Source organism: Lagopus leucura, unplaced genomic scaffold, assembly GCF_019238085.1.
Source record: "Lagopus leucura isolate 7727_CA_CO unplaced genomic scaffold, USGS_WTPT01 Super-Scaffold_73, whole genome shotgun sequence".
Lineage (NCBI taxonomy): Eukaryota > Metazoa > Chordata > Aves > Galliformes > Phasianidae > Lagopus > Lagopus leucura.
This window is the reverse complement of record NW_024962252.1, coordinates 91,584,099-91,728,277: the sequence shown is the minus strand read 5'-3', so window position 1 is coordinate 91,728,277 and position 144,179 is coordinate 91,584,099. Positions and strand designations below refer to the sequence as shown.

The window sequence follows — 144,179 nt, the reverse complement described above, 5'->3', positions numbered from 1 at the left end:
GATATCAGAATTTTGGGCATAAAGTATTACTGTGTTTATATAGCACCAAGCCTTTTTCCTGAGTATTCATTTATTTATTTTTTTAGATTTTCAGATCTTTAGATCTTCAGTGGAAGAAAAACTACTGAAGCAATGGCATACCAAGAGATATTTGTTAAAGGAGAACAGCAGAAATAATGGCAGAATACATGGGATTCTGTAGTTTGAATTAGCAGTAGGACAACAACAGATTTAAATAAGATTTGTGATTTGCAGTTATGTCTTCTACGTCAAGACACCTACAATTCTTCAGTATCACAATATGCCAGTTACTGTTCAACTACCCTTAACTCTACAGATCTTAACCTCAATGAACACTGAATCTTAATATTCAGAAACCACATCTGGAAATGAAGTACCTCTTGTTTTCTTTCAGTCTAGCCAGAAAACAACATATTTCATTTTTTCCCATTTCCCTGTTCGAGCTATCTTCAGTATTGTTATTTTAAAACTGCTATTAGTTTCAGTCTCTTTACATATGCCATCCCATGATCCCGCACCCTCTAACTCTCTCTCATCCATGAACCACAGATGCCTCACATCCTCCAAATGCAAATGAAAGATTTTCTACTGGTTCTGGTGTATATTAAAACATTGCCTTGATATCGTGCCCCTTCCTGTTTGCTGAGATTTTCTTATTAAAAGCCACTCACATTCCCTCGGAAAGACTACCACTTAAAGCTACCATAGAGACTATAAACAAATGGGTGGTTTTAGAACAATGTTTTACTACAGCTATCTTAAAATTGATTTCATTTCTAGATTAAGTATCTCTGTGAATCAAAATGCTAACAATTCCGGTTTATCAGATTTTACCTCTTTTTCTCTTTATGAACACGTGCACTGCCTCCATTTCGTTACTTAGAGGACGCCTGAGAATGTTCCTTATATAAGTAGGTCATCTATTTGCTATGAAACATAAGCTCAGAATGCAATCACTAAGCATTCCACAAAGCTGAGTGGTGTTATTTCCCAAACGAGTCAGTCAGAAGCATACATATTTAAAATAGTGACACCTAGTAAAAAAAAGAAATTGTTTGTTGAAAAGCTCCAAAACCCACCAGTTTGTTACAAGCATGTGTGACAACCACAATGAAAAAAGTAACCATGAATAAGTGGAAAATGCTATATAGGTGAATTCTAATTTTCAGCACAGAAGACTGTTATCACAATATTTTCCTACTGCTGCTGCAAAGCAATTCACTGCATACAGCTTCATTCATGGTTTTCTAACAGTACTTCTTAGGGAAAGCATCCATTGAGAATGTCTACAAAAAATGACTTTAAGAGGAAGAGCTATAAAAGCTCCAGATTAAAGTGAGTCATCCCACAAATATCTCAAAAACAGTATATACAAAACTTTTGAATAAACCTTTGTGAAAATGCATTTCACTACCAATTAATGTAATCTGATGAGATTTGAAATGCAAAAGTATCAAGAAATGTGCTTGCACTCCCCACTTTCTTCACGCATATACTAAACAGCAGCAAGATGATAAAGTGGCTTAAAAAACTAGCCCTTTTTTCTCTCAGGGAGTCCATATTATCTCATGATTTGAATTACATCTACTTATTGAAATTGTTGTAACATTTCTAAAGCCCTGTGGCTTGGCTATCTGTGTATGTTCTTGTTGTTTGTTTGTTTTGAGAGAGATTAGTAATGTAGTAATTCCTTGCTTCTGTCAATTGTGAAATTTTGCATCTGGTGATTATTTTTATGAATTGAGTAGAACGATCAGCATGTGTCATTACAAGGCTTGAAACAAGCAGGCTCTGAAAGGATTAAAATTCCTTTTAAATTATCAGTGATGGAAGCTCAGCAGCTTCCAGTGAAGACAGCCATTTGAAGTCCCAAATGCATAACTGGGATCAGATTTTCATCTGGTGTAGATCATCACAAGACTGCTAAAGACTCTTTACCCCAGCCAAGCATCCGCTGCCAGGAGTTTTCCAAAAACCACCCACACTTCTTCTACACACATAATTGGGTTGGCTGTTAAGCAAGAGTGTATGTACTCCTTATGTTCCCGATTCTACTTGGAGCAGCCATAATGAGACGCTAGCTAGCCTCATCTTAGGTAAGTACAATTGTTTCTGCTCTCAGTTCAGTTTGGGCACTCAGAAGTGAGCACTGAAAAGGGAAAAGATGGTTTGGGCTCACAACTCCTGTAACATTTTCCTAACCAGAGAGCACTGGCACTGTGCTTCCCACCTGCCGCTTACTGCAGGGAGATACCAGGAACATAACCAGAGCACAAAACCCAAATGCAAGCAGGGCACCTCCCATCCCCTGCTTAAAGCCCAGGAACAAAATGGGTGCACCCTATTTTATCTTCTTTCTGAATCCACTCCTAGACGAAAACAGATATTTTGCAAAATGTCAAAAGGAGACATGCTAATTCTCTGATTGCTGGTGCCAAGAGGAATAGGATGCAGCAGAACCAGCAACAAATGGAGCAGCTTTTCTCTGACACCTCATCTGCTATTGCTGAAAGCAGGAAAGTACGGCCAACGGTCTTCAGAAAAAGATAATACATTCTCCGTTAGTGCTTATGCCCAAGCTCAAGAGAACCTCCTGATGCACTCTCTACAGATTTTTCTATTCCTTAGTAAATGCAATAAGCCTACTCTCTAGCCTGATCAGCCTTTGTTAATAGAAAAAAAAAAATTACAGGAATTATACATCAATTATACCCTTCTCTTGCTGTACGTTTGAGTACGCATACTTGCTTCTTTCACTTCTACTGAAAGGCAATCAATAAAACAAACAATATAGATTACTAGAAAAATAATAGAATGGAAAAAAAAGACCAGATAGAACACTGTTATGTATACATATATACACCTACAGAGTGCCAGTATCTTGAATAACGCAGGCAGCTCTAGTCCTCCTTTTCCAAAAGGCTGCAGTAGAAATGGAAAGCATCAAAACACTGTGAGCATGGTGCACCTTTTACATAAGGAATGGATAAATGGGCTACAATACTACTGCCTGAAAGAGAGATTATGTCTGAAGAGAGTTATGATGGCAGTCTACGCCATCGCTTGTGGCAGAACAGGAACTAGCAGTTCACCATCTTTCTCACCACAGGGCATCAGTGAGGCCAGCAGGCAGCAGGAGGTGCCCAAAAAAATAGAAGGAGCTTACTGATCATACAACAGGTACATTGGCTGCAGGAAATACTTACCCCACTGTGATGTGGATACTGTAAGTCTTTCCATAGTAAAATCTATATGGGGCTGTTAATACAGAGATGCTGGAGACTAGGAAAGCTTTCTGAGGAAGTGCCATTATATGCATGCTTAGTTTTTATGCTCTTCACTAAATATTTGCTATAAGCTTCTGTTTAAGATAGGACAGTGGACTAAAAGTACTTCTGTGTGGACAAACAGCTACCATTCCCTTATTAGGCATCTTAGCTGAGCATCACCCCCAAATGTTCCAAGTCAAGGAAAGCAATTGCTAAAAATATAGTAATTTACTGATGGTTTGGTTTGGGCTTGAGTTAATTTGTTTTTTAAGAGAGAGAGGAAGTGGGAGGAAGGAATCAACCTACATCTTCATTCTGCAGTTGAAATTGTGCTAAAAAATTCTGTGAAACGGAGTAGCAATTTTTGGAGGACAAACCTTCATGTTGAACAATGATATATCAGACTATTACAGCCTTTCAATATTCTTCTAAAACTTTTGAAGGTAACTCTTTTGAATATCCATTCTCTGCTAAAAGAATGTAAATATAAGAGTAAACACATGATAGTGCAGTTCAAGTAATTTCCACATACAAGTTTTATGTCATTCTGTTATTTTCAGCAAGGTCACCATTAAGCAAGCTGAACTAAAAAAAAAAAAAAAAAAAATCAGTGAAATATTTTGTGTTCAGAATGATGCAAATCCTTTTCAAATGGAATTGTCCTCTTTCCACTTAGAGAACTTAGATGTGCATCCAGTATTCTTCTGGCAGCAAGTGCACTTGTGAACAGCACCAACTCCTTTCTTGAGTTGCAATCACAGATACTAGCCAGCCAGCAAGCACTACAGTAAGCAGTCATCCTACAACACTGCAGAAGATAATCAAAACTTCCACATCCTACTGAAAACTGCTAGAGTAACTGAGGACTCTGGGCTAGATCCTTTTCTTATGTGATTGCAAACATTTGATTTATTCACTGAAGTGCCCTTGGTTCATACCAGCTGAGAAACTGAACCTTCCTTGAGTTTCCCATTGTAGCTTATTCAAGGTAATGAATGATTCAAGAGCAAGAACATGCACACACTTTGTAAAATAATACTTTTTTAGTAAAGATGCTACACTTTGATGACAGTTGATTTGAATATATTTTGAATTTTCCAGCTAAAATTCCCATAAATTAAGTTCCCATTGTTAAAATTTGCTGTCACAAGAAAAAACATTATTTTTATCTAAGTGGTGAACTGGAAATTCAGAAAACCTTACACTGAAAATATTTTCTTCCAGATGTGTTAAACCATACTAAGAGTTTCAATTCTATACTAAAAATTGTAGTTCTTTAAATATATATAATTGCAGAAAGAATTAAGAAACTGGAAAATGTTCAAGTGATCAAATGCCTCAGAAATGTAACTTTAAAGAAAATATGGTATCTATTTCTCATAAAAAAAAAAAAACAGCCACCCCAAAGCCAACAAAAAAACCCACTCGATTCCATAATCATAAGAAGAAGAAACAAGAAAACTTAAAAGAGCAAGCTACTATGCATTAAAGGGTCCAGAAAGTCTTCTTGGTGTTCAGCTACTAAGGATACTAATAGAATTTTATTTCATTAGTAACTGATGGTACATTTACCTTTGAAATTGATCACACTTGAACTTAGACAGCTCCACAACATCGAGTATTGACACATTACTGTTTTTGCCAAAAGTGATTCAGAAGACTGCCTTATCACATGAAGAACTGTATCTCCTTCAAGTTACCATCAGCACTTTGCAAACTGAAAATTCCTTTGTGAGCTGAAAGTCCAGTACCACTCTTGGGTAACATTTTCATCTATTTTGAAATGACTTCAGAAGACAGTGAGGCCATTCTCTGGACTCTACCATGATAAATTTGGTGCGGAAGCTAAAGGATCTTTATACCAGCATTGTGGCTGTGATTTTTGCAGGGTCCAGTCAACATGTTTTGAGGCTGTGGCATTCCCAAGGCTCTCTCAGATTAAATCATCACATCACAACCTTAAAAATCTGGGAAACCACAGCTACAATGTGGCAACTCCTTGTTATAAAACAATGTTGAAGCCTGGGATTACATGCTTAAAACAGTTTTCTTACACATATAGCTAGTTTTCAATATATACCCAGGAGCTCCTGTGAAACTTGTTCATTCTCACAGCTTGACAGGAACATTTGCTGAGTAAGGGCTACTCAGAATGGCCCTTTTTTACAGTCTCACTTGTATACTCAAAACATGATGACAAATATTGGTTTCTGTCTGGAAGAACTTGCATAATACATACATGCTGATTAAAGGTAATTTTTGTTTGACCTCAAAAGAAACAGCAGTATATCAGTACATCCATGTTTAAATCTTTTCATTGGAGTATTGGTTCATCAAGAAACCATTTATTTAAGCAAATCTATTCTTGGTCTGTTCTCATGTATTTTAGAGAAATCTAAAGAATTCTAGCTTGTGTCAGTCACTCAAAATGCCACAGTGGATCAGCAACTTTTCTTCCAGCTATGCTTGGTGGTACATGTAGAGGGAGTGTGGGAAGGTGGAGGCAGTCCAACTCTTTTGGTGCCAACTAGACGTTTGCATCTCTGTTCTGACTGCTTTCTACAATCTGACTAGGACAGAATGCCCTAGACAGAATGACAAAGGGAAAAGTGTTTTTCCAATATGTGGAAATGTGTTCTCTATTAACGCTTATACAGTTACTTGCATTCATTTCCTCCTTGTTTTAAAAACATAGAGTGAAAACAGTCCTACAGATGGTGGAGAATACACAGAAAATAAAACTAAACAAAACGGTTCACTTCTTGATAACTCTTCTCCCTTCAGTATTGAGCATGAAGATGCTTTACACTTCTGGCTCCAGAGACAGTAATAAGGGCTCTGAGTGCCTAGAAATTCCTTATTCTGAGAGCATGATTACATTAGCTTGCAAAAACAGAGATTGCCATCAGTACTTAGAAAGTGATACACACAATCTCTCTTTAAAACGTAATGGTACTTATTTTAACTTTTCATGAAAAATCTACTTCTTCAGATTTACAACAAAGCAAAACAATATAAGGAAAAGAGCAGAAAAGAAGAGAGGAAAGAAAAAAAAAAAAACACTCTTGCTTGTTAAAAGAAACCATATGTTCACAAGACTGAAAGACTGTATTTCCTGCACTGTAATCATAAGGGAGGGAAGATCCTTGAGAAAAAAAAATAGACTTAATTTTCATTTAAAAACAAAATCCACTTTCAAAGCCTTTGTGTATTGATAACAAGTTTTTTCAAGGTCTAACTGCAGCATACAATAATAAGAGTCCCACTGGGATACTACCTGGCATCATTTTGCTGTGGTACGTTCTGATCTACCACCAAACAAACCCTCTTTAGCTCCCAGTTGACCTACAAACTTAATCGTATCATTGTCCCAGCAAGGATAATTCACTGAGGCTGCAAACTTAACCTCTTTCATTGCCTCCTTCACTGTTGCTTTTCTATTTAAAAGTCTCAAATGCTGACGAGAGATTCCTACTAACACTAACGAAATTTCAATTTACATTTTCCTCTAACCACAATAAACATAGACTGACTCAGTAACATAAAGATGAATTTTAAATGAATCAATTTTAAAAGGTACAAAAAATCCACTCACGTTATTCACAATAGGGCTGAGAAAAACATTTTCATAAAAATGGGAATGCCTAAGGATCAGACGAATTCTATTAAAGAGGGAGAAAATGGGGGGAACAAAACAAGTAAAATCACTTTAAAAATAACAGTAAAAATGAAATTTTTGAACTTTCTGTCTCAGAGCATTTTAAAATGAAAGACTTTTTTTTTTTTAAGTGACTCTTTTATAAGGGAAAAGAAGCATTTTCTACTTTAAGTTTAGATTAAAGTAGGCTGAGCAAATGTGAAAGTTTCTTTTTCCCACTTTTGATTCGGAAATGGAAAGCTGGATCATTTTCATTACCTTATTTAATTATTTGGAAGCAATTTTACCCAGCAGTCCTATATTTCACTTTTATTTTTAGTTCCACTAGTACAGCAAAATATCAGTTAGTTTTCTATGCCTTTTTGCACATGAAATTTGAAATCAGTTTAAAAGCCTTCCTTTTTTTCTTTTCTTTTTTTTTTTTTTTTTTTTTTTTGTCTGGCATGTCAGTTTTTCTGTTTGTATAATTGTTTCATGTTTTTCAAATAAGCGTTTCATGAGGTGTAATATAAGTGTTTTCAGCACAGTCTAAGTTTCCTTTCCAGTATTTTGGCACAAGTAATCTCGATGAAGTAATTTAATCAGCTTGATGAATCAACTGGACCTACATTTTCTATCTGTGATCAGCTAGTTAACCTGCATGAGAGAAAACAACTTGAGAGTGCTGAGAGAGAGTCTGAACTGATGTCACATTTCTAATGCAATTGAAGAAGACTGCATTCAGTAGAGGTGTTAAGAAACTCATTAATAACAAAACATCTTAGAGAAAGTGAGACTGTGGCTACATAATCTTCATTTAGTCTTCTCAGCATCTCAGAATGCAAAATATTAGAGATATGTTGCAATACAGTTCTACAGAAGTGGCTGCACGGAAACTTACAGGCATTGAGTCAATAGCAGAGATGTTACCTGCACTCCCTTTTTCTTACATGGTATATGGAAGGACACAGTGATACAAGCACACTAGTTTTGCCAAAGTCCCGGAAATGAAATTTTCTTTCTTTGCTAAGCAGGAAAGGAAGGAAACGTGATACCATTGAACTGCAAAACAGCCTAGTGATTTAAACAAAGCAACGTGTACCAAAAAGAATGAAATATAAACTCTTAGTAAGCAATATATAACTTTTTTTTTTTTTTTTTTTTTTTTTTTTTTAATGACTAATTATCTTTTCTGTACGTGCTCTGTGCTCCAGGTGAAAATCTGCCTATTCTAGGCTGACTGGATCAGTCTGAAACATGCAGTTCAGAACTGGGGCAGGTCTGTCTTCCCTACCAATCTGCTCAATTTCTCCTCTAAGCTCTCTTCTGATGCTCTTCCATTGAGAATCAAGGGAGTCCACACATAGACATGCATATACATATATAGTTTTTGCTGACACTAGTGACAGTCAATAGTAGAAATTGAATACTGTGCTTCAAAGAAGCACAAAGAACTCACAGCAAAGATAGATGGGATTTCCTTCAGACACATCTACATTAATATTTTGTTTCAGAATTGGAGTTCAATTATGAAGTAAATTGCATGGTTATCTGCACATACTATATTTTGATTTATACCACAGAGTTATCTTGGCGCATGCAATTTCTATTTCTTGCAAACGAAGCCAAGCCGAAGTTCAAAGCGGGACCGCAAATAACAAGATCCCATCATGAACAGGGAAGCAAAATTCCAAACCAATAATGCAGGTTGTACTTTCCCCAAGTCCTCCTGCAGGAGCAGAAGGCTCCCTAAATACTGAATATCGAAGCGCCCATGAAGTTCTTTTCCTGCTCTTTGAAGTTACAGTGCTATGAAATACCCCAGGTATACAATTCTACTTACTTGAAAAGACAAGGTTTTTCTGAGAAAGACTGTTGCAGTATCAGGACTACAGTAACCATCGTCCTTGTGGAGAAACCCTCTTAGCCCCCTTTGCTTCCCAGAAATTGCTGCAACTATTTGTTAACTATATTTCTCCCTTGACAATCTCTCAGCCTTGAGGACACAGTAACAGGCAAACTGCAACACACACAGCAACATTCAAAAAATGCTTAGACCAATGGAGCAAAACATAACTAGGGTGGCTCCATCAGAACAGTGTTCAGAGATCTTTTAGCGTCAGCTGGGATGGAAGAGCTCCTTTACAAACTCACAGGCCCTGCAGGGCACCAGGCCCTAACTCAGAGACTGCTGGCTACAGAGGCACTATGCCTGCATCACTGACAGTACACATCAGTAAACCAGCTGAACGCACTCTCCACTGCTGCACTGCTTACGTGTAAAACAAGATAAGGCTTTGCATGTGTTCCTTCGTTGTCTGAGTAGGGCATAAGGATCCAGCAGCACAGGAATCTGTTGTGTTTCTAACAGACCAGGCAATTAAATGCAACAAATAACCTTGCCCCTGCCACTATCTCTGATAGGTCCAATTGTGGAGGCATCATGCAAACTCCCCAGTCTCCAAAGAATTGCTCTAGTGGATGATAATTTTAAGTAAAAATTGTCTCTCTGTAAAAAAGAAATAGAATAATTTCCAAAGAGTACTAAAAAAAAAAGAAAAAAAATCAAACAAATTCTGAAGTACTTGGAAACCAGAATTATAAGATAAAGGGCTATCCAGAAGCATATTTGGATGAGAAACAATATTCACTACAAGTCTTTTCCCATCCTTTTCAGCATCAGATAATTATCCTGATTTGGGAGGGAGGGAGGGAGGACTTGGCCTTCAGAAACTTTGGGACATTTAGCTGGTCAGTGCCATGCACAAGCCCAAGTATGCCAACTATTGAACTGTGGTCCACTACTATAGAGCATAACCCTTCTTTCACGCCTCTTTTAACAAATGACCTAAAAATCAATCCCTTTTGATTTACTTTACATGAGAAAACAGCTAATTTTGCAAATACTACCTTGTGAACACGTTGTCCTGAATTGAAAAACAACATAGAATTAATTACTTACCTTGCAGCAAAATTACCACAAAGTTACAGAGATTAAAAATACAATCTGCTGCAAAATAAGAACACAAAAACTAGATTCACCCACAAAACTGACTGAAATTGCCACTGAGAGAACACAGCTGGGGCAGGAACAGCAGTTCATAAAAGGTCATCTCAATTCTTCAGATCCATTAGTCACACATGAGATTCCTCACAGAGCTGGGCACGAACTCACAGAAGCTAACTAGATGTGACAGAAACCTATGAGCTGCCTCACTAGTACTCAGCAGACCTGGAATTGGGGATTCACAGAGTAATCAGCTGGAACTATCTCTGACTGTCCTACTATTCCCAATTTTTGTAGAATGGTAGCCATAGAGAGACTAGAATGGAAGATCTTACATAGTCTCAGCTATTAGAGCCACATTAGCATTGATAATGATTTTCTTCCAGTCTTTAATTTTGCTTCCCAGATTATGAAAACCATCTCTTCATGGCAAATGCTAGACTCTTCTTCTTGGGTTCATCTAGCTCTCCCAGCTAACATAAGCATCAACAGCTACATTACTTGAAAGCAATTGCGTTATTTAGAAGGTTAAACCAATTGGTTTTGTTATACGCCAGATGCACTGTGGTATACAACAGGTAATCACTCAAAAGAGAGCCACTTTTGAAATTGTGAACCTTATCTAATTTACATTGATATTTCAGGAAACCCCAAATGATTTTTTAAATTTTTTTTAATGTGAAATTTCATAATGTCAGTGAAGCTTCAAAAAGATGAATTCCAGTAGAAAAGAAATAATGGTAATATAAAGGCTAGTAAAGTCTGAAGGCATCCTACCAATGAGCTAGTGGAATAACAGTGAAAGCAACTTAACCAGGAACCTTAGGCTAGCCTTCTTATTAGGCAATTTCATTTTGATCTGTAGAACAAAATACAATTCCACTGCACAGAAAAAAAAAAAAAAAAATGATTTAGTGCATTTCTGCCATTTACAAGTGTATAAAAGGGCTACATTCTGGGATTTGGATGACTCCAAGGGCACAGCATTGATTTGCTCATAGTATGAGAAAAGTGTGCCAGGTAAATCTTCCTGCCGATCATACAGAGACTTGCATATAAATATTTTGCAGACTCAATAGATAAGAAAACGTAAACACATTGGGAACTGGAAGTGACCCAAAAGAAATTTCATTCCCATTCTGCAGGGTTTGACAGACATGAGTTTGAACTAATAACCAGTTAGAACCACAGGAAAAGAACAAAAAGTGTTGCTTCATTATAATATTGTTGCCTTTTCAAAATCTGAGCTTGTGAGATATTATTTATTATCTTGTAGTGCCAGCAGCATGCACTGAAACATCATAAAATTTAAAAAAGATTAACAAATTGCATTTATCTTAATAGTAAATATATATCAAAATAAAATGAAGAATTCTGCATTGAACGTAATTTTTTTAATTTATTTTTTTTTAATTGGAAGCTAAAGGGAAGCACCACAAAAGAAAGAAGGTGCTTGAGGATAAGGCATTAAGGACCTGACACCTCAGTTAATTAAAGCCTTGCCTGAGTAACGAGTGTAATATCAAGACCTCATTAGTCCCAATTTCATTCAGGTAGGCAATCACCATGACAGGACCATCAGAATTGCTTTTTTTTTTTTTTTTTTTTTTACACTTTAAAGCTTAAGGCCAAGCATATAAGAAGCCGAGAAAATATTTGTATTTCACTGAATTTTAACTCTCTACATGAGGATGTGGACAGTGATGCCACATGGAACTACTCCCTGCTTCTATGAAGGGCTGATGAGGACACACATTTCCAGCCATACTGCTCACTGCCCCACCTGTCCAAGAATAAAGGCAGACAGTAAAATGAGGTACAGAGAATGAAAACACAGCCAAGGGCACTTGTGCCAAATAGCCTGTTTTGTTGTTGGTTTTTTTTCCTCAGTATATTTATAGTAAGAAAGGCAAGAATTGAAGAATAGACATTTGGATAAAAGTATATATTTCTACTAACCAAAGAGTTTAACTCAAATGTCTTAGCACACCTTAAGCCTTACACTACATATTTACACTTACATATAAGTTAATTCATCCCTCTTCAAAATTTGTACCTGTTCTCCATTATTATAAATGGTTTTGTCCTGCTTTAACAGGAAACATCTATCCCAATACCATGAGATTAGCCTCAGTACTACACAAACATCCTAAAGAAATTGGTTAACAACCAATGATGATCAAAGGGCTGGAGCAGCTCTCCTATGAAGATAGGCTGAAGGAACTGGGCTTATTCAGCCTAGAAAAGAGAAGACTGTGGGAAGACCACATTGTGGCCTTCCAATATTTAAAGGGAGTTTATAAATGTGAGGGAAATCAACTTTATACATGGGTAGGTATGGTATGATAATAGGGAGTGCTTTTAAACTAGAGGGAAGACTTAGACTACACATCAGGGGGAGGTTTTTACTGAGAGAGAAGTGAGGTACTGGAACATGCTGCCTAGAGAGGCTGTGGATGCCCCATTCCCTGGAGGTGTTTAAGGCCAGGTTGAATGGGGCCCTGGGCAGCCTGGTCTAGTACTTGACCTAGCAGCTGGCAACCCCGCATGCAGCAGGGGGTTGGAACTTGATGATCCTTGAGGTGCCTTCCAACCCAAACCATTCTATGATCCTATGATTTTAAACTTTTTGTGTTCACATGTCATGCACTGTTCTTTTCTTCAAGATCTCTTGAAGCAGCAGATGTTGCTGCTCTAATTACAGAACATGCAAATTTAATTAAAATGAAGGTTTATCGGAGCTCCCATACAGAAATACATAGAGAATTTCTGCTAATTTCTGCATCCGAGGGAGCACTGTCATTTTGGGAACAAATCTTCCTCTCTATTAATTCATTTTTTAAGAATACATCCCAGACCATTTCTTTGTTCTCATACACCGTCTGTTAGCTAAGGCAGAAAATACTCAAAATGTTTCTCAAGTGTTAACATTTTGGAGACATGAGGCTTGGAGTTATTTCAATACAATTTTTCTGATAACATTTCAAGTGATAATGGATAAACTCTCACTTCTTTCTAAGGTGTCAAGAAGGTGGGATGTCAGGGTATGACACTGAAGGAATAATGTACACAGAAAAAAAACTGTAAAAGTTGTAGTTCACAGTGCCACATTCTATAGAACAGAATTAAAAAGTTAAGCTATTTCAACTAGAGAATAATTCAACATTCACTTAATTCAGTAGTGTATAAGCACTTCATATTGCTATCTGCAGATATATTTCTTGATTACAGACTATGGGATACATATCAAAAGTCACACAATAACTAAAAGAATGCAAGGTTTATAAACTTAGACATAGATCTCTTGTATTTAGCTTATCTATACTAGCTGCTTAATGGCTGAAATATCCAAGAGGAGCCACACACATATGCACAGAGAGAAGGAAGAAGAAAACCAGAAAACAGCAATAAGCAATATTCCTAACATGGAGCTTAATTTCCGTCCTCAAGTCTACGAATCTAAGGTGTTCAACTAATGTCAGTGTCCTGTCTGTCTCAGCAACTCTGAGGTGCTCAGCTTTGTTGCCAGCTGAACCTTCAAAGGGGAAAACAACAGACACAGCCCTCAGCCTGGGTCCCAGCAGCTGAAGAAGCAGGCAGCCATGCACTTTGCTCTTAACTTCTTTTAACAACATAACATATTCCTCAGATTGGAAAATGCTTGTGGATCTTGTGGAGGATTTGTAATGGTAGAGCATCAAGAATTGTTTGTTTGTTTGTGTTGTTTTAATATTCCATTTATGTTCATTGGATTCAACTCAAATATCTCCATATTTTCCTACTAATTGTATAGAAGATTACTTGTTTGTTTTTTAAGTAATGTTTCTGAGTGTTACAGAGTAAAAATCAGATTTCTAAACATTCTCTATGACACAAAAATTAAACAACCAGAGACACTGTGGCATGAATTTCTAGGCCTGGATTTCCTATAGGAGATAACTTCCATTTTCTGACTATATTTCTGTGTAGGACAGTACAAAATATCCATGCTATTAATTGTCAACTGAATTTTGTAGTAGCCACAGTTAAACATCTAAATGCATTTCAAAATTTCCTAGTTTATTACTGTGCTTGCAACAAAACGTATTTTGATGTTAAACAATTTCTGCTTAAATTGTGGCCTAAGTTGGCCATGGACAAGGAAACCTTCCACTAGACCAGGTTATTCACAAAAAAAAAAAAATATATATATATATATATATATATATATATATATATATATAAAGATAAATATATATACACATACACACTGTTATGAAAACACAGATATAGCAGTAACTAAAGAAAGAATTAACTAAGCACTTAATAAGCACTGATTTATCCCCAGCAGACCTACTTCTTACAGAAGTTGCTTGGATGAACATTTTGGGATGAAATGACTATCTTGGTGTGAATATAAAATGAAATCACAAACTGTTTCTTTCCAGTGCTTGGACAATAGAGAGCAAAGACAAAGTTTGCTGGTCTAAGTCATATGCAAAATACATTAGTTACAGTCAAAGACTTTACCAGAATTGAAATTTATCACTGTATTTGCTCCAATAGGCAGGCCATAGTGAGAATGGACACAGTTAACTCAGTTACTGGATATCAATTTAGTCAATAACCTATATGATTCAGAGTTCTCCACAGTAATAGAGACCCAATGACCCTTAAAAGAAATATTCTCTGTAATAATTTAGAACTGACAAAAAATAGCTTCAATAGCTTCCATATGAGCTTTCTCTATCAAAAAAAAAAAAAAAAAACAACATTAACTGAACTGACAATTTTGAAGAAAATTCTTCAACTCTATAAAAAGAAACCACTTAAATGGCATAACATTTTTTTTCTCACAAATTCAGCATGGAAGGATTAATCAACTGTTTCTGAACTGATATGTTTAAAATTCTAGTTTTTAAACACAATAAAAATTGAAACATTTCAACCAAATCAAAATTAGAAAAGCTATTAAAAGTTGTTATTTTATGAATTCCAGTGTTAAAAATGTGAAATATAACATTTCCAAATAGTGTAAAATTTACTACTAACCAATTTTTTTTGCAGTTGCACCTCTTGCTCTAGCATTACATTTGACCCAACATTCCCTGCTTCACCAGGTTCACCAAAGGCAAAAACTGATCCGGTTGCTTGCTGAGAGAGGTGTTACAGATGAGATGAAAATGAAGAGCTGAGCACGACTCAGGGGCAACAGTCTGTGCATCTGTGATTATTGTCAAAACATTGCTTTGGGTAGAAAATACTCTTGAACTTAAATTCTCATGGTTTGGGACAGTGCTTTCTATAGGATGGGATGGATAAAGCTCCCAGCATTCTCATACACAGCTCATTTAAAGCTTCAGAAGATATGCAGATTTGGTCCTTCCTGACACCAAAAAAAAAAACCCTTAAACTTTCCTCTTTCCTCATAATCACCCACCATGCCTCTATCCAAACATGGAAAAAACAAGATTACCTACAGTAGCCAATCTCACCTCTTTTTAAAACTTTCCGATCACTCTCTAGATTGGTATATTGGCATGCCCATAGTCTGCAACACAGACTGCAAATGGGTAGAACATGGATCCATCCCACAAAGCCTTGGTCAGCAAGTATGATTACTATGTGAGGAAATAGCCATTTAAGAGAAGAAAAAGACACTTCTAGTAAAATACTTTTCACTTCTTAAGTACAGGTATCAAGTGTCAGCTAGCAGGATGATGTGGAAAAATACAAGTCTTGATAGACTCAGACTAAGGAGACCATTGGTTTTGTGGCATCTAACTGGAGACCATGGAGGAAAGCAGTACAGCCTTATAAAATTGAGGCACCCAAAGTTAAACTCGTGGAACATTCTTATTTGCCAAGGAGAGCTGAGAAGGAAGTCAGAGACCAGCTCCCCAACTTGTTCTGCCTGTTCAGAGTGCTCAGGGCAGGACTCCCAGTACCAGGGCCAAGGACACCCAGTTGCAGGACATATGCAAGCAGCACACAGTTTTGCCCATAAAAGTGTTTCTTACCAGAATGACATAATCTGGCAAATTAATTATTGTTCTTTACTTTGAAAGAGAAAAAAATGTATTAACTAGGAATAGGTGCAATTGACCCCCACAAAACATGCTACACACAGAATACCACACAAATAGTTGAGAAATAGGTGAGTCATACGAGAGATCAAAATGTCCATAATATAGGAAGCCCAATTACTATGCCTCTTGAGGTTTTCTAGTTTAGATGCCTACAATGATCTGACTGAATCTCTGCTCAAGTAAGTGGATTTTGATCCTTCCAGCTGCCTCACATTTTGGACCTCAGCAGCTTAGCTCTCTTGTCATTAGTAGCAGGATTGAGTACTCCACTTCTAAATTTCTCAAACTTACATTCAATCCAAGAACCAAATAAAATACACAATATTAGTTTTTAGATTAATTAAACAAACAAAAAAAAATTGTATGTTGCAAGAAAAAAGCACTAAGTAAATTCAATTTAAAATTCAACAAGGGAGGAGTAGGTAAGCATAAGGAACAAAGACATTCAAAGTTAAAAGCCTGACTGTAATGAAGAAGCATTAATAAGCCTTTCTGCTTCCGTTAGCACTCACAGCATGACACTGTTCTTTAAATGAGGAACTCACTAGAAGGAGCATATCTCATCTGTAACAAAATCCAGGCAGGAGGGATCTATAACAAAATCAGGCACTAGCAGATGACAATATACATTTGTACTGTCTCAAAAAATACAAATAAATAAATAAAATAAAAATCATTTATTTATTTATTCTTGTGGCATCTCACTGCCAGACCATTATTCTGAGTTCAAAGCATGCAAATGCTTTACTCAGTGATCTGGTATGTGTAAACCTTGTGAAAATGAAAACCTGTTTCCTTTCTTAGTCGCTAACTAAACTTCATATGACGTCGTTTATCTTGATTTACTTTTTCCTATTTGACATTCATTATTTCTCATCATTCCTCTCAATTTGTTCATGTCCACTTAAAAACCATCAGCCAACATTATTCAGCTTCGTTTGCATCTCATCTGCTTGACAGTCATCATCTGACATTAGTCATCTTCATATTTTTGGCAATAATTTCCCTGACATTGTTCTTCCAAGATTCATCACCGCTTTCAATTTCCTATTTTTTCAATATTGTCAGTATTTCTATCAATAAGCATCAAAAGCAACCACATTAGTTATTCTGATATGCTTCAAAAACAGCTTTTTAATACCAGGAGATTTCACAGAAAGCATTGCCCTTTGCCCCTGCTTCACCATTATGAATACTATTTCCTATTTTTACTTTGTCAGTAAAAAAGAATGTACAGTATTTTATTTATAGATGTATACAAGTATGTAAATAAGTAAATATACATTAAAAAATGTGTATTCCTTACATGAAAAACATCTATAACTCAAATAATTTATCTCTTGACCTTCAGCCCTCAGAATAGAGAAGCTGCCAATCAACAGTAATGTATTTAGAAATACAAAACATTTCAGTGTTTTTAAACAGAGGAGGAATACATTTAATAATTCATTATCCCCTCCTGCATTAGCATTTTTGAAAATAAATAACTAGTAAATACTTCGTAATAAATACACAAGCAATTATAACATCTTTGCTACTCTTGAATTTTTTTCAAGTATTTCATGCTTTTCATAAATAACTTCTTAGAAAATACTCATGTTTTTCATCTGAAGATAATGATGGGATTCTTGCACATTTCTTATACTTCAGTCAAGATAACCTAAATCTTTTGTGAACAAAATAACCTGTTTGTATTGTGCAGACTGTAACTCTGAGATTCAGATGTCTGATGTACATTTGAAAGCATGTAAAAGAGTTTCTACTGTTCTCTTAAATATGCTTCTGTAGATAGTTTGCAGATTAATTTGCTCAACAACTTACCCGCAGAAGGTGACCATGGGAAACAAATAAATAATTCACAAGATGTGAAGGAAGTTATTATAACTGCTTCATAAACTCTTCCAAATACTGCAAATCTGTCTCGCCTAAAGGCAACCATTACAGTTGGTATCATTTATTCTAGCCAAAGACCTGGTCAAAGGTTTCAGAAGATGTATTTCAAGGTTTCTTCTGAATAGAGGTCACCCAACGTACTTAAATGAAGGAAAGCCAGAAAATAAGATACCACTAGGACCTCTTCAAACGATCACCACTACTCTTAGATAATTAGTTTTATGTCACATACATAAGGTACATATCATAAAATTAGCTGTAAAATCACTACTTATTCAGCAGAGTGACACCAACCTTCAAGCAAATACAGACAGGCTAGATATTGTCCTCCCCCCTTGCATTACCTTTTGCAGCTCCCCCTCCTCGCATACGGATTTTTTCTTTGCTTTATGATATGTTGCAGCTTGCTGTGCCACACACTGAGCTCACGTACGACCTCCTTGGTGTTTTCCTCACATAGGTTTCAAATATTCCACTTTCCCCTTCCCCTTGTAGCAAGGCCATATAAAACTCTTCTTTTGCTGACTACTTTTGCCTTTTTAGCAGTCCCACGAGGTATCTGTACACTAATTCCAATATTTTAGAGCAAGGAAAATGTTTTAATTCAATTCTGGAAGACAAGCCAAGATGGAACACTTCTTCAAGCCCTGTTTCTTCAGTCTATGTTTCCTTCGTTCTTGCTCTTAGCTCTATAAATATAATGGGTCTGTTTCTGGTACAGGCCAAAATAGACCCGTGGAAGGTAAAAAAAGATACAGATTGGGAAATTGCAGCCTAAACGATATCACATTTTCAAATTTCACATTTGAATTCAGCTCAGTCTCTTTCAATTATGCCAACAACACATAAAAACTGGCCCTATAATATCTATTTATTCATCACAGATCTAGTAGAGAAATTGTATTTTGTATAAAGATTTTAAAACATATCGTATTGCTAGGACGTAATTTTGCAACCACATCATGTCCGTCAGCAATCATAGAATAACATTTGCAACATTATTGAAATCAACTGGTGAATGTATATTTGTAATTTTTTTGGGAAGACTAGTTTAAGTAAGATTACTCCTTTATTATCTATAAAATCAAGTTTTTTAAGCCCATAGTAAGCTGGCCATAAAATAGGAGGCATGAGTGTCACTTGGAATAGACTCAGCTGTATTTCCATTGCCTCATATCACCTTGCTAACTCCAAAAATTTCACAACAATTCTTTTATTTCAAGAAATTGAAAGAAGGATTTATTTTTGAAAACGTGGATGAATCCTACGGTCAGTTTTGAGCAGATCAACCATCACTTCCTCTAATTCTGAACAGAAACTATAGGAAGGTGAGAAATTATTTTTATGTCACAACTAAAAGCAAATTGTTCTGTCCTATTTATTTTTTCCTTAACGGAACACATGAATATAAAATATGCACTGCGATATTATTCAGCCTCACACTTCCATCTTCACTTTATTTTCTATCATTAGTTATCCTCATCTTCAAATTCATGCATTTCTTCTAGAGGGAGATTACCGATGTTTCAGGAAAGTTATCAAAGAGCATGACTCACTATAGTATTTGAAAGGCGATAAAGAGCTTTAGAAAACAAGTAACAAAAACTTCCTACAGACAAGATCTGTTACCATATGAAATAATCTTCCATGATAGGCAGTAGAAATGTCATTATTTGTGATGCACAAAAGTAGACCAACACAAGTGCTAGAAAATGCAGTGTATTAAATACTCCTTCATTATTAAGAGCAGGTTTGACATAGAACCTTGGGGTACCCACTGCTTAAATTAGTAGACATGCTCTAGGAATGCAACATCACTGTGTATTTAAAAAGGATTCCCAAACACTTCACTTTCTTTGCATCCACCCCCTCAAACGTGGGTGGGCTGTTGCTATGTTTTGTTTTCTGGGTTTTTAAAACGCATTAGAAACGTGTACCAAATGGATAAATTCATGTGAATTTGTAAATTAATCTATGGGGACTCACAGGCAGCATACACAATCTGCTAATTTGTGCAAGACAGGATGGGTGTTTAATGTGTGCAAAAAGGGTATGTGTTTTGGTTTTTATATTAATATCTCTGTAATTAACAAGCATTTCTCCCTCAAGCGAATCGAATCAAAGAGCTCATGGATCAACAAGTGTCCCAGTGGATGATGACAACCCTTTGTCTAAGAGGGATTTCTCTTTTTTTTTTTTCTTTCTGTTTTCTTTTTTTGATTAATGACTCTTATTCTAAGCCAGTGTAATTTGAATTTCAATTCAAGCACTTTGTGGGGTTTTTTTCTTCTTCTTTTTTTTTTTTTTTTTTTTTTTTTTTTAGCTTTTTAGAATAGATTTCATACAACTAATTTCTAGAACAACAGAAAACCACGCATATCCAGCTGCACAGGAAGTATCTTCCTCAAATCAAACACAAATATCCTATTCTGGATGGTTTCTGATGCTTGAGCACTTATTTTTCAAAGCATTATCTCCAGGGAAGTGGTACAGCATGCAGAGCTTTCAAAGATGCAGAGCTTCAAATGAAAGCTAACAGGTGCTGAGCTCTCCACCCACTAGGAACTTGGTAATCCAAGCTAAACTCCTTTCTAGCTCAACACCTCCCACAAGGAAAAGCAAGATTTCTTGCTCCCCTCAAGCTTGCCTGCATATGAATTTGTATCAAGGGCAGTCTGTGTGATCTCACAAGTGCTAGCAATATTTATGAGCAACTACTGCTCCAAAGAAGGCTGTATAATTATCAATCTGGTTTAGTGTAATCGAGTTTTAGAACCGGCTTTGGTACCACTATAGTTCAGGTCACCGCCACTGTTGAAAGCTGCACTTATACTGATAGCTGTACCATAGCATTTAAAATGTACAATAGCATTTAGGCAAATTACATCTCATTACACATAATTCCTACACTCAGTGAGAGAGCAATTCTTTCATCTCTAGACTCTTGACACAGACTTCAAACAGTTCAAGCTGGAATCTGGTGCCCAGAGGGTTCCCAAAATCTGAAGGACTGTTTAACTTCCACTGCAGTATGAGTGCCTATGTAATGAACAGCTACCCTGACATGCTGCTCTGTTACAGAAAGAAAAACCATGTCAGGAGAGCAGATACAATTGGATACTTCTCAGAGATATCCGGACTTTCATTCAAGTCTTACTAAGACAGATTAAGTGTCACTTTACAACATTTATATTGTTATAAGAAAAGATTTAATACCCACTGTGACAACATTCACTGTAGCTTCCTGAGTTAGTCTTTGATCATACCTACAGCGGTGGTTTGGTAAACAGATCCAATATTTCAAATGAATGCTTATATTTTTTTTGTGTGTGTGTGTTATTTATTCTAACTCTAACACAAGAGTGGGGTTTAAGTCCCTGTGGAGGACTGTTGTGTACAGGCTGTGTTCCAATGTCCTCACCCAGCACAACTGTGACTGGCGAAAACGCTGGCCAGATTTATTAGGGTAGATTGAGTTTCACAAGGCTTCAAGAAGTGTCTACTTCAGCCAGCACTCCTCATTTGCTGTCACCCACTGTTCCTCACTGACAGGGTATGACAAATCTGACGTTTGAGCACTGTCGTTTGAGACTGTAGCTCCTCCAGCCCCAAAATACACTTTCTTCCTAAGCTTCCCAAACCTTTTTCAAAAGCTATGCTTAAGATTTTTGAGGTTTAGAGTATAATCCAGTGTGAGGAGGAAGAAGAAAGACACGATTCATGCCTTATCAGGTAGGTTAGCTATTCCTACAAATAAAAAATAGAACGAGAAGTAGTTTTCATTCCACTGTCACTGAAACCCCACTCACTGATGTGAGACTCCATTATCTTCACATCTTTCAGTCTGCATCTGTGCTGCATTCAGACATTTGCCTTGATCACTGCTTATTAGATTATATCCCCAAAATAATAATAGTAATAATAATAAATTGCTTTACAGCCCATTTCTAAAGCAGAAGCAGAGCACAGAATTTGGAAACCTTTCAAGTAACACATTTTGTTTGAATTTTTATGAAGGTTTTTTTGATCACATTTCATTTAGCATCACTGTTTGTGAGCCAGGCATAACAGTGCTGAAGAGGAAATAAAGCGCATTTGTAGTTTTCATTTTGGGAACCCCCAGAAAGAGGTTAGGAATAAAACAAACATCAGAATTGTCTCTGACTGTATAGAGATGCTTTGTGAAGAATAAGAAAGAGCAATATATGGACTTGACAGGGAATAATGTGCTATTCCATCATCCTGTGAAGTATGTGTTAAAATGCTGGAGCTCAAAACAACAACAAAAAAAGCAAACAGACAGCAGCAGAAGAGACCCTGTATTTAGCTAAAAACAGAAAAACAAAGGAAAAAAAACAAAACAGCAATGAGAATGAAAGGTTAGTATTTATATTTAACATACTGCTGGGAGTTGCATTGTTTTTAGAGTACATGAACTGCCCAAGGGAATCACTGCCACGAAGCATCCACACAGCATCACCTCTCTGACCCCCGATCGACAACAACCTCTAACTAGATACAGCTAATTGGTATTTAGTTATAGTCACAAAGCCAGGAACAAACAAAAGCATAAGCCTGAAAAATGCCTGTTCGTGAAATGGCACTGCAGCAAAATTACACGTTGGGCTGGAGGATGGATGTTACTTTTTCTGAAAGAGATCAGTGTCTGTAGGTTTTAAGAGCTTTAACTTCACATGAATTGAGCCTGATGTTGCATAAAAATTTCTCGTCACAATCCAAAACAAAGGAGGTCTTCATATACGCCTATTTCTCAGCTTTAACACTTCATATAAAAAGGGGGAAAAAGTGCCATAATCCAGGTTTTTTCTATCTCCAAAGACCAGATTGGTGGTCTGTTTAAGCCACTGGATAACTACAAGACCAGTAGCTATTGAGACATTTAAATATGCAGCATTTACGCAGCTTAAAGCAGCATGGTAACCATTATAAAGATTTATAGCTACTAATCATACTAATGTTTGAAAGCCTGAAGATTTTGACAAAAAGTTGTTTTATGAAAATGACTGCTTGACAGTACTTGTTCACACTACAACTCCTTTTATTTGTTCAATTTATTAGTAGAGAGCTTTTTTGAGAGTTAACATTCAGGTTTTGGATATCTGTGCGTATTCCCATTGTTTCATGCTACCTGCTCACACAGCATCATCTTAACAGTCTTGACCAGAGTTTCAAGATACCACAGAATCAGCAGAAATTCAGTTGAATTTTAGAAATGTATTGATTTCTGACACACTCAAGCTAGGCAAACTGGATTGGGACTACTGGTCTTGGCTCACAAAGAGCTTTCTTACACAAGTCCTCAAGTTGCTAGTTCTAGAAGCAGCCACTTCTAAAACCACATCAAGCTAAATCAGCTGAGACTCAAGTCACTACGTGTTTACCACCTGACAATAACACTAAATTCTGTCCTACCTCCACAGCAACAATTTTCCAACCTGTGCAGCTCACAATGAAATCCAACACACAAACCTCCCAGAGCTCTTTCAGTTTGGTTTAGTCCTCAGCTGACACCAATCTCACCACGTTCGTATTGGAGGAAAGAGCACGTTTCCTCTGAAGCATTACACAAAGTAACGTCCACTTCTGCTTACTACAGAAGGCAGAAAGCACGTGCACCCTGTTACATACACAGGCAAGTAGAAGGCCCTTTTACACTCCTGAGAGAGCAGCTGTTCTGCAGTTATCACAAAAAAACCTCAAACCTTGCAAAATTTCCACTGCTATGCCATTTTTAAGAAACAATAAATTAAAAATATATATGGATACATGTATATATTACTCTTTGTGAGTTAATGAGTTAAATCACTCAATTTACATAAGCATAAACTATGAAATCCTATCCTATATACAGGGGTACTGAAGTTTTTCTAATTCCCGAGATCGTGCTTTGGTTGCATTTCTGTATTAATTAACCTCAATATTTGAAAACAATGACCTCAGTCTTTATTACACAAACAATAGATCCTAAGAGTCCCTTAGCTGATGTGAAACAAGTCTTTAGCTTGGCCCTACAGCTTATGCAGTCACTTTCACTAAGATGTTACAAGGGAAAAACATTTGCAAAATTTCAGAGAAATGGCAGTTCACTTTGGTGAATGTTTACATGAAGCATAGCAACACATAGGCAGGAGCTTCAAGGTCTTACTCACTCAGGCATGGAAACACCAGAATGCCTTCAGTGTAAACTCTTTATGCCAATCCAGCTGCCTGGATCAGCATTTGTCTTGTCTCTTCATTTTGTTTTGTTGTATTGTTGTTGTTTTTTTTTTCCTAAGGATCTCTGAAATATCAGGAGCATTAATAAAAAGGAAGGCTTGTGTAGTACCACATACATAAGCTCTACAACCCTAATTGGGTGCCACACTTGAAAGTGCATCCTTGCACACACAAATGCATTCTGCACATTGCATGAGCCAAAGCCAGTATAGCAATTTTTACTTTTTCTCCTTGCTTCTTTGTTTTGGTACAGCGCTATGAATAATTCCAAAAGGGGAAAAAACATCTGGTTTGTTAATATTTTTCAATGCAAAATTAATGTTGATAGCAGCAGGCTCATAACCTTGAAAACTGTGGAGACATTTACACTGTTCCACACTTAGCTTTAGTTTGGATTGATAGTAGCTATATGATTCCTCCTAAGAAGCTAATGAGCTCCTGCAACAGCGAGTGAAAAAGAAACATGAACTGAAAAAGAGCTGTTCTTTGGTTTCTCATCGTTCCCGTTGCCAGGGAAACAGCTTCCCTGTCAATGGATGGCATGGGGTCTGACCAGCTGCTTCCTTCCAAGACTAGCTCCCTGACATCACAGGGCTGCACTGAACAGAGGAGGAATATAACAGAACAAAAACACATCTCTTAAAGAAAAAAAAGAAAAAAAAAAAGAAAAAAAAAAGCAGTTGACAGTAAATTCACCAGAATTATGGATTTTCTAATTATGTCTTTTTGAAAATGGCACTACAAAAACGGTCTTTTAGAGACATCACCAATTCCAGATCCTGACAAAACATGGCCATTAAGGAATTCCTTGCCATTTTTTATAGGATTAAACACAGTCTCATTTTCTTGTCTGTGCTCCAAGTCAAATAATTGCATTCTAGATAACATACCTAAATTCCCCCTGCCACTTAAACACGAGAAAGTTTTCATCTTTCCCTTTTGTAAAGTAACATGCAACACAAATGCCCAGGAGTACTGACACACACCCAATAAAAACAAGCAAGCCTATAATTTAATTGCAATATTCAAGTCTGCTACACTAAAGTCAATAATATACATTCTCTTTAAGCACATCACAGTTTAAAAAAAAAAACAAAAACAATAACAGACTTTAATAATGAAAAAATTTAAAAAGTAGAGTAATAACTCGCTGGAGTTTTTTGAAACTTCTAAAATACATAGTTAAATTTAGGTGCTGACATTTCCTCAGGTCTCACTCATTCGTAACATGGAATATATATTCAATTTCTACTTCTGGAAATACACATTACATTGTCTTCTTAAAAGGCAAATTGCCTTTTGCTACATTGCATTTTGCCTTGGCCAACAAGTATGGCCAGCAGTACAAGACAAGTCCTTTTCTGATCCCACCACTGGAATTTTAGGTACACAGCACTGGCAGAATTTGAGCAGATCCTTATTCCAATGTGTCTTTTCCTAGCATTTGCCAGATGGTACCAAGCCATCACAAAAACTCACAACTTGCAAAAAATGCAGCATGCAAAAGGAATGACTGAAAACAAACTATCACCAAATAAATAAATTTACATTCTGTGACTCATCTCCAATATCATTCATGTTCACAATTTCCTTCTGTTCTTAGCGTTTAAATCACTTGAAATATAATAATTACTATTATAATTCGTCCAATATGAATTGCGGCTGTTTGTTTATTTGCTTTTTTCCCCAAAGATCCCCTGCCTTGCTTTCATTTATCCTGGGGTAAGAAATGATAGAGAGGTGGTCTAGACTTACATGGTTGCCAACATGATCACAGCCTGTTCCCAGTCTTCTCTTCCTCTACTGTGACATATTCTGTTCTTTAACTAGGCACATGATGAGATGTAAATTGAATTTATAACATGGAAAAAAATCCCAGAGCATATTACAAACTCATCTGCCAACTGCACACAGCAATGGTTCCTTTCATTTTTGAAACTCAACCCCTTTTGTTGGGAAGCACTGACTTCTAATGGCATCACAACTGTTTGAGAAGGAGAATAAGATAGGCACCATATCTGGCCATAATATCCAAGTGATTTTCAAGCTGGCCTCTGTTCCTCTAGTCCTTCTTAGAGCACTTCCCTTTGGCGTGAATGTACTGTGCAAATCTCTTCTCCAGTTGTTTTTAAACATTCTTTCAACTCTTATTTGGAAAGCAGAGGTTGCAAGTTTTGTATTTGACTGCTGTATGGCAAAGCCACATTCAGACAGACTCAAAGTCACATTTTACTGGAAGAAAACGTGAAAAAAAAGATAGAGGAATATAAATTTGTGGAGTATTATGAGAGAATAACAAAAGCTATGGGATTTCTCATGTCTACAGTCCTTCTAGAACACGTTAACTATCCACAAAATCTTATAACATTTATCCTCAATTCAACAATTAACTGCAGGAAATATTATCGAAGTCCCAGTGAAACCAATTAAAAGATGTTCCTAAACTGAGGCTCTAGTCACAATTAAGTTTCATAAGACTTTCCCATACACTCAACTGCTATTAAAAAAAAAAAAAAAAAAAAAAAAAAAAATCACCAGAAATAACATTTTATTCCCATTTTGGCAAACATGAATCACTCTGGCATATGAATGGACCCTGTGATGTGTGACCACACCAGACCAAAGTAGGAAGCTTGTAGGAATCTTCTACAGCCAGATGAGGCTTTTTGTATATGCCTGTCAACGCTTCCCTAGTTGCTTTCATGGCATGCAGGGAGAATTTCGCCGCATGAAAGAAAAGATTTTGCAAGCATAGTTGCATTTCTGATACGCAGATCCAGCAATTCCACAATTTCTGATTTGTTTAAGTTACATCAAATTGTAGAAGTGACGAAAAAAACACAAATAAATGATGTTCTTCACCTCAGGAAGGGACAACTTGAGTATTTAAGGATTAGCAATTAGCTCAGGAAGGAACAACGCAGAGAAATTACGCACTGGAGACAAGAAAAAACAAAAGAACAAATCACCCCTTTCTACAGCAAAAATCTACCACACTTGGCAAGAAGGAAACTTTCACTTACTTCCAGTACAAAGAAGCAAAAAGATGTTGTTCCACTCTCAGCAAGACACTTGTGCTACAGAGGGATTGTCACCAAGATAACCAGAGCCAACTTTCCATTACACTGAGTTATGGTAGCACAGGAAAACACAGAATAAGGGGTAATCCCAGCTACTTGCAGTCCTGACTGCAAGTGACAGAAACTAAGTCTACCTAAGCCTGCAGAAAACCCAAACAGCTTGCAGTCCCTGACAGCTTCTCTAATAAGGCCTTGATCTGTATTCATGCAAGAAAACATACACATGGACAAACACACACTTGTCCTCATAGCTGAAACCACCTCCCTGTACTAACCCTCTGCTTCTACACTCAGAGTTGGTTTTATTTAAATACTGAAGGTTGAGAGTGATGGCAAACAGATGAGTAAGGCTACAAGGTTCACTTGCTGATGTTGCCTCTTCACTTGTTTTTTAAGGGAGATGGTTACAGGACTAGGTATGAAACCATCTGTTTATGTTCCACAATTTCTTCATAAATAACATACGATAGAAAGAAAGCTAAATTACACACCATTTTTTTGTTTGTATAGGGAATTATAAAAAAAAGATCAAGTTAAGCAACTCACCTCTACCCATATCCAAGACCATTCTTGAAGCTATGGTATAAAACAGAAGTAGGAAGGGATTCCTTTATATTTTCAAACAAACTTTTTGCACGAGTTGATAAAGAACCTACTTGCTAAAAAATACCGTATCATCCACTTTAAAAGAAATTAAGTATGTAATGGTAATTTTTGTCAAGCTTTCACCAATCCATAATAATACTTTAACAGTTTCAAAAATTCAGCCAGCTCTTTTCTGTTAGGCAATTTGTGCAATTTGCAAAATTCTCATTTTTCCAATACTGAAGTGCATTACTTATTCCCAACCTAATAGGTTGGGAAAGCAAATGATGATTAAAAAAGCAATGGCAATTTATCACTTGCTAAAAATTCTGGCTGGATATTTTACCATTCACTTTACCATAGCTAAGTATACCGCAACAGAGATTATCGTATTTTCTCTTACTATAAATGTACTTAGCAGCTAATAGCTATGTTGCTGTTCCAGTTAAAACACACACTACGTATGTGGCAAGATAACAAATAAAAAAATACAACTCTAATACTACCTCAAAGAACCTGTGTGAAAGACTAATGATAAGACATACCTTCAACCCTACTTTTACTACAAGAGTAACATAATGAATATTTATGAATGAATGAATATCTTTTCAAGACCTCAGTTATTGAGGAAAACAGTCAGGGCTCTATTCTGACTTGTAGATGAATTCCCATTATCTCAAATTTTAAGAGCAAAAAAAACAAGACTTCCAACCTTCACTCTCTTAACTTAAAGACCTCATAAACTTTTCTAGTAGGCATACGTGAATCAGCTTTGACTTAATAAGAATGGCCTAAATACAACTTATCTTGAGATCAAATCCCTACTGAATTTTTTTGAGGCTCAAAATATTTTATTTTCATTTTCTTATAACTATTCTTATTTTAGATTTGTCCCCAAAGGATTACGTTGTCATGAATTACTATTCTCAAAATACTATTCTCAAAATATGTTCCATGCTGGAGAAAATTAGGAAGTCCCAGGAGAAGTTCTGCTGTGTGATTTCTATGTGAATTTTCTATAGCCTGCGGGTTTGATTAAAAGCTGAAAACACAAGGTGTTAAATGGTCAGAGCTTCCAATTCCACACTGCAGAATTGAAAGAAAGGACACGTATCACTGTCATTCACATAGTATTACCATCCCCTTTGGATCAGGTTTGGCAGTTCCTTAGGACCAGAAAGCTGACTATACAATCTGCCAGCTAATTTCCAACCCCAAGCAAAGCTTATGCTGCAGATAATTGCGGCTGGATATTAACATTAGTTACTTTGCATTCATCAACAGTCACATTACCCGAAAAAGAAAAGGAAATTAGCCCTTGCATTAGTACAATCTAGCAAAGTATATGTTCTCTCATCATGAGCTAGCTGAATCCTCAAATTTTCTCATCAGATTTGACCCTTAGCACATTCCTGCCCTGCACACTATAGCTAACGCTAGCCTATTTCTAAAACTAAAGATTATAAATCTTTCCCAGCAAGCCCAGTGTGATTGCAAATTGAAGTCTTTATCCAGTGCTTTGATTTCCAAGGTCCCTGAAGTTTAGATGGAGTTGCATCACAGCAAGACATTCACCTGTACCACAGGCCCAGATCCAGCATAATTTTTTCCGCTAGAGCTTTCCTTATACTTCTCTCAAACTCTATTCAATGTCTAGAGCTATCCTAGAAGGTTCTGATTATCCAGGAGCAGCATAAGCAGACCCTTTCTTTCCTTTATAGCAATTTCTTGTTTCCCTTCTTCTGTTTACAAAGCATCCCAGGAAGAAAAAAGCTTTTACAGGTACTTCAATCAGGAAAGTCCAGGAAGGTGTACTTCCCCCAGTGAGTGATACAGGCAAGCTAGTAACAATAGAAAAGGAGAAGAATGAGGTACTTAACAAATTTTGGCTTCTTGGTGGTGGGGCACTGGCAATACTGATCCGTCTTACTCTGTCATATACCACCACACCCTCAGAATAAGCCATAATATAGAAATGACAACCACTGGTAGGAACAATGAAACAAAGCATGATTTACTGTCACATCATCCAAGGAGAAATACTTTTTGTAGAGAAATTGAAGTCTCAAATTTAAATTGACTCATTCCATAATCAAAACAGGAAGGATAGAAGAGAAAATCAGAGGGAAAAAATGGAATAAAAGGTAGAAGAGACCTCTGCTTATAAGTGAAAAATTCAAAATACAGCAGAGCTAAGCAGAATTGCCACAGCTAAGGATCTTGCACACAGATAAGGAAGAAGAAAAGCCCTTCTAGTTAAGATGTTTTGAGGTAGTTCAAAGATTATTTCTGCATCTGAAAAAGACAAATATCCACTTTTCATAGAGACAGAAAAGGTTATTAAAATACTGTGAAGTACAGATCATCTGCATGCACATACCACACCTCTATTTGCTAATTTGCTTGGTGTAGTTAAGCTGTCTCTGACTGAGGGAGGCGAAGATGCACTGATATTGGCAATGTAACATTCGAAAGACAGAGCTGCATCTTATTTTTCCCATTTTCCGTGGTAGAATAAAAAAATATAAATAATGCAGAGATGTGGCATACTTCTGCAAGGCACAGAATGGCATGGAGTGAGACAGATGTGCTGAGCATTGTTACTCAGCAAAACAAACAAAATACGTATGGGCAATTGTATGCTGTCTGGTAGAGTGCTGCACTCATTCATTTCTATTGCAGACAGAGTTGTACTCCTTTGCTTCCTCTCCATTCACTCAAAAATCAGTTGAGTGGAGGGTGGCAACTTAGACTGTCAAGTGAATGGAACTGGAATAAGAGGAGAGCTCTGGTACTTCAGTGTAGTGTGACTGCTAACTTTATTTGTGAGAAGCACCTCACAGAACAACACTTAACATTAACTTGTGCACACTGAATACTACAATATATTGTCAGATCAGAGCTGGCTTTAAATTTGCTATCTGGGTGCTAGAAACAATGCTGTCATTTTGTTAGAGAGTTCTGGACGAGTTACTTTACCATTCTCCTCTAAAGAGACAGAGCCCAAGATGTGCAGGAAGAGATCGAGAGGCTACAAGTCTATTCAAATATCAAGCAAGCAGGTTCTCCTCATAAATAGGGAATTTATTAACATGCATAAGACATACAGTTGACAAATATATGATTATTTCCATTACAGTAGCATCTAAAGAGGCCTCCAGCTGAGATAAGGACTCCCAGCTGTGCTAAACACTATGAAGGCACACAGCAAAAGACAGGACCCCTTCAGAAATGCTTGCAACATACTGTGCAACTGTTCTGCCAGTTCTGCTTGGCAGTAATGCTGCACTTGAAGAACTGTATTTCACACCTGTGTTTTTGAGCAATGACTTAAGGATTTCGTGTAAAAATACTGGCTTGCAAATCTGATGCTATATTACACCTGACAGATTCCCAGCAACTGAATTTTGACAGTGCATTAGTTAAACACAAGGAAAGTCTAAAATTGCTGTATTTCCTTAATTATTAGATACTGTAACAGTAATTCAAGTGCTAGTTACCCTATTTTGCTTTATACACTTCTATGTCAGTCTTCTATAATAAACCATGTGATGACTCATAAACATCTAAAATATTTCCCTTGGTGTTTAGTATTTTATTACATAGATGCCAATTATGTTCAAGTGGCAGCCTGAACAAGCTCGAACAGTCATCTATTACATGAATTGTTCCATTGATTCCTATACTACAGAGGGTTATGCTTTCATATATCACATTGAATAGGATTTGTTTTCAGAGACACTGGGGCTAAACTACTGGTGAAAGTGCTTTCAGAGGTTATAGGCACCAGCACTGTGCTCACCCTTTCCCAGGGTTTGAATAATAGACCTTCCACTCCACCCCAACCCCCTTTGCCATTTTCTTTTAAAGCAAACTTACTATGAGAAAAAAAAAAAAAACAAAACAGAGAACAAATTACAGATACACAGTAATATCCATTGTGCTCAACACTATTTAACGTGACAGAGTTAAAGAAAGGAGCTTGGAAATAACCTAGGATGAACAGCAGGTTATCCCCTGAAAATACTTAGTTCATGGGGCACTCAATAAATGAAAGCACAGAGTTCTTGCAGATGAACACAATGCATGACCTAGGGATACACAACGTGGAAATCAGAGTAATGCTCTGGAGATTAAATGCTCTTTCAGAATGTTTCATTAAAGTGAGATGCAACATTTCTAAACTGCGGGTAAGTGTCACAGTCAAAGCAACATGAAAAATATGAACCACTCTCAAGCCATGAAAATAATCAATCACCTACAAGACATTTGTTCTTATAACACTTCAATTAATCATTCAGAAATGTCATGGTTCTACTTTTAACAACACTGCTGCTGTCCACTGCTTCCTTGGAACAAACACGGATCCCAGAGCTGCAGGTCATAAGCAGGAAAGAAGCCCAAGTAGGCAGGAATGCTGGGGACATACTGCACAATGACACCTTTCCTATCATTAAAAACATTGAAGCAACTGGTAGCCTTCAAGGGAAGAAAACAGCATTTATCCTGGGATGCCCATAACTTTCAAATTGGGAGTTTCTCTTCCAGATAGAATATGATAGAATCTACTTTCAAAGAGATCTACAAAAAAAATATCTCCTCTTCCTTAGAGATGGATCTCCATCTGTCAACTGTAACCTCAATATCGTCTTGACCTATTAGCAGTGGTAAAATGGATCCACAGGCCACTCTTTGTAGGTCTTTACATTAGTACCTTGTACAATTGATTCCTACCTGAAATGCAAAGTATCTTTGGCTCCACCTAAGTAAACTACAGATTATATGTTAAAGAGGTTAGGAGATTGGACTAACTGCAGACTCTTGATGTCCCTCCACAGCAAAGTTCCTAGGAAAAACAGAAAGATAAATATCACTGAGCTTGCTAGAAGGACATCATCAAGAATATGAAGTCCCTGTATAAGGCTTCTTCTGCCATTTTAGTAGAGACAGAGCTTTTGGGTTAAAACCGAGATCGTATTGGAATAAGTGAGAGTCATGAGAATGGTGCAGCATTTTTATTTTCTATTCAGGAGAGATGCACATTATGTCTGTAGCCTGCAAGCCTGATGGGTAGGAAAAATTAACTTATTCATTGCCTTTTTTTTTTTTTTTTTTTTTTTTTTAACCCTGTTCAAACTGTCAGAGTTCACTAGAATGACATATTTATCTTTAAAATAACAAATTGAAGGAAAAAAACAAAGAGTGCTTTTGAAAGGACTTAGACTACAGAGGTGAAGGCTAATACTGGATATCAAATTTTACTAAAGTTTTCTCCAATGTTTCCTTCACATCTTTGCAGATTTCATCTGTATTGCCTATACTACAGTATCCTCAGAACTCTCATATCTGCCCTATAGTCACCTAACAGCTGTTTATTTTCAGTCTTAATCTTGCTATTAAATAGAAAAAAGAAAAAAAATCTCATGTCCATCCAGTTTCCTTCTCTGTTTCTCAAGTTAAACTTTTTGCTTTGTCTTCTCAACATCAGTATCTAATTAGCTTTTCCTCACTGAGTTAATCTCTAGGTCTAACAGGTGCTTCCCTGCTGTTTTTCACAATTTATTGCTTCATCTCCACTAGGTATTTTGCCACAAATTATTTTCTGCCTGTCTTTTTCCTCACAGCTTTATTCTGTCATAGCCCATTGTACCAATAATTCTGTTGGTACCTTTCTCATCTAGAACTGCTTTTGAGCTTGGTTGGTGCATGCAAGCCCAGGATTCACAGCAGGGAAACATTTTGTCCCACAGAGGAGAGGCCAGCGTTGTTCAGCATTGCCTTGTAACAGCTCATCTAGCACATGCAAGAGATCTAAGAAATGTATATTTGCTTACCATTTTAATTCTCTGAGAGTCATAAACGAAACACAAAAGTTTGTGAGACCCTTTCAAGAGAGATCACAAACTCTGGATGTTACTGCAAATATGTTGGTCACAACTGCACCAGGAGAGCTGATAATCACACCCATACAGGCTCCACGTGGCCAAGATGCCATCGCGTACTCCTGTTTCAAGTTATGTGGCAATTATTCTTTGTTTTACTGACAATCAATGTAAACTATGATATGAATGACTATGTGCTGAGATAAAACCATAGAAGTCCAGGTAGTGAAATACTAACAGTGCTTTATTCAGATTATTTTTTCACACCTGGTAAAGCCCAAGCTCTGTTGTGCACACGTCAGACGCATAGAGCTGTCTCTTGCTTGAAGGGCTACGATGGGCAGCATACAGAAACTAGCAGTCGTAGGGCATTTGCTTCTCCAAAGAATATCTACTGTGATTAAGTAAACCACTTAAAAACAATCTTTTGCAAGAAGTCACCAAGAGCTAAATACCTAAAATACCTACAATACCTTTGGCTGCGGAAGAAAATAGGTATGCGAAGAACTTGAAATGGTATTCAACTGTAGTCTGAAAAGTAGTGGATCTAATGTGAAGAAATGTTGAGCACCTATAAGCTCAGTGAAAGTCCACGAAAAGCAGTGTTTCACTTTTTAAAAAACACAGTATTTCATACTGGTTGGACAAGCTGCCAACAATTGGTAGGTACTTCTGCCTTTAAACTCTCTTGTGAATTTCCAATCTGTAAAACAGGAACTTTGTCATGACTTTAAATTATAGGCTAATTTGAAGATAAAATCAGCATTTATAAACTACTCAGACACTGTATTGAGGAGCATCATAGAGATACCCATGGGATTATTAATGGTTTTTCTTCATAGCATATACATTCATTAATAAATAACCAAGCACTCTTCACCTAGTGTATCAGCAGAGAAAGAGGTCCTTTGGGAGGTGTGATAAAAGACTGATTCATATCAAATAGGCACAAGAGAGCCATATTACACTAGCCAGGATAGTTTCTTCTTACAAAAAGTTGCAAAACTGGGAGAAAAATATATGGAAATATTCACTTCTGCGGAAAACAAATCTTTTGAACTATAGTTCTTGACTTGCTCTAATTTGGACCTTCTTGCTTCAACTTTGTGTATCAAGATACCCCCAGGGAATTTGGTGATGGCTTAGTTTGTTCTGAAGATATAATGAAACATTTAAAAAGTGTAGTAACATTGCTTTCTTGCCCTCTAATCAAGAGGTTGTGCTAACTAAGGAATTCTTTTACAGATAGTATATAGTCCTATTGTGAATATAACAGAGACTTTCTACTGTCTGTAAAAATATGTAAAAACATTTATTCTACGTGCAAGAGGAAAAAAAAAGCAACAGAAACAGCTATCATATAGTCAAGTGTTGTAACAATTCACTGCTTATTGAAGTGAATTTCAAACTTCTATAATTACAGCAGACTTTGACAATATGAAGTTACTAATTTATTTTTTAGATATATAACAATATACCAATTCACACACACACACAAAAAGGAGAAATAATAAAGAAAGAACAACTCAGCCTCATATAATACAGTTTTTGATGAGTGATCCAGTCATGCAACTAAACATGACTTATGATCATAGAAAGTACGGGGCTAGATTTTTTTGAAATATTCATCTACAAAACGTACCTAGAGTAAATCCAGATGCCTCCAGAAGCCTGAAATACAGTTGAATTTTACTAAAAGGGAATTGAGATTTTTTTTTTCCTCACGTACGACTTATAGACAAGCACAAAACAACACATGGCTGCAAAGTTGTCTATCTGACACTTCCATTACTGAAAGTCATGTTAAAAGTCAACAAACTTTCTTCCCCATCTCAGGAGTGAAATATTCACATAAACGTAAAAGATCAGCATCTGTAATCACGAAGCACTTTCACATAACAGGAATTCAACATGCACAGAAATAGTGTGATGTGAACCAGCTACCTTCAGAAATGCAGATACCTGTGCGTAGGTTCAATCAGCATGTTGGCTTACACAAATTAACCATGAGTGGTCTGGCATAGCAATTATATGGCAAATCCCACGCACGCTCTGCAGAACATATTTGTTTTGCTGAAAATTCTATTAAAGTCACTGTTCATTAACCTGAAGAGACAGCTTCCTTGACAATTATCTTAATTACTTGAGAGTAATACAAAAAGGCAGGACTCCTCAAGTACTTCATTCAAGAATACCTGCATGGGATGCCAGCAGGAGGAAGGTTTGGAGTTAGTGGGATAGAAGTGTTTTACTTACTGTAAGGGGATTTGTTGCAAATAAAAATGGAGCTCCATTTACAGAGTGCTCTGAGTTCTGTTTGTTGGGGTTAATAAATATCTAGGGCATCTAAGAAAGCTTACAGATGTTGTACATTAGTATTTTTAGGGTTAGAGCATTTAATAGAGCATGCAGATGCTATGCTATTATTAGTACACAGTATATAGCTATTTGCTATGCACTAGTATTTTTTTTTTTAGGATTGTATCTTCTGGTTTCATATTCACATATATATATATATATATATATATATATATATATATCTCTCTACAGAGGTTACCTTTGTCATATAAAACTGATTTAGAGAGGAACTGGCTTTTGCAAACAATCAGCTATATGGCAAGAACACAACTTCTTCACCAATTATTTCTCTCCTGAAAAGCTGAGGGAGCTAATGAAAGCAGAAACTCACATACATCTTCCCAAAAAAAAAAAAAAAAAAAAAATCAGAAGCAAGGAGTCGAGAACAGTTCATAGGAAGTCATAGTTCAAAATTCGTGTGTATAAAATGTTCTTAATAGTAGAAAGTATTTCTTTTTCTTTTTTTTTTTTTTATAAAGAGAAATTTCTTCTTTGAACAAGTTTCACAGTGTATAATTCAACGTCTGTTTCAAAAATGACAAGCAAAGCAAACAAAATTCTTCACTGTTGGAGCTACAGTTGTAGACCCCAGAGAAAACAAGTCTCCAGAGTATCTAAGAAACAATTTTACACAAAATCCTCCACTCTCCATTAGCCAGTTTGAATGTGGCACTTCCTTCCCCTCCTTTCAAGCTTTTTGTCCATGTTGGCAAAAATAAAAGCTTGAAGACTGCCTCCTGCACTATCTAGCCCTCTACTCCTAACTGCATTACCATGACAAAAAAAGGAAAAAAAAAGAAAAAGAGAGCCCTTATGATTCCTCCTACATAGAAGGTACAGGAAGAAAAACTTGTAAATTGGCAGTGACATCATTTGCTAGAAAGTGATTCACTCTTATGAAACAGCAGGGAAAATTAAATTTACTCCCAACCACCCCAAAGCTCTTTCAGTGAATCAGCGTGTGGCAGAAATGATAGTAGGAGACGTAAATCCTTTCTCTATTTTAGAAAGACAAGGATTGTGTAATGAGCTAGAGTACATAGAGCAAAATTACCATATACTGTCACTGAAATATATTTCCCCTGTGATTTTGCCAAAAAAGGTATGAAAGTGGGATAGAAAATAAAGCAAGTGCTGTTACAGGCAGCAAGTGGATTAGTACACATCATCAGTAATATGTGACCAGTTTACAAAACAGTGACTGACAGCACCAAAAGATAAGATCTTTAGTATTCCCTCCAAAGCCACCCTACACCCAAAGCATAGCCATGCCTGAATACATTGCAATATTTCCATAAGTCAGGTTGCCTACAACATGCTGAAGAAACTAATTTTAACACATGAAGGATAAAGGTTCCATATATCTCTTTGAACTCTGCCGGGCCCCCAAAGAAAGAAAAACAAACAACAATGAATGAAATCACTGTCTAGTTTTTCTACAGATTTCTTCAACCATAACTGCTATTTCCATTTAAATTTTAGGGGTGCCTATGATGAGCAGATCTTTTCAGGCAAATGTATAGGATCTTTCCTTGACACATTCTACAACTGATTGAATTGTGTGACTTCCAGGCTGGTGCCTTTTTCTGTCCATGGGTCAAAGCACTGCAATCTCAAAATAAATTAGGCATGAGAACCACACAACAGGAGATAACCTCCCTAAAAAGTGGTCATTTATGAAGATAAATTTTACTTCAGCAAGAGTTACCACACGCTGAAACAGGTGATATTTATCTAGTTCGGGAGAGAAGACAAGCCTGAAGTTCCATTTCTGTACTGAAGAGAAAGGAAAAAAGACTTAAATGGCTGTAGATAAAGTAGCCTGCAGCCTTCCTCCTAGCTCATAATAGTGTATAAATCATCATGACGTACAGAGCCTATACACAAAAGAACATACCAGAGTAGTCTCTGCCATCAGTACCTGAGCAACACAAAGTCAAATTCTATGATCCCACCAAGTTATTTAGCTGACACTGTTCAAAAAGTTTCCAGAACTCAGAATTCTAACAAATCTGGGCACTGTTTCAAGCAAGCTGGACCTTAAATACAGTTTTGCCTTAAAAATCAAATGAATTTTATTCTTTCATGCAATTCTGATGGAAAAACACAGCTGCACTGACAGTTCCTGCCATGATTCAATGTCCTTTTTGGAGCACCTCATAGAAAAGCTGGCAGAAAGCCCAAACACTGCAAGAAAATAAATGAAATGTATCTTTCTGTTTCCATCCAATTCTGAAAATGGCACTTGTACTGCAGCAAGCGAGAAGTCAACCCTTACTCCTACACTTCTTTTAATCAAGAACCAATTTTAACAATGTAGGGTTTATGAAATAATTGCTTCAGCACAATCTTGTACAAAATTTTAAGCTTCAGCAGAAAAATGAAATCAAAGCTCTATTTAAATAGATGTGTAAGTAAAAGAAGCCTAAAACCCACTGAAACTAACCTGAGATTAACTATTGAAACTAAGCCTCTTGTCATACTGAAAACAGAAGTACTTTGCTCTTCACCCATGCTAGTAAATCTGCGCAGGATAGCTCCATTCATATAACATATCTTGGGGATGTAAGTTTCTAACTGCTCAACCTGCTGCACTATACCATGCCCTACCCAGTGCAGAATTGCTGCACTGTATTTTTGAAGGCCTGAGTTCATACTCAGGCAAGAATCTCTTTATTTCAATCAGAGGAAAAAAAAAAAAAAAAATTGCTACAAAAAAAAAAAAAGCTTATGTTTGTTCATATCGTTTTTAGAAGTTATAATAATGGGTATTCCTTTAGCATATCATAATATTTATTCAATTGTGCTTAAAAGTAAACCCAATAAATAATTTTGAAGCATTCCCACAGTACTCATTTTACTACAATAAAGAAGCACGGCCTTCCTGATCAATAATGGATAAAAGGAGAAGTAAACCGATTGACGTCTCTTCTAAAAAGTAACTTCCCTTATAGTTTACCTCTCTCTCCACCCTCAGAGAAAAGCAGAAATACTATTTCTGTGTCACACTGCTATTGTGGACTTCATTTATTTTTCTTTTTAAACTGGTGTTACCAGGCTGCGGTAAACCACTAAATCTAGACTTAAGGCTTGGGAAGTTCTTAGGGTTTTGGTTTTTTTTTTTGTTTTTTTTAATTACACCTTTCATAGCTCAACATTAAAACCAACAGAAAACAAAACCTGTCCTAGAGGATGTAGCACTTCTTAAGTGCTCAGAAAGATTGTTCAAATTAAATAATAACAGCTTGGAAAAATGCAGGGATGGCATCCTTTGATTAGTTAACTTCTATGCTAATATAACAGCTCACAACAGGGCTCATAGGCAGTACAATAGACCTATTTAAAACATAATAGTTTAACAAAACAAAAGGAAGTGAGAATGTAATAGCACACAGTGTCATATACCTTTCTATACACTGCATTAAACAGAAGATATTCAGGTGAAAATAATTTGTTTTCTAGAGGACTGGTTGAATGGCTCCACAGGTCTCTTATCACTCTCCTGCTCTGTGTCTGTTCTTGTGACCCTCTTCAGAATTGTCAAAATTGTAAAAAAACAACTTTTACAGGCTACCCTTCCAAAACATCTCCACTCCTGGCTAGCTAGGCTGCCTGCTCAGTTCTGCTTATCAACAAACTCTTCATCTTGCATCTCAAGGAATCTTCTCTGAACACTTCCTGCTGTGCCCTGCCTCAGCCCAGGACCCCCATGGGGATCTGACCAGTGGTGAGGAGGAGAGGAAGAGTGGAGTGGCAGCTCACTTATACATTACAGAATGAGAAATAATTCAAATTTTCACTTTGCTTCATGATCATGTGCAGTTTTACATTTTATCTTCATCAGCTGCAGAAAAATCACAGCTTCATGATCATTGTGCTTGTTACATCAATCACTCATTACTAGAATGTACCACAACATACCTATTATTCCGATATTTACCATTAATTTCTGATTGCAAGCCTTAATTGTAACTTCAACGTTAGCTTTATTGGAAGTGTCAGGCCCTATGCAGAAATAACAGAGCTAGAGGCAGAATAACCAAAGAAAAATTCATCAGAAGATTCCACAATTCAGCAAATCACCTTTTCAGCAAGGTCTTTATTTCAGGATTCTGGCTCAGCTCAAATTGAAAACAACACAAATTAAAAATAAACAGGAAAAAGCAATACAAAACTACAATAACAGCAAGTAGGCTGTTCCTTCCAGAGTCATTTTATAAGCAAAATACTCGATAAGCACAAATCGCAACATCTGGGCAGCCCGTTCCCATGCTTGATCAGCCTCTCCACTAAGAATTTTTTCCTGATCTAGACCCCCTACAGGTTCAGTTTGAGGCTCTTAGTGTGATAGAAGTATTAATTAGCAGTTACAAAATCAGACACTGAGTCAGGTTTATTTTATACTAAAAAATGAAATAGAACAAAGGAAACAGAGTCACCATCAGATCAATACTCAACTTCAGATTTGGACACAATTCAAAAGCACGTTTAAAGCAATGAAAGCATAGACCTACAAAATTATATAGTCAATCACTATGATTAAGAGTTATTTGTATCATCCTAGCACTAAACACTGTGCTACTCCAGTGAAGGTATCTGAAAGTTTCATGAGCAGAACACTAGTGTAAATGTCTACTTAAGCCAAAAACACTACTGTGTAAAATGATGCAGATGATATTACTAGAAGAAAGACTCAATGTCTTTACGCTCAGTAAACAACATAGCAACTACAGTTTTCCTATATTTCAGAAATCCTATTCTACATCCCATTACTTATACTAACATTATCTTGTCTTAGTATGTCTAAGTAGTGGATAACTTCTTTTAAATAACAAATGGAATGTTGGACACAGTTAACTATGATTCCCTGAGCTGCCTCTGAAGTTACACCCTAAAATTCAGCCAGCTGGTACTTTTTTTGTTTAAGGGTATCTCTTGACTACATAAAAACAAGGTCTTGCAACTGCTACTTGGAAGTGCTAAATCATCCCAGGATCATATGAAATATAAACTCGAGTTTGGCTTACAGATACATTTTAAAAATGAATACTGAACAGCAGCTCAAAGTGTATTTTCAAGATTACAAGAATATTTAAGTTATAATAGGATTGCCTTCTTTCTATTAAACTACCTTCCTGATGACCCCCAGACTACCAGAATCAGATCATGTACTACAGTCTTAACATTTTTATTATCCACTTGGCATACAGTTGCAGCTGTTCCTATGCTAAGTCAACTTAGCACGCAGGCTAAGTCAGTGCAGGGGCACAGAATATGTGCAGTGTTTCTTAAATAAGTTTGATAATGACTTCCTACCACAACAGAACTATTTTCATTTTTACTAAAGAGTGCCTTTAAAATCCACTATGAACAGGCTGTTTTGCTCAAAAAGAAAGTATCAGATCAAGTAAGCTTGTCCATTCCAAAATTTAAGAAATTACAATCTACATAAATCCACGTAATTATAATCATTTGTGCCCCTATACGCTATTTAGGAGAAAGTCTTTAAAAACAGTCACAATAACCGTGGAAAAAACTAGGGAAACAGAAGTGGTCCGATCAAATGAAAAATGTACAGAACTCTGGACAACTGATGTCAAAGCAAAAAACGGCTGTCCTTTTACAAGGAGGAAAATAAACATGGCTTCCCAGCATGCTTGCTGGCAACAGACAACCCAAGCTCCCATCAATAACAATAACATCCCAAAGAAGGAGGACACATCTCATCCAATATAACATTTTCTACTGACAGTGGTAATACATCATTTTATTTATTATGCTGACTGTTCCTGCATCATTTAAGCTACAGGGAGCAGAGGTAAGACAAATCCCCACTTTAAAAATATTGCCCCAGTTTTCTAGTATTCACAAGAGAGTCTATTTCAATAGACTAATTAAGATAAGTTGGAAGATCCCAAAGTCCAATTTTGCTAAAAAAAAAAAAACCTAAAAGGAATATGTATATATATATATATATATATATAAAATGAAAAATGTTCAGTGTTCTGATCTTCTCTATTCCATTTCTTACTGATGAACAAATGAGTGGGTTGATACTCAGTATGTTCTTTGCTAGTCTATCCTATCCTCAATCTGTATATAGTTCCTGTTCATCCAGAAAAAAAAAAAAATCGATCAGACAGGAAAAACAAAAGCAAAACAAAAAATGACGGGCATTTCTAAACGACTGCTTCCAAGTTCAGTACCACTTGGCACTATCAACCAATTCTACTTAGTAGAAAGAAACTCTTTTCTGCTTAAGATATCATCCTGTTTCCAGTATCATATGTTTTCAAGGCTAGGCTATCCTTTTGCTTCTGCAAAGGGTCCTATAATTGGCAGTAAAACTTCTGGATCTTACTCATGGCCCCATATTCTGCTATGTGAGGGCCTGTTAAAAGTTGTGATCTCCTTTACACGTAATTGCCTTGGATAAACTAAATATTAATCTATGGGAGGATCATCCTACTGATTTCTTGCTTAATCCTTCTAATTTCAACAGGAGTTCCCACATGATACATTCGGTCATTTTATCTTCTTTCAGAAGGCTTCTCCAAAGTCACTACATGCCAGTATCATTGCTCTAAATAGAGATGTTTCTATATGTGCAAATGGATGGTTTATATAAAAGTACACATCAATAAAAAATGCTTAAAAATGCACACAAAGGCTTACACTTCCCATAGAAAATATGGGATGTATTAATTCAACATCCCATGTAATATGGGATGTAACTACAGTGGCCATACATTGAAGAAGACTTCCTTTATGTACTTTTTATATGAACACCCAAATCATGCATATTAAATACACATACACTTAAGTTCTTTGTCCTGTAAAAGGTATTTCTCTCCCCCATCTCCCCCTGCACCTAAACGGTAGCTAGTAACATATGTTATCTTTACTGATTTGCAAAAGCTATTTTCCCCAGCTTGGTTCTTAAGCTGCACACTGCACCCTGTAAAAAAATGTTTAGCCTGATTTACAAAATTTATTTCTCTCCTTGGGCCTTTAAGCTGCTGTTGCAGATGTGATAAAGGTGTTCTCATTCAAACTCTCATTGTTTCTGGGCCCCTTGTCACCTGCTTTTGTTTTTCTTCTACTTTCTTTCCATCTTTTTTTTGCACAGGCACAGTGGTTGTCAATCAGAGCTGATTCTGCATAATATGAGACATTTTAAAATGACATCTGACCCACAGCCATGAGCTAGTAAGTAACGTCTAAGTCACGCACTTTGGCCAAGAAGTAAATTAGATCAGAAAGCACCTTAAGAAAACGAGACAAATATCAGCTTAGCACTTTTTTTTAATATAGGGAGAATTTGAAAACATGTTTGCTTACCTTTAATTCTGCATTATATAATTAGAAAGTCTTTTGAGTTGGAAGAGACCCTTAAAGGCTGTCTAGTCCAAACCCCTGCAATGAACAGGAACACCTACTACTAGATAAGGTTGCTCAGAGTCGCATCTAGCTTGATATTGAATGTTCCCAAAGACAGGGCATCCACCACCTCTCCAGGTAACCTGTTCCAGTGCTAGATTGAATATAAGACTTATATGCAATCTTACATAAATCTCTCCTCCATTAGTCTGAGAGCTTCTGGTCTCATGGGACCTGTCCCTACCTATAGCAGGGGGGTCGAAATTAAATGGTCATAAAGATCCCTTCCAACCTAAATCATTCTCTATGAGTCTATGAAACCATTTCCCTTTGTCTTATCACAAGACTTGTTAAAAAAAATCTGTCCCCTTCATTCTTACAGTCCACCTTGAGATACTGATAAGCCATTATCAAGTTTCCCTGGAGCTTTCTCTTCTCCAGGCAGAACAGCTGTCTCAGCCTGTCCTTTCCGGGGAAGTGTTCCATCTCTCTTGTCACTTTTGTGGCCCTTCTCTGTATGCGTTCCAACAGGTCCACGTCTCTCGTGTACTGAGGACTTCACATCCAGATACAATAATCCAGGTGAATCCTCACCAGTACAAAGCACAGAGGCAGGATCACCTCCCTCAACCTACTGGCCACATTTCTTTGTATGCAGCCCATGGTATGGTTGGCTTTCTGGGCTGCAAGGGTACATTGCTGGCACCATGTCCAGCTTGCCATCCACCAATACCCTTAAGTCCTTTTCAGAACAGCTGTGCTCTATCCTTTTGTCCTCCAGCTTGTACTGATAGTGGGAGTCGCCACAACCCAGTGCAAGACCTTGCACTTGACTATGTTGAACCTCATGAGGTTCACCTGGACCCACTGCTCAGGCCTATCTAGGTCTCACTGAATAGCATCCCATCCCTCAGGCAGGTTGACTGCACCCACAGGTTGGTGTCATCCACAAACTTGCTAAGGGTGCACTCAATCCCTACTTACACCTGAATGACACCACCACCGGTCACCATCTGGACATTGAGCTATTGACCACCACTCTCTGGGTATGATCTCACAATCAGCTGTGCAACGCTTCATGAATTTGCATGTCATAGAATCATCATAGAATAATCTAAGTCAGAGAAGACCTTCAAGATCACCAAATCCAACCATCAACCCGGCCTACAAAGTCCAAGTCTATTTTCACAACCAAAACTCTTCCCCTCTCAGCACTTCCTATATCCGTCAAACACACTTGAATTCAATTTGTGAAAGCCCCAAACACACTTGAATTCAATTTAAACCTCCCACAGCATTTGTGGTTTTTTTTTGTTTGTTTGTTTTTATTTTCTTAAGCAGCTGTATCTTATGTTATTGTATCAGTTTCTTTTGGAGAAAAATGCCATACAGATTCAAAAGTCTACACTGTCATTAGCAACTACTATAGCGTTTCCAGTAACTACTGTATATTACAGCTGAGTTGTCTGTGAGCTTGAAGCTCACAATGCTAAAGAAACCATGAAACAGTGCAGTCTATAGCAAACAACAATTTCAACAACTACTGAAGTCCTGAAAAAAAGACCAATAATCCTCAAATGAACTAATTTCAGTTCAAAATGATAAACTGTTGCATGCAACAGTAAATTAAAAAGCTTTCCTAGAGATTAAATTTCAAGTTCAATCAGATTTACATATATTTAAATATAATCCAATTTAGATTTCTGTAACCATTTTCTTCTCTTAAGCTATAATTGCTCTTTAATAGTCTGCTGTTCATTGGCTTAAATTACAAACCCAGTGTTATACAATTTGCATCATCCCAGTGGTTACATGCCCCTGTTGCTTCTCCTCTGCTCTGACCTGATGATCAGGGGAGTGTTGGCACCCAGGGAGATGAACCCACTTCTTCATGAATGTGACTGCCTTACGACTAACAGAGCTCATGATATGGTACTTCAAAGTGAATGCTAAAACCAATAGGTTTTAGCCTAACCTATCTCAATGGAGGCAACGACCACATGCATCTCCTGTCTCAGACCTACGAGAACTTTCAATGTCACAGCATTTTATGGTTTCCTTTGAAAAAAATACACATAGCTCCTCTATTTCAATCATGCTTCATTAAAAATAAATAAATAAATAGAACAAAAAGAAACAAATCCCCCAATATTTTCTCTTCTCAAAAACATGAAAGGTGCCTGTGAACAGAGCATGCTACATGAAGCTTATTTGCCTTTTTTTTTTTTTTTTTTTGGAAGAAAAACATGATCCTACTGAATGTATTTTGGATTTGCTTATGTCATGTTAATTATTCATGTGATTTACGCCCATGAAATTCATGGGTATCTGTGCTTGTGTAATGCTGAAGTAGAAGAAGGCATAAAAATGACAAAAATCAGAAAGCTAACATAAAACAATTAGTCTCTAGTAAATGTATTTCAATTAAAAGTTTACTCAAAGCACACTTATTTTATCTGATAGATCTATTTCCACTGTAACCTCACATGAGATAATAAATGTTAGTGTAAGTATTTTTTTAATATCTGCACTCAATATATTCTGCTTGAAAGGAATATAGTAGTTCATACAGAGTTCAAATGAATATGGTATAATTTTGTAAAAAGTATCTTTTCTTTGAGTGTTGCCACTTACTGCATCACTTCAACATGAATTAAACATGAATTCATGATAAAATCATCAAAATGCAAAAACAAAGAGATGGTAGAAGGATCAAAGGCACCTTCTAGTTGCTAGAGAAACCAAAACAGCAAATGAATTTGAAGTACACAGTACTCGCACAATCTCCTAGGACAAGTGCACATGAAGTGCATGAAAAAACTCTTCATCTGTGTGCTCCAGCAGGAAAAATGGAATGAACAGACATCAAATTCACTAATATTATGCTCAGACAGGTCATCAGTTGTTGAATTAGTTGGTAGCACTTCTGAAAGGAGCTGCAGTAGGTACCTGTGAAGAAGTTCACACTGTCTCTGTGCAAGTCGAGCAGAAGAAATTCAGATTTAAGTTTTGAAGAGAACTATTAATCAGAAACGCATCATTTGCCTAATGTTTGGGAGCCCAGACGAAACTAAATGAAAGATTTCAGATTCACAGAATGCGAATATGGAGCGCAGCCTTCTAGGCTGCATATTCAAAAACCATCAGACAAAAATACGCATAATACAGTACTGAATTTTTCTCTGTTCTCACTCCACATTTTTGTCTGCTATGTTAGCTAGCTCACAGAGCCTCCAAAGATGGTGGCTGTAATATTATTTTATGTAATACGGTATCTGTCCAGTCTACTTACTCATTTCACAAAGATGACAGACAAAATAGAGTATGATAATGACTTTCAGTCACGGCTGCCTTGTTGAGATTTGAAAAGGGAAAGGTTCCTTATCCATTACTGGTTCCCTGAAAATCACATCCTTCAAGGAATAAGAATTGTCTCCTTTGTTAGCTACTCCAATTTTCTGATTAGTAACAATAGTTTTCTTTTAACCATAGGTCAGAGAAGCAGCAAAGCAGTACCAGTGCAGTGGGACTTTTGTAGCAAGGCAACCGGCAGCAGAGTACTGCTCAGAGGGAACCCAAAACCCACTGGTTACCCAATATCACATCACAGAAACTCCTCTGCACATGTTAGTAGGATAGATGTTGGTATCCAACTCTGCAAAGAGCAAGGTCATCATTGTGGGGACAGGAAGTACATGCCCTTCTTGCCTAACACTTGCAAGCAGACTTTGCTCTTAGGATGGGTTTTGTTTTCCCTCTCGTGTGCAATCCCTGACACTCAGGAGCTGTTCTTTATTTAAAGCAGAGAGGAAGAACAACATGACTTGATGATCTTTGTGGGTCCCTTCCAAATCAGAATATTATATGACTCTACAATTATATAAGAAGTTTCAAGGCAGAGAAGAACCTTAGGCAAACATTTTTGAAGTTCACCTTACTATAACCTGTGCAGTATCCTTGAAGGACTGCACAGAGCTGGCCCTGGCATATTCATCATTCTGCTCTTGTCATGGCACTTGATTGAATGTTTTTTCAGGAGTCAGAGATTAAAATGAACCAGAACTAATTGGAGGTATATTTAATGAAAGCATCATCATTGTAATGAGTATACAACTGCTACACTAATGCTGAATAATGTTTAAGCTACTGAACAACTCCATATTGTTTCACCTAATGGGATTCACCGATTACCAAATAATTAATTCAGCTCTATAATTTTTCAACAACATGTGGAAATGTGAAACCCACTCATAAATTAATTAATGCTCAAGTCAATAAAAGAGACAAGTGTCTGGGACTTACCAGTGTTTCTCCAGAAATAATCAGGGTATTGTCACTTACTCTGAGCCATGCAAGACTGGTTTTGGTTCTTCAAGAATTTGGTCTAGTTATTCCATTGTAATCATTTGTAATATAAGTCTGGTAGACACGGGCAAACACTTAGCAGCTGAAGCTTCTCTGAAGCTTTTTCTCACTTTCAATCACGCTGATGATCCTGTTTCACAGCATCAAATCCCTGTTGTTCACATTCTCACCCTTGATGCATGTCCTTCTAGATTTCCTGTGCTTCCGGTCAGCATGTTAAATATGAAGACACCATGACACTCCTTACTTCCTATTTTCCTTTTTCCTCTTACAAAGGCTTTTGGTACATTTGTTGTGAATGCTGCTTACAGAGCCAGGAAAGCAAACAGCCTAATGGATCATTTTTCCAAATGCATTATTCAAATTGTTTTTTGTTTGTTTTAAGGAAGGAAATCAGCTACAATCACAAGTCACATTATATGTATTCTCGCTCCTAGAAACGCCTCCGAAATCAACCTTATTCCTGAAGCCACTCTAACTTGAATGGAATTTGGTGTAAATGGAATAAATTTTCTCCATGCAGTTAAGGCTGTAATTGAAAACTGCCATGTTTTAGATATTCTCCTCAGACCTCTTTTACCCTACATAATTCACTGCTGGTATAATAGGCAGGATCTCGTCTCATGAGTAACAATTACTATTAGGACCTATATATGGTTGTATAGATCTGGCAGGTGACTAAAAGGACTGGTAAGGTTCTTACAAAATCAGACAACAAATTTATATGAAAGTCAGGACATTGATATTTTTCTTTAAGTAGGATGAGGCAAAACCTGTAAGATTTCTCAGTCAGGTAAGACAATACTCTGATTAGGCTTTCAACTATTCATAAACATACAGAAAGGAACAAGCAGCAGTCTTATTTTCTGCACTTACAGCACATAATAAGGATTTTCCACATGCAGTCTCTGACTCATGCAGACGTCAAAGCACAGACATACCAATAACATCAGGTTTTCTCTTTCCCCTTACACATGAAACCTGCGCTACACAACGACTGGGTCTCAGCTCTTAATGGCACTGCCTTTGTTGGCCTGTGTCAGAGGAAAGAGCACAAACAACCTCATGTTTTCTTCAAGGTAGATGATTTGTCACGGTGGAGTTGGATAGGAGAGCAGGTTACTGAAGTGCAACAGCTGCCCTCATGGCACAATGTGGTATTTTGTTCATTATGAGGCCTGGGGTGCCCTGAAACAAGGTCCAGTTCCACCACTTATTCCACTCTCTCACCCCATCATCCTACAACCTGTGTGTTTAGAATCCTCTACTTATACATTGCTTAGGGATGTTAAACCATTTTGGATAAATGTGCTGTTAAGGTGTTCTTACTCAACACCAGACCTTGAGCAGTAGGAACCAAATACTCAGCACAGCTCAGCAGTACAAAAAAAATTTTGCATCTGAGCCCCAGCATTAAAAGCCTATTAAGCAGAAAGTCGTTACGCACATTTCAAAGTCTTGTTCTTTCTAACCACATAAGACAGAAAACTTTCAGGCATTTGAGTTCCTCACAAGTCCTGTAAAGAAACAAAGTGGAGACATTTGCTAGTGCTCTTTATTTCCCCCTCTACTGTTTCTCAAGGAAATTCAGGAAGAATTTTGAGCTGTCTTGGAAGCCTTATGGATGGAAAAGAAATGAAAGAATCCTGAAAACTGCCCTCCTCCAGCCCTTCAACACTAACAAAAAAGCCATTCTGTTCCCATATACACCAGCAATTTCCCTTAATTAACATACGGACCTCATCAAACAGAAACCTGAAAAGTTAAAATATGTTAAATGTGGCAAAGCTGAGATGATGCAGCAATCAGCAGTACATGGAAATTTTTACATAAAAATTTTATCATTGTGTATGAATAATGCACAAAAATCATGATTATTTGCAAACTATTTTAATAAAAGTAATTCAGTGCCTAAAAAACTCCAACATAAATAAGCTCAGTTTTACTCATATATGACCTGCATCTCACAAGAAAAGTAAGATTGGAGAGATCTCCCCTCAGATTTTAAAATATTGCTAAGGTTTTTGAGTGTCAGGTAGTTTGACACTTCTTTTTCATTTCTAACATCTTATCAGACCTAGATGACAAACAGACAAGCAGCATAATAGGTGGCAAAAAAAACATCTAGAAGGTGAGATAACTCCAAAGGAGTGGAGTTGGCTACGGCAGATAGCCATTAAGTTGGCAAAAGAAGTGAAAATGGAAGTAATCAACTCTAACCTCACCTAGAGAGCAGAAAGCATGTCAGAGCACGTCTGGTCGTTCTGACTGCCCTGGGCTGCACTGACGCCATATCAAAAGGGGAGCAAATGGAAATAGCTGAGGTTTTCCTTTATTGTTCTAACTGAGAGATTATATACATCTTCCCAATTCCTGCCTTGTACAGCAGCCATACAAATTTTGAAACAATTGTTTTGTAAGGACTCTTAAGCACCTACAGAAGAAGGAAATGAGAAGACTGTCAGATGTTACTTGATGAGGTCCCTAGAGAGGCCACAACCATCTTGGGTTATACAAGAATTCCTCCAAAGACAAATGCCCCTGAAAACATTTACAGTACAAATAGACTATATCTGAAAAGCAAAGATTACTACATCCATCATAAAACTGAAGGTGAAGTATTCAGTAGTTTACATGAAGAATTTGAGGTATCTGTAAGATAAGCAAAAGTGAGATTTCTGTCTCCATAAGACTCAAAACTATTCTAAAAATATTAATAATTCTGTTGCTTATCTATTGCTTTTTTTTCTACATAATATTAATTGTACTAATAAATGGAAGTATATTAATTTACTGCTTAACTAACTGTTTAAATGAAACTCTAAAAACATTGTTCTACAAGGCAAATAATTGTCCCACAGAAGTGTGTAGATTCATCCTACCTAACACAACCTTTCTCATCTGGACCCACAAATTTCCTAAACTAATGACTTATTTCCTCTCAGTCCATGATATTTATGGCAGGGGTCTAGGATAGGTAATGAATGTAATATATAGATTTGGAAAGCAGTTCCAAGGTAGACAGGTGAAATATCTCACACACAGGGTCAGGGACACATGAAAGGGATTCAGGGTTCCTCATTATCGGTAATTCACAGCTCAGTCTCTTCAAATTCAAAGTATGTGGAGTCAAATTCAAAGTATGTGGAAATCAATGGACGTCCTTCAACTGATCTTAATTTTTATATCTAGTCAAATTCCACGAGAAAGAAGGCGGCAGGGTAATTCACAACAAGAATTTGCTTTTGGAGTTTCTGATTGCTTAAGGAAAATAGCCAGCGCTTGACTAATACAATTATTTATCAGATTTGGAACATTACAATCCATCTCTGCTAGCATCTTGGCACAGACCAGAATTAGCCCACACTCTCTGATGAGACACCCATCTTCTTTAAGTGCGGGAAGATTATGAACAGTCCTTCCTCCAACACAAGAATTGCCTAGAACACTGTACTAAACGCACACAGCTACCAAGCCCTGTGGTTTCCTCCCAGGAGATATTACCTCTGGTGTCTGATTCACTCAAGCACACATTCACTCTATGTGTGTCTGTGCAGTGCATGCCCACGTGTGAGGTTTCAATCTTATTAATTCTATTACAGTCATGAAATATTTACTGCAATAGAGAGGCGCTGAGAAGGTCAGAGGCTTTCATTCACTTCAGCAGACTTCATAGTGCCATGTAGCACTGATTTATTTAAAATAATTTGCCTCTAACTTTTTGTTTGCTGAGGAAAAAGGAGTAATTTCATTTCCCATGACAACTTGCTGAAATAAATTCTAAGCTTCTCTCTACTTTCTCTCTTCATTTGCACACATGCTCTCTCCCTCTTGAGCTGCATTCTCATCGTGGGTAGACTGGAGGTATAAGGCTGGAACTATTCTGGAGAGAGAGCAAAGTTGTGCTTTTCACTTAAATCGCATACCTAAAACTTCATATTTCTTGTCATTTAGTCTCTGATGGTTTGCCAATGAGGCCCTAATAAAATAGGCAGCCACATCATGTATTTTAATGAGTTGCACAAGAAGGACACTACCTGTGTTTAAAGGAAGTGACATTCACTCCATATGAATTAAATCTCCTATATTGGGCAGTATTTTATGTCTTTGCTAGCATAAATTAGAAAAGCATCATTAATTCCATGGTAATCATAACTATAATGGATAATACAATATAAATAATTAAAGTAGGGAAGTATCTTTACTTTGTTTTAATTACAGATATCACTGGAATTACGTTGATTTATGTCAGGCAGTTCTGGACTTACTTTTTCCACAAAGAAGAAATAAAATATATTTATAAAGATTAATAATTTAATATCCTTCCAACTAAAAGTGGTGGTTCCCTCTGCCAAAATTCAGATATTAAAGACAAAAACAGCAAGAGCTGTGTCTTTGGTACAATGATATGAAAATAGAAGCAAATGCATTTGATGACACCCTTTTTGACCTCTTAGCAACTAATGTGGGGAACAGCCTGCAGCAGACTTAAGGCATAGAAAATTTCACATCCATGATTCTGCAGTTTGGTAAAGGTAAAAAGAAGAGATTCATAGGGAACCTGCTGCATGATTTTAAAGATAAACATTTTTCTCAGTCCACTAAGACAGAAAGAAAATCTCAAGACTGCTTGTACTGAGGAGAAAGGACAAAGAAAAAAAAAAAAACAAAAAACCTTTCAGGCAGTCTTCCATGTGTGATTTGCAAGTTTTAAAGGATAAAATTTAATTTCTTTTGTTCTGTCTTTTATGTATCCTACTGAATTATACTTCAGAAATTCTGTCTTTCCAAATAATCCTCACAATAACATACAGTAAATTAAAATCACATCAAGGCTGGAATAACAATTTTTTTGTTTTGTTTTGTTTTCGTTGGCTTATCCATCTTACTAGTTTTATTTTGAAAGCAAATTGTTAGAGCAAATTATGATTCAATACACTGACATTCAATTTAAGGAATAAATTATTTTTCTTATTTCTCTTCCACTAAAATATTGTCTCTAGTACAATGTTTGCACTTGTTTGTGACCATTTTAAATAATCCAGGTAAAAAAATATCTTACCAGCTGAAATAACGGATAAAATATGACTTAGGAAATCAAGGATGGTGGTGAAGCACCTGAAAGAGTCAGACAATATCCTAGAAGATGAACCAATCTTAATTCTTTGGAGAGGAAACAGTAAGCAACTGCACTTTAATACTGTTCTTTATGACCATTCATTTTTAACAGTTCCCTGCATAAACTAACTTCCAAACAGGACCAAAGGGTTACTTAAGAAATAAAATGATGCTTTATGATTACATAGCAACTTCATCACTACCCCTCATAATGCCTTTCCAGACAATCCTTTGAAAAGTCTGATTTATTCACTACTTTTACATGCCTGTACTTTTTTTCTTGGAACTCTTGGGTTAATAATAATTAGAAATAATTTCTAATCATTTCTATAGAGAAATAATATTGCTCATATTGAATCTCACATAAGAAGATTTTACATTTACAACCACCCTTCAGTTTGCTGAAAGTAAGAAAAAGCAGTATCTAGGACAGCATCGTAAGAGAGAAAGTAAAACAATTTTGGAAGTACATTATACATAAATCAGAAAATGAAAACACCATTGTGCAAATTCTTTGAGGAAAAATATTTGGAATTACTACAGGAAATAAATATTTCTTTGTTGAACGTAGCAAAACAGGAGTTAAGATAATGAAGAGTATCTTTGTAAAGCTTAGTGAGATTTTTTATATTTTTAGTGAAGTCCAAAATGTTCACTTACCAAAAAAATCAATAGAAATACAAATATACAGAATTGTACCCAATAAAGCTGCAGCATTGATTGCCTTAATAACTGTAAGCCTCCGCAGACTTCTGTATCTGAAGGAAATCTGTTCCTTCCCAGCTGTGTACATACTGCATTTATTTGTATTTATAACTTTTAATGAATTATACCTCTGATTACTAATGAGACATAATAATGATTTTGGATGCAGAATACTCAATATACATCTTATTTCTACACATGTAAAAATGAAGATACAGACCTACAGGCCTCATTTATTTGTAGTTGCATGTGAGTAGCTCCAAAATAATGAGTAGGACATGTTTTATGTGTCAAATCAAATTTGGGATCAAGTGCACTCTCAGCAGGTTTGTGAATGACACCAAGCTGTGGAGTGTGGTCGACAAGAGGTGGGATACATTTCAGAGTGACATAGATAGGATGGAGCAGAGGACTCAGGAGAGCCTCATGAGGTTCAACAAAGCCAAGTGCAAGGTCTTGTACCTGGGTTGCAGCAATCTCCGCTATCAATACAAGTTGGAGGATGAAAGGATAGAGCACAGGCCCTGACAAAAAGGACTTGGAGGTACTGGTGGATGGCAAGCTGGACATAAGCCAACAGTGTGCATTCCTAGCCCAGAAAACCAACCATACCCTGGGCTGCATCCAAATTAGCATGGCCAGCAGGCCAAGGGAGGTGACCCTGCCCCTCTACTCTGCACTGACGAGATCTCACCTGGAATACTGCATCCAGATGTGGAGTCCTCAATGCAGGCAGAGGTAGACCCATTTACATACATCCAGAGAAGGGCCACAAAACTTATTCAGGGGAAGGAACAACTCTGTGAGGACAACCTGAGAGAACCAAAAGTTCCATGGAGGCCTGATGGCAGATTTCAGTATCTAAAGTGGGGACTTATAAGACTGAATCTTCAATAGTATCTGTTGTGATAGGACAGAGGGAAATGTTTTCAAACTAAAAGAAGGGAGATTTAAACTAGATATAAGAAAAATGTTTTGTTTTGTTTTTGATAAAAAGTAGTGAAACACTGGAACAGGCTGCCCATAGAAGTGACAGACATCTCTGGGAGTTGATATGAGTGATATGCCACTGAACCTACACTTCAAGCGTAGAGATTTTTTGTTTTGTTTTTTTAAAGTGTTGGCTTTTTTTTTCTTTTTTTTTTCTTTTTTTTTTTTTCCTTTTTAAAAAGATTTGTTCATTTACACAGAGAGCAGCTGGGATCTTTTCTGGGTCATCTCAAGCTACCCTGTATTTGATTTATTTTTCTTTGAGGTCTGACTTCTAGTATAATTTTACCTTGCATTTTCAAGAAAAGTTCCTGCTGTGTGATTCCAATTTAAATCAATATCTAAACCCTATGGAATTAACTGCTTTTGCAAATGTAACCTTTTGTGACAGAATATCTGTATGCACTCTGAGGTGGATTCAGTGAAAGTAAAATAATATATGCAAAATTTACAGAGAGTGACTAAAAGAAAGCGAGAACGATTCAAGTCCCTAACTACCACCATGAGTTTCTACAAACAGTCTAGCTCACATTGACTCAGAAACGTTAGAGTCAGCCAGTGCTTGAAGGACTGTGGTACCAGCTAGAAGAAATGATGCAACCATGCTGTTTATCAAGAACTCATGAGATCCTCATTTTTTGAGTGCAGAAGGCATCTCACAAGATTTCCCACAGCGAGGAAAATCCTTCAGCTAATACATACTTTTAAAGGCTACATTAATTAAACACTGCTATTCAAAATGTGTTGGCTTTCTTTTGATAGCTCAACGTTCATCACCCTGTATTACAAAAAATAATAAGCAGGTGAAACCAATTTACCTAGAGCATTTACATTGTCCTTCCTTGGGTAGAAACAGGCATAATTAGCTCTTTATGTGAGAGTCATGTACTGAATACCTTGGCCCCATGACTTTTCACATTGTCCATAACAATCCTTACCAAAATGCTGCTGAACTGGGGACATAGCAAGGAGTTAATTCCAAGTATTAGCAAATTCTTTCTTTAGAGAACCACTTGTTACTTTCTTTTGCTTAAAGAAAAAATTGTTCTAGAAAGGCACTTGTGAAAGTGAGGTCATCACCCATTCTGATCAGCCTGCTGGAGGGAGATTTTTCATAGCGGCCAGCGTTTCATTTTATCATGCTGAGCATCAGACACTAAAGCAGCATTTCCAGACAGGCCAGGCACTTTCATCTAAAAAGAGCCTCTGCCCACTCAGGTGCCTGCAGTTAGACAGTTGTCCACTTTGGATGCTGCTTTTGGAACACCACAGTTTCTCCTGCTGGTGACCTCATCCCTGCCCATAGAAGTCCAATCAACGGAACACACAATTCAAACCTCAAAGTTTTTCACCTTGGCTGACCTTCAGATCAGAAACACTCCTTTTATAGCCTGAAATATGAACAAAACATTTGCAGGGTCTACTTGCTTTAAGGACATCTCCTGGAAAAAGCCCTGAGCATGGCTCCCTCCGGGACAGTGTAATTGCAACACAACCCTAACCGGGTGAAAAGTGGAAACCTGAGTTACTGCTGCCTGAAGAGAGTGAAGTTTTCTCTGCCAGTCTTGCAGTCAGAAATCTGCTCAGTTTGGCAGAAGAGATAGCAAGGCATTCTTATTATCACTCCCTCCAGTAAGGTAACTGGAAGGAACTAGCTATTTCCTTCACCCAGGAGGTACATTGCCATTGCCTAGTGGGGTGTAACAAGTGAAGGGAAAGATAGAAGGATAGGACAGGTAAACATCTGATTTTTCTTCCTCCCACACCTAAGGGAAAGGCTCAGACCAAACGATCACTGACAATATCTGTGGGGAAGGAAACAAAATGAAACAAGATGCTGGCTTTTCAGTTAATTACATTTTAGTTCTTAATGCCTCTTACTCTTCCAAAAAAGGAAGCCTGAGCTACTATCTTCCTCTGGGGCACTGTTATTATTCTTTTTCAGACCAATATTTGCAGCTACCTTCAACCCAATGAAGCATCAGTTGTTTTCAGATGTACAAACGAGTTTAATAAAGGTCCCAGCAAGACTCAAACCATGGTTGACTTGTCACACCTCCAGCCCCCTAGGTTGTGTTTTGCTATTGATCTGTTTATTGTTTCTGCTGAGTGAACACTGTCAATCTACCTATGTCAGAATCCAGCCTGCAGCGTGGAACAGACACTGTTATTACTATTTAAGTGATAAATGACATACGCATTTCAACCAACATATTTTTGAAGCAAGAATTTTTTTTTAAAGCACCAATATGTAGAAAAATCAACAAGTCCATTCCTTTTTATTCCTTTCTGCAACCAGTTAATCAGTTTTACTGAGCTCCAGGTAGAAATGCTCATTTTTTTAAAAAAAAGTTACTATTAAACATTGGAACACTGGGATTTTGAGTGAACCTCGTCAGAATAAATATTATACAACTGAAAAAAAAAAAAAAAAAAAAAAAAAGGGAAATCCAAGACCAGCTGAAGTCTGTGGAAGTCTTACTATAGATTTCTATGAGTGCTTTTTATAAAAGCTTGGAAAAACAAAAAGACCTAGCCTAATCTCTGTTAGAGCATTGCTTGCCAGTTCTGTCCATCACACGTGGGGGCAGTGATATCTTGAATTATACCCTTCTGTCATGCACAGACAGGGAAAAGCTTGGTCCTGGCTAGCTGCAAATTCTGTCCACCCTGGAAGCTGCTGAGAAGAAACACATTTCAGCCCCTGAAATAGCTGACATGCTGCTCAGACAGCTCATCCCAAAAAACACTAGGAAGTAAATATGTGGATTTTTTTTTTTCCCCCCCTCAAAAAACCCTGAGATGAAAACATCCATCATCCAGCCTGGACCAGTGAGTCATGGACTGGCTTGCAGAAGCATGAATGGGGTTGAATAGCTTCAGTGAAGCTACCCACCAATAGCTGAATAAACAGGTAAAACTACAAGCCTTGGTAGAATTAATGGACTAGGAAGGGCCTGGAGATTGTTTTTGACTTATTATTTCTTTTCTGCAGAAGATCCTGGACGTTCTGTGTAGGTCTGTCATCTTACTGAAAAGCTCTACAAAGCATTTTTTTTATTATCATGAAGATGGTGATGGCTAAGAAATAAGAAAAAATGAAGCTTGCTTATATTTGAGGAATTTCACTAACTTTGTTATGACGGAGAACAAAACTCATGAGAGAAAATTTTTAATCTCCCAGACACCATGTCCTGTGCTTAATGAGATAATAAAAGAAAAAGACAAACCATCCTTGATATTTCAAAGGAATGTCAACCTTGGTCTACTGGAACTGATGAGAGCTGTTGATGTCAATCAGTGCCGATTCAGACTTCAATTTCATAATGCTACAAATTACTACTACAAAGTCTGTATTTGGTTTTGGTGTGGTCCTTAGCAATGCAGGTGCCCTTACTCTGAGGTTTCAGAAATGGAATAGGAGAGCTAAGTAACATTCTCCTTATATAAAGATCCATCTTGACAACATGAGAGGTAACCTCACCCACAGTCTTACCCAAATTGCTAAGAGCATATTATCATACAATTAAAGTTTGGAGGACACAGGAATTTGTTTCCAATTCATTTCTCACAGTGGTCTGAGTTATGACTCATATAAAGAACATTTACAAGTGTTAATGAATGAGTATGTACCCATACAGTTTCAATATGGTAATGCCAAGTCACTGCTGATAGATATATTGAAATATAAAAAAAAAAAAAAGAGAGATTTGTCAGAGACCAACAGGAAAAAAGATTTGTGTAACTGCTTTTTCAACTAGCTACTTCTTCTCTTGTTTAGAAACAAACCTTAATGTCAATCTAAAGCACTTTACACTTTTAGATTTATTTTTTGCTGAGATAGTAACTTCTCTTTAACATGCCTTCCAGTGTCAGTTCACACTGACAAAAGACATTAGTATTTCCCTCTTTAGGGATGCGCTCAAGTGAGATGACATAAAAACCTCTGTGTCAACTGATGACACCTCCTACAACAAGAGGAGGTCTTTGCCCAACACCAGACTTGGCAAGCTGGAGGGGAGAGCTGAAGGCTCAAAGCTGGGTTGTGAAACAAGGAGGGTTTCTGCACACGAGGAAAGGAAATTGTAATCTGACCTTACTGTGCTCTCAAAAGACACCTTTGCACATTAGAGCTAATCTATTGCTCAGTGCTAACCACAATCATTAGGGTTGCAAACGTTTGATCCAAGATTTAGAATCTATGGTAGCTACACAGCAAGGAAATTCACTCCATGCCAATTCATTCACCCCAAATCAAGACAGATCAGTGCTTCCCTCACCTTTTATACTCAAACTGTACAACGTGCTCAATTCTTCCATCCTGTGGGTACTAATTTTATCTTAAAAATACAACAAGATAAACAGGCTTTTATCTAACCTTGAGTTGACACGTCCATTAAAGCTTATGGTATATCATTCTTCCTGGGGCTGAAAAAGCAGCAAGTGCTCACCAGCTTAGACAAGCAAACTAAATTTGAAAGTGCTTCTTCCACTCAAATTTGACTCAATTCAGTTATTTCAAGGCTACTACACAACACACGTGATCCTAGTAAATAAACCAAAAATAAAAGAAGAATCAATCTTAAAAATTGTTATCATTTAATATGTCCTGTATATCTTATTTAATAGAAAAATCCGATATAACAAGATGCTGATAAAAACTTTTCCCCCTCAAGCAGTCCTACTCCAGCTTTCGAAATGTATGATTCACTTTAAAACAGAATACTTTTTTTTTTTTTTTTAAGAGAAGAAAAGAGAAGGACTACACTGATACAATCCCAGAAGATTGTTTATAGAGAAAGTAAAAAATACTAACAGCTTCTGAGTGTCCTTATAGCCCTGAAAGCTGCCAATATATCTGGTCCCAGATATGGAATGGGGTCTGTGACCGGATTGAATGCTTTTGGACAGGAAGGATAAAAGCATTTTTAAAGCTGCAAATAGCATTCCACAGAACAAGAACAGAAAACACGAGTCGTAGAACACTATCAACACTGAATTAGTAGGGTCAGAAAAGTTTCTTTCCAAACAACCCTGTTTTCATAACTTTGTGATAATGAAGAATAACAGTTCTTTGTATATATGAGACATCACACTGTATTTTGAATAGGAAGCAGAACAAAACCCAGTTTGCACACAGGTGAAAGGAAGATGTCATAGTTTATCCAAGCTCTGGCACATATGTGACCATCAACTTCCCTGCAGCACATCCTTGAATGTGATTGTCCCTCTACACCGCTATTAGAGGCACCAGAATCGAGATGGAGAGCAAGCAACACTGCCCTCTCCATGCATGCTGAAGGGCAACACTAAGCCAGTCACAGGGGCAGGGCAGGTTCAGAATTTCTCGTCACATTCTAAAAGTTTTCCCCATCATGTTTCCTTGGTATGGGGCATTTCCACCCCAGGCTTACTAGTATCAGCCCCTTCCCACCTCTCATTTGATAGCTGCCTCCCTGGTCAAATTTCTACACTAACAGTGAAAGTTCATTCTGCCAGACAGTTTGGATCCTGCATTAAAGCCAAGAAGGCAAAAAAATTGTATCTCTGTACCTCCTGAATCTTCCAAGAACTTCCACCTGTGCTATAGAAAAACGCTTGTTTCTCTTGTGAGATCAAAGTGAATAATCTTCATCTGTGGTTAGTTCACTCTTGTTGGGGACTGCTACATATAACCCTGCTGCCCAACCTAGACTTGTTCTCCAGCACCTCCATTTCTTGCAGCAATCTTTCACAGACAGGTGCAAGCAGATGGAGAAAACCTGCCTGAAGATATTTCCAGCAGAAGTAAAGGAGCTTCTGGGAGAGAGGTGGAACAAAGTGACTCTGCTGGGAGTAACTGTCTTGAGAAAAACAATTGAGGGAATGGGAAAGTCTAATAGATGTGAGAAAATGGAATTCATCGGTTTGGGAATTATTACTGTCAGGGAAGGGCTTGAGCAAGTTAAAGAGGAAGGGAGGGCTAGATCCAAACTCCTGTTTTCAAGGTTCGTTTCTCATACACCTCATCAGTAGTTTGGTTCACTGAGCCACTAAAATGTGTTTCTGTCTTAAAATATCCCAGAAACACTAACGCAAAGCAGCATTACATTACATTACATACATAGCATTACTGCAATAACTAGTATATCTATTTCTCTCTCACACAATTCACAGCAAGGGATTTGACACAGCATACTTTAAAAACGTATTTGTCACCAGTGATCTATTAAGCCCTCTATCTGCAGCAAGCTAATGAGAATTTTTTAAAATTATGCCAGTTAGCAGCTACACAAAGAACTACAGACAGTAACGATTGTACCCTAAGGTGTATTCACATATATAACACATGTTGTTTGGATTAGACAGCACAACAGGAAGAATTTACTGAGACATTATGGCACCAAACCCAAATTATATAATTTTCCAAGACATAATCATTGAGCGGGTTAGCCTTTTCCCATAGATGTAAAAAGAAATCCTTACACTAATTTTCATAAAAAATAGGATTAGTCCCTGTGTCACTGTAATACTCAGGACAAGAAAATCACCTTGTCTATGGTTATAAATAAAAACATATGGATCTCAGCAGCCACAAGAGAACCAAAACAGAACTGAAAAATCAAGGGACTTGTGCCAGGGCAAGTAAAGAAGGGGGGGAAGCAGAGCAAGGAAAACACCGATACAGTACCAGAGAGCTGACAGCAAGATATATATATAATGAGGCTGGATAAAATGGCCTTTTGTCTGCCAAGTGCATGGATAGATCAGGAAGAAAACCTCTCAAGAAACTGCTTCTAATTCTCCCATTCTCCAAGGAGGGCTTGCTGCTCCACAGCTGTGCATCACGCAGAGACAAAGTTATAATCTAAGCCAAATATATTAGGAGAAGTCAGAGGCTGGTAGAAGAGAGGCCAAAAATGCAATGCTGGGAGGTTGACCCCCATAAGCAGCCATCCCTTTGGAGCTGGCATAGAGGTCAGCTGGAAGGCTGCTCTACAGGCAGCACACCTGCTGTTCCCATGCAAGACCCCACATCTTGCTCTGCACACTGTCACCTCCGTCACCAGACAGAAGGGCAGCAACTGCTTCTTTTTAGAGAAGGCACCAAACAAGCACAGATATACAGTTTATTCCACCAGGCAATGTTTAATCTTGTTTTTACTTTTAAATTGATGCTGCTTTGCTTGTAGAACTACCCTGTGGGTAGCTTGAGAGAGTAGGAAAGCAAGCAGAACACGTATAGAATTATTCATGGTTACATTCAATTACTGTGTATCATTTTATTCCAATAACCCAGTGCAGTAATCTAACCACCAGGTTAAGCTCAGTATTTGAGTCAATTTCCTGGCAGCAGAGGAGACCCTCCCTCTCAAATGAAAAAAAAAAAAAATCCTATCTGAGGTGGTTCAGACTGTACTTATAGGTGTAGATAGTACCTGCTCTGTAGGGAAAGCTCAGTTATTAATATTACAAGCACATTTCTGTCAAGTATCAAATACTAAGTTGGTCCTAAAGTAATTAAAATCTACTATTTAATTTTATTATTCCATTCTTGAATGATATTATCTTTTAATTGTGCATCTAATTAGGTCTGGCACCTGCTCTGTTACGTTATTAAAAAATAATATGAAATTAAAATATCTTCTTCCGGCCACAGAGATCATCCACAGATCTTTCATCACCAAGCTCTGTCTAGCAGCTTCCACACCATCACTCAAAAACAACATTTCCATTTCACTTGTTCCTCTTCAGTTAGACTGACTGAATTGCTTTTAATCTTTTTGTGGGATGTCATTGTGTGAAATGGTTTATGACCACATAAAGATGACAGAGAAGTTGGTGTTCCCTGGTTTACAGCTGAGAGGAGGGCAGCAAGAAATCTTAACATCTCCAGTGTTATATAAAAATCATGGTGAGATTTGCAGCCTGCTTCTCACTGCTTAGTTTTCTGTCTCTCTGCTGCATCGGTAGGATGGATAGGTAAGCAGTTAAGTCTGAAATAGCAGATGGGCTCTGGAATGGACTAGTACTTCTCTTGTCTGCTTGGTCTATTGCCTCTGGAGGAACTAAAGAATCATGGGACAGCCTGGCATCTTCTAATATCTCTCAAGAGAGGAATACTGAGGAAATAGCACAGAACTTTAAAAAAAATTATTACTCTGTTCATCTGCTCATACTATTTATCTGGGTATTATAACATTACTTATGTTTTATCTTACTCCTAAAGATAGCGCTTGCTTTCTAGCTGCAATGCTATTTCCATATTATTATTATTTAGATCATCTCAGAAAATACTGTTATGCAGATTGTTAACACCATCAAACCGTGTAGACATTAACATAACAATACATATTGTATACACACTCACTACAGGCTCACATTAATGCTGCATCTTCTAATTCACAAATAAAGCCTGTACCATCCATTGATCACATGGATCTTAGCACAGATCAGATTATTTCACCATGAAAATGGTGGAAACAAAAAACCTACAAGAAAAGCAGATAGTTCCGCTATATAAAAAAAAAAGTCCTCAAATTTCAGTAGCTAGCTTCTGTATTTCTTACACTGTTTTTCTCCTTCTTGCTGGTTTCTGTGAGTCTAGAAATCAGTAAATAAGTGTATGAAGCGGCACGCTTTTCCCTCATTTCACTCCTGAGGCATGACCTCGTTACTCAGAGAATGCCTTAGCGTCTTCCGTCCAGATGGCGTTTGTTTGTCTGGCATGGGGGAGGATATATCTCACACAGATGCCCAGGACTTTCAAGACAGAGTGGGTGGGAGAGTCAAACCAAGCACTTGCTGCTTTTTGGCAGGAAGGTGCAGTCAAAATGAATGCTCAACATCTGAGTTCCTTTGCCTTTACAAAAATACTCTATTAGAAATCTTGATTTTCAAAAGGGGTAGAAAAAGGAGATCACTGAGAATTCGCAAGGAAGTACACAAATAAGAGCTTACATAAAATGCTGCTGGATCATAAAATATAGAATGGCTTAGGTTGGAAAGGACCTCAAGGATCATGAATCTCCAACCCCCCTGCCACATGCAGGGCCACCAACCTCCCTATTTAATACTAGACCAGGCTGCCCAGAGCCCCATCCAATCTGGCCTTGAACACCTCCAGCAATGGGGGCATCCACAACCTCTCTGGGCAGCCTATTCCACACCTCACCACTCTCAGAGTAAAGAATTTCCCCTTGACATCCAACCTAAATCTTCCCTCCCTCAAAATATTTCCCCTTGTCCTGATGTTATCTAATCTTGACACTGAGTGTCAAATAGATAAATTCCTTCACATAATTCAGATCCCTGTGTTCTACTGTTATGAATGATGGTTGCAAATATTTCTACTTTTAGGATATCACTATGAATGTTTACATATGCATCAATGGAAGAACACATGCAGGACCCTGAATTCTAACTTTTACATAAATACCCATCTGGGATTTTTATCAAGGCAGTAATTGCAATCAGCAGAATTTTATTTTTTTTTTTTTTTCTTATAACCCTTTTTCAATATGACCTTTCTGCTCATACTCAGGATTCTCTATAGGCCTAACACTGAACTCAATATATGGCAAAATAAATGTGTTGTGTACCAAAAGAAATGTGCCTGCATGAAATTATGTAGCGTTCTTCGTGTACATCAACTTTCTTTACCTCTGACTTAAGGTGATGTAGTCTCAATTTTAAAAAGTACAAAAGTTTTTGAAAAACAGCAGTGTTCAGAAGTGTAAAAATATCTTTACTGTTCTGAGTTATTTGAGTTTTCCAGAACAGATATAATACATAAAAACATGCAGAAAGCATGAACTGCAGTTAAATGACAAAATTATAGGAAAAAAAATAGCTTTATAAGAAGCTGGAGTGAATGTCAGAACCAGTGTATACACATTAGGTTACGTTATTAAATAATAATATTTATCAAGCCTAGGGCAGGAACCACCCATGTAAAGGTAGTGCTGCGTTAATCAACACAGTACAATCCACGTGCATGTTTAGAATGCAAGAAAATTTAGAATGCAAGAAAAGAAAAGAGCAGTGAAAAACCATGGATAGATTGCTTCATCCTTGCAATTCATGCTAAAATTTAAGTAGCCATTAAAACAATCAATGGTAATAGAAAAGCCTCACATCATTTATGAAATACAAAAATTAAACAATTTTAGCTGTTGAGCTCTGGTTCAACATCTGGACAAATACATTTTCCAGATACATCAGTAAAAAGCCCTGAAACCGCAGAAAACTAATATATTAGTGAGTGAAATGAGGCAAAAGCGTGCCGCTTCATACACTTGCATTATTGTTTGTCCTGACATTTTCTGAGTTACCTAAAATATTTTCAAAATCTGAGTACTTACGAAAATAGTTTGGATTTTATATTTGAAGTATTCTTATTTCTCTTGGTCTGTACACATTAAATAACCTTGTTTAGTAAATTGCAAGAGTATTTAGAAACCTGATACACATGGCACTAGAATCTGAAGCAACCCTTGTTATGATCCATTTTACTGATTTTATCACTTTCATAACTAGGGAGCAGAGCTGGGCAAAAGGACTTTACAGACAAAAAGCTTCACCAAAACCAAAAATGGAAGAGAAACTATGTTGATCACATAGTTATTTTCATTTTGTGAAATAGTTTGAATGAAAAAAACAGAAGGGAATTTTAAGAAGCTTAAAGTGTTCATCAAAATGTTTCATAGCTATGTTAGAAAGGAACATTTCAACATATTATTGTACACCAAGCTCAGTCTGAAATCTACCTGTATTTTAAAACTACATAGATCTGGAGCTAAGTAGAGAGAAAACCAATTCATGTTAGTTGAATACATGGAAATATCAACTCACAACAAAAAGATTTTCCATTCATCTGAAATTGTTTTTGTGGGACAGCTGATTCACTGGGCTTTAGAATATTTTCTTCAGTGATATTTTGAATAATGCTATTTTTGCTGTTTTTATTTACTCCTTTACTTAAAAACAAAACCTTGTTATATTGTGTACCAACTCCATCTCATGTAAAACAATGAATGGCATAAATGCAAAAGGAAGGACAAAAGCAACATTGAAAATGGATATTGCTGACGTCCAGTGACTGAACTTTAAAAAAAACAAACAAATTTAGATAATAAATTCAGAATTTAGATTATTTCTTTTAAAGTGTAATACTTTAGATAGTGAATCAAGATAAAAACAAAAACTATGAATCCAATACCATAGCTTAGGCTAACATACCCATGCATAACAATCCTTCCACAGTGGGAAACACCTTATAGATTCTTCTTTTTTTCCCCCCTACAAAGAGAGTTCATAACGTATGAGCATTTACTGACACAGCACTAATTCTGATGGTGATTCAAAAATGTGTTTTATTAAGTAAAATGTTTAAATGTTCAGCTGAAGGACAATACATTTGCGTGCACATGCAAATTATCTTTGACATCTATTGTTCCATAATTAGTTTGTGGGTAAGGATCCTGACATTTCCCATAACAAGATATTTCAGTAAGAAGTACCTATGGATCATCAACACTGGATCCCTCTGCTTTAAGATGCTCTACTTCTGTAATTTCAGGCTGTTTGTCAGCTATCTCAGGCAAACATTTGACTATTACATTAGGCTATGACAGACACCTTCCAAATATTTATTCCAAGCTATGAAAAAGATCTGTTTTATCAGAAGACAGGGAGATACACAATTTTTCATTTAGTTTCTTAGCTATACCTCTTTTGCTCCCTAACAGGTCAATACAGAAAGCATACACCCCCTCCACCAGCCAGAGGAAAATAACTGAGCAAGGACATATGTTTTCTTCAAACTTTTCTACAAACTGGCTTAAAGAATTCTATGCTCTTTGTTGATAAACATCTGTCATTTTCTATCATTATATTTTCTAATTTCTTTTTAATTCTTAAATTTACCTGTTTTTCACCCAAGGCTCTTACACATGAAAGCATCTAAGCCCAGGTGTCTCCACGAAAACAGAAAAATTCCCAAGGGTATATGAGCTAATGACTCATGCCACAGTGCTTCCCCAAATATCAAATCTTTTAAGACCCTTCCCTATTCTGTAGCTCATAAAAGGAACCTTTGCATCATGATCTGCTCTGAAAGCTAAAAGATAAAGAACAATGTATTTTAAAGCATAAAAATATACTTTGTCAGAAAGATCCATCAGAGTTTGCATTATTTATCTGGCACTGCAAATCCATATTCAATATCTCAGTTGACCATAGAGATATAGAAAGAGAAAACAAAAGCTATAAGATTTAAATGATAAAATGATCATTTTAAAGACAACTGGCCCCAATACTGAGCCTTAGGGAACAGCCCTCCTGCTGGATTTAACTCCATCCACCACAACTCACGGGGTCCCAACCACCCAGCTGGCTCTTCCTGTCTCTGCCCTCACCATTCCTTGCAAAAGAAAGGATAGAAGAAAACACTGTTTGTGCTCCTAATCCCTTAACCAGTTGTCCCAAGGCCCTTAAGTTCCTCGAGTGCTCTTAGACTTCCTGCTGGAACTTCATCACTGCCTACCCAAAAAAAAACAAAAATGAAAAATAGTCTGAGGGCCAGGAAAAGAAGCTATCTCTTTGTATCTCTAAGTTAAACCCAAAACAGGAATAAGACTTCTCTATTAAGTGGATCCTACCTGCATATTGGTTCTTCCATTCCCTTCAGAAAGGAGAGTGACCCATCGTTTCATCACTGCAGTGATTCAGACAAATCAGTCAAGCTAAGGGCTGCAAACCTGTTCTTAATTTACAGCCACCAACCTCACCATGCAGCATTGTTTATTTTATTTTTTTTTTTTTTCTATCTGGTATTATAACTGCTAACTTCTAGTGAGAACATTTAAATGCTTTTTTTTTTTTTTTTTTTTTTTTTTTTTTTTTTTTAAACACTCTTCTGATGACACTGATCAAAGCTCTTTCCTTTTGTGACCCTCAGAGATTTTTAGTCACTATAGTCAGCTCGGTTTTCTACCTTGCTTTTTTACTTTAATCTTACCTGGAGTCAGTCAGAACTGATGCAGTGTTTACAATAATGTGCTGAAGCTTTTCAAGTCCATCTGATGAAACATTAATAATTCAGAATTATATAATAAATCATTTATGTTTCTGCAGAAGGGTATATCACACTGTCTTGCCTGAATCTCTTCCCTTTCGAGGTCCTATTTGTCATACACAAATACCACTGGCAGAACTCAACTGGAAAACATGTTCCTGCCAGTCAAACCTTAGGAGGTGTGAGAGTTCCCTGACAACAGAACTGTCTTCGTAGGCTAAATACTGCACAATTGCAAAGCTTATCTATGTATATTCCCTGAAATTAAAAATACGCATAAAAATGGAAAGCTCACTAACATACGCATATGGATATAAAATGGTCTTTGAAATATGAAGGAAGGACATATGCAGAAAAACATAAACAAGCATCAGTTACAGCTATAAATTTAAAGTCCTTTCTAAAAACTGCATTTAGAGGCATAACAAAGATTTTACACAACAGTGTATCAAGAACACCGGATTGGCCCTATTTTTGTCAAAACAGCGTGTTAGATGGAACAGAGGTTTATTGCTGGAGAACTTCTCAATCACTATTAGAACTAAAAAAAGTCTAGATCTCTTCAGAAATGTCACATTCATAGCAAAACACCCCTCTATGTCAGTGACAAAGACCAACCTACAGAAATCCTGAGAAAATATAGCACACCACCTTCACAGGGAGTTGCAGCATTTTGCTTCTGATGGTAAGACTCTCAAGGATTTTACTTCAGGTGTCTTATTAAACATATACTGTAGAAAATGAAACTCATGTTCAGACAATGGTTTTTTATTAATATATTAATATATTAATATTTTAAATCTGTCATCAGTACTTTCATGAAGGTACCTGCTCCGACCTTGACCTCCCACTCTAAACTTATGAGCACAGTATAGATTCTCATTAAGTCAATAGGAGCTGCTTAACTGGAAGCAGCATTTGAGCCAATTATTAGACTGTGAAAGAGGACAGACATCTCCCATAGCTATTCAACTAAAATAGATACACTGAAATTCTTTCATCTCAAACTTATTTACTCGAATAGGATTCAGCAAAATAGGACTTCAGTTCAAATGACTCCTTTCTTTAAGACGTTAAAGACCAGTTATTATTACTGTTCTTCAAGACCATACTTTCTAAAGGAACTCCTGTTACTTCACCTCCACTTTTGTAACATCCTGTTCTTCAATCTCAGTTTGTCTCTTTCTTACTGTATGTGTGCGCTGGGGGGGTGAGGGGGGAGGGAGGGGGAGAGAGGGGAAGGAATCAATAGCACTTGCATTTCTAATCTTCTACTATCTTCTACTAAGACATGGCAGCAATTTCCCTCAATAAAATTTCAGGAAACTTGGTATTCCTGCCTTTCCTTCAGAAGTGACAACAAAGCATGTAGTGAATGTCCAGTGGAATCTCAAGAGTCAGTATTTGAAAGATGAAGGTCTTTCTCAGGGATGGACTGAACTAACATGTATTATAACCTTGTCTGATGCTTTGGTGCTGCATCCTTCCTCTGGGATCCTCTTTTCATTTAGCACAATGCTTGCAGGAAGCTAACCAGTACATAGAAAGATTTGACTATGGGAAGACAGCTCTGTCAGGCAACAGGAATGAAAGGCTGAAAATTTCAACAAATATCCAGGAGCTGAAATGACATTGAATGCTCAGCACATTGTCATCTTGTGTGTCATCCCAAGGTCAGCAATAGAAATCAATTTCGATATGGAAATATCAGAACACAGAGAATGAGAAGATTGCTACAGGTGGTGTCAGATATTCTTTTCTCAAAAGCCATCTCAACATTTTTTTTAACAGTCAGGGGATTTTCTCAGTTCTGTGCATAAGGTATGACATTTTTTGGTGCAAAATATGAGAATTCAGTTACTGTGGGACCTATTCAAAGAACAGAACTTAAACTTCAGCATAAATTCAAGTGCCTTTCAAGATGGCTAATTCACTTCAGTCACTGACATCTGCATATGTACTTTCCAACAGAGCAATCAAGCTCTTCTGGATAAACTCACTAGGGCTGCTCTCCAATCTGCTGGTTAAAATGTCAAAGGTTAAACTGATTTCACTATATTACACGAAAGCTCAGAAACAAGCAAAAGAAAATAAGCCTATTTCAGACCATGGCAAGAGTTAGAACAATACATCATTTCAATACAATTACTGACAACAGCAATTAATGACAACAGCATAAGCAATAAAGTACAGTAAACACCTCTGCTAGCCCTTATACTGTTAATAAGTAAAACTACACTGAGTCTCATTTCTGACTATTTATGCCATTTCATCCTAGTTTTTCAGTTTGAAAACAAAAATAAGTGCTGATCATGTCAGATTTTTACTATATGCTTACTGCAATGAACTGAGAAATATGAGAAAACTAACATTTTTGGCTGATACACAATCTTGTTTCTTCTCGCTTCCAATGTAAAAATGGAGAAGTCAGTGTGCGCAAAGGAATATATACTGAAGTTTCAGAATTACTTTCTGCACTGCTGCAGATGTTGGCCTTTTGGTTTTAAGCAAATTAACCCAAACACACAAAGAACAAAATCACAGCAAGATCACTGTGTACATTTTTAAAAGCTGTAAAAATGTAACAATGCTGAAAGACGTTAAGCTATATTATTGTGAATACATCACAACAGCAAACAAAAAATCATTCAGTTCCACCCTACGAACATATAGTGGGAAACTAAAGATGATTGAGCCCCATCCCAAGAGCAATAAAGTGACTCCATAAAAAAATAAGCACATGCTTCATACTCTCAAAGACCCATCTTTCAATGGACAGCAAGATTATGTATACAGATACCACAATAGATTTTACTCCAGGTTTATGTCTACTTCTATATGTACACGTATACACACAATACATATCCACATTATCCACATGCCTACAGTCTCATTTGAGCTGCTCAGGATTTTGTATTTTGCCCTCCATCAATGGCACAGATCTAAGGTACCCCTTACAATTCATAGAAAGCTATTTTGATACTGGGACTGCTGCATCCATTCTCTGTATCATCCATATAAGCAGAAACATGAGTTCACTGTGAAGCTTTAAATCCCAAGCACTAAAGCACTGCATGATAGCTATTGTTACTGTCCATAATCCTCTTTGAGGATTTTTATTATTTTTTTTTTTTTAAGATGGCTGTATTTTTGAAGGCTGCCTTCTTTATAGTTCATTTTTAATGAAAATTGACATCTGTCTGCCCTACCAGACAACAGCAAGCTTTTAATTAAATGTGAGGATGAGGAGAAGGGAAAGATATATAAATAAGACAGCTAGAGCAGTAGCTATCCTTATTTTGGTAAGCATGACAAAAGATGAAGGAAAGATAGCAGGCTTGATTAGATGCATGGATCCAGGTAAAGGATACCATGGTAATCCTGAAACAAACACTTTTTCATGATTTAGGGTAGCTTTTTCAGTAGGAGGAGTTTTTTCAAGCAACAACAATAACAGGATTGATCAAAGCAGCAGACTGTTATATGAAAGGTCCTTCAGTTCTGTTAAGTATCATACTTTTTTTTTTTAATGATTGAAAGAGAATTAATGGATATTAATAGATATTTTCAATTTCCAGAACCCCCAAACATAATTTTCTTTTATATGTTTTGCTTTTGAACAAGTATAAAGTACTTTGAAAATAATTCTATTCATTTCCCAAATACGCAGTAATAGAAATAGAACCCTAAGGAAAGCTCAATCGTTACTGTATGTTCTTTTTTCCACCTTCCGTTTCAATCCTTACGCCCTTTCCGTAATTAGCGAACACAGAGGTTTAGTAAAACAACATTTGTATTTCAGTATTCCTCTTTCATGCTCATGAGTACAGCAGATGCTTTAGAAGAAAAAAACACAGGGCTACCATTAGCATTAGTTTAATTAGCTATATTCAGTGGCAATTTACTCTCAGGCATTATTTATGCACGGAAGTTTTACCACTGGACAACAGAACAAACAAATGTATTTTTAGGATTTGAGATACTCTTCAAAACTGCTCTGCCAACAACTGCAATAAAGCACAGCCTACACTCACCTCCCTCAAGGGTCAGGCACATGCAATACGACCCACTTTCATCCTCAAAGATGAGCAAAACCATAGATCAAATACTGAAAACACTCTCTATGACAAGCTCTTCTCCCCCACTGAGCTACACAAACCATCATCACCTGTAAAATATTTCTTTTATATATGCAGTTTCTGCAATTAATTTTATTTTACTGTAGTTGTTCCACTTTCAAGTAGAGTAAATACATCAAAAAATAATAAAAATACATACTAAATCTATTAGTGTTGAATATGTTCACTAAAAGAGTATTTTTCCAGCTTATTGTTCCACTGAATGCCTTTACAAAGCACAAATCAGCATTTTCTTACAGCTTAACCCAGTGTAACGTATTGAATAGCTTAATCACTGAAAGCTGTTCAAATAATGATTACTACTATTCCTTATTCTAATTTGTCAAGGTGAGGGGGTTAGCTGATATCATAACAACGGTTGTTACCATTCATGGGACTGTACACTGTACATGGGATTGTATTAAACATTTATTTTTATAATATATTCCTATTGATACTTGTCCACTTGAAAATCCATTAGGAAAACTCCACTGAAACAAGTGAAAACAGTAGTGGTCCCATTCATTTGACATACTGTATGTCTAACAGAACCTAGCACACAGCATTGATACACTTTGTTATTTTGATGCTTGTTTCTAAAAAAAAAAAAACAAACAGTAAAAGATAAGCAGAGTACAAAGACATTCATTTGTTTGGCAACTTGAAGCAGCAGAAAAATGCAATACTGACCTCAGTTGCATTGATGCTCTCAGTAGCAAGTTTCCTAAAAATAAATATCAATGTCAATCTTGGTTTTGCCTTGCACATGTCATTGCTTCAAGATTCAAAAATTGTGCCTTACACAGCCTTTAAGTTTTATTTAACCACAAAGTTAAGAACAAAATTAACTAATTACTTCCAAAAATGACACTGAATTAAACTCTGTTCTTTAGTTTTTGATTTAACACATTCTATACTGTAAAAAGAAGACTTGAAGGAAAAGTTGTAAATAATACATAGTAACTTCTGAGAAGAATGGATATCATCTCAGTCTCTGATATAATCATTTCCTGATATATGTATGAGAAACAATACCATAGCAATACAAATTTCTTTGCTTCTCCCCATCTCAAAGACAGAAGCAGAATTTCAAAAGATTGGCTAGGTTTGTGCCTGTATTCTTAATCTTAAATCTAACCAACAAATGAATGCCATCAAGACTTTTTCCCCTAGTACTACAACAAGTCATTTCATATTCAGCTTGGAATTACTAAGAAAACCTTCTATTTAGGTAGACAAGTTAGAGATATATTAATAATTGATTTTTCAGTTTGTTGAATTAGCAAATCAAATCACACCTGCTGCTCAAATAGAAATGCAAATGCTTTTCTCAACAGAAATAACTCTCTCCTCCTGGTACTCCCATTCTCTCCTACCACGTATTTTGAGTTAAATGAAAAGATACATATTGCTTTGTTTTGTAATTTTTACGTGGTCAAAAATAAAATTTGTTTCTAATTCCCATAATGAAAAATACTTGTTTTTCGAATCTCTCTATGTATTTAAAAATATATACCTATATGTATGCGTATAAATTTCCAGGGTAATTTTTTATTCTTGTGTATGTTTTCCCTTCTTCTGAATTTTTTTTGTTTTGAACAGAAACAGTCACTGAAATCCATGTGATCTGAAGATAGTTCTGTGTAATCTTAAAGTTGTAAATAATTTACTTGTTAATAAAAGCTTTATAAAACTCTTGGAGTCATTTGATTACAATTTTGCAAATAAGGAAAAGGTGAGAAACTGAAGTGTGATTATTTTATGAAAACAGCTCAACTCAATTCCTAATGAAGAGATACCACTCACTCTCCAGTTCAGTTGGCTTCTTCTGTATTTGAAAGTGATGTCACCCCAGAATCAGTAGAAAACACAGCTTACATAATAACAATAGATTACGTGTATTATTTAGTGATCCCTCAGCACTCTAAGAAAGGCCACTGGATTGTTCACAATTTATCATAAATTAAAAGCAACACTTGGAGCTCATATCAGTGAAGGAATAGCTTCTGAACAGATATTTTGAACTGGGCAACTAGAAAATATATTAGCAATCCAAACATATGCAGGGTATGAGATTTGGGATTTCATGATCAACTTACTGACCTGCTTTAGTGACGCAGGATGATCTGTTTGTTGGAAACATTTTTACTCTCCTGTCTGAGAAATACCAGTGGCCTTTCAAAAATGCACTGAAGTGTAAGATGTTTGAGCAGTGTGGCATGCTATGGTCAAGGGAAATGTCCCATTAAGCAATTATATTAATTATAAATTGCCTCTAAGAGGTGCATACTTGTACAGCAGATTATGCTCTCCACAAAAAAGTGCAAACCAGAATGTCTAATCCTTCCAAAAACTACTACATAGGCTCAGTAAATTCAAATGTTATCTCTTTGAGAACATTTCTATTCACTAATTTGATTTGAATTCCACCTTTACCTCAGCAGCTGTAATTTAACACTATAAGGGCTTGCATTAAAAAGCACACATATGGGACAGTAGTTAAGAACTTATTTATTTTTACAACAAAAGATGCCTCCAATTAATTGCTAATATTATGCAGCATTATTGACAAAGTGTTGTAATGCTTTTGACTTAATAACAATTGAAGCAACATATGCTATCTAAATGAATTCCAAGCACGCAAATCTATTTTTCAGTTGTAACAAAGACCCAGGATGTCTTTTCCAAAGGTGCCAAACTAAATTAGAAATGTAGGAGCTCAGTTTTCAAAGACAGACAGTTAAATGAGCTCTCTTACTAACTTGTGAGCACCAATTGTACTGGCATCCCTGGGCCCAGCTGGCTGCGTACTGTAGATGTTTGTGTCTACAAATCAGGCTCTGGCTCATAATTCAATACCTTACAATTCACAAATGATAGATGAGTTCAGTTTTCTAGCTGAAAAGCTGGTAGAGTTACATTCATAAAAATAAACAAGCATTTGTTACTTAGAGAACAGTTTTGGAATATATTTCTGAGTGCCATCAGAGAGACAAGGAAGCTGATAATGAGGATGATTTGTTTGTCATTAATCATTATAAACAACCGAAAAAAAAGTTAAAATAAATAAATAAATGGGAATCTGATGATCTGAGACTGTTTTCTCTAATCTTGCTTCTGCTTTAGCAAGTTATTTTACTTTTAAAGATTCACTTATCTGTGGGTGTGTTTGATCATTAAATGCATTTAAAACAACAAGAGTGTTTAGAATCTTGATCACTTGTAGAAGGAGGCCATCTTGGTATTTTGATACTATTTAATCCGGAAAGAGTAAAACAAATCTTTCATAGGAATTATCATCTGTTATCAGTTTTCAATTCTTTGCTAGTCAGATCCCATGTTTTCACTGCAGGCTGTGGACAAGTATGTAGGCTTAAAGGATGGGGAAACTTGGAGCCTCTCTCCCCAAGCTGCACTGAAGCTGAGCAGATGAAATGGCTTATTTTACAATGAATATAGTAAGCAGAAGTCACAGTGAACTCAGATTAGCCCACACTAGTGGCTGACCATGCTCTGATGAATTGCTGCACCAGCTGAAAAAGACTAGACAAAGCTAGAATCATTCATCTGGGAGTGACCTACAAAGATCAAGTCTAACTGCCTAAGCACTTCATGGCTAACAAGAAATTAAAATGTTATTGATAAGATGACAGCTTCCTTTTCAACACTGACAGGTTCTGGGCATCAACCACCTTACTAGGAAGCCCGTTTCAGTTTTCTACCGTGAGAGTGGTCAAACACTATTTCCTAATGTCTAGTCTGAACATCCCCAGTGAAGCTTTGCATTATTCCCATCCTGCCATGGATTTTCAGGAGCAGAGTCTAGCACCTCCTTCTGCTTCCCCTCCTCAGGGTTTCATTGAGAGGAGTGAGGTCACCTTTTGCCCTCTTCTTTTCCAGAGCAGGCAGCCCAAGTGCCCCAGTCTCTCCTCACAGCACACTCCTTCCAGCCCTGTTACCAGTTTTACTGCCTTCTAGTTGCATTTAAGTATCTTAACATCCTTTTTATATTGCAGATAATACTAACTCTTGCAACCACTTCTTTCAGTCCTCAAAAAGCATCACACACTGGGACACTGAAGCTGCAAGAAAGAAGTTGCCAACCTCTTCAACTTCAAATATTCATACACAGGTCCTAGAGCAGGTACTGCTGCAAGTGAGGAAGCAGCAATTTGGAATACTAAGAAACAAAAGTTAGGGCAAGACTTTGTGTCAGCTCAGAGAATTAATTCAATTATTCTGTTCTCAGCTATGTACCCAGTTTCCAACTAGGTGACAAATCATGTTATATGTTTAGCAGTCCTATATTTCCACTGACAACTCCAAATCTAAGGACACAAAACAGTGAAATCTCTATGTCATTCTTCTCCAAAGTAGCTCTGGAATTCAGAAGCAATGTCTTCTCTCTCCACAAAGTGATTTCTTTCAGTGCCACACTAATTTTCGCCTATTTATTTGTCATCCACTGCTACATAATTCTCAAAAAAAAATTAGCAAGTACTCAGTCATGACCCTGTGCAGAAGAAGCACTTCTTTTGTAGCTGCAAATCTCCCTTGAAAAATGGTCAGCTTTTCTGTTTTTCACATCTCAGCAAGTAGCTGACTTGTACATCAGTTTCTATAAGCAATTTAAGAACAGACGTTCATACCACAGAATGATGTTGTATGCGTTCTATAATTGTGGAGCTTAGCTAAATTCATATAAGGACAGTATCAGTGTAAATATAGGTCTATAGGTCATGTTTCTGGCAATATTATTCAAATATTGGTTTGTGCCAGTAAATTTGTCTGTTAAGGACAAATTGGAATTCAGTTTTTCATTTCTCTTCTATAATCTGTACATCAGAATCGCATTTCCACAATCTCTGCTGATCACAAAGCGTAAAAGCAGCTACCACAAGAATACTGTATTTTTGTACAGCATATTAATCAAAGACTGGTGGACAGAAGAAACTAGTCAAGGGATGCTACGAAGAAGAGTCGAGAGAGCTGGGTTCATTCAGTGTGGAAAAGAGAAGGCTCCAGGGAGACCTCATTGCAGCCTTCTTGTACTTGAAGGGAGCATACAAGCAGGAAGGAGACTTTTTTTTTTTTTTTTTTTTTTTTTTTTACAGAGGTAGAAAAGGGGAAATGGTTTTAAGTTAGAAGAGGAGATTATTTTTGCTAGATATTAGGAGGAAGTTATTTACTCAGAAGCTGGTGAGGCCGTGGCATAGACTGCCCGGCGAAGCTGTGGATGCCCTTATCTCTGGAGGCGTCCAAAGTTAAGCTGCATGGGGCCCTGGACAGTCTGAGCTGGAGGGAGGTATCTGCCCTTAGCAGGGGAGCTGCAATTGGATAAGTCTCAAGGTCCCTTCCAACCTTAGTCATTCTATGAGATTTATGAACTATTCTTTAGAGGAAGTAGTTCCTACTGGTCAGGGAACCCACATGGCTGAGTTCTGTTGATACATATGAGAGCTAACTCAAGAGAACTGACTGAATTATGCAAAAGAACTGAAAGCTGTAAAGAATATTGCATAGATTATTAAAATAAAACCCAGGGAACTATGGTTGCAAGTACACTGAAAAATAGAACTGCTAATTCAACCTACATGTGAGAATACCCAGTGCAGAGGCTGATCTCAAGTGAAAAAAAATGTTGCAAATCATAGACAAATTAGTATGAATATTTATCAAATGTTTTAATTAAAATTATCAAGCTGTTAGCTTACGTTCCAAAAGAAAAATCAGAAGAGACAGCAGCCATGAAGCAGAAACAGTGTAGCAGAACAAAAACTCAGCTGGATCCCCCATCAGCAGCCAAGAAAAAAAAAAAAATACATCATGTGAGCATCCCACAGCCTTAATTCAATAATACTCAGAAAGCTCGCACATCCCAAAGGGTGCATGTTGCTTGAAAATGGAATTCATTAATGCTCAAGCTCAAAAATCAATACAGGAAACTCACTGAACCAAAAAGCATATGCCATGAGTCAAATTATCATTATAGATTGCTGTTTGCATATTTGTTTTCTTTTGTCAAGCCCAAGTGAACCATCTTATGTCAAATAGCTTTTGCTCTTAGAGAGCTCAACATTAAACTGGATATAATAAAAATGCAAAAACTGATTAAAAGACACCTTGCAACTTAATGCTGCAATGCGCTAAACTCTTTCTGCTAGTCGACTTGACTAGGGAAGAGCCTCTTGCGCAATATGACCCCTCCTTGTTGTGGATCATACCTCCTTCACTAGGAGAGGACATCACCAAGATATATCTGCTTGCAACATTAATACAACTTCAAGCAGTTATCAAAAAAGCCAAAATGAAATAGAATATGGTTTACAATTCATGTGGCACAGGAAAAACCCATAAAGCATAAGATTTAACAAAAGACACGTACAGTGAATTATTTTCTTGCATATTCTAATATATTTTGGCAGTGAAAAACCACCATAACTATATGTTTGGTGTAACATTTTCATGTAAGCAAATATATTTATACTTCAGCTTATCTGAAAACTGAATCTAAATGCAGTATTTGCTGATAAGATGACAGCTCCTTCTTGTCAAGCATGCTACAAATACACGACTACTACAGAGAACACATTAGACTACTAAAGAGAATGTAATTCAGAAATTTCATATATCAGGATTTCACTGTAGATGGGTATGAAGTTGAATTCTCAACTTGACAGACATTTCAAGTTACAAACTATATTGGTAAATACGAACTCCTTCATTAAGATAATTAATAACAAAACTTCCAATAGTAGGCTGTATAGATATTCTGTATTACTGATGTTTACTTAATGGTGATTACAAGATATGCAATACTAATTCATTAGTTTTAATGGATATTGCAAATTCTCACTACAACCAAGTCTCAGCTCTGCGGCACAACGTTGGAGCTGGGAGGAATCCATAAATGCTATCTTCTATTACTGTAAATAGAAAGACTTTCTTATGAGTTCAGTTTGATGGGCAGTCTGTTTGCAATTACATCCTACATAAATTATAGATGCAGAAGCCACGATTAATCAGCCACTATAGTCCTATTAAAAAGTAACTGCACTGAAAGGTAAAACTAAATTTGCAGACAGATCCCTACTGCTTAAGCCTCACATTTTATTCCAGAAGCAAAGAAGTGGTTCCATTATTAAAAAGTGCCAGCACAAAAGATTCTTAGAATGAGAAACTTTATCAGAAATGAAAATGCAGGATATTATTCCTTTTCTTTTCATTTTGTCTTCAACTGCTAAGGAAAACATACTATTGTGTTTTGTTTGATTTCTCTGTGTCTCAAAGTAAATACTGTTCTAGATTCATAAACAGAATTCATAAATCATTTAAGGCACAATCTATAATAAGTTCCAACATCTTTAATTTCCTTCCATCTTCCTCTGAGCTCTGCAAAGGTTTTCATTCTGCAACTACTGATTTTCCAGACTAAGTATTTTATTTGCCATTCAATTATTAGGTTATTTTTGCCACGATCACGAAAACTGTAAATTCTGGCTCTCAAACCCCAAGGCTATTAAGAGACTGGACAGCTAATATCTGATAACAGAGTTTGCCTTCTTCTATAGCACTTAATATGTTCTTGCCCTAAACCCTGAAGGGCTACAACTATATACTACCCATTTATAACACCCATCTTACGTGAATTTTCTACAAAAGAATACTATGAGTCAGCTCTTTCCTCTTCAAAAAATAAGTTCTAAAGTTCCTTACCTCCACCAATCCAGAAAGACAGACCTGTGTAGTTAACGAGCAAAGTGAGTACTACCAACACAGCACTTTTTCTTGTTGTTGCCAAATCAACTTGGCATAAGTGTATCAGTTCTAAACAAATCATCTTGATTTAAACTTATTAAAATTGCTTGTTATACCTCTCAGTTGTTTGGAGAGGGTTTCCTCTGTTGCATCTTTACTTATTTTATTGCCTCATAAAGTACCTATACAGGCATTTAGAGCATTGACAGACAGTATCAACTATACGTACAGATTGTCAGAAAGACTTATCAATAACAATCTTTATCAATGAGACCACTTATGATTTGCAGCTCGCTTTCTGGGCTTTACCTATTTTGCTCTAACAGTTTTAAAAGAAAGCCAGCATTATAACATCTTGATGTTATGTTAAAAAAAAAAAAAAAAAAAAAACACCCTTAAACAGAAACCAGAGAAAACGGATTGCGTCAGATCACCCAAAAACCAGTAAAGAATAGTGTCCCATTGCATGAGTTTGGGGACAGATCTTTAATCCCTAGTCTATAGTTACAGAGCTGTGGTTATAAATCATTTGCATCAAAGTATATAAAATTCATGTTTGCCATGTCTCAAAGTCCATGGGACAACTCATATTTCAACTGTAAATGGCTACCCAAACACCTCCATTGGGTTAGTGCCTGTTCTACAGAGAAGCAAATCTGAATTAGTACAACAACAACATTAATGCACCAATTTTTGGTATTTTAAGTCCAGAACAAAATTACATTTTGCTAAAAGCTAACACCAATGACATTTAGTAAAATGCTAAGCATGTATTAGAACATTTGCTTGATTGTCATTGATTTTATTTCTTTTCATTCCTAACTTACTTTTGATGACTGCCTAATAATAAGCTAGATAAAGAGAGAAACATTTCTGTTTATCAAGCAAATCCTTACGTGCCTTCCTTCTCCAACATTATGAAATTAAAGCCAGGGAGTGAATGCTATGGGCAAACTGGTAAAGTGTGTTTATTTCCTCTGAAGAAAAAAAGTCAGCAGAAAAGTGAACTACATGTACACATATTATGAAGCATTAACATGGCTTGCAATTCTAGAACTGTTTAAAAAACTGCCTTTGGTATTCACAGACTACTTGCTTCTGAATATATATTTATGTGGATATATGCATATCTTCACTTTCCCAGCAATAAAGCTAAATAAATGAAGTCTATTTTTATAAATAGATCAGAAAGTCTTCCATTGCATTTCTTTGCAGTGTAAAAGGGAAGTTGCTGCATGAAGAAAAGACGATAGAATCATTTTCCAATTTTTGTATATCACAATACCTGGCTATTTCTCTCACAAAGCTGTCAACCATCAGCCCCAACAGACAGGAGGAGGACTAAGGTGACTGAGGCTGAGCTTCAATTGGTTCACAAAGCTATTCACTCAATCCATCTAAAAAAAGAGCTGGCAGTAACTCATCCATACTGGTTGCTCTTCATTTCACAGTTGGTGAAAGGAGCAGCCAAGGAGAAAAGCCCTCAAAAGACAGAACACTGTTCTGACAGAAGGAAAGCAGCCCTGCTCTCCTACCGTGCAATCCCCCACAGCACAGCAACCTCCTGTTTGAATAAGGAGCGTAAAGGAGGCCTTTTCTGGGGAGGGTCTTGAATGCAATCTGCATGCTTACCAGGACAGCATTTTTATAATGTCTGGACACTGCTGACAGCCATCTATGGCAGCTTGATAGCAAAAGTCAAAGCAGCATTTCTTCAGCTCATTGAATAGCGAGTGTAAGCTAAAACCACCGTTGGGATGTTTTACTGTTATAGTAGAGTGATGGATTCAATATCGGCAAGTGGAAGAGAGAAAGAAAATTTGTTGGCTTTTTTGTTTTTGTTTTTGTTTTTTTTCATGAAACGATCCACTCAGCAAGCCTCAGAGTCACAAGGAACAATACAGAGCAACATTTAAATGCCAGAGGAAATGCCATCTTCCCCAGTTTTCAAGCATCACAGGTACTCCAGACCACTTACCTAACCATGACAGAATTTCATGGACCAACAGCACAGCAAGGTAAATGGCACATAGGAACCAAGCCATGAACTAATGAAATTCAGGTGTCTATAAATCTACAGTGAATGAATTTTACAGATCCTTAGTGGCCATGCACTTGGTTACAATCCCACCTCAAACTGCTCCCAGACATCCCATGTTCTGAGCTTGCACTGCTGCAGGCACCTGTGCATGTATGTAACATCCATGCAAAGGTTAACCCCACTAAAATTCACAGCACTAATAGCATTATTAGCTTAAAAAAAAAAAAAAAAAAAAAAATCAAAGCTGGCCCTTGATATGGACAGGCAGCTGATATTAGAAGAATTTCCTTCAGTAATTTCTAGGCAAGCAAAAAAAACATCAGACATTATCAACACATGCATGATGAAAAGCATGAAATCGCAGAACCTCTCACACGAAAAATAAGAAGTGGAATACAGAAACAGTTTTTGAATTAGGCCCACTTACATCATTAGCCTTAACGCCACAAGAGATCTTGTGTGCAGTAGTTTTGCACTTCTAAATTACGAACTATTGCTGCGTCTCTTGCAGCTTACAAGAAAATAAACTTCTAAAACACCTAAATGTTTTTTGAATTAGCAAGTGCACATTCCTAAGTTACTTTATGGGAAAATGAAAACAACCCCCGTTGTTGTCAGCACCAGTCTTCAGAACTATAGACTAAGAAGTTTTGTGCACCAAAGGCATTTTCAGCTCACGTAGTTCAAAGACGTAAGGTCTGCTCTGCTTTCATGGCAGGCAGGCAAAACCTTTCCACTGATTTTAATAGAACTTGAATTTAGTCCACAGAGAGACACAAACTGATGCTTTTTAGCACTACTAGCAATAGCATCTGCCACTATATTTCTTATGAAAAGAAAGGCTATGCAATACCTTTGAGATATCTGAAACAAGCTGTTAACGTGCAAGCTTTCAATCTTTACTAGAAAACTGTTTGCAATTCCAAAGTTAAAGCCAGTAGCATACGCAAGTTCAACCTTAATACTGTCAGATGTCAAAATAAGCATCTATCTGTTAAAACTCTTACAAGTACAACCACTCAAATTCAAATGCTGCTAATTAAAGAAAAATGTCTGAAGTGCATTTAATGCTAGGAAAGATAAATGAAAATGCAAGAACGGTGTTTATTTTTTGAAACTCAAGCTATGTTTATTTGATCACAACTGGATTGGGGATGGAAGTGATGTAGTATTAATCAGAACAAAAAAGTACTATTGAAATAATGCTGATAGTCTAATCACAATCCACAAAGGGCAAAGACAAAGCTCAGACATGGCACCTACCATTTATTTGTCAGAGCCTTCCCCCAGTAATTACTAGCAGAGTTTGTTCTAACCCACAGGCATGATATGTCTCTCAGAAGATTGCATTTACTCCAATATCTGCTTATAGAGTCTATCAAAATGCAAGTCTTTTATGTCTGACTTTTCACAAATTGCATTTGTTTTAGGATTAAAATGGGGAATTATTCTGTCCTTAGATAAAAGGATTTGACACTTGTCTTTGCTCACCATAACACTCTGCAACATTTAGGCAGTAATGACTTGCACTGTACAATCTTTTCAAGCCCTGTAAAGCTTGAGTTGAGTCAATCTATCTCAAATTGAGAATACACAATAACATTTAACTACACAGCACATCAGTACATGCTATTTAAATTGCAAACTGTACAACATGTTATTGTAAAACATATTGTTCATGTCAGATATGAGTGTACATGAGAAAAACCTAACGATTTTTTGTTTTCTTTTTTTTTGTTTGTTTTTAACTTTTTAGAGACTGTACAGCCACAGTTTGACTGTAACAGAATAAAGGAAGAGTGGTCAAAGAAGTGCAAAGATACCTCTTGTCCAGGAAGTTGCAATCTCACAAGATACCTGTGAGTTACTCTAGAAAAGCTAAAATGCTTAACTATCTGCCAGGATTAGAATAAAGACACAGTGCATTTGTGATTTTTATTTGCTTTTTTTTCCCCTTTTATAGCAATAATTACATGAGGAAATGGGAATTTTAAGTACTCGTGATCCACCATGCAGTGAAGCTGTAGCTTGCCTCGCTGCATCTACCTTTCCCTGCAACTTTTTACCTTCTCTCTCTACCACCAGCGTTCAGACTTAACTAATTTATGTTCTCCAAAAAATAAGTACAGTAAATAAATTTTGAGAAGGAAAGAAAAATGTCAAGCTTCCTCATCAGGAGTCTTTATCTCAAGATTAGAACATCCATCTGCCTTCTATATCTGACCAAGTTTTATTTGCAAGCAAATATGCTGGGAACACTTCTGCACTACCATTGCTGTAGCCATCATTTCCCCTGAACTTTAACTGCATATGATTGTCTCAGTAAAAAAAATATAACTATTAACAAACCTGCTCTCTGGATAGGCTACCCTTATGAACAGTTTCCTGTCACTGGATTTGTGTGTGTGCAGAATTGCTTGCTCTGAGAATATTTTCATGTAATTATGTAAAAATGACTGGCTAAAAAGCCTGTGGACTCAATATTCCTCTGCCTCTTACTTTTCATGGTTGCCAAGGCCAGATCTGGGGCCCAAAAGCCATGGAAAGATTTCCAGTGTATTTAATGGGTTTTGGTTTGGGCTTCAGCCTCTCCCTTACAGAATGTAAATCTCACTTGAATCATACTGGCAGCCTTTTAAATTGACTGTACATAAACTGGAGAATAAAATTCCCTAGTCTTTGAAAATCAGTTCTTACACACATTAGATGGCTTTGGAAATATGTTTGCTGTGCAAGTATTTAGTGCCTGTATGTCATTTTACCAAGCTAAATAGAAACAGAGAGGTTTATCAGGATGCAACAACAAGGGAAGCAAAACCAGTTACTCCATGAGAACTTATCTTCCCAAGGCAGCTGGCTACCACCCCTTCCCCTGCACAAGGTAAATGGGAACAAGATGCCTATCTGCAAGATATAAGAATACGATTAATACACCAAGTAATAGGAAAAATAAAGATGAAAGGATGAAAGGTAGAAGGTGAAGAGACAGTAAAGACAAAGAATCAGAAATCAGTGTTGAATGCAGAAGACCACATAGGAATGCTTTAGAATAAACAGTATGTTAAAAGCCATATACAGTATCAGCATATTATCTAAAAAAGATGTTATACACTCCAGTACTTGAACACAAGATTCTCCTAACAGGTATCTTGAAACATTGCTCATTCCCTCTTAACAATATTTATACTCTGAAATTAAGGAGAAATTTAAAGTATCACAAGATTCATCATAATTTTTTCTATATTCTCACTCCTCTTTTGCCACTCCCACTTCATTTCAGAAGTAAAGAGCTAATCTCTAAAACGAGGCATCTGACTTGTTGCATCACAGTACAGGTTGCAATTCAATAGCAGTTGAAGGTATAAAGACCACACCAGTATGGACAATCCTGAAAAATATCAAAAGATCTAGACACCTAACAATTCATCTGTACAACAGAGATCCTCATTTAACTCATTTTTATCAGTGTAGTGAAGTTTTGGGCAGGTTCCTTCACCACAGAGCAAGCTGTGCAAATTAGTTAATCAACTGTAAAGAACAAAATACTCACAGTAAGAGAAAACACCACCACAGCTCAACATTCAACAGTTATCAGAAGCACCGGTCACATTTGCAAGGGGGAAAGGAGAGTCCACTATTCTACAGGTCAGCAGGAGGCATTTTATTATAGGGGAAATTTTAAAATGGACTACCAGGTTTGGAGATCAACCGGAGGATAAGAATCAAATAGCAGAGAGGAAAATTACACAACATGCTAAGTGTTTCCTCTGCCAGGCTCCCAGCTTTGACACAAACATGGTGCAGCAGTACTATCCCAACAGCTGACAGCAGGATTACTAAAAAATTATTCTAACATCACCCCAGACAGGCAACATGGGTGGTGGAAATACTGCTTGAGACTTGTTCTTAGAGAGTACCCGGTTTCCTTGTGGAACAAATGGTGTACCAAAGAGTTCTTCAGGTTTTTATAGGAATGTATTTGCCTAATATTGTCTTATCTGTAATGCTTACTAATAATTACTGGCAAACTAGCCAATTTTACCTCAAGGTAGAGTATTAATTGTTAAGAAAGCTCTCAATGAATTGATGTGTATTACTCCTCTGAATATTGGATGACTCCAACACAGAAGCATCCTCTGCTGACTAGTAGAGGCATGACTTTGGAGATAGATTCACTTGAAAGCCACTGAGTGGGACAAGTCAATGTGACAGAAGGGGTTTGAAAACAGAATTCAAGTGCAGCCTCTGCTGCCATCAGTTTACTAGCAGACACTGTCCCATCAACCTATGGCTACTCAAACTGTTCATTACTTCAGACAGGCAAAAATTAGAGTTTGGACATCATGTAAAAAAGTGTAATTTGAAAGTATATATATAACCACAGACAATGTAACTAGCTTCTATAGGTTCAACAGTACAATGATGTTGGTTGCTCTGGAAGTAATGCCTCCTATTTGTTTCCTAGAAAACTACAACAGATACAAGGAGTGTAATAACACTATATTATAGAGCAAGTTCTCACCTACAAAATAGTCTCAGAATAGTCACCACCCTTAGCTATGCATTTTCAGTGATAAATAAGAGCCTGCATACTATCATTGTAAAAGTCTTCACCAGAGGAAATGACCCCGTGTTGCTGTCACCTCTGCTGAAACGCATCACCCACTCATGTGCTTCACTGTGCACATATCCAGTGTTCGGGCTCTATAAACAATCAGCAAGTGTCAATGCATATTGTTTTTTTCCCCCCCACATAAAGGAATTCAATTCCACATCTTTGCTTCATACACACATCCATGTCAGATGCCATTTTGTCAGAATGACCCACTGCTACCATTTGTCACATGGCAATAACATGTAAAAGATTACTGGTGGGAAGGTTCAACCTCTACTGCCATCCCACCAATATCTGTCTCTGACATTATGTGCTAGCATATTAAAATAGGAGGAATTACTTTTGGAGTAGTCCTCATACACACCATACAAGAATTAGTAAAGCTGTGAAGACAATTTAAAAGCAAACACTTTGAAAAGACCTGTCTTACTTAGATTTCATGCATTAAGTTACAGTTTTGCAATACTCATTCCTTGGCTTCAATACAGAACAACATAAACTCAAGCATAATTTAGTTACAAGAGAAATGACCTGCAGATCATGCATTCAACCACAATGACCATTTTCATTATTAGCTGTTAGGTACGTTATTTTCTTATTTTTAAAATAGAGTTCTTTCCCACTTTAAAGGAGAGAATGGCTATCGCGATTTTTTTCCAGTAAGGTAAAAACATGTATGAAATCTCCTATCGACTAATTCAACTTTCTGCAAACTCTCAGATTGGAAGGCATAAAACTATACACCTTAACGCCTTCCATATCTGTCCCTAAGAACACACAGTTTTAAGGTGGTCTCTTAGAATCAGAGTTAAATTTCCTCAGACACCTTTTTCCCTGGCATCTAATTTCTTGCCTTGAGATACATTCAATGGAAATGAAAGCATTTACTATTAAGACTGATGCCATTACTTGACCTCTATTTTGTCTCAGCTGGACTTAGACATCTAAGCAATAGCTGTTGCTTAACACTACCTCTTGCTTCACAACTTCCAGATTATCTAGATCAGTGCAAGATTTGGATTGCAATGAATTTTTTCTTTTGTCCAAATTAGCCAAAAAAAACCATTGTTTCATTACAAGATTTTCTTCTCCTTCCTTACACTAAAAATAACAACAACCAACACCATGTGGTTTAGCTTCCAAATCTCAATTAAGAAAATTATTCAGCTGTCTAAGATACTTTCTGATCCATCAAAATGGCTACAATTAAAACTCCTGACCCAAATGAGATTATGGCAAGTTCAGATAACAGGAGTTTGATAAAGTCCAGATCCAAGAGCTGCTCCTTCTGACAATTACACTAGGACAGTTCACAAAAATATTAAAGGTCCCACTTTCTCAGATTATACATTTAATATCTCTGGACTTCCAGAGTTCCAAATGGTGATATTAGTGAGAGGAACAGCAAACTAGAGGTGTCACATTTTCAGCAGTGACAAAAACCTAACAGCAGTTGGCTGCTGTTCCTGGATTTTAAACCTTAATGAGTTATCACCATGCCCCTTTTCGTAGTTTCAAGTCAATGCAGCTCATGCTAAAAACAACAAAAAAATAAAGCCACACACACACACAAAGACAAATCCTACTTCGCTTTTTAGGAATAGCAACACACCCTACAAAAAGTGTGTCTCAATGTCAGGGAAACCTCAGCTGGAGTCTGTTTTGTATCAAGTAGGAAAGAGGGTAAAGGCAGGAATGAGAACCAATAAGCAGCTTTGAATGAAGCAGTGCTAGTCATGAATGAGCACTGAAGAATTTAGTCTGATGGTCTACAGAGATAGCTAGAAAGGAACACAAACAAGATGTTTCAGTAGGTAGGATACCCATTGCTCCCCGTGTGTTATGAATGCAATTTAGATACAGCACTCTACATAACTATGTATCAAGTGGACCAGGCTGCCAACCAAGCCTTTTCCAACATTAATATCAACAAAAGGTTGGGCAAATGTCTATCAGCCAGTATCCACATGTCACAGCTCCGTACTTGGGACACAGAATAGCCTTTCCAAAGTCTCTTCCTTCCTTGCAGAGAATCGCAACATTCACTGCAACTCTTCCTTGCATTTTCACAAGGTAAGCTCCCTTCCCTCAAGTTTCCAAAGATCATTTTAAGTAGCTCCAGAAGTAATAGATATAACTTAAGCACATGTATCCTAAATAACTTAGAATCATAGAATCATCAAGGTTGGAAATGACCATTAAGATAATCTAGTCCAACTTGCCCATGGTTGAACAGTTGTGGCTGAAGCTTAATGAAGAAATTTGCCATTGTAAGTTTGATTGCTTACTACAACATGTTTTGAAGCTACATGGAAGAAAAAGGTACAAATTCAAAATAATTATTTGGAATAAGTCATTTACAGGGAGGAATTCAAAAAGCCTGTATCCCACGGAGCCTGGATTTTTCACATGTTGAAATCTAAATTTACTCAAGTTTTTTTTTGTTTTTTTTTGTTTTTTTTGTTTTTAATATCTTGAGATGATGCGTATGGGGGTAGAGAAAAGCATCAAGCCTTACTCCTGCAAATACTGTCAGATCTCATCTTAAATTCACTATGCTGTTAGGATCAATAGTTCCTTGCTCAGCATCTCTCTAATAAAGCAGCTGAAACAGACAACCTTTGAAGAGTGCCATCCCTCTCAGCCTTTCCAAAATGAAGGCAGAAGCACAGTAAGCCATTTATATTTATTACTACTTTTCTGTGAGTAGCATTTCAGAGTACATATATTAGTCTATTTTAATTACAGTGTATTGTTGTAGTTTATATGATGTACTGTCACATACACTGCCACCCTTCTGCCACCCTTTTTAAGAGTTCTCTGAAATCAATCTGATCAGTGACACATGAAAATTCTCCAATAGGTCAGCATGTAGGTGTTTATAACCAGCATTAATCTCAAACATTTGAGCATTATCAGTTCATTAAAAATGAGTGAAAGTGAAGTAGCATGATGAAAGTACAGACTTCTCATGTATTCTGGCATGAATAAATAAACCTCCCATTCAAGACAATGAGAACACCATTACGGAAAAAAGGAAATAGGATTTGATTTACAATGGATAACAACAAAAGACATAACTGGAAGTGTAATACTCCCCCTTGGTCTCAAAATGGAACTGGACACCTACCATGCTGGATACTTTACTAACACTATAATGTTACAGTCCCTGATCTAGAGACCTTTCATGGTAACTGTAGAAACAGAGACCACAAATGAATCTACTAAACAGATGGCAGCAATCAGAGCGATGGATGATGGGCAAATCCATAGCACTATAAAAGACTGAAGTATTTTCAGTTCTGCTTAAAGGGTAGCCATTAAGTACAAACTCACAGGCTACAAGGACAAGTCACAGCCTGTCCCTTCTACAACCGGTAGCAGGAGGCAATGCTCCTCCAGTGAGCCCTACGGACCACTGACCCAAAACAGAGACACTTAACGGTGAAATAAGGGCCGGGGCACAAGCACAATGCCCCATGCACAAAAACAGAACAGCAAGCGCAGGTAAGTTTTTCTTTGCCTCTTACATCTGCAGATCGGGCAGGCAGAGTTTCACCCCACCCTCAGCACAGCACAGTCTTTCACACATAGGCTTAACTTCCTTTTCTTTTTCCCCAGTTTTCATACTTGTTTTTAATCAAATATTCACACCTTGTTAGCAAGCAAGTAGAAGAAACAGACTTTCAGACAGACAGACAACATTAAAAACATCTGAACTCCGGCCGCATAGCCACTAAGGACAGGGCTGCTGGTTACTGCAGTCCCAGGGGACTTGCTTCCTGGAAGAAGCAATCTTTTCCTCTCTGTCTGGAGTCTGCACTCTTGGACTTCTTTCTTCGATGATTTGTTCCCTTCCACAAGAAGTTGCAATGTTTTTAGTATCTGTTCTCTGACATACCTATGTGCCTGCACCTGACACAAATGAGTTCATATTGTATTTTAGTCAACAGAATTTAAATGTGACTATACAAAATCTGCACGGCAACTAATGAGAATACAAGCAATTTTCACAGCTTACTTTCTTCTGTGTTTACAGCCTGTTTGTTTCCTGAGTGCCTCCTCTGGGTGGAGGAGAAGGGCATAATTAAACTTTAAACTTTTCTTTATTAATTTCAGTTAACAGTTCCACAGAGAGGAAAAGTGATCTTTTCTGGAATGACTGTAATTTATTGCCTTCTCACTCTGATGTTGCCTACTGTGAGGGGAAAGCTGTAAAATAATGCGTGTGAACAGACTCAGGGCACATGGAGACATCCTTCCCCAGGCTCCCAGAAGCAACCTCTCATTTTATAGGCAAGCAGAACATATCTCTGGGTCCTCACAGTCCAACTAATTTCCATTTTCCCAGCCCAATGAACATTTCTCTCTGACCACTTTATGTGGTCACCTAAGAGAAGCTTTGACATACAAGATATCACCCAAATACAGCATTAGTTTTTTCATTCTGAACTTCCATTCTTGAAGTCTGCAGCTCAGACCAAGGCAATAATACAGCTGAGCTCTTAGAAAACGGGTCTCCTCTCAGCAAAAATTGCCCCTGTAATTGGTGTCACTCATGCTGCCACAAAAGAATCAAAAATAAGAGGTGGCAAAGCTTAGCACATCACCTAGTGTACTCCTCTGCAAGTTTGTTATTGTTCTCTGCACTTTTTCCACACAATTTGACAAGACTTACTTAAAAATGCCCAAAGCAATCAAGTTTGAACATCTTCCCTTGAGAGACAAACCCAGGTTGTAAGAGATTTCACTGTCTGGATAAGTTCCCTGATATTAAAATCTAAATTTCTCCTCTTAATAATTTCCTCTCATTATTTTTTTCTTCATACCCATTGTCAAACTCTTCCTCTTCATACAGTGCTACATCCTTCCATTAGATAAAAGCACCATCTCTTACTCTTTCCTAATTTAACTGCCACATTTTCCACTTCATTTTTGTGCCTCTTGGCAACAGAGCCAAAAAATGAATTTAGCTTAATTTTAAGTCTCTACACCCATTAGCACTATGTGGGGAGATGACTTGTGCTGCTGTTATGCACTTATGTTGCCAGTTTGGAGGCCAGTGTGAACACAGTAATTTACCTAAATAGTTGTAAAGAGATTCCTTAAAATCATAGAAATATTTATTTTCAAACCCTTTCCTGAAAAAATGAGTCAGATCAGTACAGGGTATACAGCAAATTTCATCTGTTTGTAAAGCATGGAAATTACATGGGAAAGGAGGGCAAAGCCACACAGAGCTACAGCAACATGGAAGGCAACTCTAGATTTCACGCTCGCTTGATTTGCTTTGTGTACATAATATGCTTTAATTCAGAATCTGCTTAATGTTTAAAAAAAATACATAACACTATCAATAGTAGCTCCTTAATCATTTTCAGTATCCAATATAATATCTAGCCAAAAAGTATTGCTAAAATTTTGTAGTTGGTGGTTGGTAAATAGTACATGATACATTTAGATACAGAGCACTCATTTAATGAATTTACCATTCTAAAAGATGGTAAAGATAACAAAAAGCATATGAGGGCATTTGCATTCTGAATCCAGCAGAGCTACACATCTAGCAATCAAGCTCATGAGCATGCTCTAGATGACAAAAAATACATTAGAGTACCTTGAAAAGGCCTGCAAGAAGATCTGATAAACTTGGTTTTGTCAGCTGTAATTCAACAACAGTTTTGTAAGTAGTTGAAACACCCCAGACCAGATAAGCATTGTACCTGAGGGCATAATCAGTGGATGTAAATAGATAACAAGTAGGACATAATCTCAAGAACTATGCTTCTACAACTATATTGGAACAAAATCTTGTATATTACATCAAAATGCAATTTTCAGAAAAAATAGCAAAAGAGTGCAAGTTGCCTGCCTTAGTGTAAGATAACAAAATCACAGCAGGTGCTGGCGCTGAGAGCAGACCATGATTAAGGGCAAGAGCACACGGGTTTCATAATGCTGACGTTCCCCACCAGCTAAAGGGCCACTTAGAGCCACCTGGGGTAGACTGCAGCCCCAGTCTCAGCTGAGTTCTCAGCAAATTCTTTGTTCAAAAGAGAGTCAAATCTCTTGACTGTTACATAGCAGTATGAGCGATAAGACTATCTTGCTTTCCAACTCACAGTATAACTGCAAGAGTCAGGCATGGTCCTGCTTTTAAAATGTGGAAAAATGCAGTATCAGTACTAGGATAATGATTTTGGTTATATTGTGTTACATAGCAGGCATAAAGCTCGATTCTCAGAAACGCTGCTATAATTTCAAGTTAAAGGATTTCAAATATACATAAGTAGCACAAGTTATTTTTGCTTCTTGTTCATCAGCTCCAACTGACGTTAGCAGGAGGCATTTCCTGGCACTGAAAACATAACATCTCAAGTGTCTATTGTGTTAAAGCAGTGCAGTTCATGCTATCACACTTAAATCCAGAGTATTTTGTTCAGGGGTAGCTCTACTCACTTTCATCCCACTTTCTCCATACAAAGTGATATAGATCACTCACTGTGTAACGGTATATGGCCAACTCTAAAAGCACTGCTCGTCCCATAAAACCCAGCAGATGTTTATTTTTGCTATGAATAATAGAAGTTGGTTTTGCTTTGATTTGACAGTGCAGGGTCTCTGCTGTTTTCCTAGATTGCTTTGGCCTCATCTGAATTTAACATGTTTTAGCAGCTGTCTAGTGGGCTGGGTGATGGTTATCTAACCTATTTTTATCTTAAATTCTACAAATACAAAAATAGTACGTGGCAAAAGTCTGACATACCTAGCTAGCCCCAGCATAAGAAACAAAAGCCTTTTACTCTATTTGATGCTGAAATAGAAGTTTCAAACTTGAGTGGGGAAAAAAAAAAAAAAAAAAAAATGAAAACAGAACAAACTGTAATGAAAAGTCCATAGAAATGAAGCCAAACATTCTTATGAGCAAGGATGTTTCCACAACGCCTGCTATACATCTACTGGTGAAAACCTCAGCAAGCCCATGACCTGTTACAGCCCCACTTTCTATATATATACATATAGATAGATAGATCTATATATATATATGCCATTATCTTTTTCCTAATATTGACTCTGGAAAACTTAGTTGTCTCATAAAACATTTGTATTGCTTGCTTTTTTTAAAAAAAAGTGCAAGTTGATGTTCACGATAACAAAGGAAGCTTCATCAAATTTGCACTGCTGCACTGTGCTGCAAGATTTTGTACATCATGTTTCTCATAAATATAATTACATACAATGGATATACGCATCACAAATACAACAGGAATTAAACTTGCAGATTTTTTTCTAAATGAGTATTTAATAAATTTTATATTTGACTACAGCACAATATAGTCCCTTGCTAGAGCTGCAATACCTCAGGAAAGCTTCCTGGCAAGCGGAGTCTTTCCTCATGAATGTAGCATGATCTTAATCACAGCTAACAGATAAATTAAAAGTGTCAAAAGTTAGGGCAGCAGGGTAAGTGGATAGACGGGAAAAGAGTAATAACAAAGAACAGCAGGAACTGAAAAATATGTTTCCTTACATTAGAGATTTTTCCTGCTCTCTCAGTTTTTGTACTTCAGTCCTCCTGAAGCAACATGCACGTGCCTTGTTCAGCAGATAGATAGATGCTGTTAGAGGCACATTAAGCTGGCATTCAACTACACAATGGTGTACAAGCAAGGAAGGGCAATGTGACGCCAGGAGTGCCTCATAACAATGCCATTCACTGAATGGTTTCCTTTAACATCACCTACTTAATCTAAAGAAAATCTAAGCCTTAGAGGCAATACTTAGACGCTATTCCCTCTGTGGAAATTTGGAAAGCTACAACAACTCGCGTGCTTCCCTTTACTTGCACTGTTTCAGAAATCAGTTGAGAAATTGAAAGAAGATAAGCGTAAGGTTGGGCAGCAGCAAATACAGTTCCTTTAAGACCAAGAAAGGTAGCACTCACAATCCAGTAATAAAGAAAAAAGCGCTTACCTCTTTCTGAGGATTAGAGCTCGCCAAACTCTCCAGAGGACACCATCTCCAAGCAGAGACCTGCCCTCGCAGCTGCCAGCCCTTAAATGAGGTTAGGGGGCACAGGCAAATTGCTTCCACCTGTGCTCCCAGGGCTGGCTACACTCCTTCACCAGGTGCTCAATCACTGGTTCAGGCTGTGACCTAACGGTTCCCATACAGTAAGATAAATTAGAGATCCCCTTAGACTCTTGCTTGTAAAGAAATTTTGCACGTCAGAACTACTACTGCTGAATATCTGGCAGGGAAAATTTGCTAAACAGAGCAGTTCAATGCAAGGAACCCCAGATTCACTCAGGCTGCCTAGGACCACCTCACCTACCCAAGCTCAAACCAGGGTTAATTGCCAAGGTAGAGCAGGTTGCTCAGGGCCTTCTCCAGCTGGGTTTGGAAACTCCCCAGGACTGCAAATCCCACATCATTTCTAGGCAACCTTTTCCAGAGCTAAACTGTGGTAGGATTTTTTCCTCAATGTACATAAATAAAATCAGACTTGTCTTCCCTCATCGATACCTTTTCTCATTTAGAAGGTGATCTCCTTGCCAGTTTATCACCAAAGCCAACAGAAGAGAATAGCTGTCATTCTTAGTCTTTAGGCCCTCCATGCTACCATCTCCTAGGTAGATCTGGATGATCATACCTGTTTTATCAGTTATTTTGAATGCAATAAAGAAATCTCTAGAACAGGAATAATGTTCATGCAGCTCAGCTTAAAGAATAATTGTTGTCAAAGGGGTCGTTTCCATTTGTGGTTGCCCATTACCTCAAAATCACTTTTAACTCAGATAAGATGAAAACATGAGTTAAACAAGTAAAAGTTCGCAAAATGTGAAGTAGACAAACATTTATAGAGATGTAGATATGCAAGTTAACCATGGAAATTAATTGAAGACAGTGTGCAAAGGGATTTATATCATCTCATTGTGTCAATTCAGTTTCCTTAGTCTCAAGGCAAAGACCCAGTCCTGTCTTTGTGTATTGTTTCCATTGGAAAGGATCTGCCGTGAATGGGACATGTTTTCCTCTGGAACCAAAGATCTAGCTGTGTGCATAATTCACTTCCAAAAGTTTTCCCCTTTCCCTCCCCTGATTTTTACCCAATTGAAATTAAGTCATACAGGGATGGTGACCATCCTGGCAGATGTTATTAGTTTCTCCTCTAGCTCAGGTGGTATTTTTGCAATTATTAAGCTGTCTTAATACAGCTGTGGCTCACTAGAAGCTTAGATGCCTTCCGAAGAATTTGCAAACTGACAGCTTGCTTTGAAGGGAAATGCACCTCTATAAACCAGGTCTGTTCCAGCCCTTGTATCTAATGTAACAGGAATTGCGTGGTGAAGAAGGCAGAAATTATTGCTTTTTGAAAATAAAGAACTGAATCCTTGAATACCATTAATGCTCCTTCAGCTCTGAAAAAGTTTTTAGTCAGCAAAAGGAACAAGGTTCATAAACAACCGTGTATGCATTTAAAAAAAAAGAGGGGGGAAAAGGGCAGAGTAGAGTCATTTTAAAAGAATCTCTTTACATGATATATAGATCTGCTTAAGCAGCCAAAACAATTTCTTTCAATTGCTACCTTTTCCTAAAATGATTTCTACTGTAGACTTTTCAATATGTGCAGACTAAGTTACTTACAAATTTGCTTTCCCAACCTCATAAACATTGACTAGCCAGCCATGAGGCTCCAAATAGTTTGGAGCGCAGCAGAGAAGAGGAAACAGCACTCAGTGATATGAGTAATGCCAGCTGAGCTGATAGCAGACCTGACAGTCTTAAAATGACCGTCTTGTAAAGGAGATGTTTCAAACAATGGGAGACAAATGGACTATACTGGATTATTCACATTTTAAAGGTGTTGAGTGTCAGAATGGCAATGTGTTGTGTTTGTCAAGACTGTAAACAGGCACAAGAAATAGTGCATTCAATTTCCCTTATCCTATTTTCTTCTTGCCACAGTGTAGTTGCCTCTAAGACTGGAACACAGCTGTGCATCACCCCATGCACACAGGCACCACGTTAAATGCTAAGACAATTGGAATTAGTACTGAGCTTTACTTTAAGCTCCTTTAGTACCTCAACTTACCAGAGACTTGAAAGACTGGGTCTTGTTTCACCTTCCTTTTTATTACAATACTGATAAGGATGGCTTAAAAGAAAAAGGGGAGAAAGGAAGGAAAAGTGGTGGTTGGGGAACAACTGCCTTTCAAAAAATAATAATAATCCAAGTCACATCAATTTGCATACAATAAGTTACATCACTACTTGCATTAAGAATCCTTTCATGTAACAAGGGGAAAAAAAGGGGAAAAAAAAATAAAAATCAATAAAATGTGGAAAGAAAGCACTACTAAGCAACTAAGATTGCCTCTAATACCCAAGTTGGATCATCCAAGGTTAGCTTATGTATTGTTAGGTAATGATAGCTTACAACATGAAGAAATACCATGCCCCCATGCAGACCTCTGTAAGAATCCACACAAAATGGAGAGCAGTATGTCTAAAGCACCACTCATTTCATTAACACAAACTCTAATGTTTATTTTAAAGAGTTTTCTTGGCTCTTAGTCTTTAGTAGTTGTAGAAAATGTAAAGCTGAATTTCTTAATAATTGAAAAAAGACAACAATGAAAGAGAGGTACAGAAACAATGTCAGGATATAAACTTGTCATCAGCACTGAATTAAACATAATCCTGGAAAGGTGTGACACATTTCCAATGAGAATCAGTAGTCAGAAATTCTGTTGTCCTAATATTAGTCTACATTCTTGAAATTCAGCCCATAAAATAATTGAACCTAAGGCCAGTTTTAATAAAGACATCTTTTATCAAAACCACACAAAGCTCAGACTCAAGATGAAAGGGAATGGAACATGGGAATACTGAATTGAAATGTATTCAGTGTTTTTAAAGATTAACTTCTGATTATAATATGTTTCATAACAAAAGCAAAAGACAACCAGGTGTCCCAGTAAATTTCAACTAAAAAAAAAAAAATTTGTTCATTTCCTACAACCAAATGCTTCCCAATCTTAAGAGGGAACTGAATAACTAAATATCCCTACACACTTAATTTCTGTTTTAATTAAGTATTCTCTCTTTCCAAACTCTCTTTTTCAGAATAATGTCACAAAGCTTCTAGCAGCTGGATTTTCCATATCATTCTTTCAGAAAAATCAAGCTATTCTCACATACAACTTAAAATTGCAGTATTTAATCATCTTTGCATTACTTGTGAATTCTTAATCTTAAGATAGATGTGCAACAAATACCTAACCAGTTGAGCCTTTGCTCTGCCCCCACCCCAAACATTCATCATTTGGTGCATTTCAGAGTAAATTTGAAATTTTTTTGATACAATTTGTTCTTGGAATCTGACTTAGATTGTAAAGCAAGAAAGGTAGAAACAAAAAGAAAAGATCTCAACATTTTAAAACTTTCCAGACAAGAATATTTCCACACTCTGGCCATGATTTAATTCCTATATAATGCTTTCTCTGTTGTCCACTGTTTCTTTAAGAAACAGGTTTTTTTTTCTTTACATATTTGCCTTTCCACTTAGCTACCATAAAACATGCCACATGCTTTCTCATTACAGAATACCAGAACAGATACAACTGTACCATCTCCTGATGTATATTCATCTCATGCAAACAATTTCACTTGCTTTCCCAGAAAATGCATTAATGTTTTCAATATTTTAAGAGACAAAGTTTGCAGCTTTTTAATCAAAGTACTACAAGTATAAATTTCTAGCAGCACAATGACATTCACAGACTGTATTTTGGATATAGTGATGTAAAGTGTGTTGCATGGGTAAGAATTGTCATGTATATGGTATAAGTTACCATATACATGACAATAGAATAAGGATTTGGTGCCTGCTTTTTGGCATCTATACATAACACAATATCACAATAGATGTAGATGCATGAAGGAATGCTCTAGTCATCCAAATCTGCTTGTGCTAAGCAACCACACTGTGGGATGCGCATTAACAACAATATCTCCTAGTTCATGGTTAGTATGAATCATTTTCATAGATCTTCAAGTGAGTCAAAGAGTACGCAGAGGAAAACGCTGTAGCCAACCTTGGCCAACATCACAGTACCACTTCAGTTGGAGAAGTACATATCTGAGCATTCAGTGAGTGCTACAATGTGCACAGCATTCTCCAGGAGAGGTCTGACAGTGCAAGGAGACTTCAAAAATGTGCTTGCTGGTAGTCAAACTCAGAGGAAAAAAAAGCATGGAACAGCTCATGAGTCACATGATGTTCATAAGCTGGAACATTACTCTTCAAATCAAGAGATCAAACTCACTCATTAAACATACGGTCTACCAAATAAGGCACACGCTTCCTAACTTCAAGCCTGTGAGTAGAAGGAGCTGCTAAAATCAGACTGTAGCATTCAAACTATTTGGGTATGCCTTCATAACAAATCCTTCTAAAGCATATACTTTATGCTGAAGCAATATTGTGCACTCTACTGTTAAGCAGGTAACAGGACAATTCTGCTAGATAAAAGAGAAAAACATGCAAAAGAATATTTTTATTTTTTTTTAACTCAGACTAGAAAAGGGAAAGAGGCACTTGACTGCAACTCTGAAATTCTGCTGTATATGAAGTTCTTGTTGAAAGACTAATCAGAGAAAGTCTGGATTTAGAAAGACATTCACATATGTAAAGGACAAAACACAGTAAATTATTTCTTTCTTCTGGACTCTGATTTCAATGAAACTTTGAGGGCAAGATTTTTCTCATAGCTTTGACGTACACATTTTGACTACATTAACTGAGAAATGGGATAAGAATATTTATGGACTGGAATGGAAATCTAAGAAATTCACTCACTTGCATTTTTGAATCAACATACTCTTTAGTTGAGATCTGGACATCCCTGTCAGAAATCTACTTAATAAAGATAAATTCAGTTTGCAGTGGCAGTCCATATGCACTATGCTCTTTCTCTTGAATATTGTACTGGGGGAAAAAAAGCAAGCTGAAAACACTTCATTAACCAGATCTGTTAGAGAGATCCTCTATGGCACAAAAGTAATGATCAGCCCACAAATGCACCCGCAGCTACATTAGGTGCCAGCCTTACCACAAGCACACTTTTTTTTTTCCCATTGCTTACATCTCCTGTTTCTTTGCCACATTCTCAAAGCTGTATTTTTTCCGGATATATGAGTTCATCAAACTGTCAGCAGATCCTTCCTCATCTCCACTGTGTCACTGAACTCCTGCAAGCAGCAATCTCTAAATGCACATATTTCTTCCCATTCAGACTACTTTCAAAGTTCAATATATCAAATGTATCAACAGATATTTGTGAATTCTGATTCCCATATACCAACATATTTCAACGAGGGAAATTAAAACACCAATGTGTTAAAGAGAGAAGGAGGAAGAGTAGCTGCATGGGAGGTTGGAAAAATTATGATACTTTGTCAGAATGAAATAAATTCAGATTCAATTAGAGAAAAACAACTGATTCATCTTCAGGTGGATAATTTTGCATCTTCTGACTTCTGAATAATTCCAGAATCCACTTTCTAAAACTTCCTCCTTTTTATTTTCAAAAAGAGAGCAGCCAAATGATAATAATTATTCAGAATTTCAGAAAAGTTGAATTATCTGGGCCTTCTCTCATTTTTTTTTTTATTCTTGAAGCAAATGCCATTCTGTAAGACATCGCAGTTGATTCCTCACAAATTATTTTCAGAAATGAAATTGTGGTCTGCTATGAGTATAGCTGCCCTCAATCTTCCAGTCCTCCTCCATTGTTCATTTATTCTGTGTGTTTTCAGCAGCACACAGGACACTGCTGCTAATAAGAGCGTGGGCCTGAATGCCAAGAACATGGACACAGCAGCACTCATTTGCAAAAAGGCAAACATGGAGGCTTTCTCATCCAGAAAATTCTGCAGCTTCTACCTGCACCGTGGTAACGTCTAACAGCGGTGAGTGTAGTGTGCAATGCCTGCTTGAGATAAGAAGCCACAACAATGAAAAGGAATTCTCTGAATATGAACCCCACTGTGCTCCTGGAAGCCCTGCCCTGGCTTTGCAGCAAAAAGAGCACCAAACAGATCAGCCATGACAATAACTACACTTTGCTAAAGTGGTAGAAAAAGAGTTAGAAAAGCAAGCAGGAGCAGGCTGTGCACAGCCACATCTGCTACAGCACAAGTGTAAGGTAAGTTAAAAGCTCCCTTGCCTTCTGCAAAACATAGCCTGGACCATTTTGCTTTATTTTCAATATTATGTAGAGAGCATTTAAAACTTCACCTTTCCTTTGATAGCTGCCAGTATTTACTCAAAATCTGTGTAATTTTTGTTCTATCACCCTGTGTAGTCAATGAATATGAAGATGTTATGAAATAAACGAGTTTGGAAAAGCAGATCATAATAACAAAAAGAGAATAGATAGAAAGCTTACCCACGTCCTAGGCTCACTGCAAAACTCCAGAGGAGGGATCTCCAGAAGAGATCCTTTCCCCTTGGTAGTCAGCTCCTAAACAGGTCTAGGAGAGGTGCCAGGTTCCATCCCTTCTGGCAATTCACCTGTGCTCCCGTGGCTGACCCATTACTCATCTCAGGTGATCAATCAGAGGTTCAGGCCATGATTCAGCAATTCCCATGCACACCCCTATAGAATTTGACATTTTATTCTAAGATATTTTTCATTGATTTTTTTTTCAGCATTGCTATTTCAAGTCATTAAAAGAATGTATATGAGAATTTAGATTTGCATTTCTCAGACGATTTCAATTAAGACCAAAAAAAAAAAAAGAAAAAGGAAAATGATAGAAAAAGGAAATAAAGTTCTGGGGTGGGGAGAATAAATACTTTAAACACGTTTCCTAAACAAACACCTTGCCACAATGCTAAATGATCTCTTTTTTCATGGTCTCAGCTTTTCAATTCGGAAAAATATAAAAGAAGGAATTTTAAGAAACCCTTTGAAAACTATTTCTAAAGAGAAAAGGAAGTTGGTTAAAACATAAATTTAAGCATATTCTACTGTCCACGTCAATGTCACACAAACCTGGATGAAGCCCTGACCTTTGGATTCTTTGCTGTCCAACTCCAATTCCATTAAACCATTAAACTCAGTCATCAGAAAAAAAATGATAGATCAAGATCTTTAAAGTGCTGCACACAGTCTTTATTTCCTACCATAGACCTCATGGCTTTGAAAATTAGTTCTGTGAGCTCACCTTGGACAATTTATCAAGTTTAATGTAACCAATATTGTCTCTAACTTTACCATATAACTAGCAAAGATAGTAGAACAGTGTGACCTCAACAGCTTTCTACTCTTTCTAATTTATAGAAAAAAACTCCAGAGATCCTTAGAGCAGAGAATGCTAGAATGAAGGAACATTTATTTCAAACATGCTCAGCATCATCACAGATTATTACATGTCTGAGACACTTGACTGTACCGGGTCACTGCCTTCATCTGTTGTTTTATCAGCAAGTCAGTCCCAAGGTGACAGGCGTAACAACTCATTTCAAATGAAGAGGTAGTCAGGAAAAAAAAAAGAAAGAAAGAAAGAAACAAAAAAGGGTGAAAATCAGAATCCAGTAAAACATTTTAGAAGCCACCAGAGCAAATAATACTGTCTAGATGCTGCTGAACACATTCCAGGGTTTTATGTGTTTTTCTCATCTGTTTCAAAACACATTTAACAGTGTCACAGAGTTCAAAACTTTCTGAAAGTGGTTTTACTGGTGGGAAAATGGAGCATGGAGAGATATAATGGCCTGCCCAGATGTATTAGGTATAGCTGGTGACAAAGTTAAGAGCATATCCAACTCACATTGCATTTCTACTCAGAATTCTGGCTGCCATACTTAAATCGATGTCAGTACAAGTAGTACGAAACAGTAGGAAGGTAAGCCTTACTGACTGCAATCATCTCCAGTCTGTGGGAAGGAGGGAGCGTGCTGAACCTTCTATGTTAATCCCTTTATTAACATCCTTAGCACCTCTGTAACATAAACAAAGTTAATAGGAGTAAGCAAATTACAAAAAATATGAAAATGTATTAATTTCACAAGATATTTCAAAGGAAAACAGTGGCAAAAACATTTGTGTCTGCAGAGAGAGCTAATTTATGGGCTGTATGGGTTATATTTATAAAATGATGTATTTATTTAGAACTATAACGCTCTAAATGCAACTACAGATGCAGCCAGAAAATATTTATTCAAATGTTTACATATGTCTGAGTGCCTCACAAATCTGGGCATCCTTGGATTTAAGTCTCCCCATACAGCTGCAATAAGTACTAGCTAAAATCTCACCACTGTAGCGTTAACACAGACTGCAAAACCCAGACAAGAAGCACAGTAAATTGCCAGAAGGTCTGTACATGCTCAGCTGTCTCTGTGGAGCAAACTGGAACCAGGAGACTTGATTAAAGACCATGTAGTAATATCTATCCTGCACTGTAATTGCAAACCAGGTAGCCTGCTACTGCACTTGTGCTGTAAGCTCCATGCACTTCTCCTCTAAGATGAGGTAAACTAGTTTATGCGAAGACCTAAGTGATCAAAATACTTGCACAGTGAACAAAATTACACTGAGATTTCCACAAATGGTGAAGTTTATGCAACAATAAACAATAAGTGATCCTTTTTCTAGGATGTGTTGATTCAGTTAACTTTCTTCTTATGTGCTGTGTTCTGAAGGTCACTAAATAATCTCTTTTCTGACAATGGTACACACTGACAAGGCAAATTAGAAAGGACTGGCATCGAAAAGCTGACTAATTTACATAGGGATTCACTCTGATGTGAACTGCAATGAAATAATTTTCACTCCTGGTTGCTTTCTGTGATTACTTGAGACCATAATTTCAAAAGGTTAAAAGCTTGCACTTGACATCAGATTCTCATATCAAACCAAATCCCCAGCCTGTATGCTCTTCGGGTGATATGGGTGCAAAGGGCTGACCTTGCAGAATGAACTGCAGAGGAACTCCATAACAGTGTGTGGGTATGGCTGTAATTTTCTGCTGCGAGACCCTAAAATCCTCCTATGTGCTCTCCAATGCAGAACCAGGAGTTGGTCATCAGCCATCTTCCCAACACAATAAGAACCTCCTCTACTCTATTTTCACTCTTTGAAGGCTCTGAATAAGAGCAGTGTATTGATCCTTAGCTCTACCCTATGAGTGCTTTGTCAGTGATGGGAGGGTAGCATTTTTTGTTTGTTTATTTTACAGTAGGATTTCCTCTAAGGCCAATGGAGAATAATACTCCTAAAAGTAAGCTTTCCATTCCCTTTCTAATAGCATTTTATACAGAAGATTTTTCAACTGGATGATTATGCACTTGTGTTTGCCTATCATCATATTAAAAGGAAAGTAACTTTGCTGTGGTCTCTAAAAAGTAATTTGATAAATAGTTAATCGGTTTTAACTTGTCAGCTTTATTAGTATCTTTTGTATTAAAACTTTATGAATTGAAGAGCAATAAGTTTGTACTTGTTTATCTTATTAATGTACACACTGAATCCTTAAGGCATTTTGCCCACTTACACTAAATTATCAAAACCAGTTATTTTGGCATTATAACTGATGGATCGTGCAGCTCTGCTTTATTTCTAGCTTGCACAGAAATTCTTTTGATGAATATTAACTTCTTTGTTAGCATACTTTCAGAAACACTTGGTAACTTGTCTGAGGGCTGTTCTGAAAGTAATGTCTCCTGTTTTATTATGTTGGCCCATAATGCCAGAGGCAAATGTTGGTGTGATAACAGAAGTTGAAATTCATGTCAATATTCCATTCCATTTCCTTGCTCTATCAAATAATGTTATTTTGCTCTTTGTCTTTGTTGTAGTTTCATGGAAAGAAATAGGAGACATTACTTTTGGAGCAAAGTACATATTTAGGAGGCCTTCCATTTGTGCACTTGCATTAATGTCTCTTGTTTCAAGGTGATTTCTTGATTACAGTTTTTTGAAAACTGAAAGAATATTATAAAGAATATTTATATTTGGGTGTATACTGAGTTTAATCTTCAGAGGAAAAAAGTAAAGCTTTTTTTTAAGCAATCTTGGCACTATTCCTGAGTTCTATGATAAAGATTCAGAGCAGTTGATAGCACGGTTCAGAGAAGTACTTATTTATGTCCATGCATTCTATAGGTTCCACAGGGAATTCAGGACACATTTAATTCCTGTGCTGTACTCTGGTTATCCTCTCGGATTATTTTTGTGGAGCTGTTGAGGTGGTTCCAGAGGAAAGCCACGAAGATTATCAAAGGTCTGGAGCACCTCTCCTGTGAAGAGAATGTCTTTTACAGTGAGGTTGGTGAGGCACTGGAACAGGTTGCCCAGAGATGTGGTTCCAGGAGACATTCAAGGCCAGGCTGGGCCAGGCTCTGAGCAACCTGATCTAGATTGTGGATGTCCCTGTTCACTGCAATGGAGTTGGTCTAGATGACTTTTATAAGTCCTTTCCAACTCTAAGCAGTTATGTTGAGGTAGCAGGGTTTATTCAGCCTGGAGAAGAGAAGGCTCCAGAGAGACATCGTTGCAGCCTTCCAGTAAGGAGCTTACAAGCAGGGTGGGGGTCTGACTTTTTAGACAGTCTGATAGTGATAGGATATTGGAGAATGGCTTTAAACTAAAAGAGGAGAGATTTAGGTTAGACGTTAGCAAGACATCTTTTACTCTGAGGGAAGTGAGGTGCTGGAGCACGTTAACAGAAAGCTTGTGGATTTCCCATATCTGGAGGCATTCAAAGCCAGGTTGGATAGGACTCTGGGCATCCTGATCTGGTGACTGGCAACCCTGCCCATGGCAGAGAAGTTGGAACTAGATGATCTTTAATGTCCCTTCCAACCTAAGCCTTTCTATGATTCCTTTTCCTCCACCTTAGCTGAATTATTTTTTTTAAAGAAAGGTAATTTTTTTCTAAATGCTAGGTAAGTAGACAGTAGATGGACTGAAAAGTGACTGAACTGTGAGTTTCACAAGGTTGTGATTAGCAGCATGAAGTCCAGCTGAAGGCCAATCACTAGCAGTGTAACTTAGATTCTTAGATTTTAATAAAGGGGTCAATACTGATTACCAGTCTAGATGGTCTAGATGATGGGGCAACAGGCTGCAGATGATACAGAACTATGAGAAGTGGTCAAAACACCTAATGGTTGTGTTGCTAGTCAAGAGGCTGGAGAAATCAGTCTGACAGGAAGCTCATTAAACTCAACAAACAGAACTGCAAAGACCTAAATCTAGGGAGGAACAATCCTAGACACCACTTATATGGTGAGCCAACCATCAAGAAGAAAAGCTTTTCAGAAGGAGACCTGGAGCCTGGAAACACAAAGTTGAACATGACCAAACAAAGAGTCTGTGGCAATAAAGACCAATATCCTTCTGGACTGCATTAGGAAAAGCATCACCAACAGACTGACAGAGGGAATCATTCCACTCTACGTAGCACTAGTGAGACATCTCTGGAGTACTGGGTCCAGTTCTGGTTAATTCAAAAGAGGCAAGTAAATCCTGTAGTGAGTTTTGCACAATGTTGCAAAGATGATTAAGGGGCTGGAACATCTTTCCAGTGGGAAAGGAGAGACTGTCAGAGAGCAGGGACAGTTCAGGTGGAGGAGTGTCAGGAGGACTCTTATCAATCTTACTCCTTCACAGGGGAGTAAAAGAGATGAAGCCATACTTATGAGTGATATCCAGTAACCGGAAAAGCAGTAATAAGCACAAAGCAAAATACAGAAATATCCACTTAAATGTAAGAAAATCATTTTTTACTGGTGGTGTGGTCAAACACTACTGCAGGTTACCCAGAAAAACTTTAGAATCTCCATCCTTGGAAGTATTGACAACCCAGCTAGAGAGTAACAAATGACCTGCTTCAGCTGACCCTGCTTTGAGCAAGGGGTTTGAAATTTATGATCTCAGCAATCCTATGAGTCTGTGATTCCTCAACCCAGCCATTATATTTGTTTACTTGAGGGAAACACAAAATGTATAGAGTTTCACTCATTTGCCATTATTAGGCCATGTTATCAATTTCAGAAAGGAAGTAATTACTGAAACCAAAGCACTGTATTAGCCTTTTACATAGAAAAAAATAAATAAATAAAATAAAATAATAATAAAAAAATCTCAAGCTTCCTCAGATTTCAGTTTAAATTGCTTCAAAGTAGCATTATTAAAACCAAAATACTTCTCAAAATACTTTTGACTCAGCCAGTTCTTGTGATCTTTCCAGAACTTAATAGCCTCCATTTAACTTTGAATGCATAAGAGTTGTTCTCTTTGTAGTTGAACAGTTGGAAGTACAAACAGTCCAGAGATCCACTCCAGCTTTGCCAGATTTGTTGCAATTGGTTCAGTGTCTACAGTAGCTCTGTTCTGAATTGCACTGACCCGTGTGAGCATAGCAGCTTGTGTTTGCACACGGGAACAACACATTCTCTGAGGCTTGGCAAGATCAATAGTCCCCTGAAAGATATCTGAATGAATAACAGCAATTTGTCTGTAATCATATTACTTCAATTCAGACTGACTATATTACTCAACCTGCTGAAACTCTGTCCATTCTAACTAGCTATTATACATTTCTTAGATCTTTTAATGTCTAAAATTGAGACAAACCTGTAGATAGCTTCTAACTGGATTAATAAATAATAGCCAAACATTTAATACATCAAATAAAAGACTTCCAGATGTGAATCCTGAAAGAAAAACACACCAAGGAATTTTGTTTTTTCAGTGATATTTTTTAATCAGGTAGGAGCCATTCTCCAGATCTTTCTAACTAAGGGAGATGGTTTATTGACGGGACTTGGTAGATCAAGTTGATGGTTGGACTTGGTGATCTTGAAGGACTTTTCCAACCTCGTTGATTCTGTGATTCCATGATTCTAAGACTTAAAGGTAGCTTTCTAACAGACTTATAAACTGGTGTGTATTCTTAAGAATTTAGCCATTATAGATGCATGGATATTTTTCAGTTGGACATCAGTATAACCTAAATGTCTTCTGACTTTGCAGAAACCAAATCACTCATGTATGGCTGTGATCTCTCACAATTTCTACACCTTCTTTTCACACAGGACTAGATTATTAAGGTACTATTGCCCTCTCAGCTCTAGATGTCATTATTTAAAGTTGGGTTTGGAGTCATTCCCTGAGCTTAGACTTCCACTATATCACTTTGAAACAAACAAGATTTCACAAGCCGGACACCTGAAAATTACACCTGTGCCCTGCAAAATACCCAAGGAGCCCGAGCAGACCTTTCTGCAAAGCCCCAGTTCATAACATTTTCCAATTAATTCAAGAGCCTTATATAGCCACAAACTACCTGCTGAATGTCAAAGACATTTTAGAAAAATTATTAAGTCAATCATTTTTGTTTTGTGACAGTAGGAGTAATACAGATGTAAGACATACATACACACTACTCCCTTTCTCAGTTTCAATGTGTGACTGTTGCATATTCCTGAGAAACAGGATTTTCTTGGCTAGAAAACAGTTAGCTCTTTATGGAAGCCTTATCTGAATGGGTGATTCTCAAGGCTTGACAGTATGTTGATTCAGTGCAACATGAAGTCTCAGTGGAGTCACACAGCACAGGACAGCTCTGCAATCAAACTTGTCTTTATAGAATTAAATTGAGGTAACAAATTGATACAGCTGCATACAGATTTGTCTTCTAATCTGTCAGAGCTTTAAAAATAAAAGTGGATTCTATTTTGTTTTAGTGTCAGCATTTCAGATAAAGAATAACACTACTGTTAGTAACCCAGTATGTTTAATGAGCCTTATTCTTTTTCCTGCTCAGCAGCAAGCTCTTTCTGTTAAATGTGCATGCAAACTCCTAAGCACTGATACAGGCCTCCAGGCAACGCTATCAGGCAAAAAAATCAGCAAGGAGCAATGCCTCCATAATGCCTCCTTCCTGAGAGTTCATCTTTTGAATTAACAGTTGAATCAATATTTATCCATTTTAGTGAGCAAAAGTACTGACAGTGCAGGTGTCAAGTCTCTGCTGGCCCCCACTGGGACTATGGGGGACATGATGTGAGAAAAGAAGAATGCCCCAAACCTACTATTATAAAAGGCTCCTGTGCATTTCCTACTGCAATGGGGAAATGCCTGGTATGCATTTGAGTAGCGTTTCAGCTACTGAACAGTTACCCCTATTTAGGAAAGCAACAGGTCTTTTAGGAATTTCACTCTCCCTGGGGCATACATGTCAGAAGTCCAGAGCAGGATCTCACACCAGTGCCAAAGCAGCAGCTTCTCTGTTGGCTCCCACAGTTTCAAAGCAGAAGGAAGCTGAGCAGGATGAGTTCTGCTATGCTCAGCAACTCTATTCTCTGTGTTTGGAAGAAACCCAGGGAGGGCTCAGTGGCCACATAAAAATCCTTCAGAGAAGCCCTGATGCAGCAGGTTGGCTAATGTTCTTTCCAAAGTCATAACCAGTCATTGAATCTCTTACATTCCCAGTGAATATTTACAAACTAAACCTTTCTTTTCACAGAACTGTGATTATTACAATGCAGTTTCCCAGTGCTCTACTGCACAGCCATGGGTTTTGAACAATACTGTAAGCTATCCTATAAGCTATCTTGCAGCATTTTAAAGGCAAAGATAAAGACCATCCCAATAGTACCTCTGGAAATCTTCCTTCGAAGAGGTAACTTTGGAGATGTTGCTATTTAAGATTCCACAGGAAATATGCTCCTTTTTTGATTCCTTTTTTTTTTTTTTTCCCTTTGTGAAATCTTTCTCTTGTATAGAAACCTAAAGAGTGGTTTGCACTGCTGTTGCAAGCATTTCTCTGGATTTCAAGCCTGATGGAGAAGATAATGCCATTTTCCAATACTGCAATTACACAACCATCTCTACAAACTTCATTGTCATGAATTCCCACACCATATATCCACCTTGCTGCATTTGTGCATACAGGAAAAAAAAAAAAAAAGAAGCCAGTAAGTCCAATATGTCAAAACTCTACATATTGCACACTGGCAAAGGGGGAAAACTCTAGATTCCATAGTGAGTCCATTTGCAGTGTAAATACCATGTAAATCACTCTACTCTCTGAATGTTCATAAACTAGATGCATCATCAGTGGATGTACTGAATAAGGCAAGAGATGGCTGGAATAAACCTTGAGAAGCTATAATACAAAATGAATCACAAATCGCTCATGTTTAAAAGGCAAAGCATTAGATAGAGGTAATAATAACCATGGCAAGGAAGAGGAGAGATGTTGAAAGAAACAGAAGGCTGAAGCATTCAATATCCCCCGTTCTTCTGTCTTGTATAAAATGTTCAAAATGCTTAACGTGATTAGCTTGAGCAAGAGAAACACAGGCAAAAACAGGGAAGGAGAAGGATGTTTGAATGTTGGATGAATTCACATCAGTGGGGCCTACTGAAATTCATCCTGGAGTGCTTAAGAAACTTGTCAGAGCAATCTCTAAACCATTAATAATTATCTTCAAGATCTTATGAGAATTGTTGTGTTCCCAAAGGCCTGAGGAAAGACAAATTAGTAGATTTTAAAAGTGGAGAAGAGGAACTTGGGGATTTGTAGACAAGGTGGCATTGCGCTGACACCTGGAAAGATACTGGGACAAATTATTAATAATCTGTTTTTAGGACTTTCAAGCATAACAAGCAGAAAAGAAACAGACAACACAGATTTGTCAAGAACAGATCGTGTAAGACCAAACTCATTAGTTTCTTTGACAGTATAACTGGCTTTGTGGAGTGTGGAGAAGCTGTAGAAGTGATTTAGTTTAGACTTTTGTAAGGCTTTCAAGACAGTGTATCATGGTATTCTCCTACTGAACCATAATTTGATTTGTCTAAGGTGTGTGCATCATTCTCTATACTCAAAAGTGCTATGTTATCATACTGGGAGGGTATTTTAAGAGACCTAGATGTGGCTTGCTCCTGTTTAATTATTTTACAAAAGACATTCAAGATGCTATAATTGAAATATAGCTGGTTGAAAGCACCTTGGATGAAAATCTTACAGAAAGTAACAGTCTTGATCAAGTGGAGAAATCATTTGAAATTAACAGAATGAAATTCACCATGGACTGCAAAGTGGATTAAGGAAAGAAGGAAGAGTGTACAAACACAAAATGTGCAATACCTGGTAAAGCCTGTAACAGACTTCCGGTTATGTGAGTCTAAACAACATGCCTCAAAAAGTGCAAGTGTCTTTTTGAGATGTACTAGCAAAAACATAGTGAGTACAAGGTCAGTCATTATTCCATTCAACTCGTTTCAATACAGACACAGCCTTACTGAAGGAGTTTATCCCATTTTCCACAACACTTCAGGAAAAATGTGAATAAAATTGAGAGATCTCAAAGAGGGCAAAAATAATGAGAGGGTAATAAACATGATTTATCAAGATAGAAGGAACTGATAGAGAAGACTATAGAAGGCTTTGCTTCATTTCCTTCACTATAAAAATTTATTATAAACCTGATAGTTATCTGTTGTTTTCTGCATTTACCTATGATGTATGGACTATTAGCAAGAACTAAAATAGGCTAGATATGAGGTAGGACTTTGTAATGATAGTACAAAATAAGCACTAGAACAGTTTATAGATAGGGAGGTTGTGGAATGCTTACCACAAAAACGGTTTAAATGTGGACTAGAGAAACATCTGTCAGTGGACATTTAGACAAAGGCTGGACTAGATAAGTCACTTGAGGTCCTAATATTTTTGTGTAGCTGAACCAAGAATCACCACAAAGCTTGTGCTTGACATAGTAGATGTCCCATTCTTTTCTTACAAGAGACCTTACTATACCAGTTTTCAGCTGCCGTACCAATGGTGTTTACCCACTCTTTCATATTCCATTCAGATTTATTCATGTTCTATCTTTCTGCAGGGTGAGAAGAACCTAGACCAACATTTCTTCATCCACATTCTTAGTTTACCAGAAAATTTGATAATTTTTAAGCATTTATTTGCTATTAAGTTTTCTTTATAGGATACGCCAGCAAGATACCTTTTTCTTCAAGCAGTTGCATCTCTTTCTCAAGCTGCTGTATCCACTAAATTGCTGCAACACAATAGTACTGGAAATTGTTACCATTATCTGGGCAATCAACTGCTTATGATTCTCTGGCTGGAACCCAGCATTGTATTCATAACAGCTAACAGTTAACAATGATATTTTATTAGAGGATATGTTCAAGGACTGGCAGCATAGTTTGCTGCTGTTATGCAAGATCAGCCTTCTCAATTAAAGCTCTGTTAAACCTAGCAGATTCGCCTAATGCCTGTCATTTGTGGCTACCATGAAAGCATCCTTTCTCTTGTTTTGTATTGTTATCTATTCATAGATTATAAAGTAAATCTGCCTTGGAGACAAAACTGCATGAGCAGCTAAAGACAGAATTTGGCCCTCTGTATATTCAATCTGTTCAAAATCAGGTTGTTTACTTGATTGACATTTTGTGAATTTTATTAATTACACAGTAGTTCTTCAGTCCTATTTTCAGAGCTGTGAACCGCATTTTTAATTATTTTTCCTATTGTTGTATTTTTCCCTATTGTTAAGAATTATTGTCATCTGTATTTTCTGTTACTGATGTGTTCCCTGTTCAGTCATGTTTTTGACATGTAGCCAACAGCAATGAACCAGCACTTTGGCTCATTTGAGTAGAGGTGTTCACCTGGTATAAATCAGAGTTACTTCGTTATCAATCAGCTTCACCACAGAGATATTTGACATTACCTATCTGACTCTATGCAAGCACTCAAATCCTCAGAATCTGGAGAACTTAACTCCTGTTTTTAGCATGATGCAATAATTTGTGCTTACCACACTTTTCTTTATAATAAAAGCTGAATCCATGAACAAAATAGGTACAAATCCAACAAAATAGGTACATTTAGCTTTAATCCTGATCAGCATATGTGGATTTAGGCCACTGTTTGTCATTTTATTTTCCTCACAGAGTTGCTTGGACAAGGAACAAGGGCAGTACTCTAAACATTAAATCCGTCCATCATGGCCTCTCCTTGAAGGGATTCCTCTTGGAAAACTGATTGAAATCCATAAAATAAAGTGACAAAACACATCCCAAATTACTAATCTTTCCATTGTATACCCATTTGCCACGTGGTCTTAGAATACTTTCAGAAAGAAACAAAACAAAAACAAGGGTGGTTTTTGGCCCAGTCCTGAGGAAAGAGCAGTTCAGCAGTGATAATCCAGAACAATTACAAGTTACCATCTGGTAGAGTACTTGTTTAGATAAACTTAATTGAAGCTGCAGGCAAATCTTAGTCTACACCAGGAATTGTACTTCAGCAAACCACACCACCACCCCTGTCAGAAAATGTGCAGATCATTTAGCATCTCAAGTAACCATTAATCCCTGCAAGACCGAGGAATGTGAATCCTGCATAAATCAGAAACACAAAGCAAAATGTAGGAGTGATTTTTTTTTTCTCCTCCACTGAAACACAAAACTGCAGACATAGCCATCTTTAGAAATGCTGTTTTGGGCAGTGCCTGACTTCAAGAGAAGCAGATCTGTCTCTGACTCTAAGGCAAGTTTTTTACTTAGTGTCCCAACTTTCCCTACCTATAATGTGGAGACAAAATGATGGTGACATTTTACTTTAAAATCTATAGGCATAAATTACTATAATCACTTTACTTACAGAAAAGTACAGCTTGCCAAATGGCATGCTGATGTTGACTTTCAGAGCTCTTCATTAGACTGAACAAGAAAATCCTCTCGCTTGGTCTAGAAAGTCTGGGACAGGGAACAATAGCAACATCCTATTCCACAAACCTCTAGGAGCCCTTGGAAAGGCCATTTCTCAGAGATATTTATGAGAAATTAATCTGGCCCTTCTTAGCAGAGCTTGAGAGAAAATCGCTCATTTGTAGTATAATGAGAAGTCCATATGGATTTTGTCACTCAGCTCCTTGAAATGCAGATCACAGCCAGGTCAGGAGGAACACAGGGTTGATCTTGGCAGCCCTGCTGCAGCATAGCTGCTGTTCCAAACCACACAGTGGTGATCTCCTCACCTGACTCGTACAGGATCATGCACTCACATGATGCCTCAGTTGATAGTAACAGAAAATTTGGCCAAAGCCACCATATGCCATTCTTTACTTTTCAACATGGTTCTGGGAGTGACCACTGCCCAAGACACAGAAGTGTGTAATTTCAAATTCTAAGTATAACAAAACAGCCATTTATTAAGAAAGTAGTCATCAGTTCTCTATTCCAAGTTTGTTTGTTTGCTTGTTTTTTTCAGGAATAGGTAAACATCATGGGAAATATATTTACATCAAAACTTAATTCCTACCAGAGCAATACTTGCTTGCAGTATTGCCAGAATACTATGACAGGGAAAGAAGAGCTGACTAAGATATAAACTCTCATCAATTTTTCACTTGCCCTTTCAGCCTGTCTACACAAAACTGCACACATATTTCTGATTCAGCTTTCAAGATGCAACCCCCATGATCTAAGCAGTGTTCACTGTCTACCAGCCATGTTCAAGGCAGCATGTGTTTATACTTCTATTTCCATAGCCCATGAGGTCAAACTGCAACTTGCAGCATATACACAGGGCGCAAAGTGTTGTATATCCATAAGGCAGTAGTTTTCGCTCACAGAAGCCAGCACCTACAGAATACTAGCAGATATATCTCAACAGCTGAAAATACAAGTATCTGAATTTATGTCATTGGCCTACTTTTGGAGCAACCCACATTTCTAGGCACAAAACAAAACAAAAAAACATTAATCCCATATTCAGATGCAGCACATCCCTGCATCTCAGCTTTCAGCAGCAGACCTAAGACAGTACTAAGCCATTAGTGCTAAGATCAGCACAACTGCCCCTGATTTGACAGCTTTTTTTGTGTTGTTGTCTGTTTGTTTTGTTTTTCTTGTTACTGTTGTTTTTTTCCTTTGGAAAACAGTCATGAACATGAAATTTCATTTATAAAATGCAGGAAATCTTTTCAGACTCAAATCCACTTTTTCTGTAAATAGACAGGTCAGAGGAGGGATAAACAATTTAACAGAATAGAATACTAAGTTAAACAGAACATTTGTGACATGAGTTGCTGTCACAGTCGTTAATGTCTATTTCACATTCTTCTCCTTGTCTCAGGAGGGGAAAAAAAAAACAAGAAAAAAACAAAAAACAACTTCTATACAGCAGCCATATCACACATTAGACATGTCAGCAAAGTCATTTGATTTTTCTCTAACTGCTTAATACCTTATAGCTCAAAAGCATCTTTGTTCTCAGAGTGAGCCCAGAGGAGGGCCACAAAGATGTCCAGAGGGCTGGAGCACCTTTCTTATAAAGACAAGCTGAGGGAGTTGAGTGCCCCCTCCTTGGAGGCATTCAAGACCAGGCTGCATGGTCCAGCTGGAGGTGTCCCTACCTATAGCAGGGGGTTGGAACTACATGATCTTAAAGGTCCCTTCCAACCCAAACCACTCTATAATTCAGGCCAGTTAGATCAGCTTTCAAACCATCATATATTAACTACTTTGGTCTATAGGGCGTTATGCATGCAAAGAATTTGATGGAGAGTAAAAACCAATCAAACATTGATCAAAATAAAAGAAGACTCCTCAATTGTACCAAGATCTCCACTTACAGAATTCTGGTAATCTTTCCATTTTTATACTTTCAGAATTCAGAGGCTTGAGTATTGCCAAGAGAAAAACATATCCCTTAAGGAAGACAAATTCAAATCCACGTAGGCAGTCAAACAAGGATTCTACAGAAAACCAGATGCGGATAATTTTGACCACTGCAGATGTTGACAAAGGCTTACATTTTTTAAGAATGAAAGTTAAAATAATTCAAACAGAAGTGTATAAAGCTGAAATATTTTTGAGAGTTTTTCTTGTTCTAGCGTTTTTAGGCTGTTCTTATTCTTCATATTTTAATGGAGAATCTGGGTCAATTAAAGTAGATATTTAGCATTGAAGCTATGTATCTTACTGAAAGAAATAAAAGAGGTTTCTTGTAAAATATTTTACAGGTTCCTCTCAATTCACTAAGGTCAGATTTCTGCCTGGAACTTGCTTAAAAGAAAATCTTTACAATGAATGAAGCTTTTGGAAGCCTACAGGATTATATATGGATAATTTCCCCCAGGCTGCGTTCTGTAGTTGCAGCAATGTGAAGAAGAATGGGAGAGTGTGGATGGAGAGTGTCTGATGGAGAGTGTGTCATTGCAGGTTAGGGGCAAGATGTGGATGTTCCAGTGCTCAAGAATACTCAATGCCAGCCCTGGTGGGAAGCCACACACGCATTTTCACACTGCAATTCTAACAAAGCACTGCTGGCTCCTCTGCTGAGAATAACACTAGCCAATTGGTAAAGGATCAGTCTTTTTCCAGTCAATTTTTTGCTTTACAAAAACAGTTGTACTGATCCTTAATTTGTCCTTTCCTGACCCAGCAGAGCCAGCAGCTCTGACACAAGGTTTGGCACTAACTGTAGACAGAGCAGCTGTACCATGCACGGCCTAAATGGCTCCTAACAAGGAAAACATGATTGATGAGTCATCCATGATTGTGTTTTAATATGGAAATCTCAGAGTTTTATCTTCTGTTCCTGGTAAGGCCAGCACCAGCAAAACAGCCTGTGTGCACAGAATCATATCACAGAATCACAGAATGACTTGGGTTGGAATTCCATCTAGTTCCAACCCCCTTGCAACCAGCAGGATTTACAGCCACTAGATCAGGCTGCCCAGAACCCAAACCAACGTGACCTTGAACACCTCCAGGGATGGGGTATCCATAGGTTCGATTCCAGTGTCTCGTCACCCTCTGAGTAAAAAAAAAAATCCTCCTAGCATCTAATCTAAATCTCCCCTCTTTAAGTTTAAAGCAATTCTTTCGTGTCCCATTACTATCAGACAATGTGAAAAGTCAGTCTCCTTCTTAATTATAAGCTCCCTTCAAATACTGAAAGGCCACAATGAGTCCTCTCCAAAGCATTCTCTTTTCCAGACTGAATAAGCCCAAGTACCTCAGCCTTTCTTTACAGAAGTGCTCAAGCTCTCTGATAATATTCAGGTGTTCTTCCTCTGTCAACTGATGCTGTCACTGCATCATAAAAGTCTACCAGATTGGTCAGGAACAATTTATCATCGCTGAAGCCAAGCTGGTCGTCATGGATCATCTTGCCTTGCAACTGGCTTAACATAGTGTACAGAAATTTCTGTTCCACAATAACTCCCTCACCTCTGTTTTCATGGCCTTCTACATTGCTCAACCAAAAATATATATTTTAAGCAGCTAAATCTAAATGTAGTAAGTTGGGATTTAGCTAACTGCTTCTAGCAATATTCCAAGAATTTTACACTCTTAATGTTAACCTTTCCATGTGTGGGATTCTATAAGCATACAAGTTATGCAGCCTTTAAAGTACTAGAAAATGACCTACCAGCCATTAAACTGTACTTGTTTCCTACCAAGCTGGGAACTCAAAATCTATTGATGCTAAAGCAGAACTTCAGAATGATATCACTAAGCATTAAAACAATATATACCTCATTGTACTTTTCTCTTCAGAGTGTCAGTTATGGTAAACCTGTAATTAAGGTAGCGAACTACAACTGTCTCAGTTCTTCCCAAGTCAATTTTGATACAACACGGGATATTAAGAGAAAAGAGAAAGATAAGAGGAAAGGCAAAGGCATGGAAAGGATTGTGATGTTCCATAAATCTTACAGAATATATTTGAAGTGAAAAATAAATAAGTGAAAATTATAAAAAATATAAAAATATAGAATATAATTTTATATATAAATATAAAAAATTGGGTACAATTTCATACTATATTTTTTTAATTTTTTAATACTATGCCTATTATATGGGTACAATATGTATCTGCAATACGTGAAACTGTTCTCGCCCACAAATAAGCTAGGTCTACACATATATAATGATTCAAAATTGAATCTTTCTAGGGATTAGATAATACAGTCAGCTCATTACAACATTCTTGTGCCATGTTTTTGAGATGGATTGTGTTTTCAGTCAATAAAAGACAAAATCAAAGCAAAATTTATGCTAAAGCTTTAAATCACCCTGAAGTAGGTTAGTCTGAAATTATGACTCAAGAAAGGAACGCTTAGGGCACTATTATTATTATTTTTTTAAAGTATATATAATTTTATCATGCTTAAATTAAGAAAAATAAGCACTTGAAAAGTATGCTTTTTACATATCGTAAATGGCAGAGAGACAGATATCTTAATTGATTCTTTACCTAATTCAGCTATGTGCCATATTTACTCTTTCTTTGAAAGCAATTACAGTACATGCACTAAAGTTTATGGATTGTGCAACATTCTCCAAAACAGTGTGCTATATCATATGTATCTCATTTCAGAAACAGAATGGCTTTCACCGTGGTGAAATTTCTCCAGTAGAGTGAAGAAATGAAATGAGATGTTGAAAAACAAATGTTTTCCCTTGAAATCTATTTTATGTGAATTACTGGAGGCACAGCTATATACACAATACCTGCTGCAGGATTTGTCACAAATAACCTGTAATCTTTCACTATATTACCAAGGGGATAGCTTAATAAAAGGAAATTGTTAATGCGTGTATTTGAATGTCAGCACACTAAATGAAAAAACACAGCTGCATTACTATCAGTGCATTTTATGGTCCTGATACTAAGCTCCATGTTGAGAAAGCATCTTTATTTCCTTATAAGTACTTTAAAAAGTAATCCTTTCCCAAACTATGAAAGAAAATAAGCCTTACAGAGCTATCAATATAATATATATGCCGGCTGATCAGGTAGAGAAATCTGTACAATTCTTCCAGTCAGCTGAGGAGGCACTACTAATGATCGGGCCTGCATTCTTATTGGGCTAAACCAGGCACGTCCAACCCACAGTGCATATATGATATGTTTGCAATTCCATTTTCAGTCAACAAAAATAAATTATCTGTGAAATTGTAATGGAATGTATAGAGTCGCAATCAGATATTCAACTCAAAAATCTGATCATGTCTTTTTATCAGACCTTTATAAACCCTGTTTTAGTAGACAAATATCCCTCACTTCACAATCACACTTTATTCATGCTGTCACTTTCTGGTACCGTGTACATTTGTAAACAGATGCTTTCAAGATAAAGCAAGGGAAAAATAAAATTTCATCAGAAATTTCTGACAAACACCTTGAGAACTCACTAAGAACTGAAACCACTGTCATTGAACCAGACAGTTCCATCAGTTTTGCAAAAGCAAGGTGAAATAGCCCTGTAACTGCTGTTACAGATTTATTGCTTTTCTCTAAATATATATATAATTGAAATGTTTTTTACTTATTAACTATATTATACATTTTATGAGAGTTGCTACAAAAGTAATGCCTCCTATTTTATGATGATGTCCCACGACATCAGAAGGGGATATTGGTGATATGGAAATAAAGGTAAAGGTTGAACCTTCTCACAAATATTCCATTAAATTCTGTTAAAGTGCAACAGATAGCAAAAGAGGGGCAGTCTGACAAAAAGGTATCTGACATGAAAGTGTACATGAAACAAAAGTATGGAATTTAATTACTTTATGAAACAAAAATGGGACCCACTGACATTCATTGACACTTGGTGAACTTTTCTGGAGACCAAACAGTGGATGTGAGCACAGTGAGGTGGTGGGTGAGTATTTCAGCAATGGCTGCAGCAAGTCATCTCTGATGATGCAGGTTTTATGAACATGGCATGTAGGCTCTTGTTCTTTGTTGGAGAAAATGCATATCTAGTGGTGATAACTATGTTGAAAAAACAAGTTTTGTATCAGAATTTGCTTTATCAAACACTGTGCTCATTGTATCTGTTGTAGTTTTTATGGAAATAAATAGTAGGCATTACTTTCAGAGCAGCCTACAGACTGGCCAAAGACAATACCTTTTCACTCAGTGCAGTCTGGGCAAGTCAAAACAGCAACAACAGCTTAAGCCTGTGCCTAAGTACTATTTCTGAAAAGACAAGAAGAAATGTGGGCAAATCTAGATTTAAGAAAAGGCTTATAATGATAACCCTGCTTGATGGATGGGGCAGAGAAACGCCAGGGACATTATCTGTGCAAACCAAATGAAACAGAAGTGGGTGGGAAAGGTCAATGCAGTAGCATGCGTAATGCACACGCGTACTTAATGAGGAATATATCCTCCAAAAAAGACTGCATTGCAGATACATTCACACAGAAAGCCATAGGCAGAATTTAGCCCCATACTGAGCATTTTGGGAAAACAGTCAGTACCTCTCAGAACAGCAGAACAACTGCTTGCAGCAAGCTCAGATGATGGATCTATGTATTAGGAGTTACCTGCTGCTGTAGGGCATAACAGTCCCGCTAAATACTGAGCCATAAATTGACTTTTCCAATGCTAAGTAGCAGTAGTATTTAAAATTTAATAATTCATTATTAATTACTAATTTTATTACTTCTAATGTAATTGACTTCGGGAATATTTATATCTCCACAAATACTTCACCATCCTTTCTCCTTTTTTATCTTTCTACTTCTACGGTGATTACATCCTTTTATTAGGCTAAAAAATGTTCTGCTTTGAAGCATTCACCTCTCAAATAGCCATATACTCTTCCTGTTATTTCTCTTTTGTGCAAAGCAATGCAAAACAGGTATGCACCTTCACTTCAATGGATACTGACAGGAACTTTACCAAAATGTTCCATGTCTGAGCAGCTAAAAAGCAGGGAGTCCAAAATTAGTGGCTTCTTTTGAACTTTTAACTCACTATTTCACTGTAATCATATTATTTTTCAGTCCTTGGTCAAATTCCTCCTCTGGGTTAATATCCCAAGTACTGCAGGCAGTATTACAACTTTCACCAATGGCAACAGCTGTGTTGAAAAGGATTGCATTATCTCATCATTAACACCCAGGCAATAAACACTGGGCAATGCTCATGACCATAACCCAGTGTCAGGCTCCTCAAATGCTGGTAGAACTGCTTCCACCCCAGAAATACTCATCTGGTGCCCTTTAGCCAGAAACAGAAATGTGCTCTTTCCTATTCCATTTTTACCCAGGACGGATAGCTAGAATTAGAGATACATGAGCTGCCTGGATACTAATGGAGACCTCCTCTCATCCCACCCTATGTCATTTGAGAGCTGCTCATATTCAGAATTTGCTTCTGCACATTCTGCGTGTGCACTCCGTTAGAGTTGGTGTCTTCCCTCCTGTCTTTGCAAGCAAGGCCCTGCAACTGTTTCAGTGTCATTTGTTACGTAAGAAATCATGTACTACAAGAGTCAGATAATTTTCTTCGTGACTTTCAGAATTAGTTTAGCCTTGAAGACCTATTTTTCAGCTAGTTGCCTTTTCTAGTTGTTTATCAGTACCCAGTACCAAACGTCTACCTACTTGTTTATTTAATGCAGGCTCACTAATATATTAAGCCCATAAAATTTGTACCGAACTGGATCCTATCACCCCGATGAACATCTCTGGTTTAGTAAATCTCTGTATCTTGTTAACAAGTATCTGGTCTCACACAAATCAAAACAGTAAAAGAAAATTCTTTGTTACACTACAAATGAGAAATTTGTTGCCTCAGGGTATCGAAACCAAGTCGGGTTTATAAAAGGATACTGCAGACAGTAAAAAAGAATGCATTTAACAGTGAATACTTAGGACTCTGGAGGGGGTATCAATCTTAAAACCAAACAGAAAAGGCTTTGCCTTTAACTTGCATTTACTAAGTTTTACACATTTGCTGAATACAAATTTTTTCTATATTTTCATGGATTTAAGTCCTCATCCATACTATATTCTCATATATACTTCCACGTTACTGTGAAATTGGTAAATTTGTCCAAGAAAGAGATTCAGGACTGGGTGCTGGAAACATCACTTGTTCTTTCAGAGGCTGCATGGCAATTTTTGAAGGAACAATAAAATTCTTGCAGAATAGAACTGCATAGTATTACTAATTGTAAATGAAGTCCTGATTCCAAACCTTGCATTTGTACAAGTTAAAAGGGACTCCAAAACAAAACTGATGCAAATAAATTGATAGTCAAAAAATGAAAATCCTCTTGAAATTACTAGTATTCTTTAATTTTCATTACGTAGAATTTTGGTATTGATTGTAATACTGTTTATGCTACAGAACCCGCTGTGAGTCTTACCCCATTACAGTGGCATAAGGTCATGTCTTTAAATTGTAGTTTATGTGACCAAGAATGTTCCCACACTTTCCATAAAAAAAAAGTTCCATACCTTTGTTTTTCTATTTACTGATTTCTGTTCTCATTTCTGCTTTCATTTACCTCCTACACTCGCTTCATTTCCAGCAAAAGACCTGAAAAATTCAGTATTTTCACACAAAATAAAGAACATCACTGCAGTAAAGAAAAATCACCAGACAAATCTTGAGCATTTTTTGCATTCATTTTCTGTTTTTATTTAATAATTAAAATGCTGGTAAAGACAGTGCAGTTTCCATATACTAGGCACTATCAATCAACGGATATTGATTCAGACTGCAAAAATGTATTGCAATGCAAAATTTACATTTTGACCTTCAGTCTCTACAATTCTTTTGAGATAAGCAGGAAAACACAGTTCCCAAACTTAAAGGCTTCATATGGAAGCAATACAAGGAAAGAAAAGGTACAGAAGATGCCTCTTAACTTAATATAGACAGCACTTTTGCAGTAGGCGCTTTCCCTTTCTTGATCTGTCACTTCTAGCTGAGACTTATCATCTCTGCACCTTCTCACATGAATTCTGACAAATGACTTTTCTTCAGAATGGCTTGTGAATTTACTAAATAATTAATTCAGAATGCCTGTCATTGCAAATGTCTACTAAGCTGTGAGCAGAGGGGATCTTACTGATGCTTATAAATACCTAAAGGGGGGGGTGCCATTTGGACACGGCCAGGCTCCTTTCAGTGATGCCCAGTGACAGGACAATGAGCAGCAGGTGTAAACTAGAACACAAGAAGTTGCACACGAACATGAGAAAGAACTATACTGTGATTGAGGGTGATTGAGGGTGATAGAATGCTGGAACAAGCTGCTCAGAGAAGCTGTGTGCTTGTTTGGGTACCACACTGAGCAAAGTTCACTGCTGTGGGCTGAGTGGCCATTTGCAGCTGGGGCACATCAGGCGAGTTCTCGAGAAGGCATTTTGCCTTTTATTGTCACCTGTCATCTGGATCACATGCTCCAAGCACACTCTTCTTTGTAAACCAAAACAGCGTGTAGTGTTAGGAGATGTAATTCAATTGAAAAAAAATTGAAACAATTGAAATGTTAGGCTCCAGTTGGTGTTTTTGTTATCACAGAGAAACCCGGCCAAACATATACAGATATTCTGGAGAAAAAGTAAAATCACAACTCTACCTATCAACTGATTAATAATTTTCTTTACACATTTCATAGCATGGCATTAATTAAGATCTGTATAGCTTTTTCATATGTCAGTCAGAAGTTAGATCTGTGTTAATGTAGAAATGATCTTAGGAGCTAACAATAGTCTCCACGCACAGCAGACGTTCAGGTCAGGACAGATGCTGTGTAATTTGACGATGTGGCATTTTTACAAAAGAGGAATGATATATGTTTTGGAGAGCCAGTTTTGTCAGGCTTTTTAATGATTTTTCTGAAGATAATCAGAGTAAAATATAGTATTAAATAGAATTGTCTTTTTGGAGAATGCAAACAATATTTGCCATATGAATAGCTAATATTTTTGAATGATTATATATCACTTCTCATGTCATTGTTTCCAGTTTAATGACAAAGTGGCATTTATGGCAACACTTTAGCCACATGCATTAATGTTACCTCTCCATCTTACAGATTCATCTGGGTACACAGAGATTCATACTCCTATGTCCCTACCACTATGTTCAGAATTCACGTTCCACATACAGAAATTGAAACTCCCTACTTCTGATCATCACTGAAATTCAGTGCGAAGGTGAATTATAGAATATAGCTCACATGCTTGTATTTAATTTGCTTCCCCGTTATGACTAGGAACTGAGTAATCCTTACAGCAAATCATCTGGAACTCATGTCAAAATAATGATGTCCATGCAGACACAGGTGACATGATTGCAGGGAAAAGCAAATGAAATGTCACATCATAAATCCATTAAATTTGAAAAGAATGGAATAGAGCAAAACTTGAAATATTAGACTTTAAATTTCAAGCAGATCATTACTACTACTCTTCTGAGCTTAATGTTCATGACTTTTATTCAAGTCTCCTTTTTATTGGTATATCTTCAGCAGTGTCACCAATGGAGAGATTTCAGTTCAACATTTTCAGTTTTACTGTTGTAGTTTATGATATGATAAGGCATAACTTGGGCAATGTATGCAGCCAACAAAAGTGCAAATGTCATTCCTGGCATGGAAGACTTAATACAGTGTGTGGCAATATGTGACACATCTCTGAGTTTCTGTAAGTGACCTTAGAATAATGGAAGGATACTGTTCAAGTCAAGACATAGCCTGGTCTTCATATATACTTCAAAGGTGTTATTTTCAAGTACTTTTAAATGTTATGTGTGATACAATGATGAACAAGGGTAAGGTTTTCTTGTACCCTGTGAATTTAATGGATACGGGTTTCCTGTTATGAACCCGGGAAAAAGATGTGAAGGAATTAATTGGGTGTTATATTCACACTGCATTTATTAGTGGTTGTTCATTCTAATGGTTTATCCCAAAGATATAAAGAGGATGTGTCCTGGTGAAGATTGTATACTTAGGCAACCTACTGCAGAATTGCTGAAAAAATCATAATGAAATTTACATTGCATATTTTTCAGTCATGTGATTTTGGCAATTTGGTGGAATATTTGCATTATTAAAAAATAAAAAAATAAAAAAAGTACATTTACATCCACCTTGCTAAGGTAAAGTTGTTCAGACCACCGGAATGATTCTCTTTCCAGAAAACATGTACTGTGGAGCATGGCTGATGAGAACAGTTAGAAGAGAACTTCAAAAATTGACTACAACTACCTGAAAACTTCAGCAATAAACCAGTTCATGCATGTTATACGGCATTGTCCAAATGTCTCTTGAACACTAACATTCATGGGCGCTTGGGCAACTGGGCCTCTGTGTTTAGTAGCTAAGCTTTTCAGTGAACACTTTCAAATTGAATATGTTGATAGCATATTTTTGAGAAACGTTCTCACTATTCAGTATTTTCAACAAAAGATATTTTACCTGTTAAGATAATTAAGGATCTGTCTACACCTTTATTCTCATCTTAAAGGAGAGCACATTTCAGTTAAGACTTAAACAACTTGCCACTTTGACTTATGACCTGAATGAACAGCATTGTAATGCTGTATCTCCATGCAATCTTTGGCAATGTTCACACTTGCTCCTGGGCTCTGTTCCAAATGACACAATTTACAAATAGTGTAAATAGACATTCATATGGATTATTCTCCATTACTTTTTAATATTTTACTCCCCACTTCCAGTTTAAAAACTCAGGATTTCAATGGTTTTAGTTCTTACTCAAGTATATATACTAATGACATTTCCCTTAATTGGACTTTAGCCCAGATTCGCAATAGTTACCAAAAATACCATGGCTAAATAATGTTATATGTGATATAGATATTTTGCCAGGTTGGTTGTTTTTGTTTAATTTTTTTTTATTATTATTATTATTTTATTTTTTTATTTTTTTATTTTTTTAATTTCACTATGCAAGGCAACGAAACTGGGGGAAAAGAAGCAGGGTTATATTTGGCACCATCAAAGGGGAGGACAAAATTTTACCTAGACCAGCACAGCACCCAGTTCCTGTACTGCTGTGGCTGTTTTTCAGCCACAGAAGAGAGATTTTTGCAAACTCTTTAAAGTTTTCTCAAGATTGAGCAATCACGATACAAAACTTTCTCCACTCCTCTTCTTTTGGTACCTTTGAAGTTGTGGAGGCGGCAACATCTGCCAAAGTGCATCAGACAAATCGGCACTCATAGCTGAGCGGTGGTGCTCTCCTGCATTATTTCCAGGGGTTGATGTGAATGCAGTGCAAATAGATAACTATGATGAATCTATCTACTCACAAAGATTAATTGGTTCTATTTGCTGCTTCTGCTATTGTTATTTAAAGAATCAACAACCTAATTTTCATTAATGTTTTGCAGAAAAGAATATGATCTGGACTACTGTAAGCCTTCCACCATCTCCCTCAAGGAAACTGCCGAAGATTAAAATTACAAATGCGTAGGTAATTTATTTGCTCAGCCATGTGTATCAAAACAAAATATGTTTCTCTGCATATTCTGACCAACTAACCGCCCAGTAATATTTTCAGACTGTGTAATACCAAAATTAAATATGTTTTCATAACTAGAGTTGTCAGGATCATAGCTCAATGTTTTCTTTGCACAGAATAGGCAAATTTGAGAGAGATGGTAAACCTAAAGGGTACATTCGCCTTGGGAATTAATCAACAGCTTGCATGGAATATACAAGATTGAATTCCTTTTTGCTAAAATAATGGTGAATGTGGGAATTTTCAATGTTTTAAAAATTAATACCTCTTCAAGGAACAGATGCAGATGCATAGTTTAAACTAGGGGAGACAGAATGATCAACAACAACGTACGCATAATGCAGCACACCCTCCAGGCCAACAACAGAGTGGGACACAGGCAATAAAGGCTCAGCCAGGTTTTACTGAGCAAGACGGAGATATTCTTTGAAAATGATAGACAGCATGAATAAAACACCTATAATCACAGCTATAACTGTGTATTTCCAAGTGAATAATGAGAAGGTCACTGAAATATCAGCTGCATTTGTTGTTTTATTAATCAACATTCACTGGAATAAGTGTCTGCAACCAGTTTGAATGAGTCCAAATAATATTTCAGAAGGATGTGCTAGGAACAAGTATTCCTTCGCTTCTAAGAAAAATCAGTGGGTCTGGGGTGGACTTCTGTTATACCAAAATATCTGCAACCTCCTAAAAGTTTTAAATAAATAAATAAACAAACCCGCTGAAACAAAATTGTACATAACAATTCCTTTATCATATCAGGGTAATAAGAATCATCCAACTGCAGTTGTGAAAGTTTGCATTATGAGATGTGGTGTCACAAACAAATCCACTAAAAAGGAGGTGAACCAAACCAAATATAACACATACACATTAACAGTGATTTCCTTGATTAGCAGTTAAGTTCATTTTGCTCTTCCATAAAACAGCACCCTAGAAGAGAAAGCAAGGTCTCCTAATTTCTTTCAGTAGACCCACCTTTGCTTTGCGACAAAATTGGAGTCAGGAGTGCCATTTCTCTCTGGTCAGAAACAGTAAAGCGAGAAAGAGCATTTAACCTGGCCTACAACATTCTGTGCAGCAAATAATGCATTTTTACAGGCTTCCATGAGAACTCATATGGAGAAGGTTTAGTAAGTTACCAACACTTTGTAACTCATACCACATTGCATTAATCTTCACCTTACATTAAAAAGGCTGCCTGTTCCTGCCTGTTTGTTCCTTACAGTGAAAAATGTTCCTATATATTGCAGTTGTTCAATTAATCTGTATGTTTGTTACAAGTTCCTGCACATTAATATCTCCTCATACTCGAGTCTGCAACTGCTAAATCTTTCCTTATCAGTTTATCAGAGTTAGAAGGGAATTGAACTGAATGACAAAAACACATTAGTTCTCTGCTCAATCTCTGCCCACATAAAGATCCAAAAACGTATTTTCGAAGGTCTGAAACCTTCTGGTTAGGGTCTAACAGTCCACATTCCAGTCTGGACTAGATGGAGAGGTGCCATAAACTTATCAAAATTCAGCTGATGGAAATTCTAACTCAGTTTTCTATGCTGAAGTAATCTAGATAGGAATCTAAGGTTTTGGGGTATTTACCCAGAACAAACCCAATAAATAGAGCTAAATCCAACTGGCAATCATCATGGATGGTGTTCCCCAGAGAACAGTACTGGGGCCTGTCCTGTTTATTATATCTGTTGATGGACTGGACGAGGATATTGAGTACACCCTCAGTAAATTTGCGGCTGACATCAAGCTGGGAGGAAGCATTGATCTGGCTATAGTTTGGACTGTCCTTCAGAGAGATTCTGGACAGAATGGATAGTTGGACTGAGGCCAATTGCATCAATGAGAACAAGTACTGGGTCCTGCACTTTGGCCACAACTCCAGGCAATGCTAAAGGCCTGAGGCAGAGTGGCTGGAAGACCATTAAAGAAATGGACCTGGGGTTAGTTGATGCTTTCCTAAAAACGAGCCAGCAGTTGTAGCCAGGTAGCAAAGAAGGCCAATGGCATCCTGGTTTTTATAAGGAATAGCGTAGGCAACAGGAGCAATGAGGAGGTCAGCCCCTTATATTCAGCTTTGGTGAGGCCGCACCACAATACTGTGTTCAGTTTTCGGCCCCTCACTACAAGAAAGACATTGAGGCCCTGGAGCACATCCAGAGAAGGGCAACAAAACTGGTGAGGGATCTGGAGCAGAATTCTTAAGAGGAGCAGCTAAGGGAACGGACATTATTTAGTCTGGAGAAAAGTAGGCTCCAAGGAGATACTCTCTACAACTACCCGAAAAGAGGGTGTGGCATATTGGGGATTCGCCTCTTCTCCCATGTAACAAGTGATATGACTAGAGGAAATGGCCTCAAGTTGTGCCATGGGAGATTCAGTATGGATATTGGGAAACATTTCTTCTCCAAAAGAGCGGTCAGGCACTGAAACAGGCTGCCCAGGGAAATGGTGGAGTCATCATCCCTGAAGGCATTCAAGTAGCATTTAGACGTTGTACTAATGGACATGGTTCAATGGGGAATATTGATGGTAGGTGGACAATTGGACTGAATGATCTTGGAGGTCTTGGTGATTCTATGATTCAATCTCAGCACAAGTCAACCAAGCCCACAGCTTCAAAAACTGACCAGAACTTTTCCAAACTTTCAAAGAAGGAGGGTGTTAGACTTGTACTGTTAGCTTTGATTTTCAGCCTGAACAAAATATTATAGATTTGTTCATCTTTCAGAATATAGCTTCAAGATAGTAGTCTGAAAAGTCTAAAACCAAGAGGAAAAAACAGACATGCTCCTTCACACCACTCTCCTGCCTCAATAGGGGAGATCATTCAGAAATTGTCCTTGTGACACAAGACTTATCACTTACCAAAGACATTTCTGGACTAATATTTTTTCTGCACAGAAAGAAAAGCAAGCAGTGGAATTTATAATTCAGATTAAAGTCTTAAAAAAAAAAAATAAAATAAAAAGAAAGAAAAATGAGCTGGATTAAGATATGATGCAAGAAAGGGGATCAGAGGATGCTTTCTGCATGTGATAATCTGAAACAGATTCCGTAGCTCTCAGTGGACAATTAACCAGTTTTATTTTGGTATGATTTAACTGCTATTTCAGAAGATTGCATCAGCACATTTAGTTACTGTAGCTTTCAAAAATTTTAGTAGATAGTGGGCAAGAGATGGATAATAATTATTTTGTTTGTGTAAGAACAACTTTCTGTTTATAAAAGCATATGATCTAAGAGCAATTTGCCAAGATACAAAGTAGTAATGAGAGAATATTATTGTTCATGTAAATATTTGTAAAATATACAAAAAAAAAAAAAAAAGAGTTATTCTTTGATGTGGCAATTTTAACAGTTCACCAACTCAAAGAGAGCTGCAGTATCTATTTTACTAGTTGGGTACCCAGAGCAAATTGCAAATAAAAATTTCTTCAAACTAAAAAGAGGGGAAGATGTCCCCCCCAACTTTTGATTGCTACAGTATGAGACACTGAAGAAAACAGAGAGAATGAATATTAAATTCACAATATAGGAGAAACAACAGAACATTCCCATCCATGAAAGTACTATTCTTCTTGTTTTTTTAGCATTTTTCCTTTCTACTTCACGTGAATGTAAAGATAAGAAAATCTAGAGTGCCAGATATCTTCACACATCATTTCAGTGAGTTATTAATATAGCTAAAAATACATTATAGTCTTCTTTACAATAAAATGCTAATTTCAGTACTCAGTGATGTGAGACAGTTAATGAAACACCTGCTAGAAATATACAGAACTACTGAAACCCACAGAAGATTTTTTGTTATATTTTCCCTTCTTTCATGATAATAAGCATATCAGGCTTTAATTCTATCTTCAGAATCACCATTTTAAATTGAAACTTTCTTAACCTACAAGAACAGTCCCCCCAAAACCCTAGCCATTATTTAGATTTTATTTATTCATTTATTTTAGGGATAAAGAAGCCATGTGAACACGTAGGCTTTCAATAAGATTTTACTCCAACATCATTAAATAGGTGATATAACAAAATTATTTGTATTAACTTCATCCTTTCATAGCGTGGAAGGATCAGTGGAACTACCATGGGTCCTGAGCAACAGTTGGTATGGAAACAGTCTGCACAAAGGATGAGATAAAATGTGGACGTTGCACTGATTATTTCTCTCTGATGCTTAAAGATCTGAAATGCTCTTTTCATAGAAATGAAGGAGCTCCAGGAAGTTAGAACAGTGCAAAATGAGAGAAGCAATAGTTATAAACATGATGACATGATACCTGTGTTGAAGGACTGGAGTTTAGCAGTTGAGTATTTTTTAATATAAAAAGAGAAAAGTAGTCAATTACAATGGGACTGAAGAAAAGGGAGAAAAAGAAAGAAACAATTGAATAGCCCTGCTGCTGCTGCTGCTGCTGCTGCAATGGGCAAAGATTTCTCCATGTGCCCTGGCCATGTCTTTATCAACCTGACTAATTTCATGATTCTATGTTGGCCTCTGGCACCACTCTAGAATCCCTTCAGAAGCTTTTCTAGACCCAGAAAAGTATTATCCCAGGATAACATCTGAGCAATAAACAAAAATCAGGGTGTGCCTCAGCATAAGGTTATAAAAGAGGTAGAAAGGAAATAACAGATGGAAATGTCCTGTCCACAACCATTAAAAAATAGAGATGAGGGAATGTTCCTAACATAAAACCAGAATTTCAGCAAACATCTGCCAAGGCCAGAGGTGCTGCAGCTGTTTATAGCAACTCAGAGTCATCTCATTTTCCTGAAGATAGGATTTGCTCTTATTCAGAACAAAACACTCACGATGCAGTAAATACAGCAGGGCAAGTGCTTATGTAGCATTAAATAAGCATAACTTCAAAGAAGTACTGTAAGTTTACAGCAGCTAAGAACTTCATCCTAATATGTAAATGACTACTCATGGCACTGTCCAGTTTTATTGCTTGTGAGTGACAAAGGATCAATCTTTAACCAAAAACGCAATTCTAGAAGTGAATTAAAATTAATATTAACATAGAACTGTAAAGTAATTTCTCATCTATTGTGCCAGTAAATGCCAAAAATACAAAGGATATAGAACACAGACATCAATGTTCAGCAGTTTTCATTCATATATTCACTAAAATGGTTTTACCATTATTTCATCAAAAGAGCATATGAGATTTGAAAGAATCATAAATCTTATTTTTCTATCACTTTTGGTATTTTGGTATGTTACAGCAAATACCTCAAGACCAGCCTCCTCTACCCTAGGTTTATGTACAACCCAGTTTGCAGGTTGGAGGAACCAGTCAACAGAGCACAAGCACAAGAAAACATGCAGTTTTCTCTACCATATGAAATTTATGATACAGAACACTGAAAGTCTAAAACCCAAATGGGCAAAAAGCTCCCAGTGAACAGAGAATGGGGTGGAGGGGAACAAACCCCTGGTGTTCTACTTTTCCTATTTCTTCAAAAAGCGAAGTGTACTGGAGTAGTAACAAATGGATAAGTGGTGTATCTGCACTGTTAGAAAGGTGCTGGTCAGTTATCACCAGGTGAAATTTTTTGATGCATCTTTAGACTCATCAGCTCTTCCAAAATTCAGTTTCCATGACAGAAAATGATTACTTATTTGTGGAACACGTTCGTCAGAAATGATGACTTTCCCCAAGACTTTTTGAAGTAGCCAACAGTTCTTTAAGTAGGATGTTGACCTATTATGGATTGATGATGTGACTTATTTACATTTAAATCAGACTGCAATTTTGTACACTGCTGGATGGAGTGATAGGGTTACCTTCTGACATTATCCAATGGAAAACCAGGGGCGAATTCTCATATCATCATGACCTGGAGCCTTTTTGGCTGCCGTGAACTCACAGCTCTCATCAAAGATCCAAAGCGTTCAGCACTCAGCCATGTTGACAAATCCAGCATAGAGGGCCAGAAACTCTCTATCACCTGAGACTGTAAGGCTCAAGCATTTTGCATACAACTGTGCAGCTCAGTCTCTCATATTAAGAGAGAAGAGTGGGCTCACTCCCCTTTGCTCAGGTAGCCGCATCTCAAAGTCCATGTTTAAGTCCTTTGTACTGTTAGTAATTCTATCCTAAGGTTGAAATCCCTCAGTATTGTCTGTGCAAGTGATAATAGCAGTTCATACTAAACATTAATTATAACAATAAGGTTTTTTCTTCACTTAACCAACAGTCATTAAGCCAAATGCATGCACTGTGAAACTAGAACTCAAATATTTTCCAAAATGATAAACATCAACATACAAACATTACAAAATATTGAAGAGCTCCAACAATCTAAATGAAAAAATATATAGAAAGAGAGTTTTAAAATGAATAGGATACTGTTTTAACTTCAGTATATTTTAGTATATTAGAGAAATTCATTTCAAGCAAATTATACATATCAAGGCCATAAGCCCAGAAAGCCACATGAATTTGATTTTCTCTGAAGCAGATGACTGATAATTACTGTCAATCACTTATTTGAACCAGAGCAGGGGAGTTCAGTGTCAGAGCTCCCATGTGGAAGACCTAAAAACACAATAAGTGAATTCTGGTCCAAAATAATAATTTTGATTTGTTTTAATAAGTATACATATTCTTCATAGAAATTAAAATAATTTAAGCAGACAATAAGAAAAATGCTACATCATTTTAGTTTTTATTTTCCAGATTCTTGGTTAGTAAAAGAAAGATTTTGCAAGTGATTCCTACTGCATCTTAATTTCATTTCTTTCAATCCTCACTCACGTTATACCCCAGGCTGTGAAGCAGAGCAGCTGAGGCAGCAGTTCATATCTTGCCCTGTCATTCTTTCTGCAGAAATGGTAACCTCAAAAAAATGGCTAGGATAGTAAGAGGGTTCCTTGAAGTGCTAAATCGTTAAAACTAAATCTATCATTTTGTCTCCCAGCACGCATGCATTCTATGTATATGTACAACTCCATACATGGGTAGCTAGGATTTTTCCTAGGGAAAAATAAGAAGTTGCGTGTGTGAAGAATAGAGAAAGTTTCTTACCATTTTATGAAGACTATCAGAAAGGAAAAGCGTGAAGGAAATCTATTTTCATTTTCAATTCTATTGGAATTGTAACTTGTTCTGTTCATGTAACTACTACATGACATCATTTTCATTAATTTCATCTCCAATTTATTCTCTAGCAGTTCTTTAGCAGTATTGCTTTTTTCTGGCTAAAAGACCTTGTTTGAAATCTTTACAAATTATATTGTTCACACTTCAGCTTTTTACTAAGTATAGCCATAATCACGTTGCCCTAAAACTATTTGTCCTACATTAAATAATCTTACATCTTTCCCATTTGAACAGATCTATCCTGCTTGCTGTTGCACAGTCAAGGGTAACATTATTCTTCCAGCATCCAGGCCTTACATTTATAATATGCAAGGTTTTTAAAAAATAATGCCTCCTATTCATTTACATGGAAACTACACTGATACAAAGAGCACAATAACACTAATAGAGCAAATTCTGAGCTACAGAGCACTGTATTTCAACACAGTCACTACCATTGGCTGTGCTTTTTCACCAGCAAAGAAAAAAAGCCTGCATCCCTCACTAATAAAAATCTGCACCTGTGGAGGTGACCCACTGTCACTGCCACCACCACTGCTGAAAAACACTACCCGCTGCCTCACATCCACTGTTTGGTCTCCAGAAACATTCCACAAGTGTTGATTGATGTCGGTGGGTACCATTTTTTTTTCTGCACAGAGCAATTCAATGACACACCTTTGTTTTTCCTATGCACTTCCATGTGCAATGCTGTTCTGTCAGACTGTCCCTCTGCTGTCATCTGTTGCACAACCAGAAAGTGGACCAGAATATTGATGGAAAGGTTCAGTCTCTATTGCCATACCACTAACATCTACATCTGATGTTGTGAGCCAACATGGTAAAAAGGAGACATTCATAACATTAAAGAAAACTGCCCCCAAATTACACCACCCACTATGAGTGATTTCCACTAAGTTGAGCTGCTGGAGTGTGTCCAGAGGAGGGCCAAAAAGATAAGCACCTCTCCTACAAGGAAGACAGGCTGAGGAAGTTGGGGCTCTTTAGCCTGTAGAGGAGAAGGTTCCAAGGAGACTTATAGCAACCTACCAGTAGCTAAAGGAGGCCTACAGGAAAGTTGGAGAAGGACTTTTTATAAGCGCAGGTAGCAACAGGATGAGGGGAAATGGTTTTAAACTGGAAGAAGGTAGATTTAGACTGGATATTATGAAGAAATTCTTTACTGCGAGAGTGATGAGTAAACAGGTTGCCCAGAGGGGCTGTGTATAGTCTCCAAGCCAGGCTGGATTGGACTTTAAGCAACCTGGTTTAGTGGGAGGTGTGCCTGCCTTTAGCAGGGGCATTGGAACTAGAATGATCTTTATTCTATGATTCTATGTCACAAACATATGATGACCACTGATAACTAATTTCAAAACCAAGTACTGTAGGCACTTATACTGTAGATATTGTAGTGAGACATTTCACAAAGTCATGGGCGAAGCACAGATTGCTATGTGTTGTTATATAATACATGTATCCTTTCCCACACCCATTCTTCTCCAGTACCTCAGATATGTTCTTCCACCTCCACACACTGGCAGAAAAATGTTCAGCTGGACACAAGACAAGGCATAAGGGCAAAAACCAAAGGCAGATGAAGATATAGGGCTTTTCAGCGATAGCATTATATTATTGATTTACATTTTGAAAATAATGTTGAAGACAGAGCAGAGGTCTATTAGAAATAGAAATGCATGCTACAGTACTGTAACTAACAGTGCTGCAACAGGTATTTTGCAACATCATTGCCACAGCCAAATCCAAAGGACAATAGTATTCAAAAGCATGTGAGCAACCAGAGCATCACAGAGGCAAAGCCAAACAATTGCAGACAGAAAAAAAAGAAAGCCAAATTTTATTGCTAGAGAATGAATTGTGAACATCATTTTTAAAACAGAAAACTTGCCTTATTTTTCAGTCTTCTAAATACTTCTATCAAATGGTATTTTCAGAATCTCTTTTCTTTCTGGCTCTAGTCATTCTGTTTATTTTTAATGTCACACTGTATGTTTGACATGATGGGCTTTGAAATTCAGCACGGTTTTCTAAGATCAGATTACCACCACTGTAGCAGAAGAGAAGCCATTATAGCTATAGGTGCAAACTGCTGTCTGAAGCTGTCCTTCTGAGAATATTATCAGTCTTGAACGTGCAAATAAAAAACAGTTGGAAACAACAGAATAATTGGATCCCCATCAACAGTGAATAAGCAGCACAGTTATTTTACCCACCTTAATTTTTCACACTGAAATCAATTGGGTAATGGCTATGAAGTAGTCAGCTGCTGTATGTCCTTACATATTGTGTTACTAACACTATCGCTAAATGTTTATTTATGTTATTCGCTGACAAACCAAGTACTCTGAAACCTAAAGTGGGGAGGGGGGAGACGACAAAAGCAGCATTCAAGATCTGTTCTCATTGGGTTACAGAGAAAATATTGAGGGCTGGAAACAAACTGAACCCACAAAATACAGAAAATTTTCCTGCTTAGGTGCCAAAGATAGCCTTCTACCTCCTACTTGTCTCCCTTTCCTCTGCCAGGGAGGGGAAAGAAGAGGAGTAGGAGTCTCCAACCACACTAAAGTGGTCGGGTTGCCCAGATCACTCCATGACCTACTTCTGTCACAAGAAGCTGTGTTGACTGAACTGCTTATTTTGACTGTAATGAGACTGGAAGCTCTCCTACACCTAACTGAAAGGGTAAATCCAGAGCTCAGCAAACTCCAACACAGCAACAGCAATAAACAATAACCTGTTCACAGCTCAGCTGTGGCCCAGAGAAAAAGCTATTGTTGGCTTTTTCTTATTGTGCTTTAGCACACATGAATATCCATGTTAAGAGCCATCCACCCTATATCTGACCTGAACTGCTGATTTCAGTCTGGTTCCAGGGAGACATTAAACTATCTCTTTGTGAACAATTTTGCTCCAGTAGAAAAGTGAATGAGAAATGGAATTACTCTGCCACAACCGTGGGTGATGGCTAGGAAGCAGGGTTGCAGGACACGGCACTATGCACTGTCCCTGCCTGTACCGTCCTGTTGTAAATAAGCTAGACTCCCAGCTGCAGGCCTGAAAATCAAGGTCTAAGCTACAGGCCAGCTCTGTTTTTAACTCAGGGATCTCTGCTACTTTCCTCAGACCCTGCAGCATCAGTAAGGGAGAAAGAAAAATAAGTCTAAATCAAGCAATGTTGGAACATATATGCCACATCAGGGTTTGCCAGATAAATTGTTTTTTGCTTTCTGCTGAAAACCCTTCCAGGAAACAACATGTACAAGCAGCATTTCCCTCCTTAACATGGATCCCACCTTTCCATGCTGTACAGGCCAATACCTGTGTTCTATGTAAGCTCTCCTAGTCTTACCCTCTATAGTACAAAGGAAAAACCCCATTACCTTTTGCATGTTTCAGACATGTCTTTTGTTATTACACACACAAATGGTAGGAAATAGGAAAATGATAGTATATTTCACACATTTTTAATTGCCATATAAAAGTGTTTAATCAACTGAAAACTGCTTCCATGCTCCATGCAGAGGAAGGACTGCAATGAACAGGAATTACCTTAGCATGCAGTGATCAATAACATATGAGTTTTGGGTATAGGCATGAATTGTATGCCAGTGGAGATGGTTAAAAAGGGATCTCTCCCCTCCCAAAGAAAAAAGATGTTCCTTTCAGTTTCCTCATTTAAAAAATGCTAGCTTTTGACACTAGTTTCAGAAAAGATAAACATCTCAACACATCACAGAAAGTACAATAGATGGAGTGCCTGTATTTTGTTCTAACACAGCCAACTACTAGGCATTCCTCTCAAATGCAATTTCTTGAAGTATTATCACCCTGTTAATTTAGTGTCACACCAGCTTCTTCAGTTATCTATGGATTGCTGAGGTGATGGTCAACCATTTAGCAGCCAGTTTATCTCCATCTGCTGTAGAGGAGAACAGATTTGCTGTACTGGAAGAATGGGAAACTGACACTGAACTTGTGGTGTGCCACGCTATTTCAAATACAAGAATTAATAGGGCAACAAATACAATAAGAAAGAGCCAAACAACAACCTATAAAACCCTCAGTGAAGGTACTTGCAGAAATCAATGTTTTTTATTGAACAGAGCAGCCTTGAAAACATGATCATCATCTTCGCAGAAAGTAACACTGGAAATAATTATCGCACACTCGGTTGCAGAGATGAACTAAGAAGTTGCATAGGTTCTTCTTCTCCCTGCCTTCATACACTGCACTAACAAACATACAACCAAGGAAAAATGCCTCATATAACAGCTACAAAAAGACCTTGGAAAACTGCCTGAGTACCTACAAATTGGCACATCCCTGTGACAAGACATGTGATTGTCACTCAAGCTCTGCAGTACATATGCTGTAGGTCAGAGGATGCATTCTGTACTGGACATCTGCTGATGGTGCAAATCAGTGACAAAGCCTCATTAGGTGTTCATATCACTGCTGGTCTGGCCACAGAAACACAGATCAGGAAGACAAGGATTAGCAGCCCTCACTGTGCTACTTCTATCAACAATTTAAGGGAAAGATTTACTCTGATACATACACCATAGGAAATTTATTTTCTGATATTTCTATTCGTTATGTTTTAAAGGTATGGGCTTTAATTGCAGTTTGCACAAAGACACAGATCTCCATGCTTGCTAAGATCTAATTTCTCTCTTTAACATGCAGAATTAAGCTGAGTCAAGCTTATCTGTGAAAGAGCTCTTTTTCTCTGAAAGAGTGGTCAGGCATTGCAATGGGCTGCCCAGGGTGATGGTGGAGTCACTGACCCTGGAGGTGTTCAAGGAACATTTGGATGCCGTGTTGAGGGATATGGTTTAGCAAGAATTATTGGTGATAGGTATATGGTTGGACTGGATGATCTTGTAGGTCTTTTCCAACCTTGATGTTTTTGTGATTCTGTGATATCATCATCTAAGCTATTGTAGCATTATCCTTAAGTGGTTAAGTGTGCGTATCTATAATTACAATAATTATATGTTAGAATAAATCAAATTTAAATGAGAGCAAGTGGGAAAAAAACTGGCTCAGTATCTTCTTTTATAGGAACATATGTCATATTTCACCAGTAAACCCTCACATTTAAGAAATCCAGCCCATCGTGTGAAAGCTAACAGAAGAGCAATAAGGCACACCTTCCTGCTGAAAAAATGAAATGCATTTTTGCCCACTCATGCTTCTGTTTGTCTGGGGCTTTTGATTTTTTGTTTGTCTTGTTTTTTTCCTCACTGCTAGCTGAAGGACAGAGTTAGTGTTACTTAGTGACTCTAGAACCTGCTAAACTTTGAAGACTAGTAGTTTCATAAACAATACAACTAATGAAGGCAGAATTATTACTATTTTATATCTCTGTGGCTATCCCTTGTGTATAATTCATTCTGCTTAACAAGTGCTAATTCTCATGAGAGTTGAGGTGAAGCAGGTTCTCCACTTTCTGGCTGTTGTTTGTTTTTCTTTTCTTTAATAAAACTTCTAAAAATCAAAAATTCTGCATCTTTGTGAAATTCGATTGAAATTAGCCAATAGATTAAAAATGTATTAAAGAATGGGGAAAACAAATAAGTGCAGACATAACCCTATGTGTGTACTCATATGCAAAATGCAGTCACAGAAGCCGCCTTCTCTTGGGAAACCAGGATAAATCTCAATTCTCTCATTGGCAGACTGAGATGACAGACTACGGCCTTCTGCATTTTGCTAGATATTTAAATGGTAGTTTGAAGCACATATTACAAGCAGCAGTTTTTACAAGTGGAGGTCTGTTTTCTGGAAAATGTGACCCTGTTTTGTTTGTGAATCTCCTTTACTAACAGTAGATCTTCAGAACAAATCTTCAGGTCAGTACCTGACCATAACACAAAAATACTTCTTCCCAGCAAGACTTTCACTTCACCTTTTAATGCTGGCAGATTCCAAACCAGCATCTCCAGCTCATTGAAAGTCCTCTCAGAACACAAATAGGTCACACAGCTCATTTTGGGATGCATTCCTTTCCTCTGTATTCAATTAACCTCTTCCTCTCATACCAACAGGGACCAAAGACTTTAGCAGATTCTTTCACAGCCCTATGGGAGTCTCAGCTTTCTCTTTCTCTCCTCCTCTCTCTTTAATGACAAAGGTCATAATAAAGAGGAATTTTCTTTTTTAATGACCTTCAAACTTAGCAATAGGTGGAGCTGAGTTGTAATAACACAGTGAAGATTGTTCAATTTTAGACTACATCTTACACATCTACATCTTTTAGACTCTACATCATTTTACAAGTCTACGCAGGTAACCAATTGTCCTTCAACCTTGTGCTCCATTTCCTAAAACTGAGCATCTGAGTGACAGACTAAAAGAAAATAAAATACAATTTGCCAGAATTACCTGCCATCTTTCCACTCCAAAAGATACAAAGCCTGCACAAATAATGCTCATACACAAAAGCAAAGGCAGCTCAACTTAGTGTTAAGATGTGAAGTAAAGGAAAGAAAATTAATGAATGAGGGAAAAGCACAAAAAGGATGGGGGGTGGAGTGGGGGATGTCACAGAACTGCTAAGTTTTCGTTGTTTTCTTTTGCCCGAAAGAAAAACAGAGACTAAAGAAGATAAACAAAGGCTTAACATTAAAAAAAAATGTTTTTCCCTCAGCACATATCTGTAGCAACACACTTACTGACAGTTGCTTGGTTCAGAGGATATTCTCTTTTACAGATAGACTATCTCTTATGGAGGGGAAAGAACAGGAATTGTAAGATTGAATTAATGAACGCAGTACAGTGGTTATCCACAAATTAAAATTTACTCCACACAAGAAAATATGTAAAATCATTCTTCTTCCCTGCAACCCTATATTCTGAGCTCCGTGTCTTTCGCACTGTACTCAATGAAGCTACCGGCCTATAGACAGAGAAGAATAGACATTTATTTCCTTCATACTTCTATGCCTTGTCAAGATGTTACCAGGTATTATACAGGGGAACATGAAAATCTGATCTCAGGAAGGAAAAGGAAACTGCTTCATTGAAGCAGAATTGGACTAAGAAACACATGCTGAAACACACTGCAACTACCAACAAGAATTGCTTCAGTGTCAGCTGTACTCAAAAGAGATCTGCTCTCAAATTTCAAAGTTGCTCTGTAAAATACTTTTGGCTATATTTACTCCTAATAGTCAAATACACAGGTATGCAAGATCTTCACTGATTATATGATAGATATGATGCCATATCATCTACTTTAATACACACACATAATATAGTTTTATATGAAAAGATCTAGTGAGACCACCTCCCTTCCTGAGTACATTCTGTTGTATTTATAGAAGTGGGAAAAAAAGTTCACATCATTTGAAATATTTTTTTTTTTTTAAAAAAAAAAAAAAGGTACGAATTTTCAAGAATTAAATGTTTTTAAAAATCAAGCAAAGATGGGAAATAAAGATAATCCATTTCTTATTCTAAACTAATGCTAAAAGCAAATTAGTTCTTTCCTCCAAAGTCAGTAGTACCTCGTTTGTTTGATACCTTAAAACGTACCTGAAGAATGACTGGAGTACTGCTTAAACCATTGAAAATATCTTCATATATTTCTATCTGGGAGTATAAGGTAGCTTTATATGCACATATACGTATATTAAAAACAGAAGAGCTTATAAAATTATGTACATGTGAGAGGTAATCAGAAAGAAGCTGATTCTGTGAACGGCATACAGGTTTTGGAATCTGTTGGCTTGGGTTGGAAGGGACCCCAAGGATGATCCAGTTCTGACCACCTGCAACAGGGAAGGACACCAACCTCTAGATTTGGTTCTAGACCAGGCTGCCCAGAGCCCCATCCAAGTTGGTCTTGAGCACCTCGTGGACAGAGCACCCACAACCTCTCTGGGCAGCCTGTTCCAGCACCTCACCACTTCCTCTACAAAGAACTTCCCCCTGACATCTAATCTAAACCTTGGAAAATGAAAAGCTATCAAAACCAAGAATATTTAGGCTGAAAATGATTCTTTCCTTTTTCATATAACCGTATCCTAATAGCAGGTACATCCCTGAATATGCAGAGACAAAATTAACGCATTGCTCCATGTTAACAGAAATTTCCCAAAATTTGGAGAGACAGCCTTGCATCACGGACATTATTCTTACCAGAGAGTGGTAACTGCTTAAGCAGCTATATTTCACATAAAGGGCAAGATCCTAAGTGATATTGGTACATTTCAGATATAAATCTGGCAAAAACCAGGTGCTTAAAACCCAAATCTGCACTGTGTGCCACAAGGTCATTAACCAGACTTATTAGGCATATGAGAAGGTGCTTTTTCTTTTTTACCTTTTGTTGCAAATCTATCGGCATTGAAAAACTTGCTCTTGAACATACCCAGAGCAGCTACCATTCATTCTTGCTAAACCAATCACCTCTCTAGACACTTCTATTGATCTATAGAATTAGAGCAGTCTAAAATTTGCAGAGCGAATGACCCAAAGAAAACCATGCCCAAAATCTCCAAAGCAAAAAACCTACCCTGAAGTTCAACCAAAACCACAGAGTCTTTAATTCAGACAACCATAGCTCTGTCTTGCTTATCTAGCAACTGTCTGAAATACAAATACTCTCAGTAGCAGACTCAATATTCAAGTCCCTCCCTCTCAAGCTGCATTCCTTCCTCACAGACATTAAATCCAAGCCCATGTTTACTTTCTCTCTTTGAAATTTCCTCCTTGGATTCCTGTAAATCTGATGTCCACTTTCAACAGGGATGAAAAACGACGATCTCCAGGGAAGCGTAAAGACAATTTCCTAACAGCATGCAATATATAGTTGATTTTCTCAGAATGAAAAGGGAATTTAACCCCAGCCTCCCTGTTTCTGTCCCCAGCTGCTGTTGGTGTCACACAACCTTTGTTGACTTCACACTCAAACAAAAGGATGAGCCTGCCATCTCTGTTGGGTGTTTGTGGCATTCCAATTTTAGATTGCACCTGAGTGAAGGCAGTAAATACATGCCTTCACATCAGAAGGAAAAAACCCCCAACAATTTCAGAAATGAAGCTTCCCTCTCTGGTAATTTAAATGGTTAATTTTGAAAACCCATCTCAGTATGTTCAAGGGCACGGATTTAATTCTCAGAGCTAACTTTGCAACATCTCAAAGCCTATAAGAGATGGCCCAAATTCCCTCCACACCACTCAAAGTAAGAAGTCTCTTAGTATTTTTCGCTGACTGCTGGGAAAGTTTTGTTAGAGACGACCCACCTGTATATGTTGTTGAATTACTCTCTCTCATCACTTCTGTCATACACTATTTGCATAGCTAGTCAGTTGTAGAAAAAATTCTCATCCTTTCCAAAATGTCTAGTTGCCTTTGGGTGTATATTCTACTGTTTTCTCCCAGATAAAAAATTCATCTATGTAAACTTAAAATCCTCTACATCATCTAAAATGCGTTACACCTCAGGTGTTAAACATGATCCAAACAGCAGCAGGAGGAAGCGATCTCCCCAAAGAAGGTGCTGAACGCATACAAAGACTAGCTCAATCTGCTGGAAAAAAAAGCTGCCAGATTCCTGCTGCTATGCTCAACATAAAATACATCTATACATATATCTATAAATTTGCCATAGATACATGTTTGGCATCAATCACTGTTCCAGAAATGTCTTCCTTTGTAGGTGGTAGAAAGCATTATTTTTTTTTCCTCTTTAACATATTTGATTTTTTATTTTATTTTTCCCTGAAACAAAAAAGAATGCATCCATCCTGTTGTTTCTCCTCTTTGCTCAGCAGTTTCCAAAGCAACAGGTCTACACAATTCATCTTTTCCTGCAGCTTGAATGGGGGGATCTGTCCTAGGGCATCAACCGTAAGGCTAACCTGTGTTTTTTTTACCTCAATTCAATATTCCACAGGGAGCTTTTGTGTTCCCTGGATGAAGTCTTAAAATTTCCTTTCTATTGCGCCAGAAAAACCTGTTCTCTTGCTACACGTCTGAGATGATTTTAACTCAGTGATGGATACTGTTGTCTGTTTATGTCTTAGCAAAAGTTGTGTCATTCTGCATTTCCCACACATTCAACATATGCGTTCAGCGCATAGAAATTCAGCTCTATAAATCATTTGTTTTAGTATTTTAACTCTCCAGTGCCTCTGGCTTTTCTTTTATTGCTCGAATGTAATTTGTGGCAATATGTTAGACTCAGTCTAACTTAAACAGCCATCCTGTTTGCTTTGAGATCAATAGCCTGTTCATCTTCTTTTCTGTAGCTGCCCATAGATGCTAGGAAAAAAAGTAAACCTCATGATTAATGTCACCTATTTGTCCTTTTTGTGCACACTGTAGATGTGATGAGAGAGTCTCAGCCCAGCTGTGTAATAGGCACATTTTCCTATATGCTCAGAGCACTGGGAAATCACTTCTGCTGGTGTAAACTGCCACAACAGTCTGCTTTGCTGGAATTTGTCTTTCTGTTCCAGTTCTGTTTCTTGCCATAGGACTCTCCCTCTCACGTGCATAATTGCTACCCACACTTAATGCACTGTGCTGCTTCATGCTTCACAAGCTGAAAGCCATGCTGCTGGAAGCTGCCACATGAAAATATTTCAGTAACATATTCACAAAAATACTGGTCATATTCACGAGAACAGTGGGACTGCTGGCTTTAATAAAAGAAATGATCCAGCCTACTAGATCAGCCATTAGCTTCAAAATTATGAGAGTAAGAAAAAAAAAAAAAAAAAAAAAGGCCTTTTATTTTCAGGAGTTTATGGCTTATTTTGTTTGTTTCAGTTTATAGCATTCACATCTTCCAAGGTTTTCTCTATAAATTCAAAGACGATGTTCCAAAATGACAGAAGAGATTCACTTAACTGCCTGAGTCATACACAAAATGTTATGGAGAGCCCCTAGCATGACACAAGGACACTGAAACCTATGTGGAGATCTGAGACAACATCCTGTTTTTCTTTACGAGATAAATATAAAAAGCCAAGATTTTCCTTCTGCTGCTCTGCAAAGGAAGGTAATCAAGAACAATTTGACTGATTCCTCTTGCAAATATTTGCATCATATCTTTCATCTGAATAAGACACCACTTCCACACATCTTGCTTTCCTTTCTATCAAATTCAACACCAGAAATTAATATTATCTCCAGATGGAATATACTGACATTTTGGTTCATAAAACACTACAGTGGAGAAATAGAAGACTGTTCAGGCCTTCCAGATGTCTCTGTGCTCTATTACATGCCAACAACTATGTTATCTTTTCGAAACACACAAAATGAGACTGAAGCAAAAAAACATCGTCAGAATTTCACACCTTGAAAATATATTTGTATTTACTAAAAAAGCAAGGTCAGTTGGTAAATATTTCTTATTGTTCTTATCAGTAAAAATAGGTGTTTTGTTATCTGTCGTTTCATCCCCAGGAGCTGACTGTTTGCAACAGCGCTGCAGGCCTGAGTATTTGTCTTAACTACTTA

General features: G+C 37.2%; 1 long non-coding RNA gene across 1 annotated transcript; it reads right to left on the bottom strand.

Annotated features, from left to right (window-relative positions):
• Positions 1-32,596: 32,596 nt before the first annotated feature.
• Positions 32,597-94,177, bottom strand: LOC122183803. The gene is made up of 3 exons (XR_006180367.1): positions 94,159-94,177; positions 72,461-72,494; positions 32,597-32,643 (listed from the first exon to the last, which is right to left on the bottom strand). It is a non-coding gene; the product is annotated as an uncharacterized LOC122183803 (long non-coding RNA).
• Positions 94,178-144,179: the final 50,002 nt, after the last annotated feature.